This window comes from Hordeum vulgare, chromosome 3H, assembly GCF_904849725.1.
Source record: "Hordeum vulgare subsp. vulgare chromosome 3H, MorexV3_pseudomolecules_assembly, whole genome shotgun sequence".
In the NCBI taxonomy this organism is placed as follows: domain Eukaryota; kingdom Viridiplantae; phylum Streptophyta; class Magnoliopsida; order Poales; family Poaceae; genus Hordeum; species Hordeum vulgare.
In genome coordinates this window covers 107,466,854-107,611,032 of record NC_058520.1, presented here as the reverse complement: position 1 = coordinate 107,611,032, position 144,179 = coordinate 107,466,854, and the positions used below count along the sequence as shown (strand labels likewise).

Here is a 144,179-nt window from a genome sequence, read left to right as displayed (position 1 = left end):
AGGTGACCCCTTTTCCTATAAAAGGAGGCCCTTAGATCATTCACAAGGGTTAGCCTTTTTGGAGATCGGCTAAGGAGACGATTATCATCACTGTAAACGAACAACAATAGAACGCTTAATACAATCAGACAAGCAGGACGTAGGGTTTTACGAGTAAGCGGCCCGAACCTGGGTAAAAAGGCTTGTCGGGTGTTGATCGTTTGGTCTTCTCTTGACGTCATTTTCCCCGCCCTACGATCACAAGGGTATCACGTTGATCCCCATAGGTGCCGACCTAGCATCGCCGACAAATAGACACGAGGGCCCCTAGGGTTACGTGTTACCAACGTATATCCGGGGTAGATAGGCCGAACTTGTCTGCCTGCCTTGGAGTGCATGCCTAGTCTTCGGAGTTCTCCATCTTAATTACGTAGTCATCAGGTAATCCGATCTTCAATGCAGCAACCAATATGATCGGCCCATAAGGGACAACCCGACCGCTCGAGGACCCCTTAATCCGGAACTCCCTCAGTAGCCCACAAACTGGCCTTCAACGGCGAGGTTTATAGTCTTCGGCAGTCGAGCACATAGACAAATCGGCTTGCACGTTGAGTTCCCTTTATATCCGGCTGGTATCGATTTAATCGCTCCAATGACGTCATATTCTTTCAAAACAGGCATCATTAAATCCAAAGGATTTTAAAGGACCGAAGGTAAAAGTAACTCATCTCACAACTCTTCTGACGAAAAGTCATGATAAAAAATGAGTAAAACTCGAATCGCGGCTCGAGGCCACTTTCCCTCGGGCACGTTCCGTCATTAATAGATACAATGTCCCGTATTTAAGGGTATTTCGATTTACTGACCCAAGCCAATCTATGCACGTCCCAACGGTGCAGTTGTTTTGGGAAGTGGAGGAGGTGCTGGCACACTAAGTGGAAACCCTTTGTTTCGCGACCTCCCTTTTAAAAGGGGAAAAAGATCTAAAGCCCACCACAGGCATTCCAAACTCTTGATCCTCCTCCTTTCCAGCTCAAGTGCCTAGATCCATTCCGCCTCCCATCCCTTCCCGAAGCCCTCTGTCTCAAGCCCTCCCATGGCTAGCTCGGGCGCTCATGGAAAATGGGAGGTCTCCTGCGTCTCCAAAGGACATATCTAGGAGCCGAAGCGTTGCGGCTACATCGCCACCGACATTGCCCATTTAGCACCAGAAAGGGGCCAGGTGGTTCCTACGCCGAGGCCCGGGGAGCGGGTGGTGTTCGTCCCCCACTTCCTGCGAGGACTGGGCTTCCCGCTCCACCCCTTCGCCAGGGGTATGATGTTTTACTATAGGGTATATTTCCATGACCTCCCCCAAATTTCATTATGCACATCTCCTTCTTCATCACCGACTGCGAGGCTTTCCTATGGGTTCGTCCGCATTTTGGTCTGTGGCTCAAGGTCATCAATGTCAAGACGAAGTTGGTCAGCAGCCGGCATGCCGACTATGGTGGGGCCGTGGTAAGCAAGATCTGCCGCATGACATGGCCGGAGGGCACACTTATCAACACCATCAAGAACTGGAAGAAGGAGTGGTTCTATATCACAGAACCACGTGAAGAAAACTGGGCATCACCCTCCGAGTTCACGTCTGGTCCCCGGTGAGACCGACCTCATGGGTCAGGAAAGGCCAGGACTTGGGCTCGTCTTCGCATGCGCAACAACTGCAAAACCCAATCAGGCAAATGGTGGAATCCAATATCCGTCTGGCTGATGTGATCGAGGTTACGCTCCATCGCCATATGCTTCCCTGCCAGCATCGGGAGAACCCGATGTGGTCTCACAAGGCCGACAAGCCTTGGAGGATGCTCGAGTTCTACCGCACCACCCATGAAGACCTCTGGTGGGCAGTGCTCAAACCGCAGCAGGAGTTACCAGCTGAGGACGAAGATACCGGCCTAGACAACAATACTCCCCCAATAGAGGTACGCTCGAGCTCTTTGATTTATTTGGAGTTTTGTTTTTGTCAAGGTCTTACTATCCTTTCTCTTTCGCAGGAGTGGCTGGAACTGGCCAAGAACATAGAAGGACCAACTCCCCTGCCCGAGGAACCCCGGACTTGTCTACTAGAACAAATGATAGTAGATTCTCCATATGTGGCACCAGACAATAGGAAGAAGGAGACTCGCGGGGGTCTCCGTTCTAAGGGTCATCGGATACAAAATCCAAGGATACCAATGCCACCTCTACTAATGAGGGGGAGGAGGCAGATGAGGAGGAAGAGAAAGATTCTCTTCAGGCCAGGAAGAGGGGGGCACCGGAGAGGGGCAAGGAGGGACTACCTCCTCGGGTTCTGAAGAAACCTTGCAAGCGCAAGGTCACACTCCTCTGCGCACGCTCGGGCCCCGAGGAAGAGGTCGGTGCCCATGGGGGAGCTCCTCGCCGAACACTCAGGATTAAGCTCCCGACCCAAAGCTATAGAGTCTATTCCTTATTTTAATAGAGTTATTCCAATTTTTATCAACAATGATGATTTCTATCACATCCCGATCCATGATCTTCCGATGGATCGAGTTTTGGAGGGGGATTTCCTGTCTACCGAGTTGACCGAGAGTGGGAACGCGTCCCACAACACCCCTCCCCGGACCTTGGATGGGCTAGACGAGGTATCAACCCATCGAGCCTCACCGACCACTACCGAGGAGGTGATGGTCAAGTAAGATACATCAGGCGCCAAGGATTGGGAGATCCTCGCCAAAGAAGAGACACCAGCCTCCGAGGACCAAGAGGTTCCAACTTTTTTTAATACACTGGTTGCCGAGGACCTGAAGATTTTGACCGAAGTACATACCTCGGTCATTGAAACTCAGAGGGCACGCTCCTTCTATGTAGGCAGAAAAAATAATCCAATTCCCTAAGAGCATTGCCTGGAGACAACCTCCGGGGGACCTGATGCTCCAGGTCTTCTGTGCCACCCCTAGTGACGCCCACAATAGAACAAGCTTTGGCTGGGGGCGACCATAATGGAGGGCGCCTTGAATGGCTCCTCTATATCCGAAGATCATCATTCCCTTGTGGGTGTGATTTTGAAAAGTATTCGGTCCGTTAATAGCAGACTGAACGATGCCTTCAACGTCCTGCTTACAGGCTTTAAGGTAAGCCATGACATATTGTTCGTTTTATTTTGCAAAGTGATATATATAGCTTTAGGGGTATAACAACCCCCGAGCCATGGGTGAGTTGGAAGGGAAAACTCTCCCGTGGCTCAAAAATTCATGGGAAAATGAAGAATAGCCCGAAGACTTGTTTAAATCGTTTGTTTAAGAATTTTGACTCAGCCATGTTTGCCCCGATAATTCGAAATTGGACTAACATGATGTTTTTACCTTGCATGCCTTGTCCTCGGCTGCCAGCGCCAATGAGTTGGAAATTTCCGAGCTAAACCAGAAACTCAAAGTTTCCGATGAAGAGTTTGACCGCATAAATGGTAGGCTTAACGAGAAGGAGGGTAAGCGGTGTCAAAGAACTTCATACCGTCCTTTTGTAAAAAAATTAAGGACCGTACCGTTTGCGCGAGCTGACTCTTTGTATTTGTTTTGTTAGCAGCTCAAGACCAAGAGCTTGAGAAGCTTAGGGCCGAGGTCGAGGAGGCCAAACGAGAGGGCGTTGCGCACAAGGTGGCAACCGAACAAGCGGCTACCAAGCTGGACGCCCTTAAGGTCGTCAGCAACAAACATGAGGCTAGGGTGATGGAGATCCAACAGGAGATGCGAGAGGCAAGCTCGAAATGTGGGGCCTTGGAGCAGAAAGCTCAAGAGTACATGGTCGATCATACCAAATTGGCTGCCAAGCTTCAATCATAGTTGGTGCAGCGGAGGTTCTATGAAGAAGAAGTCCACCAAGCCAAGCTTATGGCAACTGGTAACCAATACTTACTGCAATGTGCCTTAGGTGGACACACGTATGCCTTTCTTACGCGAATATGGCGTTCCGCAGGCGCCTTCACAAACCTCCCGCAGAATGCGGTGGATGCGGTCAAGCATTTTGCGACCCCCGACGGGGATGCCGAGTAGCAGCTATTTTGGGATTAGTTTCAAACTCCCGATATCAACCCAATCTGAGTTGTCTAATGAAGCAACTGATGGAACTACATAGGATGGAGGAGCCGTCCACGAAGGATCTCTTTGTTTGGCTATGGCCTACTGAGACCTTGTCGAACAGTTACTTCGCATTAGTGCAGAAGCTGGTCGACGTCGTGCCCCAGATTGAAGTCCTGCAGCGCTCTTCTTGTTTTGAATGAAATCGGATGGCCTTTGAATGGACGATTGTGCACTTGCCGGGGGTCAAGCCACTTAAGATGGCCACTAATCCACCACCTACCAGAAAGGAGCATAGGCAACCCGAGCTGTATTTCTCTTCCTCTATGGAAGGTGCTCCGGTGATCGAGTCCAAGTGCTTGAAAGATGTAATATTAGAAATAATATTTGTTTATGTATTTTAGAATAATTTATCTCATAAGATGCATGCCCAAAGTAGAGTACACTTACAGTTATTTTGATTCCTATTTTGCCTATTTCAATCTGAAAGTTACCAGCCGTCATCTTCTGCCCCCTTGTAGAGACTACTTCGGATGCTTCAACGTCCGCACTGTAACCTTAGCTGATTTATCGGTGACCGAGGGCGGTAGTGCATGAGGGAAATAAGGAAATCAGACTGTGTGGCTTTATCACTTACGTTTAGCCTTAGGAACTTTTTATGCAGGGGCTAGTGACAAGCCCCCAGCATTTTGTAGTACTCGAAAAAACTGAAGATTGAAATAATTACCGCGAGGTTTGAATAAGTGCAAACCCATCCACGTATTGTGGAGTGGCCTCTGTCTATTTTTAAATGAGCTCGGATTGCAGACCAGTTCTCGCTTATTTTGATGGCCAGTTTTCAGCTTTCTCCACTCAGGTATTTCAAACCAGGCCAGCTGGGAATACAATCGTAGTGATTCTCCCTTTACTCGTTTAGCCAAACTAGCGAAACGTAAGTGGGCAAGCATAGGAGCCGGACAATCCAACTATAGACCCAAGACATAATTCGTAGCCGGTGCATATAAAGAAAAATCCTTAGAAACCGAACGATGAGGAGAAGAAGTAGTGACGGTATAGTGATCGAGGAGGCATTACCATCCAAGCCCCCGGTCAGTGATCGATAGCACTTTTAGCCTATACAAATAATAATTTTGACCTGACAGTGCTGATAAGCATAAAGTGTACGTATACGAAGGTACTTGGAATAATTTGTTCGATGAATTTTTATAACTCATAGCACAAAGGCAGCTGTTACTGGTAACTATCGGTACAAGTATGTTGAAGCAACTTTTCAAGTGACCTTGCATGGGTGACTTGATGTTCGCCCTATGTTCGTACACATTATATCTATTGCCCCTTCTAGGGGTGGATGTATGATCCATTACAGCAAGTTGCGATCAGCAAGCGCACCTTGAGTAGAGGGTCTTGAGCAGCTGCTGGTGACACGGAGAAGCTTGACGCTTGACCTATCTTTGATTCGTTGGACCATAACGCGGTTGATCGGACCCCATGATCCCTGGTGGGTTGCTCCCATGGCTGCCAATGGAATTTTAAGGATAAAATTGTGTTGTTGAAGTACATACCTTGGTGGTGTTCGGGATGGCCATGGGAGTTGTATCCCTATGCTCTCTCGACCGAAGAATTATCTGGATGGCCTGTTTGACCTCAGCCCCATTTGCCTCCCCTTGGCACCTTTGTTATCGGCTTGTGGCTTGAAGTTTTGCTTTCGTGTTGACATTCAACTACTAGTGTTGTCGTGTGCTCCTCAGTCTAGAGAGAATTTTCTGTGTTTCCATTGGGCGTGATGACTCCCTTGGGTCCGCGTATTTTGAGATCATGTAGGCATAGTGGTGTATGTCATTAAAGTGGGCGAAGGCTGTGCGGCCGACAAGTGTGTGGTATCCACTACGAAAGGGGACGATGTCGAAGATCAAGTTCTCTATATGGAAGTTCTTTGGAAAACCAAACACGACTTCGAGTGTTATCGTTCCTGAGCAGTGGGTTTCCACGCTTGGTATCACTCGTTTAAAGGTAGTGCGGCTTGGCTTGATGCGTGATGGGTCTGTGCCCATCTTTTTCACCGTATCCGAATAGATCACATTGAGGCTACTCCCTCCATCCATGAGGGCTCGAGTGAGGTGGAAACCATCGATGATAGGGTTGAGGTCTATGGCGGTCGCCCCTCCATGACGGATGTTGGTCGGATGATTCTTGTGGTCGAAAGTGATCGGGCAAGCCAACCATGGGTTGTATTTGGGTGCTACGGGCTCTATGGAGTATACCTCCCACAGTGCCCATTTCCTATCCTTCTTCGGTATATGGGTGACATAGATCATGTTCATGGTCTTGACCTCGGGAGGGAACTTCTTTTGGCCTCCATTATTTGGGCCGCGGTGCTCCTCATTGTCTTCACTTCGTGGGCCCCTATTTTGGTCATTGGTGGCAAGCTTGCCTGCCTGTTTGAACACCCAACAATTCCGGTTGGTGTGGGTGGCGGGCTTGTCTTGGCTGCCATGAATCTCACAGGGTCGTTCCATGATTTCATCCCATGGGGTTGGTCCTTCTGTGTTCCCTTTAAAGGGTTTCATCCGTTGTCCAGGTTTTGTACTACGGAATCCAGCGTTGACTGGTGTATCGTCGGTATCACCATTACGGTGGCGGCATTTGTTCTTGTTTTTTCTTGGCTTGCCGTTTCTGTCCCGAACCAGAGAGGTTTCAACGTCATCTGCATTATGGCTGCGCCGAGCAAGCCAATTATCCTCACCCGCGCAAAAGCGGGTCATGAGGGTGCTAAGGGAGGACATTGTTCTTGGTCTGTCCTAGCCAAGCTGTGTGGCAAGCCATTCGTCCTGGATGTTCTGCCAAAAAGAACCTACTGCTTCGTCGTCCGGACAATCTATGATTTGGTTCTTTTTGTTGAGGAACCGGTTCTAGAATTTTCTGGCTGATTCCCCCATCTTCTGGACGATGTTACTTAGATTGGATGAATCCGATGGCCGAACATATGTTCCCTGAAAGTTAGATAGGAAAGCCTCCTCAAGGTCTTCCCAGCATCCAATGGAATCTTATGGTAGGCTGTTTAGCCAATGCCGTGCTGGTCCTTTGAGTTTTAGTGGTAAATATTTTATGGCGTGGAGATCATCTCCTCCGGCCATATGAATGTGGATAAGTAAGTCCTCTATCCACACGGCAAGATGTGTTGTCGCGTCGTAGTGTTCGATGTTTATAGGTTTAAACCTCTTCGAAACTGGTGCTGCATGACCTCGTCCGTGAAACACAGTGGGTGAGCGGCGCCTCTGATCCGGGCTATGTTGTGTCGTATATCGGTTCCAGGTTGAGCCCAATACGTTTCCCAGCCTCTCTTCTTTAAGCAACCCAAGGTGGTTCATCATCCCATTGAGTGTGAGAGTACCTCCTGGATCTGTAGATGGACCTGCTGCGACTCGATTTATCTTATCGTGGTCGGGTCTGTCCCAATGGTGCATACGCTCTTTACCTTTTTCGCGCGGAGGTTCGGGTCTATACCTTTTATCTCTAGTTGTTCTATCGCGCCCTGTGTGTGGGCGATCAGGCTGGTCGTAGTCGGTGCATCGGGGGGACACATGTTCTCGGCCCTTGTCATCAAACTGTGGGAGGAGTCGTCGGCGCGGGTACGTTTTCTTCTGATCCGGCCATTCTATGTCGTATCCTTCTTCGATCGCTAGGATTTTGGTCGACCTGTTATTGATGGTATCATGTTTGTTCTGGAGTTGTTGTTGCTTTGCTTTTAAGCTTTGGGCACTGGCTATAAGCCGCTACCAAAGTTGCTCCTAGCCTTCAGGATCTTCGGGAATTACGAACTCTTCGCCTTCAAGGCTGTTGAGGTCGTTGACAGGAGGGAGGTAATCATTGTCATCGTCCGAATTTTTGCGTCTTTCCGGATCGTCATTGGTTGGTTCCTCTGGTTCGTGTTCGGGAGCGCGTGGTTGTTGTGGACCTCAGGGGTTGCGTTTTCCCATGTGGCTTGTGTGGATCCCCTTCCCTTGTTTTCCTTGGAGCACTTACGCGACTTTCAGTGTTTTGAGTGATCTTTTGTGGGCTTATTGCCGTTCTGCTTGGGTGTGACATTATTCGCATCGTGAGGCATGTCTACCATGTAAACATCGTAAGTAGATGTTGTGGTCCACTTCCCGGTGTTTATGGGGTGGGGTAGTAGGCCTCATAACCCACCTGTGAGGAGATCTTTGAGCAAGTCGGACTTTAGGTAAGCAAGAATTGAAGCGACAAGATCTGGACGAGCGTCTCGTTTAACATCGAGAGGCTAACCTGATGAGTCCTTTGTATGTTTGGGGAGTTAACCTCTGTGAATTCCGAGAAGGAAACCAATTCGGTAGCAGTCGTTTCCCTCTATGCGGACACATTGGTCAGTTCCGAGCTCGAAGCCTTCTCTCCGAGGAGGAAACGACTAAGACCATGGTCGGACTGGGGACTCGGAGACAAGGCTTTGGGGTATTGTACTTCATCGGTCGAGGCCGTGAGGTTAGCGGGGAACACATTGCCCCGTGAGTCGGTGTAGTCTTAGAACTCTACGAACCTTATCTGGTGAGCGGGGACAAAACTATCGATCTAGCCAGGATGGCCGGTTAGGTCTGTGCTCGACATGAGGCAGCCGAGTGGGGAGATGTGTTCGGGGGCGAAGATGACCTCATCACGGAATCGATCGTTGATGAACAAGCGAGCCATCAATCTTTGTGGTGATCCAACTATGGAACTCTCAATGAAAGCACCAATTTCGGTGTCAAAAGCAGGAGATCTCAGGTAGGGGGTCCCAAACTACAGATCTTAGATCGATGAGTTGCAGGAGAGAGGGGGAGACGATGTTTACCCTGGTTCGGGCCCTCTTGGGGAGGTAAAATCCTACGTCCTTCTTGATTGTATTGATGGGGAATGAGGATTACGGAGTTGATATACCACGACATCGTACGAGCTAAACCCTAGTGAGATAACCTCCCTCTATGCATAAGGGACCATTGTTTATATAGACACTAGGGCCTCTAGGGTTACATGTTACCGACATAGATCGGGGGTTGATAGGCCGAACTGGTCCGCCTGCCTTGGAGTGCACTGCTAGTCTTCGAAGCTCTCCATCTTGATTACATACTCGCCAGGTTATTCGGTCTTGAGTGACGCATCCCGTATGATCGGCCCATAAGGGAAAACCCGACCACCCGAGGACCCCTTAATACGGAACTCCCTCACCTGGACAAGGCGGAGGTGGATGTGGAAAGAAAAATTACGGCAGCCACAATGGTGGCTACGACGGCGGCCACCACAATGGTGGCTATGGTGGTGGCCCCAACAACGACGACGGTCCACCTCATCAAGGCAACGACAGCTATGGAGGTTGTTTCCAGGCCAATTTGGTGGCTATGTCGGCGGCTATGACAACCACGGTGGAGGTCATGGCTATAACAACTATCAAAATCACAACAACAATGACTTTTATGGTGTTGTTAAATTTGTGGAAACCCTAAACATATTGCAATAGACTGCAAGGGGTGCTATGTAGAACATAACTCCAGGAAGCAGAAGGTAGTTCCGACCATCGACAATTCCTATGGAGTTGACACAAACTCATACGCTGATACGGGTACCACGGATCACATAACCGGTGAACTTAAGAAGATCACCATCCATGAAAGGTACAATGGCAATGAACAAGTCCACAACACCGATGGTGCAAGTATGGAAACTAGTCATGTTGGTCATTCAGTTATTAAAACCCAACAGCAAAACGTCCATCTTAATAATTATCTTCATGTTCCACTACCAGAAATAAGATAATTTATGACAAAAATAATGACCGCAATTTAATTGGTCATATATCTATGAGGAAATTTTATTAAAAGGTCATGAGGTGTCTAAGATGGTCCAAACCGTAGAAAATTTTGACCATCTCTATCAAGAAGGTCATAATTCCATTGCACCAAATGGCCACTAGCATGTGTAGCTCTATTTATGCCCGCGTTGTAGGTTCTCCATGACAAAATTAAGAAGGTCATAGGCTTAAATAGAGGTGGCTCAGTAGACAAATGGACAATTTCGCCTACGCTACTCGTAATATTTTGAGTTTGTGCAACAACTATATTTTATATTTCTTTATAATTAATAAAAATTTACGAGGACATGACACTGCCCATAGAACCTCCCTCCACCAAATTTTACCTGATTTAATTGTATCCAATTTCCCTCAATATTTTATCCAATTTTCAGATCAGTGGAGAGAAATGTGAAGGAAGTACCATTATTATTATTCCTAATGGTATGAAAGTTTACACTTCTTTCATATGCCTATATTATCATCCTCATCAAAATTGCATATCTATCCAATCAACTATGTGAGCCGAGCTTCAATTTCTATTTTCTAGCCAGATTGGCATGTTGCAAAGCAAGTGCAATTTAGACCCCTTCTATTTCCCTCAAACTTTTTGGGCACTCTTCCATATACAAATCAATGCCACATGATGATATTCACCTCTAGTTACCTAGTAAATATTCCTCAACAAATTTCCAAAGATTCTATCCACATAGAAGCTTTATGAAGGAAGTACTATCTAGGGTTATCTAAATGATCTTAGATTTTTTACAAATCTTACATATGCTCAATCAATCACTCTCCACAAAATTTGAGCTTTACCCAGCAATCCATGTGAGGTAATCATACGATCTTTTATTCTAGCCATATTTTTAGTTTCTAAAGCAACTATATTTAATATTGCTTATTTTTTGCTAAAATTTTACTAGGGAATGTTTCTACCTATGTAACTTTCCTCCCCAAACTTTAGCTCATTCCATTTAGCCAATTGCTCTCAATAATTTTTTCAAGTTTCTTTTCAGAGAGGAGAATTGTGCAGTAAGTACCACTTTGGCACCTCCAAGTGGTATCCAATTTTTACAGTGATTTCCTATGCCCAAATGACAATCCTCCACAAAATTTCAGCTCAATCCATTAATTCAGTTGATCCCACCTCCAAGATCCATATTTTTTCCCTATGTGGTACTTTGCAAAGCAAGTGCCACCTAGGCTCCTCCATTTGAGGTGAAACTTTGCCAAGATAGTCTACTTAGTATATGATCATTCTCAGCCAAAAATTAGGCCCATTGGCCATGTTCATTGCCCCCACCACTAATCAAACACTTGGTTGCTAATTCACGTTTGAGCTTATTTCAGTCTGCTCGTGAGATTCTTCTGTAGTATTATTCTTCCTAAAAGCTACCGGGCGAGTGGCCAACCCACCATACATGCCTAGGCCACCTAGAACGCATGGCAACACCATAGTCACGGGGTGAACACCCCGCTGTCATGCGAGTTTACGCGCTCTAGAGTTGGGGCCGTCGACCATAGTCCAAGCCACGACGTCTCTTCACCACGCCATGTATCTACGATAAAATAGATACTTGTTTACCTAAAAGTGATTTTTGGAAAAAATAAAGAGCAAACTATGTGGTAGTTGTAGTTCAAATTTGACATGCCTCCAACTCAACCGGAAGAAATTTGTCTTTGTCACGAAAGGTTTATTAAATATGTTTACAACCAACCATTTGGTCAATTTTATATTAAATTTGTCCTAGTATTTTAGAAAATTGATTGGCTCCAATTTTTCAACAAATATATGGTAGGTCCTTCACAAAAAACTCATTTTGGCCACTCGAAAAATGGAAAATGAAATTTCCGTCCAAAGAAAAGGAAAATTTCTTACGCAACATTGGTTTCCATTGCAAGATTCACCCTTGTGCAAAATATGATATCATTTTAGCAAACTATGCCATGAATGTTGCCATAACAGTGGTCATATGCCTTGAAAGCCATGGATCTTCATACGTGATAGCTCATTTCCGAGAACACTTATCTAAGACATTTGTTGTAGTCCAATATTGTTATTTTTCCTAGATATTAGGTCACATATAATGACACAACGCGAAGGTTTTAAATTTTTTCAATTTTTTTCGAATTTCTTATGCCGGTTTCAAAATGCGGCCAAGTTTGTCGGGATGACCCTTCTTCTCTAGGGGTGGAATAAGTGAAAATTTTGTTGTTTCTATGATGAAATAGATACTTGTGTACGTAAAAATGAGTTTTTGGAAAAAAATAAAGAGCAAACTATGAGGGAGCTGTAGTTCAAATTTGACATACTTCCAACTGAATGGGCCGAAATCTTTCTTTTTCACAAGAGGCGGATAAAAGATTTGTACACCTCAACCATTGGTTAATTCTATATTAAATATGTCCTAGTATTTTCGAAAATTGATTTGGTACAATTTTTCAATAAATATATGGTAGGTCCTTCACAAAAAACTCATTTTGGCCATTCGAAAAATGGAAAATGATTTTTTTGTCCAAAGAAAATGAAAACTTTCTTAGGCAACATTGTTTTCCATTGCAAGATGCACCCCTTGTGAAAAAATGATATCATTTTAACAAACTATGCCATGAATGTTGTCATAACAGTGGTCATTTGCCTTGAAAGCCATGAATCTTCATATATGATAGCTCAGTTCTGAAAACACTTTTTAAGACATTTGTTGTAATACAATATTATTATTTTTCGTGGATACTATGTCACATATAACGACCCACTGGGAAGGTTTTCATTTTTTTTAATTTCTTATGCCGGTTTCAGAATGCGGCCAAGTTTGCCAATATGACCGTTCTTATCTAGGGGTGGAATATTGTTTTTATGGTGAAATAGATACTTGTGTACCTAAAATGAAGGGGACTCTACATGAAGTTTTTGGTAATAAACGAGAGTTTTTCTTGTCATAAACGAGTATACATCAAATATAACAAAATAAAGGGGATTGTACATGACAAATCTTAATGCAAAGCAAATAAACAAAATAAGCTTATATTTTGGTTATAAAGTATATATTTTGTAGCTATTTATTAAACTAGTAAATTTTATAATGTGACCATGATTAATCTGATTTATTGGGTTGCCCAATATAAGAGATTATTTTATTTTCAATTTTATTTTGGGCCATGTATTTATTGTTATTTATTGGGTTACCAAATATGTCATACATGTCCATGATTTTTTAGATTTATTTAGTTTGTTGGGTTACTTTGGACAAAGGGATGTTTGGGAGAAAATTGAGTAAAATATGAAGCCTTAGGTTCTTTTTAAATAGAATGGAGAAGAGATACAATAGAGACATTCTTTAAATTTCAAGACCTTTTAAATTTTTACCGACACTAGGCAAAATCGTTGATTTTGGTAGTCTTGATACCTTGCTAGTTGTGAATGTAGATATTTATTTTTTAGAATATTTCTATTGTTTTTATTGAAAAACAACATTTGGATCAGCCTCGCCCGACGATGATGGGCCGGATCCTACCAAACCCACTAGGGCTCCCAGCCAAAGCCACAGATACATAAACTCTCCCAGAGTCGTCTCCCTCTTCTTCCTCTACCCCAGCCGCCATTGTCTTCCCTCTGAGTGCCCCACCCTCGTCTCCCTTCCACTCTGACCCTCGAGTGCCCTGCCTCTTTCTCTACAAGTTCTTACTCCGATGCCCTCCCCGCTCCTGCAGCTTCTCCTCTGGCCATGTCGACGAATTAACCGCGTCACGAGACCCTAATCCCGGGGCCCCTCGCCTCAGATCTCGATTTCCTCACTTGGATCTCGATTGCCCTGCCGGCTCGGCGTGCAACTACACACCGAGTACGTGATGGCCTTGAACATTCACCGCAAGCTACACAACGGCCTCCCTCCCTACATTTTGCCTCTATTTTTTTCTGTTATTTTAGGGTTAGTCTGTGTCGATGCGCGGGTAACAACAGCAGGAGGTGCTCACCTTGAGCCGATGAAGAAGGAGACTATCACGAGGGAGTACATCGTCATCCTCGACATGTGCTAGCTCTTGAGCTTGCGTTTGTTTTCCCTTGAAGAGTAAAGGGTGATGCAACGAAGTAGATAAGTATTTCCCTCAGTTTTTTGAGAACCAAGGTATTAATCCAGTAGGAGGAACTAGCAAGGCTCCAATAGTAGTACCTACAGAAATAATAAAACACTTGCACCCAACGCTATAAAGGGGTTGTCGATCCCTTCAGAGTTATTTGCAAGGATGAGATCTAATAGAGATAGGTATAAATAGTGATAGATCTGATGTACAACAAAAGTAAATAAATTTCAGCAAGGTATTTTTGGTTTATAGATCTGAAAATATATTATGGAAAATACATCGGGGGACATAGGTTTCACTAGAGGCTTCTCTCATAAAGGAAAATAATACGGTGGGTGAACACATTATTGTCGAGCAATTGATAGAAAAGTGAATAGTTATGAAGATATCCAAGGCAATGATTATGCTATAGGCATCACATCCGTATCAAGTAGACCGAAACGATTATGCATCTACTACTATTACTCGACATATCGACCGACTCCTGCATGCATCTAGAGTATTAAGTTCATGAAGAACAGAGTAACGCATTAAGTAAGATGGCATGATGTAGAGGGATAAACTCAAGCAATATGATGAAAACCCTATCTTTTTATCATTGATGGCAACAATACAATACGTACCTCACTACCCCTACTATGTCACTGGGTGAGGACACCACAAGACTAAACCCAAAACTAAGCATTTCTCCCATCTCAAGAATTACAAATTAGTTGGACAAACAAAACAAATAATTCCAAGAGACTTGCAAAGTTATGAAATCATGCATATAAGAATTCAGAAGAGACTCAAATAATATTCATGAATAATCTGAACATAAACTCACAATTCATCGGATCTCGACAAACACACCGCAAAAGAGTATTACATCGGATAGATCTCCAGGAAGATCATGAAGAACATGGTATTGAAGATCAAAGAGAGAGAAGAAGCCATCTAGCTACTAGCTATAGACCAATAGGTCTATGGTGAACTACGCACGCATCACCGGAGCGGCAATGCAGTTGATGAAGATGCCCTCTGTGATCAATTACCTCTCCGGCAAATTACCGGAATAGGTTCCTAGATTGGATCTCTCGGGAATAGAGGCTCCGGGCGGCGTAAAAGTATTTCCATGGCTCTTTTTGGTGATACAGGAATATTTGGGAATTTATAGGCCAATAATTAGGGTTAGGAGATCCGCAGGGGGCCCACAAGCCAAGCGGGCGCGGCCAGCCCCCAGGGCGCGCAATGCAGGCTTGGGGTCTCCCGACAACTTCCTTGCCCCCTACTCCAAGCCTGTTGCGTGTATTATGGTCCAGAAAAAAATCTTTCCAAAGATTTTATTCCGTTTGGACTCTGGTTAATATTCCTTATGTGCAATATTCAAAAACGTGGAAAAACAGAAACTGACACTAGGCTCTGGATTAATAGGTTAGTCCCAAAAATAATATAAAATGACATATAAATGCATATAAAACATCCAAAACAGATAATATAATAGCATGGAACAATCAAAAATTATAGATACGTTGGAGACGTATCAAGATGCGCCTCCATCGATGACTCATCTGACCCGTGTCCCGCGCCTGTGGTTGTGCGCTGGGGCCGACTTGATGGTCTTCGGATCGGCTTTCCATTGTGGTGCTGTTACCGGTTCCTGCAGTTGGTGGCTCTATTGGTCTCCCGGGGCGGGGGTGGCAACATCTTCTTCGACTTAGGCTCACTAGCTCCGTCTGTGTGATGTTAGGTTATTGTACGCTCTCGCTTTTTAACGTGTTTTATGATGTTTAACGACCCATGTGTGTGCTATGGTTGTGCTCAGTTTGTTGTTGAGTATATGTTGGTCCTTATATCCCCATGGTTGCAATGCTTCTCCTATCTAAGGCCACTGTTTAATGCTCCTATTTAAACATGGCATACGATGATGCTATGGTTCAGTTTGTGTAGGCTATTATTTACGATGTAGGCACTGTGCTGTGAACAAACTTGCTACTGGTTATTGGCATGGTCTCTATTGTTAGTAGCAAATGCTTAACTATAATTTCTAGAATTTTTCATGAGCTAAAATTACTATCATTAATTTTACTTCTTCTCTCCAACTGCTTAATTGGATTGTTGTGTGTTTGCGCATTATGCAGATGTACATGTCATTATCTGTATGTTGCCTCATCGGTTGCTCATGGTCAAATTCTTGTAGGCGCTAGTTGGCGGCGTCCTTCCATCACCGCATGCCCCTTGGCAACTCATTTTATTTTTGTACCAAGTACATCTACTTCAACTACTCCAGCCTCTATGTTGCAGGTATTTACGCCACTGACCACAAACCCTAGATTTAGCTTGCTTTTTCTAATATGTTGTGACTTTGCACTATGCTCATTTATTTATGTCTAATAGAGATTTCAAATGTGTCGTTATGCTGAAGTCTGAGTCTAGTGATACCAGCAAAAGTGGGGAGCTGCAAATTACCTTGCCAGATCTAAATTGTGAACTTCTGATGATTTTGTTGCTGCAAATAAATGATGATTTTTTGGCTGCAAATAAATGATGATTTTGTTGCTCCAAATAAATGTAAAGCGATGATTTTGACTGTTGCTTACTATTCCTTAGCCTGTACGCCTTTTTTAGTTACCCTCATTTTTTCAGAACACAACACTGGTTAAACTAACTGCGCATAGCTTCATTTACCTGAGAATATTCTTACAGAGTATAGTGATATTTATTGCATTAGTATGTGAATCAAACTGTATTGAACAACATTTGACCCCAACAAATGACATTGCTTTATGTGGTAATAGACATTTTTGTATGTTCTTCTCATATGTGATCTTCTTAATGTCATGATGTTCGTCAGTTTGGAATTGGCTAGTCAGAAGAAGTGGAAAAGTGGAAGACAGACGATGCTATGGTTTCTCAATTTGTTGTTACATGTGAACAATTTAATTTCGTGTTCCATTGAAACCAAAGTGGTCGTATTGGTCATACAGTACCCACACTTGTTGGATATGTAGTGGAGTTGAAGGCCGAACTATTTTATGTGATGCATGTTTGTAAAGTATCTGTCATGATGCCTATTGCTGAAATGAATGAAACTATTTATCATAAAAAAATTTCATTGGAATTATCTACGATGCCTTGTGTACCATAATTGTGCAAAAATAAGGCCTCGACCTAGATAAAAAATAGTAATGGGCTGAAATATCAAATATTGGTTTATGAATGCAGCACAAAATTTGTGGGGCCTGGCCCATTTAGGTGCCTGATTTGGACAGGGCTAGTAAAATTGTGACCTTATTTTTCAGTTACTGGTGATCCGCCACGTCATCACCTTAGCCATGTGGTTGATGCCATGTCAGCTTCTGCGTGATTCAGGTACACATGTAATGACCAAAAAATTTGGTCAAAGATTTTATGACCTATTTATTTTGGTCAAAGAATACTTGACGAAAACACTAAAAAGGTCATTTTTTTTGTTCTGGACGGCCAACTGTTAACCCTCTGAATTTGGTCAAAAAGGTCAAATTTGATACCAATGACGATTCTTTGACCGAAATGGAGGGTCAATGATAAGTGTTTTTCTAGTAGTGTTCCTAGCAGTAGCAAAAGTCTTTTTTCCGACTATCGCATCACTCTTCACAATCATGTTTGTTTCTAGAATTTCACCCCTTCTTATTTCTGATTAGGGATCAGGTCACGAAGAGATTACTCTATTGATGTAGATGCGTGGATGGACTCTACATGTAGATTCCCAAGTTTAGGATGCTCAATAAACAAGTTCTAAGTTTCAACAAAATTTCTCTGGATAGATGGCATCATCATTTAGGCCACCCGGATTTTTCTATTGTTCACCAATTTCTTAGCAAAAATAAGCTCCCATCTATTAGTGTGCATTGTCCAGAAGCTATTTGTGATTCATGTCAAAAAGCTAATTGTCATCAACTACCATATACAGTCTCCACTAGTGTTTCTATTAAACCTTTGCAACATATTTTATCTGATGTGTGGCTTCCATCTCCCTCCTTTGTTTGGAGGCACACTTATTATGTGAGTTTCATTGATGACTATAGCAAATATAAATGGATTTATCTTCTTAAGAAACATGTTGATGTGTTTCAAGTCTTTCACAACTTTCTAACTGTTGTTGAACGTCAATTTGATAGTAAAATCCTTGTTGTCCAATCTGTTTGGGGTGGTGAATATGAAAAACTAAATTCCTTTTTTCAGTAAATAGGAATTTCACATCATGTCTCTTGTCCACATGCTCATCAACAAAATGGATCTGTTGAATGCAAAAAGAGACACATTGTTGAAGTAGGCCTTGCTCTTCTTGATGTCGCATCTATGCAACTAAAATTTTGGGATGAAGTTTTTCTCACTACAATTCATCTTATCAACATCCTACCCATGCGTGCCATCAACAATGAAACTCCCACTGAACAACTCCTAGGTATTAAACATGTTTATACATCACTCTATATTTTTGGTTGTGACAGTTGGCCTAACCTTTGTACCTATAATCCATGTAAACTTATGTTCCTCTCCACTCAATGTGTTGTCGTTGGATATAGTGCCAAATATAAAAGGGGTCAAATTTCTTGATGTCTCTAGTGACGAGGGATCGATAGAAGGGGTGTCTTGAGGGGGAGTGAATAGACTACCTGCATAAATTAAAATCCTACCCTTTTCCCAATTTTAATGGTTGGTAGATTTCAGCAATTCTAACAAGTGTAGTGCACCCTACACATGCTAGTCAACATATATGGTAGAGGAAAGTAAAGACATTGCACATGTAAGTAATGAGTCGAGGTTAGGAAGATCAGACACAAAGAAGACACGGTGATTTTTGGCATCGTTCCGGTAGGTGATGCTATCGTAAGTCCAGATTAGTGAGGACTTGAACCCACAAAAGGTAACGGCTACGAGAGTCCATGAGGTCTACACCCACAAGGGGACCATGAATAAGTGGCCTTGTCCATTCCACCATGGTTTACGTCCACACAGGACTACGCTGACTCGAGGTAGATCTTCACGAAGTAGGCGATCTCCTTGCCCGTACAAAATTCTTAGTTCAACTCAACAAGACGAAGTAGTAGGCTCCCAACCAACACCTAACCAATCTATAAAGCACCATCTCCAAAAGTTAATAGGTGCAGTAGAATGATGAACTCCTTGCTCTTGTGCTTCAAAACATAGTCTCCTCAACACTCAATCCATCTCTCACATATTTGGCATGGGTAGGAGAGATTGATTTGGTGGAACGAAACTTGGGGAGGCCTGAGATCAAGTTTCAAATAGATGGATTGGAATCTCTTGATCCCAAGATATGAGTAGGTTGCTCTCTCTTAGAAAAATTAATCTAGCAAGTGTATTTGTGTTTTGAGTACTTCCTCTGCGAGTGACAGGTGGTGGAGGGGTATATATAGGCATCTCCCAAAATCCAATCGTGACACCGAAATGAATATCGGTGGTACCGAGCTGCACTAAATGTGGAAACTCTTGAATTCTCGGTGAGACCGATATATAAATATCAGTAGTACCAATTCGATGACCTAGGGAAGTTTCCCATTCTCGGTGGTACCGATTTCAATCTCGGAAATTTCGATTATTGAAATACAAATACCACAAAGTTGGTCACTATATGTCGGTGGCACCGATACGAAAGTTGGTGGTACCGATAGATTAGGGTTTGGCAAAGGACTTGTCACTACGATAATCGGTAGGGCCGAAAAGGAATTCTTAGTGGCACCGATTTTGATGCGAAGGCTTTGGACAAAGATTTTGTGGGAGAATGACTGAATATTTTTGGTGACTATCTCTCAGTACTTGAGCAAACAATTCACAATAAATACCTCACCCCTTTTAATAGTATTGGCTTTCCTATGGACTCAAAAGTGATTTCTCACAAATATGAGATGTCACTATTGGAATCAGAGATTTTCACATCTGCTGCTTCTTTGTCGTCTGCTGGCTGATGGCAAAGACCCTCTTTGCCATCATCTACCAAAAACCAGACGGCAAAGAGCAAGCTGATGTCAACGATACTCTTTGCCATCAGCCAGATTTTTGCCGTCAACTGGCAGACGACAAATAGCATTCAGACAGACGACAAAGAGCATTCAGGCAGACAGCAAAAAGCACGGGCAGCCCACCCCGCACCCCTGTCTCCCCCCTAATGGCATCTCTCTTTGTCGTCTGCTTTGTTCCTCTGTGCCTTTGGGGGGAAGACGGCAAAGAGGATGGGCCCTAACGGACGTTGCCCCCCACCCACACACCCCTCTCTCCCCTAACGGTCATCGCGCCCCACCCCACACCCCTCTCTCTCACCCTCAAAACCACCACCGCCGCCACGCCCTCCTCCTCCCTGCGCCGCCACGCCCTCCTCTCCCTGCGCTATCGCGCCCTCCTCCTCCCCGCACCACTGTGCCCTCTTCCTCCCTGCACCACCACCTCGCCCTCCTCCTCCCTGCGCCCTCCTCCACCACGCCCTCTCCTCCTCCCCGGGACCTCCTCCTCCACCACCGCCGCCAGAGCTCGCCCCTTCTCCACCACCACTCCGCCACCACCGCCCTCTCCTCCACCGCCGCGCCCTCCTCCTCCCCACGACCCCTCCTTCACCACCGTGCCGCCCCTCCTCCACCACTACTTCCCCCTTCCTCCCAGCGCACCGCCTCCTCCCTGAGCCCCCTCCTCCTCTACGGCCGTCCTCCCCGCGCTGTCCTCATCGCCCGATCGCCCCCCTCCGGCGAGTCCTTATTTTTTCCTTTTTTCGTTTAATTTGTTAATTAGGTTAGTTAGGTTAGTTGTTAATTACCTACTATTAGTTAGGCTAGTTACATTAGTTGTTTGTGGTTACCTTCTGTTAATTAGGTTAGTTAGGTTAGTTATTAGTTGTTAGTGGTAATTAGTTTAGTTGTTAGTGGTAACTACCTACTGTTAATTATGTTAGTTAGGTTAGTTGTTACGTTAGTTGTTAATTACCTATTGTACGTTAGGTTAGTTGTTATGTTAGTAGTTGCCCGTGTAGAGCTCTCCAGCCGCCCCCTATGCTTAACCTAGCCACAACATTAGGAAACGTTGGTGAGCTTGTCACGAACCTGCCATGGATTCGACACCATCAAGCTCACGGGCTGCAACAACGATGCTGCTACAACCACCCCCATGAGGTCGGTGTAGAAACATTACTGCTGGGACCAACCCCTTGAGGCACCGGTGATATTCCACTACAGCTCCTTCTTCTCCTTCTTCTTCCCTCCTCCTTCTTCTCCTCCTTCTTCTCCTTCTTCTTCTGTCCTCCTTCTTCTCCTTCTTCTTCTCCTTCTTCTCCTCCTCCTCCTACTTCTCCTCCTCCTCCTCCTCCTTTTTCTTCTTTTTCTTCTCCTTCTTCTCTTCTTGTTTCTTCTCTTTCTTCTTCAATTTAGCTTATTTTCCCCAACATAGACATACTTAGCTAATTATCCTCCAAAATGACATAATTAGCTTAGTTAGGTAAAAACATCATAAGAACCTTGGTTAGCTCATTAAAATGACTAATTAAGCTCCAAAAACACATAATAAGCTCTAAATGGCATAAGAACCTTGGTTAGCTCATTAATATTGTATACTTAGCTTGTTTTCCTCTAGAATGACATAGTTAGATCATTTAGCTCCAAAAAGACATACTTAGCTAAATTAGCTCCAAGAAGAGGAGAAGAGGAAAATCAAAATAAGTAAGAAGAAGAAGAAGAAGAGAAGAAGAAGAGAAGGAGAAGGAGAAGAAGAAGAAGGAGGAGGAGAAGAAGAAGAGAAGAAGGAGAACAAGGAGAAGGAGCCCTTTTTTATTCTCCTTCTGCTTCTCCTTCTTCTTCTCTCCTCCTTCTTCTCCTCCTTCTTCTCCTTCTTCTTCTCCTTCTTATTCTCTTCTTATTTTCTTCTTCTTCTCCTCCTCCTTCTCCTTCTCTCCTCCTCCTCCTTCTTCTTCTTCTTTTTCTTCTCCTTCTCTTCTTGCTTCTTCTCTTTCTTCTTCAATTTAGCTTATTTTCCTCCAACAAAGACATACTTAGCTAATTATCCTCCAAAATGACATAATTAGCTTAGTTAGGTAAAGACATCATAAGAACCTTGGTTAGCTCATTAAAATGACGAATTAAGCTCCAAAAACACATAATAAGCTCTAAATGGAATAAGAACCTTGGTTAGCTCATTAATATTGTATACTTAGCTTGTTTTCCTCTAAAATGACATAGTTAGCTCATTTAGCTCCAAAAAGACATACTTAGCTAAATTAGCTCCAAGAAGAGGAGAAGAGGAAAATCAAAATAAGTAAGAAGAAGAAGAAGAGAAGAAGAAGAGAAGGAGACGGAGAAGAAGAAGAAGGTGGAGGAGAAGAAGAAGAGAAGAAGGAGAACGAGGAGAAGGAGCCCTTTTTTCTTCTCCTTCTGCTTCTCCTTCTTCTTATCTCCTCCTTCTTCTCCTCCTTCTTCTCCTTCTTCTTCTCTTCTTATTTTCTTCTTCTTCTCCTCCTCCTTCTCCTTCTCTCCTCCTCCTCCTGCTTCTTCATCTTTTTCTTCTCCTTCTTCTCTTCTTGCTTCTTCTCTTTCTTCTTCAATTTAGCTTATTTTCCTCCAACAAAGACATACTTAGCTAATTATCCTCCAAAATGACATAATTAGCTTAGTTAGGTAAAAAATCATAAGAACCTTTCTTATCTCATTAAAATGACTAATTTATCTCCAAAAAGACATAATAAGCTCAAAATGGCAGAAGAACATTGGTTAGCTCATGAATATTATATACTTAGCTTGTTTTCCTCTAAAATGACATAATTAGCCTATTTAGCTCCAAAAATACATACTTAGGTAATTTAACTCCAAGAAGAGGAGAAGAGGAGAAATGAAAAGAAGGAAGAAGAAGAAGAAGAGAAGAAGAAGAGAAGGAGAATAAGGAGGAGGAGGAGGAGGAGAAGAAGAAGTAGAGAAGAAGCAGACAAGAAGGAGAAGGAGGAGAAGAAGGAGAAGCGGAGCCCTCCTTCTTCTCCTTCTTCTTCCCTCCTCCTTCTTCTCCTTCTTCTTCTCCTTCTTCTTCTCTTCTTCTTTTCTTCTTCTTCTCCTCCTCCTTCTCCTTGTCCTCCTTCTCCTCCTTCTTCTTCTTTTTCTTCTCTTTCTTCTCTTCTTGCTTCTTCTCTTTCTTCTTCAATTTTGCTTATTTTCCCCCAACAAATACATACTTCGCTAATGATCCTCCAAAATGACATAATTAGCTTAGTTAGGTAAAAACATCATAAGAACCTTGGTTAGCTCATTAAAATGACTAATTTAGCTCCAAAATACATAATAAGCTCAAAATGGCATAAGAACCTTGGTTAGCTCATGAATATTATATACTTAGCTTGTTTTCCTCTAAAATGACATTATTAGCTCATTTAGCGCCAAAAAGACATACTTAGCTAATTTAGCTACAAGAAGAGGAGAAGAGGAGAAATGAAAAGAAGCAATAAGAAGAAGAAGAGAAGAAGAAGAGAAGGAGAAGGAGGAGAAGAAGAAGGAGGAGGAGAAGAAGAAGAGAAGAAGAAGAGAAGAAGGAGAAGGAGGAGAAGAAGGAGAAGGAGCCCTCCTTATTCTCCTTCTTTTTCTCTCCTCCTTCTTCTCCTTCTTATTCTCCTTCTTCTTCTCTTCTTATTTTATTCTTCTTCTCCTCCTCCTCCTCCGTCTCCTTCTCCTTCTCCTCCTCCTCCTCCTCCTCCTCCTCCTTCTTATTGTTTTTCTTCTCCTTCTTCTTCTCTTCTTGCTTCTTCTCTTTCTTCTTCAATTTAGCTTATTTTTCATATATATGTTGTTGTTCTTCTTCTTCTAACTTTCTTATTCCCATTTTGCGGATTGGATGTACTACATGCATGGAAGCTGGCATTGATGGAGTGCTTTAGTTCTAGTTTTCATTTGAGTTGATGAAAAATGTGGAATTATATGTATATGTATATATGGATGAACAGTATATGTGGAACTATATGTATATGTATATATATGGATGAAATTTGTGCTATGAATATGTGTTGTGACCTATATATGTGCTATGAATTATATGTGCTATGTATATGTATATGTGTTGTGACCTATATATGTGCTATGAATTATATGTGCTATGTATATGTATATGTGCTCTGAAATATAAAAAAAACTGTGACAATATGGGATCTTTGCCGTGTGCCAGCTGATGGAAAAGGCCTTTGCCATCAGGCAGCAGACAGCAAAGGTGACACATGGCACCCAGCTGTGCAACCTGGGGCAGCAGCAGCTCAGCACATAGGCTCTTTGTCGTCTGCTGCCCTGGGAGGCTGACGGCACAGCAGGAGGGAGGCTGACGGTAAAGGGATGATTCCTGTGCTGGCCCAACTATGCGCTAGCCCGTATAAGAAGACGACAAAGAGAGGGAGGGAGTTAGACGGCAAAGAGAGGGAGGGAGGCAGATGACACAGAGAGGGAGGGAGGCAGACATTACAGAGAGGGAGGGAGGCAGACAACAAAGCCTCCATTATCCCTAACGGAGGCGTTGCTTGTCGGTTGCCGCCTAAGCATGCGTGTCGTCTGCTCGGAGCCAGAGACTGAAGGCAAAGGTCTTTGCTGTCCGCATCAGGAAGACTGATGGCAAAGAAGGTGATATACCGTTGAAAGTAGTCGTAGGAACATTGCCGACAGGAGGGTGACGGCAAAGACCTTTGCCGTCAGTGGATCGCCTCTTTGCCGTCCGTTATGGCAGACGGCAAATTTTTTGATACCTATAGTGTGTAGAGTCCTCTTGCTTGAAGCTCGGCCAATGCTATTCATTTTCCTGCATCAAGGGGCTTCTCCTCACAATCCTTTAGCCAATGATATGTGTGGACTATACCTGAAATATACTAGGTAAAATTGTTAGTCCAAGAAACAATGTATGTTGTCATGAGTTATCAAAACCACCAAGGGAGCATATGTGCTTTCAATCTACCTTTTTCTGGTAATTGATGACAACATAAAAACATAGCTTCAAATAAATATAAGTAGTAGAATGTGATGACTTTGAAAGATGCATGACTGATACAAGCTCCCCCAAAATGTGGGCAATCTTAAAATCTCGTTTAAGAGATGTTTTGTTTGGACAGAATGAGCACACACAAAGTAGAATGGACAAGACAAGTCGTGAGAATCATGGCTATATGCATAAATCATATGTGAATGAAAGATTCGATGTTCAAGACTCACCCTTGCAAAAAATATGTGCAAGAGACAAGATATCATGTTGAACAATGATATCATGCACATACTTACCTTGAGGTCTGGAGCATCTTAGTAGTAGGAGTACACTTGGGAAAACAAATGTTAGATAACACAAGAGTAATCTATTCTAAAGATGCAAAAAGCTTCAAAGGTACCAAGATGTTGAAGACACATTGAAAATAGGATATGATAATAGATATGTCTCCAAAGATATTGGGAACTTTCTCCCCTCAAAAACAATATGTGGGATCACCTCTCCCCTTGAATCATAGCATGTAGATATTAAGAGTAGGTGGATAGACAAGTTCAATCTCTCTCCCCTTAATGGTAGTTCTCCCACTGGATGTGTAAGGTATGATATATCTCCCCCTATGGCAGATGTCCCCTTTGGTAGATCTCCCCTTTTGGTATAAGCATTTAGAAGATTTGATATATCTCCCACTTTGGCATTAATTTCCAAAAAGGTCAGAGGATAAGGGCTCATTACGAGTAAGGGATCATGGATTCTTCTCTCTTTGATAAGGGTCCTTAAATTATATCCCCCTTGAGTATGGATAAGAGTTCCTTTTATTATCTCCCCCTATTTTTTAGGGTTCTTATACATTTCTCCCTCTTATGTTGTAGGATCATTGAAGTTTTCTCCCCCTTGTGAAGTTTTTTCACGTTTGAGAATTATTGGAAACCAAGATTATGCCCCCCTTTTGCATGAATGGAAATGATCTATAAAAGCTCGGGAGGTAATAAACTTTGGGGTCACTGAAACGTTTCTTCCCCGTTGTCAAAAGTCCAGAATAGGTCAAAATACATAGGCAATGATAAATTTGTAGCCAATGAGGCAATATTGTTTGGTACAACCGAGTGTGACTGTAGGCCTCTAGAAGAAGTCAGTTGGACCGAGTTTCCGAGATCGATTAGTCCGAGTTATAATGAAAATTATCTCCTCAACTGAAATAGAGATGATATCCACAAACTTTGAAGAGAAAGAGAATAAAAACAAGAGAAAATAATAATTTTTGTTTTCCTTTTTTTGAAATATACACAAACATATATATGAGATATGAATAGTTCCTAGAAAAATGCAACAAAAATATGAACCATACAAGAGTCTTCATCTAGATGTTGGGCGGCTACTAGGTCACCTATATTAGAGTATATTGACTTAACGAGTCAAGTAAGAATGGTTGATCATAGGTCACTCTCATCATTATGCACAAAATGTGTTTTCTATTTTTCGATTAAGCATTTTGATGTCTTCATATCACTTGAGTTGCTTTAACTCATTACTTGGTGTAAAGCTTTATCAAGGATATGAGTACATACCCTCGAATGATGTTGATGACGTGGCATGTAGGTGGACTTGTCATGGATGCTCAATATTGATGAAGGTCATCTTGAGTTGGGAGCTATCCTTGTCATTTTGGTTCACTTTTCACCTACATTGGTTAGTCATGAAAGGAAGAACATAATATGTACAAATGACAAGAGCGAATTTTGTCATCAATTAGTTGTCAAGGATATGATTTTGTTGTCTTCTTCATTCATCTTTGAAGAAAGGGTTGTTGATACTTGGCCATGACAAGATTTCTTTCGATGTGAGTTGATGGACATCTTGTCAAATGTTGTTCTTCCAAGTACCTACAAAAAGGTTAGATGAAATACAAGGGAGTATAGTTTTCCGAGACATAAGATAGTGTCGTATCAATAGCATCATGGAATAATCAAGTAAGATCATGCCCTTGCATGAATCCGGGTGAGTCTAGCTCAAGTTTGAAGCATCAATGAAGTTCAACTCACTCCTGAAATGAAAAAACACTTACTCATCCAGTGGTTTCGTAAAGATATCAGCCAATTGTTTGTCAATACGAACATGCTTGAGATTAATATCTCCTTTACCAACATGATCACAAATGAAATGATGTCGCACTTGAATATGTTTAGTTCATGAAGGTTGCACTGGATTATGAGAAATTTTAATAGCACTTTCATTGTCACACAACAATGGAACATGTGTCACATGAATTCCATAATCCTTGAGAGTTTGTGTCATTCATAGTAATTGCGCACAACATTATCCGGCGACAACGTAGTCCGCTACGGCAGTAGATAAATTTACCAATTTTTGTTTCATGGATGACCAAGACAAAAGAGATCTCCCAAGAAATTGACATGTACACAAAGTGGATTTTCTATCAACCTTCTCTTCGGCATAGTTCGAGTGAGAATAGACAACAAGATTAGAAGAAGATCCCTTTGGGTATTATATGCTAAAGTTTTGTGTATGTATCAAGTATCTCACAATTCTATGGACAACCTTTAGATGGCACTCCTTAGGTCCCGCTTGATATCGGGAAGACATGCAAACTCTGAACATGATATCGGGATTGGAAGCACATCTATATAGCAATGAATCGATCATTGATCGATAAACCTTTTGATCAATTGGTTTGTCCTCCTTGGTCTGGTGAACATTCCAGTAGTAGGAATGGGAGTTCTCATACCTTTTGTATTCTTGCATGTTGAACTTCTTGATTAAGTCATTGGTGTACTTGGTTTGAGAGATAAACGTACATTCTCTCGATTGTTTGATTTGCAAACAAGCAAGAATTTCAGCTCACACATCATGGACATTTCATACTTCTCTCACATCAACCTTCCAAATTTCTCACTAAAATGTGAGTTAATAGAACCAAATATAATATCATCCACATATATTTGGCACACAAATAGTTTGTCATTAACTCTTTTAGTGAATAAGGATGCATCAATTTTACCAATCTCAAAACCCTTTTCAATGAGAAACTTTCTTAGGCGTTTGTACCAAAATCAAGGGGATGGTTTAAGACCATATCAAGCTTTACGAAGTTTGTAAAAATGATTAGGTTTCTTAGGGTTCACAAAACTAGCAGGTTGTTTTACATAAACTTCCTCCTTGATTTCACCGTTCAGAAAAGCATTTTTCATATCCATTTGTTAAAGAGTAATATCATGGTGATTGGCATAAGCGAGAAGAATGTGAATGGCTTCAAGTATAGAAACGGTGGCATAGGTATCACCGTAGTCCATACCTTCGACTTGTGTGTATCCTTATGCTACGAGAGGCACCTTGTTGTGTACAACTTGACCATCTTAATTTTGCTTTTTTCGAAACACCAATTTTGTACCAATGATGTTGTGCTCGTCCATTGGCTTTTCACAAGTGTCCAAAATTCATTCCTCTCAAAGTTGTGTAGCTCTTCGTGCATCACATTCGCCCAATCTGGGTCTTGAAGGGCACCTTCTATCTTTGTAGGCTCAATGCTAGAGATAAATGAGTAATGCTCACAAAAGTTAGCTAAATGAGTTTTAGAGCAAGTGATTTTCCGATTTTGTATGTCACCGAAGATTTGATTCAGCGAATGATCCTTGTCCACTCTTTCTAGAACTCGTGAGAACTTATTCTTGTTGGATGGTGGAGCTTCCTCATAATCATCTTCTTGTTCGTTGTCGTTGACGGTATCATCTCCTTAAGGTGGTGGTGAGGAAGGTTGAGGTGGATCATAACGATGTATTTCTTCCTCCTCTTCATCATGTCGTGTACCGCTTGTGGATGCCTCCATGTCGTTTTGTGGTTCGCCTTGACGCGAAGTAGGAGCTTCCACTTGAGTTGATGAAGTACATACCTTCACCCAAGGTTGTCAGAATCGTGATTCTGAATCGGATCGGAGCTCCGATGATAGGATCGCAAATCATAGAATCTTCACTATTAGGATCGTAGAAACGTAGATTCTATGAGCCAAAATTGTAGAATCAAAGGGGTTAGTATGGATCGTAAAGTCGTACAATCATACCATAGAATCACGATTCTAACAACCTTGCGTTCACCTCCATTGGACGAATCTTGTCGATAGGTAGATCTTGGATGGATTCCGAAGGTTCCTTATCTCCTACATCGTTTGGCAATTGTTCGACTTGTGAACCATTAAATTCATCAAACTTCCCATCTACCGTCTCTTCAACTTTCTGAGTGAAGCTGTTTTAGACACGGTAAGTGTGAGAGTTTGATACGTAGTCAAGTAGGAAACCTTCATGAGATTTTGGAGCAAATTTAAAACAACGATTCTTATCAAGAATGTAGCACTTAGAGCCGAATACTCGAAACTATCCAACTTGGGGTTTGTTACTAGTGAGTAGCTCGTATGTCATTTTACCAGCTTGTGTAAGTAGAGTGAGTTCGTGGCATGGCAAGTTGTTTCTATGGCTTGAACCAAAAAGTATCTTGGCGTCTTGTATTCACCAGGCATCGTTCTATCCATCTCTATGAGAGTTAAGTTCTTCCTCTCAACAACTCCATTTTGTTGAGGTGTGTATGTTGTCGAGAACTCATGTGAGATACCTTCTTCATCCAAAAAAGTATCCACATTTGTGTTCTTGAACTCCAATCCATGTGGCTCCAAACTTTATTGATCTTCACTTCAAACTGATTTTGGGCTTTCCGAGCCAAGTTATTGAAGATGCTTTGTCCCTACAACTTATAATCAAGAAAGAATATCCACGTAAATCTGGAAAAATCATCAACAATGACTAAACCATAAGAATTTCCGCCGAGGCTCTTGTAAGCATTGGTACCAAAGAGATCCATGTGAAGCAACCCGAGTGGCCTTTTTGTAGTCATGATGTTCTTCACGGGATGATTTGCTCCGACTTTCTTTCCTTCTTGACAAGCATTACAAAGAATATCTTTGCCAAAGATAACATATTTAAAACCAAGAATATGATCACCTTTGATAAGCCTATCAGGAGGATCCATACCAACATGTCCTAGCCTTCTATGCCATAACCAACCTTTAGAAGACTTTGCAATAAGACATGCATGAGGTTTGGATTTTTTAGTAAAATTGACAGTGTATAGATCACCTTTATGAAAACCAGTAAAGACCATGTTATGATTGTCGCTACGAAATACTTGGCAGACAACTTTCATAAATACCACATTGAAACCAAAGTTTGCTAGTCTAGATACGGAAATAAGATTGTGACCAAGAGATTCAACAAGCATGACATATTGAATGGAACTATCATGAGATATGGCCACCTTACCGAGACCAAGTACCTTACCCTTGGAGTTGTCACCAAAGGTCACATACCTTCGTGGTCCGTGGTTTGATGTGTTCTCATGAAACATGTCTTCATATAGTCTTTTCCTCTGGCCATGTAGTCTCTAAGGTTTGCTAGAAGACTCAGCCTCCTCATGGTCTTCTCATATTCGATGTCAAGCTCTTTGTCTTCATCGTAGTAGCCATGCTCCACATTTTCATCGTTACACAGAATATTCTTGTCATAAGAATCAAGAATTTCATTAGAATTTCGACTATGATAATGTTCAAGTTTATGCATGCGAATGGCTTCACCAATGATATTGTTGATGGTAATGACATCTCGTTTAGCACACATGAGTTCATGAAGCTAAAATAGACATTTATCAAAATTAGGATCATTTGTCTTCATTTTATGAAAGGCAATGAATTTTTGGAAAATGATATCAAGATTTTTTAATGAGTGGTCGGGATATCTTTTCTCTAAAACTTTCCACAAGGTATAAGCACCTTCAAATTTCTTCATTTGATTAAGCACATTTCTTGGCAGCCCTCTAATGATGAGTTTAACAGGTTTAACATTACCAAGCATATTAACTTCATCATCATGAGAAGGATGTAAGGGATCAATGGGAGGCACATAGGGATATTCAACATACTTGCGCAAATGGAATTCTTTGAATATATCAAGCATTTCATGTCTCGATTATCTATAGTACTCCCCATCGAGAACATGCACTCTAAAATTAAGGTTGCCCAAACTAGGCACATCCATTTTCCTCCAATGGTGATTAAACAAAGGCTATGGAGACCGAACCTCTGATACCAATTGTGGGATCGGTAGAAGGGGTGTCTAGATGGGGGTGAATAGACTAGCAAAAATTAAAATTCTAACATTTTCCTAATTTTAATGGTTGGCAGATTTTAGCAATTCTAACAAGTCTGGCGCACCCTACACATCCTACTCGACATATCTGGCAGCATAAAGTAAAGAAATTGCACATGTAAGTAAGGAGTAGAGTTTATGAAGACATGGTCATTTTTGGCATGGTTCCGATAGGTGGTGCTACCATTTGTCCACGTTAGTGGAGACTTCAACCCCGGAGGGTAACGACTGCGAGAGTCCACAGAGGACTCCACCCACAATGGGAACATGAAGAAGCGGCCTTGTCTATTCCACCATGGCTTACGTCCGCAAAGGACTACCCTCACTCAGGGTAAATCTTCACGAAGTAGGTGATCTCCTTGACTGTACAAACTTCTTGGTTCAACTTCACAACACGAAATAGGAGTCTCCCAAGCGACACGTAACCAATATTGGAGGCACCACCCTAGAAAAGGTAATAGATGCGGTTGAACGATGAACTCCTTGCTCTTGTGCTGCAAAAGATGGTCTCCTCAACACTCAATCACTCTCTCACACATTTGGCATGGGTAGGAGAGATTGATTTGGTGGAAAGAAACTTGGGGAGGCTAGAGATCAAGTTTCAAATGGATGAATTGGAATCTCTTGATCTCAACACATGAGTAGGTGGCTCTCTCTCAGCAAAATGAATCTGGCAAGTGTATGTGTGTTCCGAGTGCTTCCTTTGCGATTGAGGGTACATATAGGCATCTCCCAAAATCCAACCATTACAACATTATTGACCAACTAGGTGACACTGAAATGAATCCCGGTGGTACCGAGTTGCACTAAATGTGCCAACTTTTGAATTCTCGGTAAGACCGATATATAAATCTGGGTGGTACCGATTCGTTGTCTAGGTTAGTTTCCAATTCTCTGTGGTACCAATTTCAATCTCGAAAATTCTGATTCTTGAAATAGAGATACCAGAAAGTTGGTCACTATCTTTGGTGGCACCGATACGAAAGTTGGTGGTACCGAGAGATTAGTGTTTGACAAAGGATCTATCACTAGGAAAATCGGTAGGGCCAAAATGGAATTCTTGGTGGCACCGGTTTTGATGTGAAGGCTTTGGACACATATTTTGTGGGAGAATGACTGAATATTTTTTGTTTCTATCTCTAAGCACTTGAGAAACCAATTCACCATAAATACTTCACCCTCTTATAATAGTATTGGCTTTCCTATGGACTCAAAGGAGATTTCTCACAAATATAAAATGTAGAATCCTCTTTCTTGAAGCTTGGACAATGTTATTCATTTCCTTGCATCAAGGGGCTTCTCCTAAAATACTTTAGCGAATGCTCTGTGTGGACTGAAATATACTAGGTTAAAGTATTAGTCCAAGAGAGAATGTATGTTGTCTTGAATTATCAAAAACACTAAGTGTGCATATGTGCTCTCAAGTGATCGAGTTTCTATCTCTCGTGATTTCATTTTTTATGAAACCTAATTTCCTTTTGCAAAGATTCATCCCAAGCCGGCGCCCTACTTGGCAAAGAAATTCTTTTGCTCCCTTCCATATTTTATCCGAGGTTGATAATAACTCTAGTGATCTAGCTTTGTCTAATTCTTCTAGTCCAATAGCTAAGTCCGTTGTTGTAAAAACAAGGAAGAAACAGTGCTACAAATGGTGTTGATTTGGTGCCAAAAGATTCATATTTTATGTGTCCACGAGCAACACTACATGATCTGAGCGAACCGGCGTCGGGATACCAACTATATCAGCCTCACACGTTATCAACTCCGGGATCCGCAGCATCAGGCAGCTTAAGCGAGCCAGGGTGATCGCCCTCGACTGTCATGCCACAACCGGACGAGGCGCGTGCGCAATCACCACGTCACACCAACGGACCCATGGGTCACGTGGCGGCTCCCCACTCCCCGTGTCAGCCTGATGCGACCGCACCCTACTCGCGACCCGACTGCTCGGTCGGGCGTGCACCAGCTAACCAGCGCGACTCGTCCCCGTGCGCCTCTCGTGGTGTCGGGCCCTTTGGCGGCTACGCTAGCCTAGGTGGATCCACCTCGGGACCCGAGGCACACGGATCTTCTGCGGAACCCCTTTCAGCACCAGGATCTTCTGTTGCAACTGCGAGTTTTGCTGCACCACCATCTCTTGTTGCCAGAGAAACACCATCACGGACATGTCTTTATAGGGGAGTTTCCAACTGTATCAATTACAAAAATATATCTAAGTTTGGTCTGGAATGTTTATCAGGTGTACCTCGTACTTTCCACGAGGCCTTTGGTGGTGCCCTTTGGAAACAATCAATGGAGGATGAATTTTCCGCTCTTTAGAAAAACAAGACGTGGCACTTGGTTCCTCATCAGGCAGGTAAAAATTTGATTGACTCTAAATGTGTCTATAGGACTAAACGTAAATTTTATGCTACTATTGATTGTTATAAACCAAGATTGGTAGCAAATGGATTTAAGGAATGCTATGGTATTGATTATGAGGATACTTTCAATTCATTGTTAAAGCTGCTTCTATTCGTCTTGTGTAATCCATTGCTATTTCTAAGGGATGTAGTCTTAGACAGCTAGATGTGCAGACTGATACGTCTCCAACGTATCTATAATTTTTGATGGTTTCATGCTATTATCTTGTCAAACTTTGGATGTTTTGCATGCCTTTTGTTTATTTTCTGGGACTAACCTATTAAGTCAGTGACAAGTGCCAGTTCCTGTTTTTTCCATGTTTTTTACCCCTTTCAGACGAGATTTTGAAACGGAGTCCAAACGGAAGAAAATCCCTGAAAAGATTTTTTCTGGAACGGAAAAAGATCAGAGAGCTTGGGGGCCAAGCCAGAAGAGCCCCAGGGTCCCCACAAGCCCCCACCCCGCGGCCAGGGGGCCCGCGCCATGCAGGCTTGTGGCCCCCCTGGAGGTCCCCTGACCTAGATCTTGCACCTATAAATTCCCAAATATTCCCAAAAAAATCAGGGGAGCATCGTAATCACTTTTCCGCCGCCGCAATCTTCTCTCTCCGCAAGATCCCATCTGGGGCACGTCTTGGTGCCCTGCCGGAGGGAGGATTCATACACGGAAGGCTTCTCCATCAACACCATGACCTCTCCGATGATGCGTGAATAGTTCACCATAGACCTACGGGTCCATAGCTAGTAACTAGATGGCTTCTTCTCTCTCTTGGATCATCAATACAAAGTTCTCCATGATCTTCATGGAGATCTATCCGATGTAATCTTCTTTTGCGGTGTGTTTGTCGAGATCCGACGAATTGTGGATTTATGATCAGATTATCTATGAATCTTATTTGAGTTTCTTCTGATCTCTCTTATGCATGATTTCATATCCTTGTAATTCTCTCCGAGTTGTGGGTTTTGTTTGGCCAACTAAATCTATGATTCTTGCAATGGGAGAAGTGCTTGGTTTTGGGTTCATACCGTGCGGTGACCTCACCCAGTGACAGAAGGGATAGCGAGGCACGTATCGTGTTGTTGCCGTCATGGGTAAAAAGATGGGGTTTTCATCATTGGTTTGAGATTATCCCTCTACATCATGTCATCTTGCTTAAAGCGTTACTCTGTTCGAAAAGAACTGAATACACTAGATGCATGCTGGATAGCGGTCGATGTGTGGAGTAATAGTAGTAGATGCAGAAAGTATCGGTCTACTTGTCTCGGACGTGATGCCTATATGCTAGATCATTGCCTTAGATATCGTCATGACTTTGCGTTGTTCTATCAATTGCTCGACAGTAATTTGTTCACCCACCGTAATACTTGGTATTTTGAGAGAAGTCTCTAGTGAACACTATGGCCCCGAGGGTCTACTCCACACCATATTTTCAGCCTTACACTTTTTACTATGTTGCACTTTCCGCCTTTAGATCTCACTTTTGGAAACAATCTTGAAGGGATTGACAACCCCTTTGAAGCGTTGGGTGCAAGTTTGTTTGTGTTTGCGCAGGTACTCTGGACTTGACGAGACCCTCCTTCTGGATCGATACCTTTGTTCTCAAACTGAGGGAAATACTTACTGCTCCTGTGCTGCATCACCCTTTCCTCTTCAATGCAAAAACAAACGCAAGCCTAATCTCCGTCAACGTGTCAATTTCTGGCACTGTTGTTCGAGAAGTAGCAAAAGGATTTCTGGCGCCGTTGCCGGGGAGGAAGATCAAGTCAAGAACTCATCCAAGTAAGTGTCGCAAACTCATCTCTTGCATTTACTTTGTTTGCCAGTTGCCTCTCGTTTTCCTCTCCCCCACTTCACAAATTTGCCTTTTTTGTTCGCCTTTTCGTTCGCCCTTTTTCTCGCCCGCTTTTTGTTTGCTCGTGTGCTTGGTTGCTTGTTGAAGTCACCATGAACGAGAACACCAAGCTTTGTGACTTCTCGAATACTAATAATAATGATTTTATTAGTACTCCGATTGCTCCCGCCACTAGTGCGAAGTCATACGAAATCAATGCCGCTTTGATGAATCTTGTTATGAAAGAGCAATTATGTGGCCTTCCTAGTGAAGATGCCACATCCCATCTCAATACCTTCATTGAGCTTTGCGATATGCAAAAGAAAAGAGATGTGGATAACGACGTGATTAAATTGAAGCTTTTTCCTTTCTCGCTGCGAGATCGCGCAAAAACTTGGTTTTCTTCTTTGCCCAAAAATAGTATCAATTCTTGGGATAAGTGCAAAGATGCTTATATATCCAAGTATTTTCCGCTGGCTAAGATCATCTCTCCCCGTAATGATATCATGCATTTCAAGCAACTTGATCATGAGCATGTTGCACAAGCTTGGGAGAGAATGAAATTAATGATTAGAAATTGTCCCGCTCATGGCTTGAGCCTTTGGATGATTATTCAAATCTTTTACGCTGGCTTGAATTTTGCTTCTAGAAATATCTTGGACTCCGCCTCAGGTGGAACGTTCATGTAAATCAAGTTAGGATAAGCCACAAAGCTCTTAGACAACATCATGACGAACTATTCTCAGTGCCAAACTGAAAGGTCACCTACTAGTAAGAAGGTACACGCTTTCGAAGAAATTAACTCGTTGAGTGCTAAGATGGATGAGTTAATGAATTTGGTTGCTAGTAGAAGTGCTCTTTTGGATCCTAATGATTTGCCTTTGTCTTCTTTGATTGAGAGTAGCAACGCTAGCTTGGACGTAAATTTTGTTAGCAGGAATAACTTTGGCAACAACAACGCTTTTAGAGGAAACTATGTTCCTAGGCCTTTTCCTAGTAACTCCTCTAATAACTTTGGCAACTCCTACAACAATACCCATGGAAATTACCCTCTAATCTACAGAGTATATGAAAGAGTTCGTCAACTCTCAAAAGATTTTCAATGCGTCCATAGAAGAAAAACTACTCCAAATTGACGATTTGGCTAAGAGCGTTGACAGGATTTCTTGTGATGTTGATGCTTTGAAAGTTAGATGTGCTCCTCCCAAAATCAACATGGATGAACCTTTGAAAGCTCTGCGTGTTTCCATGATTGAGAGCCAAGAAAGAACCGCCCAAATTCGTGCTAGACATGAATGGCTTAAAAAGGCGTGTTCTCGTGATAAGAATCACCAAGATCTTAATGTGCTTGGTGTGACTCCCATTGAATCTTTGTTTTCTTGTGTCAAACCTAATGATTATGGGGCTGGATATGAATCAACTTTGTTTGAAAAGTGCCCCAAAGATTCGGAGTCCATCTATCTTGATGCTAAAAGCTTTAAAAGTGGAGTAGAAGACGTTAAAACTTTGAGTAGTAATGAAGTTACTACCGTGGATTTCAAGGAATTCAATTATGATAGTTGTTCCTTGATTGAATGCATTTCTTTGATGCAATCCATGTTAAACTCTCCGCACGCTTATAGCCAAAACAAAGCCTTTACCCATCATATCGTCGAAGCTATGATAAAAGCCCTTGAAGAGAAACTTGAATTGGAAGTCTCTTTCCCTAGGAAGCTTCATGATGAGTGGGAACATACCATAAAAATCGAAATCAAAAAATATGAGTGCAATGCTTTGTGTGATTTAGGTGCTAGTGTTTCTGCGATTCCAAAGTCTTTATGTGATATTCTGGGTTTTAATGAGATTGAAGAGTGTTCTCTTAATTTGCATCTTACTGATTCTACTATCAAGAAACCCATGGGAAGGATCTATGATGTTCTTATTATTGCAAATAGGAACTATGTACCCGTGGATTTCATTGTGCTTGGCATTGATTGCAATCCCACATGCCCTATTATTCTTGGTAGACCTTTCCTAAGGACTATCGGTGCTATGATCGATATGAAGGAAGGGAATATTAGATTTCAATTTCCTTTAAGGAACGGCATGGAACACTTTCCTAGAAAGAAAATAAGATTGCCTTATGAATCCATGATGAGGGCCACTTATGGTTTGAGCACCAAGGACGACGATGTGTGATTCTATTGCTTCTACGCCTAGCTAAGGGCGTTAAACAATAGCGCTTGTTGGGAGGCAACCCAATGAATTTATCTTTTTCTTTCTGTTTTGTTGTATCCACACTTTCACAATTCTGTTGTGATTGTGTTTTCTGTGTTTCTTTTTGTGTTTGAGCCAAGCAAAGCCTTTATGACTAGTCTTGGTAATGGTTGTTTGATCTTGCTGGAAAAACACAGAAACTTTTCGCTCACGAGATGATTTTTCATTTTTATTCAGAAACATCTTTTGAGTTTATTCTTTTTGCTGCTGATTGATATGCGTTTTTCCTGGACCTTCGTAATTTTTCAGATTTTTTGAGGTACCATAAGTATACGAAGTATACAGATTGCTAGAGAGTGGTCAGTTTTTAACAGATTCTGTTTTTGTTGAGTTGGTTGCTTGTTTTGATGAAACTATGGTTAGTATCGGGGGGTACTAGCCATGGGGAAGTGATAATACAGTAGCTCATCATCAATATAGATGTAATTCAAGTTTTCTACAGTACCAAAAGAAGTGGTAGTTTGTTTTCTTGTACTAATGTTATCACAAGTTTCTGTTTAAGTTTTGTGTTGTGAAGTTTTCAAGTTTTCGGTGACATTCTCATGGACAAAGAGATAAGGAGTGGAAATAGCTCAAGCTTGGGTATTCCCAAGGCACCCCAAGCCAAATTGAAGGACACAAAATATCCTAAGCCTGGGGATGCACCGGGAAGGCATCCCCTCTTTTGTCTTCAATCCATCGGTAACATTACTTGGAGCTATATTTTTATTCACCACATGATATGTGTTTTGCTTGGAGCGTCTTGTATCATAGGAGTCTTTTCTTTTTGTTGTGTCACAATCATCCTTGCTGCACACCTTTTTTAGAGAGAGAGACCTGCACTCATCGTGATTTTGCTAGAATGCTCAATGTGCTTCACATATATCTTTTGAGCTGGATACTTTTGCTCTTGTGCTTCACTTATATCTTTAGAGCACGACGGTGCATGGTTTGGTAGTTGGCTTATGCTATGAAAGTATTCCCATGTGCTAGGTACCCAAAGAGGATACAAAAACCTCCATCTTCATGTGCATTGAGTAGAAAGAAAAGTTTTGATTCCTCTCAATTAGTTTTGAGACATGGATTCGGTAATATTAAGAGTTATGTTAGTAGGGTGTTGTGAATCTAGAGATACTTGTGTTGGATTTAGTGATTCCCGTAGCATGCATGTATGGTGAACCGCTTTGTTAGGAAGTCGGAGCATAATTGATCTATTGATTGTCATCCTTTGTGTTGAGGTCGGGATCGTGCGATGGTTTACACCTACCAACCCTTCCCCTCGGAGTATGCGATGGTTTCGATTACTAATAAAAACTTTTGCAACAAGTATGTGAGTTCTTTATGACTAATGTTGAGTCCATGGTATAGATTCACTTTCACCTTCCACCATTGCTAGCCTCTCTAGCGCCGCGCAATTCTCGCCGGTGCGCAAACCCACCAAATTCCTTCCTCAAAACAGCCACCATACATACCTACTATGGCATTTTCATAGCCCTTCCGAGATATATTGCCATGCAACTACCACCGTTCCGTCTAATGACTTGTGCCGTCACTTTCATATTGTCATTGCATGATCATACTAGATCGTTGCACATCCCGGTACACTGCCGGAGGCATTTCCTATGGAGTCATCATCATTGTGATCTTCGAGCTGTCAGTAAATAAAAGTGTGATGATTATCATTATTAGAGCATTGTCCCATGTGCGGAAATAAAAAAAAGGCCAAAGAGCCCAAAAACAAAAAAAAGGAGAGAAAAGAAAAAAAATAGGCCTAAGAGCCCAAATAAAAAAATGAGATAAAAGAGAGAAGGGACAATGCTACTATGTTTTTCCACACTTGTGCTTCTTGTTAGCACCATGTTCTTCATGATTGAGAGCTTCTTGATTTGTCACTACCATATCCTAGTGGGAATCTTTGTTTTATAACTTTGTCTTGTATATTCCAATGATGGGCTTCCTCAAAAGTGCCCTAGGTCTTCGTGAGCAAGCAAGTTGGATGCACACCCACTAGTTTTCCTCTTGAGCTTTCACATACATATAGCTCTAGTGCATCTCTTGTATGGCAATCCCTACTCATTCACATTGATATCTATTAATGGCCATCTCTGTAGCCTATTGATACGCCGAGTCAATGTGACCATCTCCTCCTTTTTGTCTCACAACCACCACCACACTCTATTCCACCTATAGTGCTATATCCATGGCTTGCGCTCATGTATTGCCTGATAGTTATAAAAAGTTTGAGAAAGTAAGAGTGTGAAAACAATTACTTGGCCAATTTCGGGGTTGTGCATGATTTACATTAGTTGTGTGAGGATGATGGAGCATAGCCAGACTATACGATTTTGTAGGGATAATCTTCTTTGGCCTTGTTATTTTGAAAGTTTATGATTACTTTGCTAGTTTGCTTGAAGTATTACTGTTTTCATGTCAATAGCAAACTATTGTTTTGAATCGTACGGATCTGAACATTCATGCCATGTGAAAGAAGTTGCAAAGGACAACTATGCTAGGTAGCATTCCACATCAAAAATTCGTTCTTTATCACTTCCCTACTCGGGGACGAGCAAGAGTTAAGCTCGGGGATGCTTGATACGTCTCCAACGTATCTATAATTTTTGATGGTTTCATGTTATTATCTTGTCAAACTTTGGATGTTTTGCATGCCTCTAATTTATTTTCTGGGACTAACCTATTAACTCAGTGCCAAGTGCCAGTTCCTGTTTTTTCAATGTTTTTGACCCCTTTCAGAGGAGATTTTGAAACGGAGTCCAAACGGAAGGAAATCCCCGAAAAGATTATTTCTGGAACGGAAGAAGATCGGAGAGCTTGGGGGCCAAGCCAAAAGAGCCCCAGGGGCCCCACAAGCCTGTTGGGGAACGTCGCATGGGAAACAAAAAATTTCCTACGCGCATGAAGACCTATCATGGTGATGTCCATCTACGAGAGGGGATTTCCGATCTACGTACCCTTGTAGATCGCACAGCAGAAGCGTTAAGAAACGCGGTTGATGTAGTGGAACGTCCTCACGTCCCTCAATCCGCCCCGTGAACTGTCCCACGAACCGTCCCATGATCCGTCCCACGATCCAATCCGATCTAGTGCCGAACGGACGGCACCTCCGCGTTCAGCACACGTACAGCTCGACGATGATCTCAGCCTTCTTGATCCAGCAAGAGAGACGGAGAGGTAGATGAGTTCTCCGGCAGCGTGATGGCGCTCCGGAGGTTGGTGGTGATCTAATCTCGGCAGGGCTCCGCCCGAGCTCCGCAGAAACGCGATCTAGAGGTAAAACCGTGGAGGTATGTGGTCGGGCTGCCGTGGCAAAAGTTGTCTCAAATCAGCCCTAATACCTCAGTATATATAGGAGGGAGGGGGAGGGAAGAGGCAGCCTCAAACCCTCAAGGTTTGGCCGAAATTGGAGGTGGAGGAGTGCTACTCCAATCCTACTTGGAGTAGGATTCCACCTTCCCACTTCGAAACTCTTTCCACCTTGTGTTTTTTCCTTCTCAAACCTTATGGGCCTTAGTGGGAACTTATTCCAGCCCACTAGGGGCTGGTTTATCTCTTCCCATAGCCCATGAGACCCCTTGGGGCGTGACACCCCTCCCGATGGTCCCCGGCACCCCTCTCGGCACTCCCGGTACACTACCGATGAGCCCGAAACTTTTCCGGTGACCAAAACAGGACTTCCTATATATCAATCCTTACCTCCGGACCATTCCGGAGCTCCTCATTACGTCCTGGATCTCATCCGGGACTCCGAACAACATTCGGTAACCAACCATATAACTCAAATACGCATAAAACAACGTCGAACCTTAAGTGTGCAGACCCTGCGGGTTCGAGAACTATGTAGACATGACCCGAGTGACTCCTCGGTCAATATCCAATAGCGGGACCTGGATGCCCATATTGGATCCTACATATTCTCCGAAGATCTTATCGGTTGAACCTCAGTGTCAAGGATTCATATAATCCCGTATGTCATTCCCTTTGTCCTTCGGTATGTTACTTGCCCGAGATTCGATCGTGAGTATCCGCAAACCTATTTCAATCTCGTTTACCGGCAAGTCTCTTTACTCGTTTCATAATACAAGATCCCGCAACTTACACTAAGTCACATTGCTTGCAAGGCTTGTGTGTGATGTTGTATTACGGAGTGGGCCCCGAGATACCTCTCCGTCACACGGAGTGACAAATCCCAGTCTCGATCCATACTAACTCAACGAACACCTTCGAAGATACCTGTAGAGCATCTTTATAGTCACCCAGTTACGTTGCGACGTTTGGTACACAAAAAGCATTCCTCCGGTGTCAGTGAGTTATATGATCTCATGGTCATAGGAACAAATACTTGACACGCAGAAAACAGTAGCAACAAAATGACACGATCAATATGCTACGTGTATTAGTTTGGGTCTAGTCCATCACATGATTCTCCTAATGATGTGATCCCATTATCAAGTGACAACACTTGCCTATGGTTAGGAAACCGTGACCATCTTTGATCAACGAGCTAGTCAACTAGAGGCTTACTAGGGACAGTGTTTTGTCTATGTATCCACACATGCACTGTGTTTCCAATCAATACAATTAAAGCATGGATAATAAACGATTATCATGAAAAAAGAAATATAATAATAACTAATTTATTATTGCCTCTAGGGCATATTTCCAACAGTCTCCCACTTGCACTAGAGTCAATAATCTAGTTCACATCACCATGTGATTCCAACGAATCCAACACCCATATAGTTATGGGGTCTGATCACGTCTTGCTCGTGAGAGAGGTTTTAGTCAACGGTTCTGAAACTTTCAGATCCGTGTGTTCTTTACAAATCTTTATGTCATCTTATAGATGCTGCTACTATGTGCTATTTGGAAATACTCCAAATATCTACTCTACTATACGAATCCGTTTCACTACTCATAGTTATTCGGATTAGTGTCAAAGCTTGCATCGACGTAACCCTTTACGACGAACTTTTTAACCACCTCCATAATCGAGAAAAATTCCTTAGTCCATTAGTTACTAAGGATAAATTTTGACCCCTGCTAGTGATTCAATCATGGATCACTCTCTGTACCTCTCAACAGACTTTGAGTTAAGGCACACATCAGGTGCGGTACCCAGCATGGCATACTTCAGATTCTACGGCTAAGGCATAGAAGACGACCTTCGTCTATTCTCTTTATTCTACCGTGGTCGGGTTTTGACTCTTACTCAAATTCACACCTCACAACGCAACCAAGAACTCCTTCTTTGCTGATCTATTTTGAACTCCTTGAAAAACTTGTCAAGGCATGCATCTTGTTGAAACTTCTATTAAGCGCTTTTGATCTATCTCCATAGATCTTTGATGCTCAATGTTCAAGTAGCGCAATCCAGGTATTCCTTTGAAAACTCCTTTCAAACAACCTTGTATGCTTTACAGAAATTCTACATTACTTCTGATCCACAATATGTCAACCACATACACTTATCAGAAATTCTATAGTGCTCCCACTCACTTCTTTGGAAATACAAGTATCTCATAAACCTTGTACAAACCCAAAATCTTTGATCATCTCATCAAAGTGTATATTCAACTCTGAGATGCTTGCACCAGTCCATTGAAGGATCGCTGGAACTTGCATACTTGCTAGTATCTTTAGGATCGACAAAACCTCCTGGTTGTATCACATACAATGTTTGCTCAAGGAAACCGTCGAGGAAACAATGTTTTGACATCCTACGTGCAATATTTCATAAATAATGCAGCAACTACTAACATAATTCTAACAGACTATTAGCATCGCTACGAGTGAGAAAGTCTCATCATAGTCAACTGTTTGATCTTGTCGGAAACATCTTTGCGACAAGTCGAGCTTTTCTTAATAGTGACTTATCACCATCATCGTCTGTCTTCCTTTTAAAGATCCATCTTTAGTTAATAGTCCTATGACCATCAAGTAGTTCTTCCAAAGTCTACACTTTGTTTTCATACATGGATCCTCTCTCGGATTTCATGGCTTCCAGCCATTTGTCGGAATCCAGGCCCACCATTGCTTTCTCCATAACTCGTAGGTTCACTGTTGCTCAACAACATGAACTCCAAGACAGGGTTACCGTACCACTCTGCAGTAGTACGCGATCTTGTCAACCTACGAGGCTTGTAGTAACTTGATCCGATGCTCGATGATCACCATCATCAGCTTTCACTTCAATTGGTGTAGGCGCCACAGGAACAACTTCCTGTGCCCTGCTACACACTGGTTGAAGTGATGGTTCAGTAACCTCATCAAGTTCTACCACCCTCCCACTGAATTCTTTCGAGAGAAACCTTTCCTCGAGAAAGGATCCGTTTTTAGAAACAAACCCTTTGCTTTCGGAATTGAGATAGGACATGTACCCAACTGTTTTGGATATCCTATGAAGATGCATTTATCCTCTTTGGATTTGATCTTATTCGACTGAAACTTTTTCACACAAGTGTCAAAGCCCCAAACTTTCAAGAAACAACAGTTTACATTTCTCCAAACCTCAGTGTATACTGTGTCATCTTAACGGAAATACGCGGTGCCCTATTTAAAGTGAATGCGGTTGTCTCTAATGCATAACCCATAAACGATAGTGGTAATTCGATAAGAGACATCATAGCATGCACCATACCAAATAGTGTGTGGCTATGACGTTCAGACACATCATCGCACTACAATGTTCCAGGTGGCATGAACTGCAAAACAATTTCCACATTGTGTTAACTGCGTACCAAAACTCGTAACTCAGATATTCATTTCTATGATCATATCATAGACAGTTTATCCTCTTGTTACGACGAACTTCACTCCGAAACAGAATTGAACTTTTCAATATTTCAGACTTGTGATTCATTAAGTAAATACTCTAGTATCTACTCAAATCGTCATTGAAGTAAGAACATAATGATATCCACTGCGTGCCTCAGCACCCATTGGACTGCATATATCAAAATGTATCACTTCCAACAAGTTAATATCTTGTTTCATCTCAATGAAAACAAGGCCTTGCTCATGTGGTATGATTTGCATGTCACTAGTGATTCAAAATCAAGTGAGTAAGAAGATGCATCAGCATGGAGCCTCTTCATGCAATTTATACCAACATGACTCAAGCGGCAGTGCCACAAGTAAGTAGTACTATCATCATTGCCTCGTATCTTTTGGCACCAATATCATGAACATGTGTAACACTACGATCGAGATTCAATAAACTATTGAAGGTGATTATTCAAGCAAATAGAGTAACCATTATTCTCTTTAAATGAATAATCGTATTGCAATAAACACGATCCAATCATGTCCATGCTTAACGCAAGCACGAAATAACAATTATTTAGGTTTAACACCAATCCTGATGGTAGAGGGAGCATGCGACGTTTTATCATATCAACCTTGGAAACACTTCCAACACGTATCGTCACCTCGCCTTTAGCTAGTCTCCATTTATGATGTAGCTTTCATTTCTTGTTACTAATCACTTAGCAACCGAACTGGTATCTAATACCCTCGTGCTACTAGGAGTACTAGTAAAGTACACATCAACATCATGTATATCAAATATACTTCTTTCGACTTTTGCCAGCCTTCTTATCTACCAAGTATCTAGTGTTTCTCCGCCTCAGTGACCGTTCCCCTCATAACAGAAGCACTTAGTCTCGGGCTTGGGTTTAATCTTGGGTTTCTTCATTACTACAACAACTGTTTTGCCGTTTCACGAAGTATCCCTTCTGGCCCTTGCCTTTCTCGAAACTTAGTGGTTTTACTAACCATCAACTATGATGCTCCTTCTTGATTTCTACTTTCACAGTGTCAAACATCGCGAATCGCTCAAGGATCATCGTATCTATCCTTGATATGTTATAGTTCATCACGAAGCTATCAAGGTTTGGTGGCAGTGACTTTGGAGAACCATCACTATCTAATCTGGAAGGTTAACTCCCACTTGATTCAAGTGATTGTCGTACTCAAACAATTCGAGCACACGCTGAACGATTGATCTTTTCTCCTTTACTTCGTGGACAAAGAATCTTGTCGGAGGTCTCATACCTCTTAACAAGGGCACAAGCATGAAATCACAATTTCATCTCTTTAGAACATCTCTTATGTTCCGTGACATTTCAAAACGTCTTCGGCGCCTTGCTTCTAAGCCATTAAGTATTTTGCACTGAACTATCGTGTAGTCATCAGAGACGTGTATGTCGGATGTTCACAACATCTACAAACGACGCTCGAGGTGCACCACACCGAGTGGTGCATTAAGGACATAATCCTTCTGCGCAGCAACGAGGACAATCCTCGGTTTTACAGACTCAGTCTGAAAAGTTTGCTACTATCAACTTTCAACTAAATTTTCTCTAGGAACATATAAAAACAGTAGAGCTATAGCGCAAGCTACATCGTAATTCGCAAAGACCATTAGACTATGTTCATGACAATTAGTTCAATTAATCCTATTACTTAAGAACTCCCACTCAAAAAGTACATCTCTCTAGTCATTTGAGTGGTACATGATCCAAATCCACTATCTCAAGTCCGATCATCACGTGAGTCGAGAATAGTTTCAGTGGTAAGCATCTCTATGCTAATCATATCAACTATACGATTCATGCTAGACCTTTCGGACTCATGTGTTCCGAGGCCATGTCTGCACATGCTAGGCTCGTCAAGCTTAACCCGAGTGTTCCGCGTGTGCAACTGTTTTGCACCCGTTGTATGTGAACGTTGAGTCTATCAAACCCGATCATCACGTGGTGTCTCGAAACGAAGAACTGTCACAATGGTGCACAGTCGGGGAGAACACAATTTCGTCTTGAAATTTTAGTGAGAGATCACCTCATAATACTACCGTCGTTCTAAGCAAGATAAGGTGCATAAAGGATTAACATCACATGCAATTCATAAGTGACATGATATGGCCATCATCATGTGCTTCTTGATCTCCATCACCAAAGCACCGGCACGATCTTCTTGTCACCGGCGTCACACCATGATCTCCATCATCATGATCTCCATCAACATGTCGCCATCGGGGTTGTCGTGCTACTCATGCTATTACTACTGAAGCTACGTCCTAGCAATATAGTAAACGCATCTGCAAGCACAAATGTTAGTTTAAAGACAACCCTATGGCTCCTGCCGGTTGTCGTACCATCGACGTGCAAGTCGATATTAACTATTACAACATGATCATCTCATACATCCAATATATCACATCACATCGTTGGCCATATCACATCACAAGCATACCCTGCAAAAACAAGTTAGACGTCCTCTAATTGTTGTTGCATGTTTTACGTGGTGACCATGGGTATCTAGTAGGATCGCATCTTACTTACGCAAACACCACAATGGAGATGTATGAATTGCTATTTAACCTCATCCAAGGACCTCCTCGGTCAAATCCGATTCAACTAAAGTTGGAGAAACCGACACTCGCCGGTTATCTTTGAGCAACAGAGTTACTCGTAGCGATGAAACCAGTCTCTCGTAAGCGTACGAGTAATGTCGGTCCGAGCCGCTTCGATCCAACAATACCGCGGAATCAAGAAAAGACTAAGGAGGGCAGCAAAACGCACATCACCGCCCACAAAAACTTTTGTGTTCTACTCGAGATTACATCTACGCATGAACCTAGCTCTGATACCACTGTTGGGGAACGTCGCATGGGAAACAAAAAATTTCCTACGCGCACGAAGACCTATCATGGTGATGTCCATCTACGAGAGGGGATTTCCGATCTACGTACCCTTGTAGATCGCACAACAGAAGTGTTAAGAAACGCGGTTGATGTAGTGGAACGTCCTCACATCCCTCGATTCGCCCCGCGAACCGTCCCACGGACCGTCCCGCGATCCGTCCCACAATCCGATCCGATCTAGTGCCGAACGGACGGCACCTCCGCGTTCAGCACACGTACAGCTCGACGATGATCTCGGCCTTCTTGATCCAGCAAGAGAGACGGAGAGGTAGATGAGTTCTCCGGCAGCGTGACGGCGCTCCGGAGGTTGGTGGTGATATAATCTCGGCAGGGCTCCGACCGAGCTCCGCAGAAATGCGATCTAGAGGTAAAACCGTGGAGGTATGTGGTCGGGCTGCCGTGGCAAAAGTTGTCTCAAATCAGCCCTAATACCTCAGTATATATAGGAGGGAGGGGGAGGGAAGAGGCAGCCTCAAACCCTCAAGGTTTGGCCGAAATTGGAGGTGGAGGAGTCCTACTCCAATCCTACTTGGAGTAGGATTCCACCTTCCCACTTGGATACTCTTTCCACCTTGTGTTTTTTCCTTCTCAAACCTTATGGGGCTTAGTGGGAACTTATTCCAGCCCACTAGGGGCTGGTTTATCTCTTCCCATAGCCCATGAGACCCCTTGGGACGTGACACCCCTCCCGATGGTCCCCGGCACCCCTCCCGGCACTCCGGCACACTACCGATGAGCCCGAAACTTTTCCGGTGACCAAAACAGGACTTCCTATATATCAATCTTTACCTCCGAACCATTCCGGAGCTCCTTGTGACGTCCTGGATCTCATCCGGGACTCCGAACAACATTCGGTAACCAACCATATAACTCAAATACGCATAAAACAACGTCGAACCTTAAGTGTGCAGACCCTGCGGGTTCGAGAACTATGTAGACATGACCGGAGTGACTCCTCGGTCAATATCCAATAGCGGGACCTGGATGCCCATATTGGATCCTACATATTCTCCGAAGATCTTATCGGTTGAACCTGAGTGTCAAGGATTCATATAATCTCGTATGTCATTCCCTTTGTCCTTCGGTATGTTACTTGCCCGAGATTCGATCGTCAGTATCCGCATACCTATTTCAATCTCGTTTACCGGAAAGTCTCTTTACTCGTTCTGTAATACAAGATCCCGCAACTTACACTAAGTCACATTGCTTGCAAGGCTTGTGTGTGATGTTGTATTAACGAGTGGGCCCCGAGATACCTCTCCGTCACAAGGAGTGACAAATCCCAGTCTCGATCCATACTAACTCAACGAACACCTTCAGAGATACCTGTAGAGCATCTTTATAGTCACCCAGTTACGTTGCGACGTTTGATACACACAAAGCATTCCTCCGGTGTCAATGAGTTATATGATCTCATGGTCATAGGAACAAATACTTGACACGCAGAAAACAGTAGCAACAAAATGACACGATCAATATGCTACGTCTATTAGTTTGGGTCTAGTCCATCACATGATTCTCCTAATGATGTGATCCCGTTATCAAGTGACGACACTTGCCTATGGTCAGGAAACCTTGACCATCTTTGATCAACGAGCTAGTCAACTAGAGCTTACTAGGGACAGTGTTTTGTCTATGTATCCACACATGCACTGTGTTTCCAATCAATACAATTATAGCATGGATAATAAACGATTATCATGAACAAAGAAATATAATAATAACTAATTTATTATTGCCTCTAGGGCATATTTCCAACAAAGACCCCACCCCGAGGCCAGGGGGCGCGCCATGCAGGCTTGTGGTCCCCTTGGAGGTCCCCTGACCTAGATCTAGCGCCTATAAATTCCCAAATATTCCCAAAAAAATCAAGGGAGCATCGTAGTCACTTTTTCGCCACCGCAAGCTTCTGTCTCCACAAGATCCCATCTGGGGCACGTCCTGGTGCCCTGCCGGAGGGGGGATTCGGACACGGAAGGCTTCTCCATCAATACCATGACCTCTCCGATGATGCGTGAGTAGTTCACCATAGACCTACGGGTCCATAGCTAGTAACTAGATGGCTTCTTCTCTCTCTTTGATCTTCAATACAAAGTTCTCCATGATCTTCATGGAGATCTATCCGATGTAATCTTCTTTTGCGGTGTGTTTGTCGAGATCCGATGAATTCTGGATTTATGATCAGATTATCTATGATTCTTGCAATGGGAGAAGTGCTTGGTTTTGGGTTCATACCATGCGGTGACGTCACCTAGTGACAGAAGGGGTAGCGAGGAATGTATCGTGTTGTTGCCATCAAGGGTAAAAAGATGGGGTTTTCATCATTGGTTTGAGATTATCCCTCTAAATCATGTCATCTTGCTTAAAGCGTTACTCTGTTCGTCATGAACTCAATACACTAGATGCATGCTGGATAGCGGTCGATGTGTGGAGTACTAGTAGTAGATGCAGAAAGTACCGGTCTACTTTTCTCGGACGTGATGCCTATATGCTAGATAATTGCCTTAGATATCTTCATGACTTTGCGCGGTTCTATCAATTGCTCGATAGTAATTTGTTCACCCACCGTAATACTTGCTATTTTAAGAGAAGCCTCTAGTGAACACTATGGCCCCCAGGGTCTACTCCACACCATATTTTCAGCCTTACACTTTTTACTACGTTGCACTTTCCGCCTTCAGATCTCACTTTTGCAAATAGTCTTGAAGGGATTGACTACCCCTTTGAAGCGTTGGGTGCAAGTTTGTTTGTGTTTGCGCAGGTACTCTGGACTTGACGAGACCCTCCTTCTGGATTGATACCTTGGTTCTCAAACTGAGGGAAATACTTACTGCTCCTGTGCTGCATCACCCTTTCCTCTTCAAGGGAAAAACCAATGCAAGCCCAATATCCGTCAACGTGTCAATTTCTGGCGCTATATTTTGAGAAGTAGCACACACTATGTTTCTTCATGGTGTTTTGGAAGAGGAAGTGTACATCAAACAACCTCCTCGATTTGAGGATAAAAATGCACCCTTATTGTTTATAAGTTTGATAAGGCCTTGTATGGTTGAAACAGGCTCAAAGAGGATGGTACTCTCGCCTCAGTACAAAGATGAAACAACTTGGGTTTCTTCCATCAAAATCTTAGACCTCTATGTTTATTGACAACAAGTTCAAGACATCCACATTTGTTCTCATATATGTTGATAATATTATTGTGACTAGCTCCTCTAATGATGCAATAACTCATTTTCTCAAAGATTTAAGTTTGTTGTTTGCTCTAAAAGATCAAGGAGAACATCTCACCAACACCTTTGTCCATCTCAGAGTTGTTAACTCTGACTCAAGGAGAACATCTAAATCAGGAAGATAATAGTAGTTATAGAAGCATTGTTGGAGCTCTTTAGTATTTATCTCTAACTCTGCCTGCTATTTCATTTGAAGTAAATAAGGTTTATCAGTATTTGCATGCACCCACCACTACGCATTGGAGAGCAGCAAAGTGTATTAAAGGGTATGTGAAGAATATAATAAGTCTTGGTTTGACTATTAGAAAATGTTCATCTACACGTATTAGTCCCTTCTACGTTGGGGATTGGGATGATTGCCTTGCTGATAGGAGATCAACTGGTGGGTTTTGCAATTTTCTATGGAACAAATAGAATCTCATGGTGTGGAAAGAAGCAACCAACTATTTCCAAGTCAAGTACATAAGCAGAATACAAAGCACTAGAAAATGTAACAACTTAGGTGATTTGGGTATAGTCTATCTTGAAGGAACTTGGTGTTCATCATAATTTGCCTCCATGCCTTTGGTGTGATAATCTTGCTGCTACATACTTGTCTACTAATCTAGTGTTTCATGTCAGGACTAAACATATTGAAATAGACTTTCATTTTGTCTGAGAATGGGTGGCATATAAGCAGTTTGAAATCAGACCCATTCCCTCCGAGGATCGTTTTGCAGATGGGTTCACAAAAGCATTGCCAGTTAGAAGCTTAGAAGAGTTCAAGTGTATTCTCAACTTGGGCAGGTGTGATTAAGGGAGAGTACTGAACATTATAGTGCTAACGTGATCGTGACTAATGTCACCCATGCATCTCTCTCTCTCTCTCTCTCTCCCTCCCTCCCTCCCTCCCTCCCTCCCTCTCGTAGCTTACTTGGCTTGTACTCCACGTATAGGGATAGATAGAGTTTGTTAAGGATAGAAATGGGTTGTTTAAGTTTCTATCCTTTCTTCTGTTTCAATAATCAAATCCGTGTAAATTGCTATGAGAGGTTTTCTCGTTCTATCAATATAATCCCTACGGGCTCTCCTCTGGAGAGCTGAGACACATCATCATATTTCACAAGGAAGAGTGCATCTACCGATTATGATTTGTTCCTCATAGTAGCAAGAAATCACTTGATCAATCGGTGGCACGTCACAATTTTTTTATATCACTCCACTACTACACTCCTTTAAAAAATTATTATGTCTTGACCACGTCGCGTGTGAAACCCATCCTGCCCAGCAACCATGAGATGAAGTGACAAATTCTTTTGCTCCCTGACCGTATTTATTCCGCGAGTGATAATAACTTCAATGATCCAACTTTGTCTAAGTCTTCTAATCCTATGGATAAGTATGTTGTTGCAGAAAACACGGAAGAAAATGCGCGCCAAATGGTGTTGATTTGGTGCCAAAAGAATCATTTTTTTAGTGTTTGCGAGAAACACTTCAAGAGCTAAGAAAATCTGCATCGAGATCCTAACGGAATAAGCGTGACAAGCGATCAGCGCAGTGATACGTAGCGTCGAGTGGCTCAGGCGGGCCAAGGAGATCGCCCTCGACTGCCGTGCTGCAATCGAACGAGGCGCTTGCGCAATCACTGCGTCGCACAAGTGGACCCACTGGTCATGTAGCGGCGCTCTACTCCCCATGTCGGACTGATGCAATCGCTCTTCGCTCCCGATCAGACTGCACGATCAGGCATGCAGCAGTTGTCGGGCATGACTCTCCCCCGCGCGCCTCTCTTGGGCGGGGCCCTCTAGCGGCTACGCTGTCCACGTGGATCCGCCTCACGATTCAAGGCTACCGGATCTTCTGCAGAATCTCTTGTAGCGCCAAGATCTTCTGGAGCAATCACGAGTTTCACTGCACCACCATCTCAAGTTGCTGCAACTTTACCACCAGGGACATGCCTTTCTAGGGGAGTTAACAATTGTATCAATTACGAAAATATAGCAAAGTTTGGTCTGGCATGTTTATTAGGTGAACCTCGTACTATCCATGAGTCTTTTGGTGATGCACGTTGAAAATAGGCAATGGAGGAGGTATTTTCCGCTCTCTAGAAAAACTAGACGTGGCACTTTGTTCCTCGCAATGCAGGTAAAAATTTGATTGAATCAAATAGGTCTATAGGACTAAAAGTAGATAAGACGGTACTATTGATCCTTATAAACAAAGATTGGTAGAAAAGGGATTTAAGCAACATTATGGTATTGATTATGAGGATACTTTTAGTGCCGTTTTAAAGCTCCTTCTATCCGTCTTGTGTTATCCATTGTTGTTTTCAAGAGATGGAGTCTTAGAAAATTAGATGTATAGAATACATTTCTTCATGGTGTTCTCAAAGGGAAAGTGTACATAAAACAACATCCTGGATTTTAGGATAAAAATGCACCCTTTCATGTCTGTAAGCTTGCTAAGGCCTTGTATGGTTTGAAACAGGCCCCCTAGAGCATGGTACTCTCGCCTTAGTACAAAGATGCATCAATTTGAGTTTGTTCCATCATATCTGACACTTCTTTGTTTGTTGACAACAAGATCACAATATCCATCATTGTTTTCATATATGTTGTTGATATTGCTGTGACTAGCTCCTCTAATGATGTAATAACTGGCTTGCTTAAATATTTGAGTTCATAGCTTGCTCTAAAAGATCTAGGAGATCTACATTTCTTTTTAGGAATTGAAGTTAAGAAAATCGTGCATGGAATTCAACTCTCACAAGAGAAATATGCAAATTATCTATTAAACAGTGTTGGTATGAAAGATTGCAAGCCTTCACCAACACATTTGTCTAGCTCACAATCTTTAACTCTGACTCAAGGAGGACTTCTAAATGAGGAATACAATACGAGTTATAGAAGCATTGTTGGTGCTCTTTATTATATAACTTTAACTCTGCCTCATATATCATTTGCAGTAAAAAAAAGTTTGTCAGTATATGCATGCACCCACCACTCCACATTGGACAAAAGCAAAGCTTATTTTCAGGTATGTGAAGAACAAAATAAGTCTTGGTTTGACTTTCAAAAAATCTTTATCTACACTTATTAGTGCCTTCTTCAATGAGGATTGGGTTCGTTATCTTGATTATAGGAGATCATCTAGTGGGTTTTGCAGTTTTCTATAGACCAAATCATGTCTCATGGTGTGCAAAGAAGAAACCAACTGTTTCCACCTCAAGTACTAAAGCAGAATACAAACTACTAGGAAATGCAACAGCTGAGGTGATTTGGGTACAACCTATGTTGAAGGAATGTGGTGTTCATCAAAATTTGCCTCCATGTCTTTGGTGTTATAATCATTCTGCCACCTACTTATTTGCTAATACAGCGTTTCATGCTAGGACTAAACATATTAAAATGGACTTTCATTTCGTCAGAGAACGAGTTGTGAATAAGCAGTTTGAAATCAGATTCATTCATTCCAATGATCAGTTTGAAATCAGATTCATTCACAAAAGCATTGCCAGTGAGAAGCTTAGAAGTGTTCAAGCGTAATCTCAACTTGAGCATCTGTTATTGAGGGAGAGTATTTAACATTATAATTGTAATGTGACTGTGACATATGTCACGCATGCCTCTCTTTGTCTCTATCATAGCTTACTTGTCTTGTACTCCAAGTATAGGGACAGATAGAATTTGTTGGAGATAGAATTGAGTTTTTTAAGTTTCTATCCTTTCTTATGATTCAAAAACTGAATCCCTATAAACACATACAAGAGGTTTTCTCGTTCTGTCAATATAAACCACACGGGCTCTCCTCTGGAGGGTTTAGACACTTCATCATATTTCACAAAGAAGAGTGCAGCTACCGATTAAGATTTGTTCCTCATAGCAGCTAGAAATCACTTCATCAATCGGTGGCACATCACACCTTTTTTACATCACTCCACAACGACACTGCTTCAAAGAATTATTATGTTTGTTCCACAACACCAGTGAAACCCATCCTGCCCAACAATTGTGAGATGAAGTGACAAATTGTTTTGCTCACTTCCCATCTTTATTCTGAGGTTGATAATAACTAGAGTGATCCAACTTTGTCTAACTATTCTAATCCTATGGCTAAGTATGTTGTTGCACAAAATTGGGAAGAAAACGACGCTTCAAATGGTGTTGATTTGGTGCCAAAATATTCATATTTTATGTGTCCCCGAGCAACCCCACTTGATCCGAGTGAATCTACGGTGGGATTCCAACCGAATCTGCCTAACACGCGATTAGCTCCGGGATCCGTAGCGTCAGGTGGCTTAGGAGGGACACATGGATCGCCCTCAACTGCCGCGCCTCAACCGGACGATGCACATGCGCAATCACGGGTGCCCTGCTTGGATTCAGTGTAAACATATACACCCGGATTTATTCTACAAGTGTATATTAACGGTCATTGTATAATTTTTGCATGGACTGAAACCGATGGTTGTAGGTCTGTATTTATTACAGAGGTATTTTGGAGCAAACCGGCAATCGAAGCGGGGCCTAGGTCGCACCAGCGGACCCAAGGGTCATGTGGCGGAGCCCCACTCCATGCGTCAGCCTGATGCGACCATGCCCCAATCCGGCGTGACTACTTGGTCGGGCCTGCACCAGTTGTCGGGTGTGACTCGCCCCACGCGCTTATCCTGGTGCGAGGCCCTTTGGTAGCTGCGTTAGCCCAGGTGGATCTGCCTCAGGATCCAAGGCGCCCAGATCTTCTACGTAATCCCCCGTGCGCCAGGATCTTCTGCGACAACGGCGAGGTTTGCTGCACCACCATCTCCTATTGCACTACAAGAAATATGTCAACTAACGACCTTCTGTCACTGACACTCGCAGAATTGGTCGTAAATCTACGACCATTTGAGACCAATTGGTCGTAAGCTGTCCGGAGGGGTCCTAACCTCAAAAACTAACGACCTTTTTCATCAGAAAGGTCGTAACTTCCTTACAGGAAAAGGTCTTAAAGCAGATAGCCATCTTTCGCATCCTAATTTGTAGCTAATTGCAGATGACCATCTATATGTTCCTTACACTTGGCTGCTAATTCATGTTTGAGCTTAGTTCGGTCTCCTCGTGAGATTCTTCTATTGTATTCTTCTTCCTGACACCTACTGCTACTGCAACAAAAGACCTTCCAACGGCGCCAGAAATAGGAGTGTTGCTTGATACTCCTCAGCAACGGCACCAGGAATCCTCCTGCTATGGCTATGCCTTAAGGGACTTCCTAGGCAAATATGCAAAGGATTTCCCCCGTGGCCTTGGAGCCTTGCGTTGGTGTTCCCTCAAAGCGGAAAGGGTGATGTAGCACAGCGGTGGTAAGTATTTCCCTCAGTTTGAGAACCAAGGTATCGATCTAGTGAAGGAGTATCACAAGTGCCTGCACAAACACAAAAAGCTTGCTCCCAACGCTATGAAGGGGTTGTCAATCCCTTATAGATTGTTCGCCAAGTGAGAACTTAAAGCAACAAAGTAACAAAGCAAAGTAAAAGCAAAAGTGGAAACGATAGATGTGAATAGACCCGGGGCCCGTAGTGTTTACTAGTGGCTTCTCTCATGAAAGCAAGTATACGTTGGGTGCACAAATTACCGTCGAGCAATTGATAGAACCGCGCAAAGTCGTGACGTCATCTATGGCAATGATTATATCTATAGGCATCACGTCCAAAACAAGTAGACCGATACTTTCTGCATCTACTACTATTACTCCACACGTCGACCGCTATCCAGCATGCATCTAGTGTATTAAGTCCAAAAGAACATAGTAACGCCTTAAGCAAGATGACATCATGTAGATGGACAATCTCATATCTACGACAGAGCCCACCTTGTTACCCTTGATGGCAACTACACGATGTGTGCCTTGCTGCCCCTACTATCACTAGGAAAGGTCACCACATGGTAAGAACCCAAGACTCGGAGAGGCTTACAAGGATATCAAATCATGCATATAAGAAATCAGCAAAGACTGAAATATATATCATAGATAATCTGATCACAAATCCACAATTCATCGGATCTCGACACACACACCGCCAAAGAAGATTACATCGGATAGATCTCCATGAAGATCATGGAGAACTTTGTATTGAAGATCCAAGAGAGAGAAGAAGCCATCTAGCTACTAACAACGGACCCGTAGGTCTGAAGTGAACTAGTCACGAGTCATTGGAGGGGCAATGATGATGATGAAGAAGCCCTCCAAGTCCAAAGTCCCCTCCGGCAGGGCACCGGGAAGGGTCTCCAGATGAGATCTCGCGGAAACGGAAGCTTGCGGCGGCGGAAAAGTATTTTCGTGGATCCCTTCATTTTTTCTGTATTTTAGGGAATATATAGGCGAAGGATCTAGGTCAGGGGGGAGCCAGGGAGGCCACAAGCCTACCCACCGCCGCCCCCGTGGTGGCGGATGGGGGGCTTGTGGTCTCCTTGTAGCCCTCCTGGCTTGGCCCACAAGCCCCCTGATCTTCTTTCGTTCAGAAAAAATCATTTCGGGGATTTTATTCGTTTGGACACCGTTCCAAAATCAGATTTGAAAAGACCCAAAACACAGAAAAAACAGGAACTCGCACTTCGCACTGAATTAATAAGTTAGTCCCAAAAAAATATATAACATGTACATAAAACATCCAAAGATGACAAGATAACAACATGAAACCATCAAAAATAATAGATACGTTTCAGACGTATCACCTACCGAGGGAGTTTCTAACCCACCAGACATGCCTATTCCATCCAGAATGCGTGGCAACGCAACGGTAACGTGGTGACTATGCTACTCGCATGCAAGTTCACGCGCTCTCGAGTTGGGGCCCTCGACCACCATCCAAACCTAGGCGTCAAGCCACCACACCATGTAATTATTATTAAATAGATACATATGTACTTATAAATGATTTTCAGGAAAAATAAAGAGCAAATTATAATGCAACTGCAGTTCAAATTTGACCCGCTTCTTGTTGAATCGGCGGCAATTTGTCTTTTTCACTAGAGGTGGATAAAAGCTTTTAACACCCAACCATTTTGTCAATTGTACATTAAATATGGCCTAGTATTTTAGAAAAATGATTTGGTACAATTTTGAAACAAATATATGGTAGGTCCTTCACAAAAAAACTCATTTGACACAACGTGAAGGTTTTTGCATTTTTTCGATTTTTTTTTAATTTGTTATGCTCGTTTCAAAATGCGGTCGAAACGTCGGGCATGACCGTTCATAGCTAGGGGTTGAATCTTGCCAAAATTTTGTTGGATCTCTAATTAAACAGATACTTCTTTACCTAAAAATGATTTTAGGAAAAAATCTTGAGAAAACTATGAGACACCTCTAGTTCAAATTTGACCCGCTTCCTGCTGAATCGGCGGCAATTTTTCTTTTTCACTAGAGGTGGATAAAAGCTTTTAACACCCAACCATTTTTTCAATTGTACATTAAATATGGCCTAGTATTTTGTAAAAATGATTTGGTACAATTTTGAAACAAATATATGGTAGGTCCTTCACAAAAAAACTGATTTCGGGCACTTGAAAAATGGAAAATGAATTTTTCATAAAAGAAAAATGAAAAATTCTTAATCAACATTGTTTGCCATTCCAATATGCACCCTTGTGCACAATATTAGATCATTTTAACAAACTATGCCATGAATGTGACCATAAGATTGATCATTTGGCTTGAAAGTCATGAATCTTCACACACGATAGCCCATTTCTAAGAACACTTTTTAAAATAATCATTGTATTACAAGTTTATTATTTTTACTTGTAACTTGGTCACATATTATGACACAACACGAAGATTTTCCATTTTTTTGATTTTTTTAATTTTTTATGCCCGTTTCAAAATGCGGTCGAAACGGCGGGCATGACCGTTCATAGCTAGGGGTTGAATCTTGCCAAAATTTTGTTGGATCTATGATTAAATAGTTAGTTCCTTACCTAAATATGATTTTAGGAACGAATTATGAGAAAACTATGAGGCACCTCTAGTTCAAATTTGACCCGGTTCCTACTGAATCGACGACAATTTATCTTTTTCACTAGAGGTGGACAAAAGCTTTTAACACAAGAATCATAGATCAAGCTGGCCAAACAAAACGACTCCGCCACAACTTTCATTACAAAAGAAGATGGCAGCGTCTCCCTCCCACCTCCCAGGGCGGCGACCCAATGGCGATCTGGAGCTCTAGCCGACACCTCCTCCGCCCTCGCCACCCCTCTGCTCAGGTGAACCTCCCCGACCCTTCTCTCGTGGTCGTGCATGGCCTGCATGGGTGGTTCTTCGTTGGATCTGGATTTCTCGCACGGCTTGGCTTTCTCTCGTGAGGTTTATCGCCACTCGGGTTTTACGGTGCACCCGATGAAGCATCTTCGCCCTTTCATTATGGTGATTTCCTTTGGTCGTCACGTGTTCCGGCTCTCGCCTGACACAGTCGCTGCAGCTCTGGAATCGATGATTAGAGGATCGGCTATCGAGTTTCGGGTTTCTCAAATCACAGATTAGGTTTTCTCCTTCAAGGTCTCCTGCATGCAAGTTGGTTTTCACATTCTGGAATTGCGTTCTTTCAAGTGCTCAAGTTTTAAGTGCTTCTTCCATCTTTGGGGACATGGAGGTCCTAATTGGCATCGGGAATTTGCTCTGTGGAAGAAGAAATGTGATGCGGAGTGGATTATTGTGAGCCCCTCTAAGAGGAGAGCCTCTTTAGGTCTGATGGCCATGCATTCCAGACCACTTAAGTCTTCTCTCAAATCTGGATCTTCTGTTCGTAAGAAGCTATATTTTGCATCCCTTCAGCAATATGAGGTTTGCAAGGGCTATAGGTATCCTGTTTCCCATGATTAGCTAGTCACTCTTGAGCAGGCTGGTTATTCGGTACCTTCCCCCGAACGTGTCATCATCTCTGCACCACCGCCGGCGGAACTCCGGTGGACGGCAGCCATGCCGCATATTACGTTTGGTACAGTTTCTTGCCAAGTTTCATCTCCCGGTTCTCCCGGCGAGGATTTTCAAACTGCCAAAATTTTCGGAACTTCCCACGTGCAGCAAGAAGCTACAACTGATCCAGCCGAGATTCATGGTACTTTGAATGATGGGAATCAATTTTCGGTGGCAAGTTTGGATTCTGGACAAATTTCCTCTCTCATTAATGAGACTGCTGAGGTTTTTTATTCCCTTGGGCCTGAACCTAATTGCACGATGGATATTCCTTCCTCTCAGGAGGCCCATCTGGCTTTTGACGAACTCATTAATGGTATGGTTGAGGATATCTTTTCTTGCTCTATTTGCAAGGCTCGGGGCCATCTAGGTGCAAACTGTACGGCTTTGCCTGGATGCTCTGACAACACGGTGGGCCACGCACGATCTAGAGGAGCCTCGTTTATGCGTAATAATTGTCTTACTTGGAACTGTAAGAGACCCACCACCTCCCCTGTCGCTGATATCTAGGGAACCGCTGATACTCTTGGCGAAGAAGCAACCCCTGCGGCACAGTTCCGTCCTGTCTCATCGCCGTCGCCTCCTCAAACTCCCTCCGAGACACCACCTGTCACTCCACCACCGCCTCCAGCAATGGCGAACTTTGAGCTTGATCCCGAGTTCTTCCTCCCGCCTGGTCACAATATCATTGATGGAGGGGTCGACCGGCTGCCTCGGACCTACACCACGCCGGCAGTACCCATCACCAGGCGTCACGAGCGCTTCGTCATCGCTGACGTTCATCCAGCGCCGCCGGCTGACGAGGTGATTCAGGTACGGCAAGAAGTTGCTGCTCTTCTCTTGCATCAAGGGTTGCATGTCCGGTCTGCTCAACCTTGGATTGAGGGAGTTGGTTTGTTTGAGCTCCGGGATGGTGCTGAGAGTTATGCCGCGGTCCACATGGTTCCGCAGCCAGTTGCTCAAAACTCTGTTGTGCGCTTCATGCGTCATGATCAGGGCCTTGGCTTCCGCGGCCAAGAGGGTTTTCGTTAGGGCTGCCTCATGCTTTTGGGGGTACCGTTGGATTTCCGCAATACTGAAGATCTCAGGGCGGCTGTTAACACCTTTGGGGAGTTTCACCATTGGGTCAGTGATGACCCATATTTGGTTCGTTCTATTGTGTTTGCTGCCTTCCCAGATGACCGACTAGTACCTCGCAGTATCAGTTTTTCTGAATATTCGGCTTGGGGTGGCGCAAAGGTTTCCTGGTGCGCTCCTGTGTACATTCTGGGTACGGCGGCTGCAGAGATTCTTCCGAATGATGAGGACCCGATGCCCCTCAATGGCAACCCTCATCCGCTCCTTGGACATCTTGTTCATGACAATCTGCAGTTTGCTTTGCCCCCATATCCTGCACTGGGCTGGAATGCGGTTCCGCTCGCACCTGGAGATCCTGGGCCTGCTGCTGCTGCTGCTGACGATGGAGGCTGGGGGCAGCCGCCTGCTGACGCTGATAATGAAGGTTAGGGTCAGCCTCCTGCTGCTGGAGGAGGTTGGGAACCTGATGCGGCACCAGCTGCACCTGCTGCTGATCCGTTACAAGACCAAGAATCTATGGTGATTGATCAGCCGAGTCCCTCTTCCTCGGATTCGGTTCATGAGTTGGTGGACCTTGATCTGCCGCAGGGTGATATGGAGGCGGAACCGGCTGCTCAAGAACCACCAATGCATAATCGTGACGCTGCTGATGCTGATGTTGATATTCCTGATGCGGCCCCGAACAATGCTGCTGAGCCGGAGGATGATGCTAATGTTGATCTTCCTGATGCTGCCCCGGACAATGCTGCTGAGTCGGAGGAGGAAGCACCTGTGTTGGAGGAGGTGCATGATGAAAACCCCCTGGCAATGGTTCTCTACAAACCCCCTCCACCCACTCAGTCTGGCAAGCTCTTTGTTGGGGCTGCTAGGGTTTTATATGGGCCTCCTCTGCCGCCGGTGATGTCCTGGGCATGCACTTTTGATGCTCTGATGGGTCCTGCTGCTGCTATGCATGTACCTCGTCAATTACAGCTGCCAATCCTTGAGCCCATTCTGATCCCCAAGCGATCCTGGGATGTGGCTTTTGATGCTGATGCTTCAGGACCTTCCCTGTCGGAACCTGCTTCTGCCTCGCTCTCACTGCAGGAGGTAATCCCACTCAGTCCTACTTCTTCCTCAGAAGACTTATCTTTTCGCTCTCCTGCTCCATCCAAGAAGGGGACCCGCAAGAAGGCCACTCCGGTGGTGGACTCCTCGGTGAGACGGTGTACTCGTGGCTCCATCAAGCGTGATGGCTTCAAGCCAATTCTGCAAGAGCTACCTGCACATGTCCCCAAGAAGAGGAAGCCCAAGGCCAAGCTTATGTCCTCTACGTCCCAAGAGACCGAAGATGCTCAAGTACCTCCTGCCACTCCTATCCCAGTGATTCAGGAGGTAGGGCAGTCACTTGGCATAGCTCCTGAGAAGCTTACGGTGGATTGACTTATGGAAGATCCTGCTGACTCTGCGCCATCATCTTCTGATGTTTAATCCATCCATGTTTAGCTGTTACTGTACTGGTTCTATGTACTGTCGAACTTCTGCTTGCGCTGTCTTTTGGTGTTTGGAACTTTGGTTGAAGTGGCTATTACATAGCCTTGCTTTTGCCATATCTATGATCTGCAATGGATAGTCGTTCCACGAGAAGTTGGCGTGTGCTATGCTGGAATGTGCGTGGCCTAAATTCGGATCATAGGCAACGGGCAGTCCGTAACAAGATTGATGAGAGCCTTGCTGCGGCGGTCTGCTTGCAGGAAACAAAAATGCAGTCTATTGAGTTTCGTGCAGTTAAATGTTTCTGCCCCAAACGCTTTGATAAATTTGCTTACTCCCCTTCCAGGGGTGCATCAGGAGGGCTCATCACCCTTTGGAACTCATCCATTCTCACTGGTCATTTAGTAGAATGCACCCCATACGGCTTGATCATCTCCTTTACCTCAAATCACACGAGTGAATCATGGACTTTAGTTAATGTCTATGGGCCATGTCAAGGGGAGGCCCGTGATCTTTTTGTGAGCTGGCTTTACAATCTTGATATCCCCACTGGGGCCAATTGGTTGCTTCTTGGGGACTTTAATTTCATTAGATCTCCTGACAACAGAAACCTCCCTGGGGCTGATGTGAATGACATGTTCATCTTCAATGAAATTATTGGGCATCTGGGATTGTTGGAGCTTCCCATCAAAGGAAGATCTTACACTTGGTCCAATATGCAGGACACCCCTCTTCTGGAGCAGATGGACTGGTTCTTTACATCAACCAACTGGATCTCCCCCTATCCTCTTACCCAAGTGCTTCCTCTGGCAAAGACTGCATCTGATCATGTGCCCTGTGTAGTCACTGTTAACACCTCCATCCCCAAATGCAACTTATTTCACTTTGAAAATTACTGGGTTGAAATGGAGGGCTTCACAGAATGTGTACAACAATCCTGGCTCATTCCTTCAAGAAAGACACACATCTCTGCTGTTATCATGGATAAGATGAAGCATCTTCGGCAAGCTCTGAAGAAATGGCAGACGTCTCTGTCTCAGTTAAATTTTTTTATTTCCAGAAGTAATCAAGTGGTGCTATGCTTGGATGAGCTTGAAGAGTTGAGGTCCCTCTTCAGACCAGAAGCTAACTTCAGGAAAATTGTCAAACTACATTTGGAACATCTTCTACACCTTCAGTGCCTTTACTGGAAGAAGAGGGCCACTATCAGATTTGTTAAGGTTGGTGAGGAAAACACTAAGTTTTTTCATGCTATGGCCACTGAGAGATATAGGAAGAATTCCATTGCCTCTCTCAAGTTAAATGATGGATCTATCATCTCTGATCATGATCAAATTGCTGCATGCTTCTAGGCATCTTTCAAGGATAGAATGGGAACTTCTCATGGAATTAATATGGCATTTGACTTACAATCCCTGCTGAATGAGGTGGAGGGCCTAGACATTCTCACAGAACCTTTTTCCAAGTCTGAAATGGATAAGACTGTGCAGGATATGCCCATTGATAAAGCTCCAGGGCCTGATGGTTTCAATGGGTTTTTTTTCAAGAAATGCTGGCACATTATCTCCCTGAGTTTTATCAGCTTGTGGCTGAATTTCATGCTGGACAGGCCCAGCTGGTAAACATGAACTCTTCCTATATTACACTCATTCCAAAGAAGAGATCACCTGAACATGTGGGAGATTATAGACCAATATCACTTACTGGAATGAGTCTCAAATTTCTGTCAAAAATGCTTGCTAATAGGCTACAGTTGCAGATTGTGAAATGTCTTCACAAGAATCAATACGGTTTTATCAAATCTAGGACCGTTCAAGATTGTGTGGGCTGGACTCTTGAGTACCTGCACCAATGTCATCAATCCAAGAAGCCTATAGTTATTCTTAAGCTGGATTTTGAAAAGGCATTTGATTCTGTGGAGCATGAATTCATCTTTCAGATTCTTAAGCACAAGGGCTTCAATGATAGATGCATCCTTTGGGTTAGGGAGCTACTAACCTCTGGATCTTCTTCAGTACTGATCAATGGTGTGCCTGGAAAGAAGTTCATGTGTAGGAAAGGGGTCAGGCAGGGAGATCCTATGTCCCCACTGCTTTTTGCTATTGCTGCTAATTTTCTGCAATCTCTGGTTAATCAACTACTGGTGGAGGGGCTGATACAGCTGCCTATACCTTGTCATGATAAGGACTAACCTATAGTGCAATATGCTGATGATACTCTTATAATCCTACCAGCTGATAAATCACAATTGTTGCAGTTTAAGAAAATGCTCTTGCTTTTCTCCCAGTCCAGTGGATTACAGGTGAATTATCACAAATCTGCACTCCTACCTGTCAACACTTCTCCTCAGCATCTGCAGGACCTGGCAGACTCCATTGGTTGCAAAGTGGGTTCTCTACCCTTCACATATCTGGGACTGCCTGTTGGGACAACTAAACCTAGAATCATTGATCTCATGCCTCTAGTGGATAACATGGAAAGAAGACTCAGTGCTAGTTCCTCTTTTCTTGCTCAGGGGGGAAGACTGCAATATGTAAACTCAGCACTGTCTACTATTCCCATTTTCTTTCTGTGCAGCCTAGATATACCACCAGGTATACTGAAGCAATTGGAGAGGATTCAAAGGCAATGTCTATGGAGGAGAAATGGGAATGATCATGCATCCTCTCTTGCTGCTTGGCCTCTGGTGTGCAGGCCTAAAAATAGAGGGGGGTTAGGGATTATGAATTTAGCAGTTCAGAATGAAGCACTCCTGCTCAAACATGCTGATAAATTCCTAAATCATGCTGATATCCCTTGGGTTCATCTGATTTGGAACACTTACTATCATAACATTGTACCTCAGGGCACTGTACTTTGTGGTTCCTTTTGGTGGAAGGACATCTGCAAACGTCTTGACAAATTCAGATCAGTTACCTATGTTCTGCCTAACAGGGGTGACTCCTTCCTGTTTTGGTCCGACTCCTGGTTAATTGGGAACTCCATTATGCCATTGGCAGCCAGATTCCAAAGATTGTTCTCCTTTGTGGCTGACCCCTTCTGCACAGCTCAAGAGGTCTTTGCTGCTTTTTCTGATGACAGTATGCTTTCCATGTTTCACCTCCCACTGTCTGCTCAAGCTTATCAGGAACTGACTTCGGTCAAATCTTTGCTTCTGGACCTGGACCTTGATTATCAGGCCTCTGACAGATGGGTATGGGGTAAGGATGCTAAGGTCTACACAGCCAAGGCATACTATGCTCATGTTCATAGCAGTATTATACCTAATCCTTTACTCAACTGGATCTGGAAAAGCTGTTGTACTATGAAGATTAAGATGTTTGCCTGGATGCTTATCATGGACAGGCTGAACACTCAGGATATGCTGGAGAGGCGTCACTGGAAGGTCTCTGATTCTAACCTTTGTGTTTTATGCCATGCTTGAGTCAAGGAAGACAGAGATCATTTATTCTTCAACTGCCTATTCAGCACCAGGGTCTGGAATTACTTGCAGATCACTTGGCAGGGATCATCTATGTGGAGTGTTACTGTTGCAGCTAGAAAGGACTTCCCTAAACCTTTCTTTGCTGAGGTAGTTTTCACTGCCTGTTGGAATATCTGGACTACCAGAAATGCAAAGGTCTTCAACCAGGAGCAGCCAAAGTTCAGGAAATGGAGAGCTGGATTCATTCATGATATTTCTCTGTTAGCTCATAGAATTAAGGCTAGTTTCAGGGATGATCTCCTTAAATGGATTTCCTTTTTGCCTCCTTGAGGTTTGTATTCCTTTGCTCCTCCCTCCTTTGTACATTCTACCTCTTGTACATACAACTTTCATAGTTGGGAATACAGAAAATGGCTGTGGGGGGTTTTCCCTACAGTAGACGGTCAAAAAAAAAGCTTTTAACACGCAACAGTTTGGTCAATTGTACATTAAATATGGTCTAGTATTTTATAAAAATGATTTGGTACAATTTTGAAACAAATATATGGTAGGTCCTTCACAAAAAACTCACTCTGAACACTCGAAAAATGGAAAATGGATTTTTCGTGCAAAGAAAATGAAAAGTCCCTTTGGCAACATTGTTTGTAATTCTAAGATGCAAGCTTGTCTACTCCAAAAGATCATATTTTGATTTTATCATGTGAAAAACTGAAAGCAAAACAATAGGGAAAATACAATGGCATATGCTTTATTCTGATTGGTGGAATTGGTTGTGATAGGAAAAAAACAACATTGCTTGTCATTGCAATATGCACATTTCTAAAAAAATGGAATCATTTGAAGAAAACATAAGAGGGTAAGAGGATAAAATATAAGAGAAACAAAAGAAAAGCATCAAAATTACATAAATTTTATTCTGGTTGGTGGAAAGATTCGTGACATGAATCGATGACATGACAAGCATCCGTCCATCCATGCACCCATCCATATGTTCATCTGTCCGTCCATCCAAACCACCTCAAACCCAGCAAACCCAACCCCTCGTGGCCATCTCTCTCTCTCCAATCTCTTTGAAACCCTAAGTCTCCCTCAATCCACATATCCCTCCCAGATCTTGATCCGTCGCATGCAACAGCCCCCACCCATCCACCCACCACCGCCCATGGAGATGGAGATGCCGGCGAGCAGCAGCAAGCACGCGCCCGGCTCACCGCCAAGGTGGTGGCCATCCTCGACGGCCTGCTCGAGCGCGCGGCCAAGCAAGGCGACGCCGTCGACGACGTCTCGTGCTCGAGCTCGGCGGCATTCCTGGGCCCGACGGAGAAGAAGCCGGAGATTTATTTCGAGTCATTTTGTAAAATATTTTAGATAGATCCTTCACAAAATTCCTTATTTATACAACACTAAAAATAATTTCAATGCCACATATCTTCAACCAATCAGGAGGTAGAAACGAGTCTCCCACGGATCACCCCACAGACCACCCTAAACACCGTTGGATTCTCCTCGATACGACGGTGGAATTCAGCCCCTCAGCCTCTCTCCCCGCTCCTATGGCCATCTCGCACGCCAAACCCTATCGCAACCTTCCCCCCTCCCCCTTCCCGTGATGGACGCGTGATTCCGCCGATCCAGTCCCGTCCCCGCCGCCGGAAGCCTCATCCGCCGCTGCCGCCAAGCCCGTCTCCGTCGATCCGGACCCGCCCCAGGCCCCGGAGGCGGCCTCCCCCGCCACCGCCGCCGCCAAGCCCGTCTCCACCGATCCAGCCCCGCTCCAGGCCCCGGAGGCGGCTTCCCCAGCTGCCACCGCCGCCGCCAAGCCTGTCTCCACCAATCCGATTCCTCCCTAGGTCCCGGAGGCGGCTTCCCCCGCCGCCGTCACCAATCCCGTCTCCACCGATCCAGTTCCTCCCCAGGACCCGGAGGCCGCCACCACAACCCCCCCGCTACCGCTAGGCACGATCTGAATGGGCCGCCCTCGATATCCACCCCCGCCAGAAAGCTCAGGAAGCCCCTCACCGACGAACTGCGCGCCATCGTGGAGGAGCCCCTCGCGCGGCTCCCTGTCGACCTTCGCCTCTGCCCGGTGGACCCCCCGCCGATCTTCGTCAACAAGCTCGCCCTCAGCTACCTCGGCGTCCTCGACTTCGCGTGGTTTGGCCTCGGAAATGAGCCCCGCCCCCCGACCTCGTCACGCAATTCATCGCCTATTACGACCCGACTCATCATCGTAGCTTCATCTGGGACACCCGCGTCAGCTTCAACCGTACATACTTCGCCACCGTCTTCATATTTTACTTGGTTGTAGACCATCATTGAATATATATATATTGTTTCTATGATGCCGTTACTTCAACTAACATTACAATTTGTAAGTGCCTCTAGTGCCCCTTAGTGATTTTGGTGGTTTGAAGACTTATAGGTTAAGTATCTAATGTGTTCATGAGTGTACATATGATCTATAAGTCGCTGAGGAGTTTGAAATATTCGATGAATATCGACCCCTAAAAATGTATATCTTCGGTTGAAGAAATTGGTCTGAAGCTGAAGATTTGAATCGCGAAGAATTTGTGTTGAAATTGATACTCCCTATGAAGATATTGAAATTGAGGAATTCGGTGTGTCCTGAAGAAAATCATTCTGAAGACTTTGACGCATGAAGATTTACTCTTTCTATTTTGTTTTCTTCACACTTGAGTAATAGGAACACCGTACTGTTAAAGGGGGTCGAGGTAACACATTGGAATGAATTTCCTCATGATGCTCAACCCAAGCCTAATCATACCAAAAGCCTCAACTGAGGAATATGAGTGACATGAGGACTCTCACAGTTGAGGGTCCCGACCGCATCGATAGCCACGCCACATCATTGGTCTTATCCACACCAACGGTCATATTATTTAAGGGCATTAATGTCAAATCATGTCGGGATGTTGCCAGGCTATAAATAGCCGCCCCCCACAACCATTAGTTGGTTGGCTGCTCCTTTAGAAACTGACACTTGTCATAAGAGCAACCCAAATTCCTCAGAGTCTTCGAGAGTAATTCATCAGTGAGGAAATACCCCATACACCAAACCACAAACCGAAAACCAAGTGATTGAGCATCACTTAAGAAGTTGTTCCTGTGTGGGACTGAAGCCTTTTACCTTTGAGGACTGTGCATCCTCCATACGGTTAGGCGTCATGGTCTCGAGCAATCCAGCAGTCAATTGTGGATCGCCAGGTGACCAAGATTGTGAGGGTTTGGAAGTCTGCCCTGAAGACTTACCACGAGTGTTGGGCGAGGAATGTGTGTTCTTAACCCAAGGAGAATACAGTAGGGACCGTGTCTCCCGGGACTGTGTGTCTTTTGGTTTCAATACCAACCGCTCCAAACCATATGTACAACTGTCACAACAGTTGGAACTGGGTCATCAACTACTGCCTTCGCTGTGAAACGGGTTCTAATTCCTCAACTCTTTATATTCCTCAGATTATGTGTTGACGATTTTGACTGTCAATGTTTGAAGAATTTGCTGAAGACTTTCTCTGAAATTCCTCAACCCCAAATTCTTCACTCAAGTTAATCCTCATCTGTTTTCTGCGTGCCTGCTTACTGTGCAAACTGTTTTCATATTCTTCATCCTGAAAAACTGATGTAGTGAAACTTTGCACTCCTGATCCTTTGTTGTTTCCGTTGTGAGTTAGACATCAGTGAGGAATTTCCTCAGTGATGAAATTCTAAAAATCTTCTATTCACCCCCACCTCTAGTCGATATAACACACTTTCAATTGGTATCAGAGCAAGGTACTCCCTTGTTCTGTGTGATTTTGGTTTAACCACCTGGAGTTTTAGTTATGTCGACTGCAGGCATGATTAAGGTTACTGCAGCCTGTCCTACTTTCGAAGGAAAGAACTTTCCCTTCTAGAAGACCAAGATGCAGATGCATCTACAAGCTAATGACAATGATCTCTATTATATTGTGGAACATGGTGCCCCCATCATCTCTGCTAGTATCTCTGCTGCTGATGTGAAGAAATTCAAGCAACTTGACTCTCAAGCGTAGAATATCATCTGTGTCCATCTGAGCCCAGGTCAGTTTGGTAGAGTGAGTGCTTTGGGCTCAGCGACACTTATCTGGGAGAGATTGTGCAAAGTAAATGAAGGAGTATCAACCAAGCGTGATTCTCGTGTTGATGTTCTTCGCAATCTCTTCAATCGCTTCAAAAGTTTGACAATGAAAGCTGCCAAGATACCATTGATCGCCTCACTGACATATCAAATGAACTGCAAGCACTGGGAGCTCGATACATTACTGATCACGAAGTTGTGAAGAAACTTCCAAGATCTTTGGATTCTTCATTAAATACTTTAGTTCTAATGTTTCAAGAAAGACCAGACTACAAGATGCTTGATCCAGCTGATATACTCGAAAGACTCCATACTCATGAATTCCAGCAAGAAGAAAAGAGATATCTATATGGGCCAAGCTATTCTAGAACACGTGCACTGAAGGCTAGAGCAATTTCCTCATCTGAAGAAGAAGACTCGGATGATAGCATTGGTGATCCTGAAGAATTTGGACAGGAGCTTGCAATGCTTGTGAGGAAATTCCAGAGGTTTACAGGACGTGGCCAGTTCGGTAAATCTTCAAGAAGAGATATGAGCAAATCAGAATCTTCATCTGAGGACTACAAGAAAAGAACCTACCACAAATGCAAGAAATCAGGTCACTACATTGCTGATTGTCCCCGTTGGGGAAAGGAATCAAAGAAGAAGAAATATAAGGATGACAGTTCTGATGACTCGAAGAAGAAGAAGAAATATTCAAAATCCTCATCTTCAAAGCCCTCATCGCACAAGAAGACTAGTTTCAGAAAGGCTCGGGAACTTATTGGCAAGGAAATGGATTCCGAGGCAGAATCAGAGGAATGTGATGAAGAGGACGGTTGTGATGAAGACTCAGAATCCGGACAGGCTAGTCTTGCACTTGCAACCACTTTCGTCAGCAAGTCAATCTTCAACATTGAAGAAGATGATAACACCATCCACACTGATGACTATGCTGATGTGAAAGTGCGTTATATCGACTAGAGGGGGGTGAATAGGAGATTTTTAGAATTTCATCACTAAGGAAATTCCTTTTGAGGAAATTCCTCACTGATGACTAACTTACAGCGGAAACAGTAAAGGATCAGAAGTGCAAAGTTTCACAACAACAGTTTTTCAGAGTGAAGAATGTGAAAACAGATTGCACAGTGATCAGGCACGCAGAATACAGATGTGGATTAACTGACGTGAAGAATTTGGGGTTGAGGAAATTCAGAGAAAGTCTTCAGCAAATTCTTCAAACAGTTGCAGTGAAAGTCATCAACACATAATACGAGAAGAGTAAGGAGTTGAGGAATTAGAACCCGTTTCTCAGTGAAGACAATCATTGATGACCCAGTTCCAACTGCTGTGACAGTGGTACATCTGGTTTGGAGCGGCTTGGTATTGAAACCAAAGGACACACAGTCCCGGGACACACAGTCCCTACCATATTCTCCTTGAGCTAAAGACACACAGTCCTCGCCCAACACTCGTGGTATGTCTTTAGGGCAGACTTCCAAACCCTCACAAACTTGGTCACCCGGCGATCCACAATTGACTGCTGGAAAGCTCTAGACCATGACGCCAAACCGTCTGGAGGATGCACAGTCCTCAAAGGTAAAAGGCTTCAGTCCCACACAGGAACAACTTCTTCAGTGATGCTCAATCACTAGGTTTGGTTTGTGGTTTCGGTGTATGGTGTATTTCCTCACTGATGAATTACTCTCGAAAGCTCTGAGGAATTGGGTTGCTCTTATGACAAGTGTCAGTTTCTAACGGAGTAGCCAACCAGCTAGTGGTTGTGGGGGGTGGCTATTTATAGCCTGGGAGCATCCCGACATGATTTGACACTAATGCCCTTAAATAATATGACCGTTGGAGTGGATAAGACCAATGAGTTGGCGTGGCTATCAAAACGGTCGGAACCCTCAACTGTGAGAGTCCTCATGTCACTCGTATTCCTCACTTGAGGCTTTTGGTAGGATTAGGCTTGGGTTGGGTATCATGAGAAAATTCATTCCAAAGTATAAATCGACCCCCTTTAAGAGTATGGTGTTCCTATTACTCAAATGCGAAGAAAATAAAACATAAAGTGTAAATCTTCATGCTTCAAATTCTTCAGAGTGATTTTCTTCAGGACACACAGGATTCCTCAATGTCAGTATCTTCATGAGGAATATCAATTTCATCGCAGATTCCTCGCGATTCATTTCTTCAGCTTCAGACCAAATTCTTCAACTAAAGACATATATTTTTAGGGGTCGATATTCTTCAAATATCTCAAACTCCTCAATGACTTATAGATCCTGTGTACACTCATAAGCACATTAGATACTTAACCTATAAGTCTTCAAACCACCAAAATCACTAAGGGGCACTAGATGCACTTACAATCTCCCCCTTTTTGGTTGTTGATGACAATTAGGTTAAGTCTTCAACAGGGATAAAAAATATGAAGTGTAGATACTCATTTGAGGAATTTGAAATCAAGATTCAGAGAGACTCCCCCTGAAGATGTGCGTTATCTTGAGGATTTTGCTTTTTACAACAAATGCAAATTGATTATTTAAATCATGGAGATCTCCCCCTAAGTCTTGTAAATCATGCATACATGTAATATATCATATGAGGAAAATGAAAATGCATGATGACAAATGGTATCTGACGAATTCTAGCATGCGTGCATTAAAACTTGAGGAATAAGCATGCGAAGAAAAACGTTCAAAAGCGTCAGAGTACCATCGGGCTTAAGTTACAACTCATTACATAAAAACTTCAAAAGAGCCAAGAGTTTGTAACTTAAATTTAGTTCATAAGCCCCAAAAATATCTCGCTTGAAGACTAACTCTCAAGTTTCTCCCCCTTTGTCATCAAGTGACAAAAAGGGACAAAATGAGGACTAACGTCCGTGAAGATTTCACTTCGTGGCAGTTGAGAAAGAGCCATGATGCTTCTTGGGAGTAGTCTTCTTCCTTGGACCGGTAGCAGTGTCGAGCTGTTCTTCATCAGTTTCAGGAGTGCGGAATGAAGAAAAGGAACTGTCTTCAAGGTCTGGCACTGGAATAGGCCTGAACTTCTTCTTGGGAGGCCATGACCATTCAATGTCTCGCTCAAAGTCCATTTCTTCAAGCTCAGTCTAAGTCTTCAGATGTGCAAGTGTAGCCCAGGTGCGATCAAAAACCTCATGCAGATAGTGATGGTTGAGCTTCACAAAGTTCTGTGTTTCAGTGAGGGTTTTCACAATGGCGCCAAACTGGCGTTTGACCAACTTGTGATTGCGATCCACCTTCTGGTGAAGACTGAGGGGGAGCTCTCTTGTATTCATCACGCGAGTAGGAACGGGGCTTGCAGGACGAGTCTCAGTATCATCCCATGAAGAATAAGCTTCTGGCTCTCCGAACTGGCCATCAAGGGGCCTACTGCCTTCTTCAATCACTGATTTGCCTTTTCCTTCAATGGGCTCGAAAGTCTTCTTGTTGACCCAGATAGGAGGCATATAACCAACATGGTTTTGGCACTCAGTGTGGAAGTTGATGCCTGTCCTTGTCCTAATGAATCTCGTGATCCATGGGGCATATATCTTGTGATCAAAAGGACACATAACATTGTCGGCCAAATTCCTCAAGAAGAAATCATGGATGTTGATAGGAATACCGTGGATAATGTTGAAGAGGATATTCTTCATGAGGCCTACAACATCTTCTTCATCATCATGGCCTTTGATCGGTGTGAGCACACTGCAGAGGATTCTGTAAACAGACCTGGCTGTGTACTTGAGCTCGTGGACGAGGAAGGTTGTTCTCGGAGATTTTCCTTCAGCCAAAGGTTTCATGAGGACTTCCATCATCCCATTGGGCAGCTCACGCTCACCATAAAGCTTCACAACCTCTTCTAAGGGAATTGGCACAGGCAGTTCTCTGAGGAGTTCAGTAGCAGGAGCCTTGTAGTGAGTGTTTTGTGTCATCCAATCAAACACCCAAGTGTTAATTTTTTCAGGATTGCCGAATATGTGAAGAGTGGCATAAAACTGAAGAATTAGCTCGCTGTTCCAGTCAGAGATGTCGGAGCATATTGGGAGTAAACCAGCATCATGGAGTACATTGAGGACTGGCTCTAAGCACGGTATAGCTTCAAGTTCAACATGAGGAATATGCCTGTGCTGGAATATCTTGTTTCGTCCACAGAGCACAGAGGCATAGTAGTTCATCTGAGTCCTAGTACAACAGTTCAGATGCCTCATTTGAGGCTTGTCATATGGGTTTTCTCCAATGAAATACATGCGTTCTTCGAAGAAGTTTTCCTTTTGAAACTTAGGACGCTTGGAGAATGGCTGACGCTGAACTGGCTTAAGATTTTGCTAAGGAATTGGAGGGGAGACAACAATGGCAGTCTCTGGGTTGAACACGATGAATGCATTGTCTTGGTCAGGTGCATTCTCCTCAGCATTTTCCTCAGGGTGAGGAATTTCAGCGGCTGGTTCTTCAGGCTGAGAGGCTTGCTCTGGCTATGCATCAGGCTGAAGAATAGCTTCTTCTTGCTCAGTTTGAGGAGTTGGGTCAACATGTTCCTCATCTTGAGGATTCTGCTCAGAGCTTTGAATTTCATCAGCTTGAGGATTTTCAGTTTGTTCTTCCTTAGTTGGCTTGGTGGCAGATGCAGTTTCATCAGCTGATGCAGCTGATGCTTGAATAGTGTCTTTCTGAGGAATGAGAGGCTGAGGACTTTCGTCTATCTGAATCTCCTCATCAATGTGTTCCTCAGAGGCGGCATCCTTGATTTCCTCATCTGCCTTTTTTGCTGGATCATCAATGATGACCATTTCATAGGAAGGAGCGACATTCAGTGGCACAGGGTCCAGAGGAGCGGTTTCTTCAAGTGCTTTGAGGCGCTTGGCCTCTGTTTCTTCTTCTGCTGAGGAGGCCTTTCTCATCTTGGCTTCCTTCTCAGCAGCCCTGGTTTTCTTCACGTCTGATGCAGACGGAGTCATTTTCTTCACCGTTGAAGCTTTTGGTGAAGGGATTTTCTTGACAGATTCCTCAGTTGGTATTGAGGAACCAGCTGGAACAGAGTCATCAGCTTGCTTTGGCGAAGCAACTGGTTCAGGGGCAGTCTCATCAGCTGCAGCAAATTCATCAGCAGGAGTTTCCATGATGATTTCTTCAATAGCCGGTTCATCCACACGGCTTTCTTGGTATACTTCCTCAGCTTGAGGAGTTTCCTCATCATGAGGAGATTCATCTGCTGGCTCCTCAATCAGGGGCTGAGAAGTTGGTGCTGGGGGTGCGGTCTTCTTATTGTATTAATCAACAACACTGGTGGCCAGCTTGATGAAATTTCTCTTGAGGCTTTTGCGATCTGACAACTTGGAGTACTTGTCAGTCAATTTCTTCAGCTCTGCCTGTGTTGACACGAGTGCATCAAGAGTTAATTTGAGGAGATTCTGCTTGAGGAATTTCACCTTTTTAATCTTTGCAACTTTGGCATGCCTGGCTTGCTGTTATTTCCACTTGGCTTCATTGATGAAAGTGGCCACCATGTGGCTAATGCCAGGGGGCAGTTTCAAATCATCAAGCGGAGTGTTTGGGTCCTCATACCAGATGTTGATGTAGTCAAGGAGGACCTTGGGATCCATGGCCAGAGGAATGACACTGCCTGATGCTTGAGCTACTCTTTCCTGCTTGTTTCTGATGATGGCTTGCAGGGTTTGATCATCATATTCATCACTGCCCTCTGATGCAGACGGGACGGTGATGATTTTGCTAGGGCTTGGCAGAGTTGCACGTTCAGCAGACACCTGAGTCTTCACAGGAGGTGGTGAAGACTTTGTCTCCGAACTGGTTGCAGCTGGGAGTGAGGACCTGGAGCTGGCGGTCATAGGCTTCATGACTTGCTTCTGTACTGGTTTATCTTGAGGCTTTGGTGGTGGTGCTGAGGATTTTGAAGCTGAGGAGATTGGTACTGAGGGCTTTGGCGCTGATGGTTTTGGTGTTGAAGGTTTTGGTGCTGAGGGTTTTGTGACTGAAGCCTGAACAGACTTCTCTTGAGGCTTTGGAGCCCTTGTCTTTGACGGCACAAAGTGTGGTTGAGGAATTGTTGAACCAGAGGTCTCAGCGGCAGAGGAAGTAGCAGCAGCTGAGGATTCATTGAATTTCCTCACTGCAGCTTCTGCCTGCTTCTTGAGCTTGGCCAGATGTTTTTCCTTCTCATGTGGATAGTCATCAATGGTCTTGAGGCTTGAGGGATGTGCTACTTGATGATCCTCAAGTGGGGCCCGTCTGCCAGGGGGCTTCAGAGCGAATTTCTTCGTATACTTGGGAGTCACAAACCTGTATTCCTTCCATTCCTTCGCCCATCGGCGTTCTATCTTCTGCAGCCGTATTTTTCTCTTGGCCATTATCTCATTTTCATGAGGCATGCAATAGTCCAAGTAAATATTCTCAGGGATATCCACAGCTGTGTTTTGCTCAAGTTTCTTTCCTCCCTTCTTTTTTCTGTCATCCTCCATTTTCTTCAGCACAGGATTTTGCTGATGAGATTGAACTCTTGAGGATTCTGATGAGACTTGAAGATTTTCTTCCAGAAACGCTGCAAATGAGTTAATGTGATGAGAACCGAGAGATTCATCAGCTGACATGTGTGTACCTGTGAACATAGTATAGTTGTGAGGAATTTGGAGAGGTCATATGCGTCCTCAGATTTGAGGAAATGAAAAAGTTTGACAGTTTGAGGAATATAACCAGTGGTTGAGGAATTTGCCAAAGCATACTGTTCTTGGGTTCCAGAGTTGTACAGATCCTAAAATTCGCACAATTGAGGAATCTCGTGAAAATCTTAGATGCTTAGCATAGTTCATCAATGATGTGGTGATAGGCAGTGATTGAGGAATCAAGTGCTTATCGTTTCTTGAGGGAAAACAGATTTCACATAGAAGATGTAAAATTTTAGATCTAATTTGCTGTAAAAATGGGATTTATTTACCCTGGAAGTTGCGCACGAAGAACACAGAAAGGTGTGTGTGGAGAAGCTCTTAGGTCGCGTGTCCAATGCACCTTAACTCGGTGACAGAGGACGTCTACGGCGGCGACGGACGAAGATGGTCTGACTCCGGCGTGGTTCCGGCGATGGAGTAGTCGAGGCAGTGAAGCTCTTCCTCACCGACAACGAGACTACCAGCGAAGGCGCTAGGGTTCGGTGGTGTATGCTGTGGCAGGAGAGCGATGGAGCGAAGAAGAGTATGCCGAGGGGGATAAGGACATATTTATAGCCAAAAGTTACTGTTGGCGTGAAAATTTCGGACCAAACCGCCCCTGCCTCCACGTCTCCGCAGGACACGTGTAGCTCCCAAATAGTGTGGTGGAGATAGTGGAGATCGTGGTTATCCAATCGTTGGAAGTGGGGTTCAGTTACTGTGTATTAAAGAAACAATTTTTGAAGATTTGAGGATTTTCGTTACAAAATCATCAGCTGACACGGACGCAGTGAGGATTTTGAACAAAGTTTCAAGTAGAATGCATATGAAGAATTGAATAGACTGGATGAGTATAACATAGAGGGAATGTAGGGTCCGATCACATTCACTTAGCAAAAAAATATCAACTTGAAGAAATAGCAATAAGTGAATGTTGTTGAGGACTTGAAATCACAGTCTATCTAGTCAAATGAAAGTCATCAAGTGTTTTTTAAGATTTTGTGATAAATCATAACACTGAAGAACAACTGTTTTGAAGAAAAACACATTTTGAGGAAATACAACACTTGAAGACAATTAACTTGAGGAATTTCACATTGGGCGGTGGCGTGACCCATCATATAAGAATGTTGATTACACACGCCGCGTACAATTGTCGTAGGGCCGTGAGAATCAATTTCTTCGTTGATTTCTTCACATTCAGAGTGACCTTCTTCATTTGTTGAAGAAAATCGATTCATCATGTGTTGCACATCTAAGTCATTAATTTTGCACAAGTGTTAGGATGTGTGCATGTTTATACAAAACATTTGAAGATTCTAAGATATTTAGCTCACACCGCAACTTGCGAAACCTTTTCTCATCCAAGGGCTTAGTGAAGATATCTGCCAGTTGATCATCAGTCTTCACATGGTCGATGAGGATATTGCCCTTGAGGACATGGCCCCGAAGAAAATGATGACGAATCTGGATGTGCTTGGTCTTCGAGTGTTGTACTGGGTTGTATGCAATTTTGATAGCGCTCTCATTGTCACAGTAGAGAGGCACATTCTTCATGTTGATGCCGTAGTCCTTGAGGGTCTGCTTCATCCATAATAATTGAGCACAGCAAGAACCGGCAGCAATGTACTCAGCTTCGGCAGTGGAGAGTGATACGCAGTTCTGCTTCTTTGAGGACCAGCAAACTAGTGATCTTCCGAGGAAATGGCATGTGCCAGAAGTTGACTTGCGATCCACATGGTCACCAGCATAGTCAGAATCAGAATACCCTACCAGATGAAGATTGGAGCCCTTGGGATACCATAATCCTAGTGTTGGTGTGTGAGCTAAGTATCGAAGAATATGTTTCACAGCCTTAAGGTGTGATTCCTTCGGTTTTGCTTGAAAACGTGCACACATGCAAACACTAAGCATTATATCTGGCCTAGATGCACATAGATACAATAAAGAGCCAATCATAGAACGATATACCTGCTGATCGAAATATTTACCATTTTCATCAGTGCCGAGGTGGCCGTTGGTAGGCATTGGAGTCTTGGCACCTTTGCATTCATGCATGTCGAATTTCCTCAGAACATCGTTGAGGTATTTCTCCTATGATATGAAGATTCCATTGCTTTGTTGACGAATTTGAAGACCTAAGAAGAATTTCAGCTCCCCCATCATGGACATCTGATATTCTTCACTCATCATGTAAGCAAATTCATCACTGTATCGTTTGTCAGTACAGCCAAATATGATATCATCGACATATATTTGACACACAAATAGCTTATTATCATAGGATTTAGCGAAAAGAGTTGGATAGAGTGAACCAGGTTTGAAGCCTTTCTTCATGAGGAATTCCTTCAATGTATCATACCATGCCCGAGGGGCTTGTTTGAGACCATAAAGAGCCTTTTTGAGTCTGAAGACTTTGTCTGGATTATTTGGATCCTCAAGCTTACCATTGAGCAATGCACTTTTCACATCCATTTGATATAAGATGATGTTATGATGATTAGCATAAGCAAGTAGTATTCGAATAGATTCAAGTCTAGCGACAGGTGCAAAAGTTTCATCAAAATCTATTCCTTCAACCTGGGTGTAGCCTTGGGCTACAAGTCGTGCCTTGTTCCTCACCACTTGACCGTCCTCATCTTGCTTGTTTCGGAAAATCCACTTGGTGCCGATGATGTTGTGCTTGCGAGGATCTGGTCGTTTGACGAGCTCCCATACGTCATTCAGCTTGAATTGAAGAAGTTCGTCTTGCATAGCTTGGATCCACTCCGGTTCCAAAAAAGCCTCAGCAACTTTTGAGGGTTCTGTGATGGATACAAAGGAGAAATGCCCACAAAAGTTAACTAAGTGTGAAGCTTTTGAGCGAGTGAGAGGACCTGGCGCATTGATGTCGTTGAGGATTTTGTCAAGTTCTACTTCATTTGCAATCCTCGGATGAGCTGCTTGAGGATTTTGTCTGGGCTGAGGAAGTGGTGCTGGTGCCATTTCCTCAGGGACATATTCTTGATTTTCATCAGTGATGGGGATCGTTTCTTCATCAATTTCCTCAGTTGGGACAATGTCTTCAGTAGGCTTGAGATTTATTGCTTCCTCAGGAGACAGCTTATCTGGATCAAAAGGCAATTGCTCTCTTTGCGAGCCATTAGTTTCATCGAACCGCACATCTACAGTCTCAACAACTTTGTTGTGATAGTTGTTGAAGACTTTGTAAGTGTGCGAGTCCTTTCCATAACCGAGCATAAAACCTTCATGTGCCTTAGGTGCAAATTTTGAGCTATGGTGAGGATCTCTAATCCAGCATTTTGCACCGAAGACTTTGAAATAACTTACATTGGGTTTTTTGTCAGTGAGGAGTTCATATGAGGTTTTCTTGAGGAATTTGTGAAGATATACCCTGTTGATGATATGGTATGCAGTGTTGATTGCTTCAGGCCAAAAGCGACGAGGAGTCTGATATTCTTCAAGCATAGTTCTTGCCATTTCAACCAGAGTCCTGTTCTTCCTTTCGACGACACCATTCTGCTGAGGAGTATAAGGAGCAGATAATTCGTGAGTAATACCAAGTTCATCAAGATAATCATCAAGACGAGTGTTTTTGAACTCGGTTCCATTATCACTCCTCATATGTTTGATCTTGATGCCAATGTTCGTCGAGGCCCTTGAAGAAAACCGTTTAAAGATTTCCTGCACTTCAGTTTTATACACTATGATATGCACCCAAGTATATCTGGAATAATCATCAACTATGACGAAGCCATATAAAGATGCTGCATTGGTTAGTGTGGCATAGTGAGTAGGTCCAAATAGATCCATATGAAGCAATTCGAATGGACGTGTAGTGGTCATGATAGTCTTCGAGGGATGCTTGGATCTGGTCATTTTCCCAGATTCACAAGCACCGCAGAGATGATCCTTGAGGAATTTAACTGATTCAATGCTGATGACATGCTTCTTCTTCGCGAGCGTGTGCAAATTCCTCATGCCTGCATGACCTAGTCTTCGGTGCCACGACCATCCTTCTGAGGTTTTTGCTAGTAAGCAAGTGGCTGGTTGAGGACCTGTAGAGAAATCAACAATGTACAAATCCCCTCTTCTTACACCTTCGAAGACTTTGGATCTATCAGATTCCATAATGACTGCACATCTATATCTACCAAAGATAACAATCATATCAAGATCACAAAGCATCGAGACTGACATGAGTTTAAAACCAAGAGATTCAACAAGCATCACTTTGTCCATATGCCTATCCTTGGAAATAGCCACTTTGCCAAGTCCCAATACCTTGCTTTTACCTTTGTCAGCATATGTGATTTGCTTCAGAGGTGATGGAGTTCTTGGCATATTCATCAGTAAGCTTTTATCACCCGTCATGTGATGTGTGCAGGCACTATCAAAAACCCACTCAGTATTCTTGGGTTTGTCATCCTGCAGATGAACTAGTACAGCTTACCATCTCATATGCTTGAGACTTGAAGAATATGATACTAATTTCATCAGATCAGTAATTTCATCGTAACAGAAATGTGAGGACGTGTGAAATATTTCTATTTTGTCAATCATTAGCTTGCGTCCTATCAAGCATTTCCTCACGTCTCCAGCAAATTCTTTAGATGATGATTTTCATCTGGAGACCTGACCTGCAGAAGTGATTAGTTCAATTTCCTCACCACCCAAATGTGAAGGGGTGGCAAAGCATTCATCATCCCACGAGCACCATATGAGAAAGGTGACATTGAAGCCAATGCACTTCTCTTAACAGTAGGGGGATTAAAGTACACATATGAATATGCAGAGAACTGGTTTGAGGATTTGTGAACATAATGATTTGAGGAGTAACGCTCATATTCATATTCCTTGTAGTTTCCCTGCATGTTAGACACATTAGCATGGGTACGAGCATAGTTTTGACCAGTTGAGGATTTTGATCCTCTTGAAGACTTTGGTCCTCCTGAGGAATTTGATCTGGGTTCAGATTCTTCAGTGGTGGTGTCATGAGGACATTCACCTGAAGATTTTCAAGACAGCTTTTGGGAACCCAGATTTTCCTCAGGGAGGGCCATTCCTGCAGTTAGTTCCAACATATCGAGCAAATACTTCACCAGATTGATTTTCGAACAGTTTATAGTTGGAGTCAAATGACTCATCTGAGGAATAGGATAATTCACATGAAAAGCCAGTTAGATTGGATGGATCAAAAGGAGGCCCAGTAGCAGCAACCAATGAGGTTTTGGGATACTGCTCAGGTTTCCAATAAGATCCATCAGCATTTAATTTCCTCTCAAAGGCAATTCCTTCTTTCCTCGGGTTCCTGTTCAAGATCTGCTTTTTGAGCACATCACAAAGGGTTTGATGTCCTTTGAGGCTTTTGTATATGCCTGTCACGTACAATTCCTTCAACCCTGCATTTTCATCAGTAACATTTGTGTTTTCCTCAAGTGAGGAAATAGACACAGCAGGTACAGTTGAAGAATTTGTAGCAATAGTAGCATTTGATGATTCTGGTGAGGAATTAACAGTTTCACGTTCAATGCATTTAAGACATGGAGGAATGAATTCAACTTGACCAGCGCTGATCTGTTGAGCTAGTAATGAATCATTTTCCATACGAAGATCATCATGAGACATCCTCAGCTTCTCAAGATCAAGCTTCCTTTGAAGAAATTCAAAGGAAAGCTTCTCATGATCAATGAGGAGTGTATCATAATGATCCTGAAGATTATCAAATCTAGACTGAAGACTTTTCACATCTTCAGTGAGGATTTGGGTAAGATTCATTTCATCATTCAACAGATCATCACTTTTATCTAGCAGTTTCTGAAGTTTTTCCAGAGCAGTTTGTTGTTTAGTGGCCATGATAGCAAGTTTACTGTAACTGGGTTTCTTATAATTATCAGGTTCACAATCACTTGAATCAGAGGAGGAGGCATTATTTGGTACCTCTGAACCTTTTGCCATGAAGCAAAAGGTTGGAGCGAAGTCATCACCATAGTCATCAGTGCGGATGGTGCTATCATTTTCTTCAAGGTTGAAGATTGACTTGGTGACGAAAGTGGTTGTCAGTACAAGACTAGCCTGTCCGGATTCTGATTCTTCATCAGAACCCTCTTGTTCATCACATTCCTCTGATTCTGCCTCGGATTCCATTTCCTTGCCAATAAGTGCCCGAGCCTTTCTGAAACTAGTCTTCTTGTGCGATGAGGGCTTTGAAGATGAGGATTTTGAAGATTTCTTCTTCTTCTTCGAGTCATCAGAACTGTCATCCTTGTATTTCTTGTTCTTTGATTCCTTTCCCCAACGGGAACAATCAGCAATGTAATGACCTGATTTCTTGCACTTGTGACAGATTCGTTTCTTGTAGTCCTCAGATGAAGATTCTGATTTCCTCATGTCTCTTCTTGAAGATTTAACGAACTGACCACGTCGTGTAAATCTCTAGAATTTCCTCACGAGCATTGCAGGCTCCTGTCCAAATTCTTCAGGGTCACAAATGCTGTCATCTGTGTCTTCAGATGAGGAAATTGCTCTAGCCTTCAGTGCACGTGGTCTGGAATAGCTTGGTCCATATAGATCTCTCTTTTCTTCTAGCTGGAATTCATGAGTATTTAGCCTTTCTAGTATATCAGCTGGATCAAGCATCTTGTAATCTGGTCTTTCTTGAATCATCAGAACTAAAGTATCAAATGAAGAATCCAAAGATCTCAGAAGTTTCTTCACAACTTCGTGATCAGTGATGTCTCGAGCTCCCAGTGCTTGCAGTTCATTTGATATGTCAGTGAGGCGATCAAAGGTGTCTTGGCAGCTTTCATTGTCATGTCTCTTGAAGCAATTGAAGAGATTGCGAAGAATATCAACACGAGAGTCACGCTGGGTTGATACTCCTTCATTTACCTTGCACAGTCTCTCCCAGATCAGTGTTGCAGAGCCCAAAGAACTTTCTCTTCCAAACTGGCCTGGGCTCAGATGGCCACAGATGATGTTCTTCGCTTGAGAATCGAGTTACTTGAATTTCTTCACATCAGCAGGAGAGACACTGGCAGAGATGATGGGGACGCCATGTTCCACAATATACCAGAGATCATTATCAATAGCTTGTAGATGCATTTGCATTTTGTTCCTCCAGAAGGGAAAGTTCTTTCCTTCGTAGGTAGGACATGCTGCAGTCACCTTAAACATGCCTGCAGTCAACATAAATAAAACTCCAGGTGGTTAAACCAAAATCACACAGAACAAGGGAGTACCTTGCTCTGATACCAATTGAAAGTCCGTTATATCGACTAGAGGGGGGGTGAATAGGAGATTTTTGGAATTTCATCACTTAGGAAATTCCTTTTGAGGAAATTCCTCACTGATGACTAACTTACAGCAGAAAAAGTGAAGGATCAGAAGTGCAAAGTTTCACAACAACAGTTTTTCAGAGTGAAGAATGTGAAAACAGATTGCACAGTGAGCAGGCACGCAGAATAGAGATGTGGATTAACTGACGTGAAGAATTTGGGGTTGAGAAATTCAGAGAAAGTCTTCAGCAAATTCTTCGAACAGTTGCAGTGAAAGTCATCAACACATAATACGAGAAGAGTAAGGAGTTGAGGAATTAGAACCCGTTTCTCAGTGAAGACAATCGTTGATGACCCAGTTCCAACTGATGTGACACTCGTACATCTGGTTTGGAGCGGCTTGGTATTGAAACCAAAGGACACACAGTCCCTACCGTATTCTCCTTGAGATAAAGACACACAGTCCTCGCCCAACACTCGTGGTAAATCTTCAGGGCAGACTTCCAAACCCTCACAAACTTGGTCACCCGGCGATCCACAATTGACTGCTGGAAAGCTCTAGACCATGACGCCTAACCGTCTGGAGGATGCACAGTCCTCAAAGGTAAATGGCTTCAGTCCCACACAGGAACAACTTCTTCAGTGATGCTCAATCGCTAGGTTTGGTTTGTGGTTTCGGTGTATGGTGTATTTCCTCACTGATGAATTACTCTCGAAAGCTCTGAGGAATTGGGTTGCTCTTATGACAAGTGTAAGTTTCTAACGGAGCAGCCAACCAGCTAGTGGTTGCGAGGGGTGGCTATTTATAGCCTGGGACCGTCCCGACATGATTTCACACTAATGCCCTTAAATAATATGACCGTTGGAGTGGATAAGACCAATGACTTGGTGTGGCTATCGAAACGGTCGGGACCCTCAACTGTGAGACTACTCATGTCACTCGTATTCCTCACTTGAGGCTTTTGGTAGGATTAGGCTTGGGTTGAGCATCATGAGGAAATTCATTCCAAAGTGTAACTTCGACCCCCTTTAACAGTACGGTGTTCCTATTACTCAAATGCGAAGAAAATAAAACAAAAAGTTTAAATCTTCATGCTTCAAATTCTTCAGAGTTATTTTCTTTAGGACACACCGGATTCCTCAATGTCAGTATCTTCATGAGGAATATCAATTTTATTGCAGATTCCTCGCGATTCATTTCTTTAGCTTCAGACCAAATTCTTCAACTAAAGACATGTATTTTTAGGGGTCGATATTCTTCAAATATCTCCAACTCCTCAATGACTTATAGATCCTGTGTACACTCATAAGAACATTAGATACTTAACCCATAAGTCCTCAAACCACCAAAATCACTAAGGGGCACTAGATGCACTTACATGATGACTTCGCTCCAACCTATTGCTTCATGGCAAAAGGTTCAAAGGTACCGACTGATGCTTCCTCCTCTAATTCAAGTGACTGTGAACCTGATGATTATAAAAAACCCAGTTACAGTAAACTTGCTATCATTCCCACTAAACAACAAACTGCCCTGGAAAAGCTTCAGAAACTCCTAGATAGAAGCGATGACCTGTTGAATGATGAAATGAATCTTACCCAAATCCTCAATGAAAATGTGAAAAGTCTTCAGTCTAGATTTGATAATCTTCAAGATCGTCATGATACACTCCTCGCTGATCATGAGAAACTTTCCTATGAATTTCTTCAAAGGAAGCTAGATCTAGAGAAGTTGAGGATTACTCATGATGATCTTCGTATGGAAAATGATTCATTACTAGCTCAACAGATCAGCGCTGCTCAAGCTGAATTAATTCCTCCATGTCTTAAATGTATTGAACGTGAAACTGCTAATTCTTCACCAGAATCATCAAATGATTCTATTGCTACAAATTCTTCAACTGCTCCTGTAGTGTCAAATTCCTCACTTGAGGAAAACGCAAATGTCACTGATGAAAATGCACGGCTGAAGGAATTTTCTGTGACATGCATATACAAAAGTCTCAAAGGACATCAAACCCTTTGTGATGTGCTCAAAAAGCAGATCTTGAACAGGAACCCGAGGAAAGAAGGAATTGCCTTTGAGAGGAAATTAAATGCTGATGGATCTTATTGGAAACCTGAGCAGTATCCCAAAACCTCATGGGTTGCTGCTACTAGCCTCCTTTTGATCCATCCAATCTAACTGGCTTTTCATGTGAATTATCCTATTCCTCAGATGAGTCATTTGACTCCAACTATAAACTATTCAAAAATCAAGCTGGTGAAGTATTTGCTCGATATGTTGGAACTAACTGCAGGAATGGCCCTCCCCTGAGGAAAATCTGGGTTCCCAAAAGTTGTCTTGAAAATCTTTAGGTGAATGTCCTCATGACACCACCAATGAAGAATCTGAACCCCAGATCAAATTCCTCAAGAGGAGCAAAGTCTTCAAGAGGATCAAAATCCTCCACAGGTCAAAACTATGCTCGTACCCGTGCTAATGCTTCTAACATGCAGGGAAACTACAAGGAATTTGAATATGATCGTTACTCTTCCAATCATTATGTTCATAAATCCTCAAACCAATTCTCTGCATATTCATATGAGTACTTTAACCCCCCTACTGCTAAGAGAAGTGCATTAGCTTCAATGCCCCCTTTCTCATATGGTGCTCGCAGGATGATGAATGCTTTACCACCCCTTCAGATGTGGGTGGTGAAGAAATTGAACTAATCACTTCTGCAGGACAGGTCTCCAGATGAAAATCATCATCTGAAGAATTTCCTGGACACCTGAGGAAATGCTTGATAGGACGCAAGCAAATATTGATGAAATAGAAATATTTCACACGTCCTTATAATTCTGCTATGATGAAATTCCTATCTTATGAAATTGATATCATATTCTTCAAATCTGAAGCATATGAGATGGTAAGCTGTACTACTTCATCTGCAGGATGACAAACCCAAGAGTACTGAGTGGGTTCTTGATAGTGGCTGCACACATCACATGACTGGTGATAAAAGCTTGCTCATGAATATGCCACTAATTCCATCACCTCTGAAGCAAATCACATATGCTGACAAAGGTAAAAGCAAGGTATTGGTACTTGGCAAAGTTGCTATTTCCAAGGATAGGCATATGGACAAAGTGATGCTTGTTGAATCCCTTGGATTTAACCTCATGTCAGTCTCGATGCGTTGTGATCTTGATATGATTGTTATCTTTGGTAGATATAGATGTGTTGTGATTATGGAATCTGACAAATCCAAAGTCTTCGAAGGTGTCAGAAGAGGGGATTTGTACATTGTTGATTTCTCTACAGGTCCACAACCAGCCACTTGCTTACTAGCAAAAACCTCATAAGGGTGGCTATCGCATCGAAGACTAGGTCATGCAGGAATGAGGAATTTTCACACGCTCGCGAGGAAGAAGCATGTCATCGGCATCGAATCAGTCAAATTCCTCAAGGATCATCTCTGCGGTGCATGTGAATCTGGGAAAATGACCAGATCCAAGCATCCCTCGAAGACTATCATGACCACTACTCGTCCATCCGAATTGCTTCACATGGATCTATTTGGACCTACTCACTATGCCACACTAACAAATGCAACATCTTTATATGGCTTCGTCATAGTTGATGATTATTCCAGATATACATGGGTGCATATCATCTTATATAAAACTAAAGTGCGGGAAATCTTCGAACGATTTTCTTCAAGGGCCTCGATGAACTTCAGCATCAAGATCAAACATATCAGGAGTGATAATGGAAGAGAGTTCAAATACACTGGTCTTGATGATTATCTTGATGAACTTGGTATTACTCACGAATTATCTGCTCCTTATACTCCTCAACAGAATGGTGTCATCGAAAGGAAGAACAGGATTCTGGTTGAGATGGAAAGAACCATGCTTGAAGAATATCAGACTCCTCGTCTCTTTTGTCCTGAAGCAATCAAACTACATGCCATATCATCAACAGGGTATATCTTCACAAATTCCTCAAGAAAACCTCATATGAACTCCTCACTGATAAGAAACCCAATGTAAGTTATTTCAAAGTCTTCGGTGCAAAATGTTGGATTAGAGATCCTCACCATAGCTAAAAATTTGCACCTAAGGCACATGAGGGTTTTATGCTCGGTTATGGAAAGGACTCGCACACCTACAGAGTCTTCAGCAACTATCACAACAAAGTTGTTGAGACTGTAGATGTGCGGTTCGATGAAACTAATGGCTCACAAAGAGAGAAATTGCCTTCTGATCCAGATAAGTTGTCTCCTGAGGAAGCAATAAAGCTCAAACCTACTGAAGAAATTGTTCCCACTGAGGGAACTGATGAAGAAATCATCCCCATCACTGATGAAAATCAACAAGGTGCTCCTGAGGAAATTGCTCCAGAACCAATTCCTCAGCCCAGACGAAATCCTCAACCAGTTCATCCGAGGATTGCAAATGAAGTGGAACTCGACAAAATCCTCAATGACATCAACGCGCCAGGTCCTCTCACTCGCTCAGAAGCTTCACACTTAGTTAACTTTTGTGGGCATTTCTACTTTGTATCTATCACAGAACCCTCAAAAGTTGCTGAGGCTTTCCTGGAACCGGAGTGGATCCAAGCTATGCAAGACAAACTTCTTCAATTCAAGCTGAATGACGTATTGGAGCTCGTCAAACGACCAGATCCTCGCAAGCACAATATCATCAGAACCAAGTGGATTTTCCGAAACAAGCAAGATGAGGATGGTCACGTGGTGAGGAATAAGGCACGACTTGTAGCCCAAGGCTACACCCAGGTTGAAGGAATAGATTTCGATGAAACTTTTGCACCTGTTGCTAGACTTGAAGCTATTCGAATACTACTTGCTTATGCTAATCATCATAACAACATCTTATATCAAATGGATGTGAAAAGTGCATTCCTCAATGGTAAGCTTGAGGAAGAAGTATATGTTGCTCAGCCCCCAGGTTTTGAGGATCCAAAGAATCCAGACAAAGTCTTCAGACTCAAAAAGGTGCTCTATGGTCTCAAGCAAGCCCCTCGGGCATGGTATGATACATTGAAGGAATTTCTCATGAAGAAAGGCTTCAAACCTGGTTCACTCGATCCAACTCTTTTCACTAAGTCCCATGATAATTAGCTATTTGTGTGCGAGATATATGTCAATGACATTATATTTGGCTGTACTGACAAACGATACGGTGATGAATTTGCTTACATGATGAGTGAAGAATATCAGATGTCTATGATGGGGGAGCTGAAATTCTTCTTAGGTCTTCAAATTCGCCAACAACGTAATGGAATCTTCATATCACAGGAGAAATACCTCAAGGATGTTCTGAGGAAATTCGACATGCATGAATGCAAAGGTGTAAGACTCCAATGCCTACCAACGGCCACCTCTGCACTGACGAAAATGGTAAAGAATTTGATCAGCTGGTATATCGCTCTATGATTGGCTCTTTATTGTATTTATGTGCATCTAGGCCAGATATAATGCTTAGTGTTTGCATGTGTGCACGTTTTCAAGCAAAACCGAAGGAATCACACCATAAGGCTGTGAAGCATATTCTTCGATACTTAGCTCACACACCAACAATAGGATTATGGTACCCCAAGGGCTTAAATCTTCATCTGGTAGGGTATTCTGATTCTGACTATGCTGGTGACCGTGTGGATCGCAAGTCAACCTCAGGCACATGCCATTTCCTCGGAAGATCACTAGTCTGCTGGTCCTCAAAGAACCAGAACTGCGTATCACTCTCCACTGCCAAAGTTGAGTACATTGCTGCTGGTTCATGCTGTGCTCAATTGCTATGGATGAAGCAAACTCTCAAGGACTACGACATCAACATGAAGAATGTGCCTCTCTACTGCAACAATGAGAGTGCAATCAAGATTGCATACAGCCCAGTACAGCACTCGAAGACCAAACACATCCAGATTCGTCATCATTTTCTTCGGGACCATGTCCTCAAGGGCAATATCCTCATCGACCATGTGAAGACTGATGATCAACTGGCAGATATCTTCACTAAGCCTTGGATGAGAGAAGGTTTTGCAAGTTGCCGTGTGACCTAAATATCTTAGAATCTTCAAATGTTTTGTAAAAACATGCACACATCCTAACACTTATGCAAAATTGATGACTTAGATGTGCAACACACGATGAATCGATTTTCTTCAACTGATAAAGAATATCACTCTAAGTGTGAAGAAATCAACAAAGAAGTTGATTCTCACGGCCCTACGACAATTGTACGCGGCGTGTGTAATCAACATTCTTATATGGTGTGTCATGCCACCGCCCAACGTGAAGTTCCTCAAGTTGAATTTCTACAAAGTTTCATTTCTTCAAAATTTTATTTTCTTCAAACATCGTTTTTCTTCAAAACTGAAATTCATCATCATGATGTTTTATCACAAAATCCTCAAGTTATTCAAATCTTCAAAAACTCTGGATGATTTTCGTTTACCTAGATAGACTGTGATTTCAAGTCCTCAACAGCATTCACTTATAGCTATTTCTTCAATTTGATATTTCATCTAACTGAATGTGATCGGACCCTACTTTCCCTCTATGCTATTCTCATCGAGTCTATTCAATTCTTCATATGCGTTCTACTTGAAACTTTGTTCGAAATCCTCACTGCCTCCTTGTCAGCTGATGATTTTGTAACAAAATCCTCAAATCCTCAAAAATGCTTTTTTTAATGAACAGTAACTGAACCCCACTTTCCTCGTTCGGATAACCACGATCTCCACGATCTCCACCGCTTCTCTCGTGACCTACACGTGTCCTGCGGAGACGTAGAGGCAGGGGCTATTTGTTCCGATTTCCTCGCGCCAACAGTTACCTCCTGGCTACAAATATGTCCCCATCTCCCTTGGTAAAATCTTCTTCGCTCCATCGCCCTCCTGCTACAGCAAAGCTCCAAACCTTAGCGCCACCGCTAGAAGTCTGGACGCCGGCAAAGAAGAGCTTCACTGCCTCGACTTTTCCGTCGCCGAAACCTCGTCCGCCTCCGTCGTAGACGTCCTCTGCTGCCGGGTTAGGGCGCATTGGACACGCACCGAAAGAGCTTCTCCTGCTACTCTTCTCTGTTCTTCGTGCGTGCTCTGGAACCCAAGAACAGTATGCCTAGGCAAATTCCTCAACCACTGGTCAAATTCCCGAACTATCAAATTTTTTCATTTTCTTCAAATCTGAGAACGCATATGACCTCTCCAAATTCCTCGCAACTATACTCTGTTCACAGGTACACACATGTCAGCTGATGAATCTCTCGGTTCTCATCAAATTAACTCATTTGCAGCGTTTCTTGAAGAAAATCTTCAACTCTCATCAGAATTCTCAAGAGTTCAATCTCATCAGCAAAATCCTCGACTGATGAAAATGGACGATGACACGAAGCAAAAGGGAGGCAAGAAACTTGAGCAGAATACTGCCACAGATATCCCTGAGGATATATACTTGGATTACTGCACTTCTGATGAAAATGAAACTATGCCCAAGAGAAAGATTTGGCTTCAGAAGATAGAACGCCGCTGGCCTAAGGAGTGGAAGGAGTACAGATTCGTCACTCCCAAGCATGCGAAGAAATTCGCTCCGAAGCCTCCTTGCAAACGGGCTCCTCTTGAGGACTTTCAAGCAGCAGATCCCTCAAGCCTCAAAACACTTGATGATTATCCTGATGAAAAGGAAAAACACTTGGCAAAGCTCAAGAAGCAGGCAGAGGCTGCTGTGAGGAAGTTCAATGAATCATCTACTGCTGCTTCAACTGCCGCTACTTTCTCTACTGCTGAGACTTCCGATACGGCAATTCCTCAACAAAAGTATGTGCCACCAAAACCAAAGGCTTCAAAGCCTCAAGAGAAAACAGCTCCAACATCAGCACCAAAACCATCAGTGCCAAAACCCTCAGCACCAAAATCCTCAGCACCACCACAGGCTTCAAAACCTGAACAGAAGCCGGTAGTAAAGCCACTGCCCGCTACCTCCAACTCCTCACTCCCAACTGCAACAAGCTCGGAGATAAAGTCTTCACCAACTCCTCTGAAGACTAAGGTGACTGCTGGGAGAGGAACAAGACCCAGCCCAAGCAAAATCATCACGGTCCCTTCCGCATCACAAGGTAGTGATGAATTTGATGATGAAACTCTGCAAGCAATGATCGAAAACAAGCAAGAGAGGGTAGCTCAAGCTTCTGGCAGCTCCATTCCTCTCGCCATGGACCGAAAAGTCCTCCTCGACTATATCAATATCTGGTATGAAGACCCCAACACTCCACTTGATGATTTGAAACTTCCCCCATGCATCAGCCACATGGTGGCCACATTCATCAACGAGGCCAACAAGCCAAGGTTGCTAAGCTCAAGAAGGAGAAATTCCTCAAGCAGAATCTCCTCAACCTGACGCCTGATGACCTGGTGTCAACACAGGCATAGTTGAAGACTTTGACAGATCAGTACTCCAAGCTTTCTAACCGTCAAAGTCTCGAAAGCAGTTTCATCAAACTTTCTACTGACGCTGTTAACAACTACAACAAGAAAGCTGCCCCTCCAGTACCAACTCCTCAGCCTCTGATTGAAGAACCAGCTGATGAAACTGCTCATACTGAGGAAATCCCTCAAGGAAGCCGTGTGGATGAACCGGCAATTGAGGAAATCACCACGTAAAATCCAGCTGATGAATCAGCTACAACTGGTGAGACTGACCCTGCACCAGCTGCTGCTTCAAAGCCAGCTGATGACTCTGCTCCATCTGTTGCTTCAAAGCTAGCTGATGACTCTGCTCCAGCTGGTTCCTCAAAGCTAGCTGATGAAAATATCTCTGCTGAGAAAACACCTTCACCAAAAGCTTCAAAGGTGAAGAAAATGACTCCGTCTGCATCAGACGTGAAAAAGACAAGGGCTGCTGAAAAGGAAGCCAAGAAGAGAAAAGCTTCATCAGCAGAAGAACACATTGAGGCCAAGCGCCTCAAAGCGCTTGAAGAAAATGCTCCACTGGATCATGTGCCTCTTAACAGCGCTCCATCTTATGAAATGGTTACCTTTGCAAGCGAAGACCACGAGCAAGGGCCAGATGAGGAAATGAACGATGCTGCATCTGAGGAACATACTGACGAGGAAATTCGCATTGACGACAGTCCTCAGCCTTCCATTCCTCATGAAGAAACTGCACAATGATCAGCTGCACCAGCGGATGAATCTGGCTCCGTCACCAAGCAAGCTGAGGAAGAACAAAGTAAAAATCCTCAGCCTGATGAAAGTCACGGTCTTGAGTAAAATCCTCAACCTGAGGATTAGGCTGACCCAAGTCCTCCTCCTCCTGAGCAAAATCCTCCAGCTGAGGCTCAGGATGAACCCATTCCTCCTCCAGAGCAAAACCCTCAACAGGACATTCCTCAGCCTGAAGCTCAACTAGACCCTGTTCCTCAGCCTGAAGCGCAACCAGAGCATGTTCCTCAGCCCGAAGCTCAAGTGAATGAAATTCCTCACCCTGAGGACCATGCTGAGGAAAATGCGCCAGACCCCGACAATGCCTTCGTCGTCCTCAACCCAGAGTCTGCAATAGTTGTCTCCCCTCAGGTCCAACAGAAAAACCATCAGCCCATGCAGCGTCAGCCGTTCTCCAAGCGGCCAAAGTTTCAAAAGGTGTCCTTCTTTGAAGAACGCATGTTCTTCATTGGAGAAAATCCCTATGACAAGCCTCGCATCAGGCATCTGAAGTTTTGGATGAGGACACAGCTCAATTACTATGCCTCTGTGCTGTCTGGAAGAAACAAGATTTTCCAGCACATCCATATTCCTCATGTTGAGCTTGAAGAAATACCATGCCTGGCTCCAGTCCTCAACGTCCTTCATGAAGCCGAACTCCTACCAATGTGCTCAGATATCTGTGATTGGAACAGTGAGCTCATTCTTCAATTTTATTCAACTCTTCACATATCAGGAGATCTGATAGACATCAACACATGGGTGTTTGACTGGATGATTCAAACAACACAATACAAGGCTCCTTCCATTGAGCTACTGTGTGAGCTACCAGTATCAATTCCCTCAGAGCAGGCCGTGAAGCTTTATGATGAGCGTGAGCTGCCTAACAAGATGATGGAAGTCCTCATGAAGCCTTTGGCTAAGGGGAAACCACCATGAATGACTTTCCTCATCCATGAGCTCAAATATGAACGAAGGACTGTTTACAGAATCCTCTGCAGCGTTCTTGCGCCAATCAAGGGCCATGATGATGAAGAAGATGTCGTAGGTGTCATGAAGAATATCCTCTTCAACATCATACACGGTATTCCAATCAACATCCATGATTTCTTCTTGAGGACTTTGGCCAACAAGGCAATGTGTCCTTTTGACCACAAGATATATGCTCCATGGATCATGAGATTCATCAAAACAAGGTCAGGCATCAGTTATCACGCTGATTTCAACAACCATGTTGGTTATATGCCTCCTATCAGGGTCAACAAGAAGACTTTCGACCCTGTTGAAGGAAAAGGCAAGTCTGTCATTGATGAAGGCTGTAGCCCCTTGATGGCCAGCTCAGAGAGACCGAAGCTTATTCTTCATGGGATGACACTGAGGCTCATCCTCCAAGTCCTGTTGCTCCTTGGGTGTTGAATACCAGAGAGCTTCTTCTTAGTCTTCACCAGAAGGTGGATCGGAATAACAAGTGGGTCAAACGCCAGTTTGGCGCCATTGTGAAAACCCTCAATGAAACGTAGAATGCCGTGAAGCTTAACCATCATTATCTTCATGAGGTTTTTGATCGCACTTGGGCCACACTTGCTCATCTGAAGACTCCGGCAGAACTTGAAGAATTGGAGTTTGTGCGAGACTTTGACTGGTCGTGGCCACCAAAGAAGAAATTCAGGCCAATTCCAGTTCTAGACCTCGAGGACAATTATTTTTCTTCATTTCGCACTGCTGAATCTGATGAAGAACAACAAGACACTGCCACCTGTCCAAGGAAGAAGACTGCTCCCAAGAATCCTCACACATCTTCATCAACTGCCAAGGAGTGAAAGTCTTCACGGGCGTTAGTCCTTAGTTTGTCCCTTTTTGTCACTTGATGACAAAGGGGGGGGGGGACTTGAGCGTTAGTGTTCACGCGGGATATTTTTGGGCTTATGAACTATATTCAAGTTACAAACTCTTGGTTCTTCTGAAGTGTTTATGTAATGAGTTGTAACTTAAGCCCGATGGTACTCTGACGCTTTTGAACATTTTTCTTCGCATGCTTATTTCTCAAAATTTTAATGCATGCATGCTGAATTCGTCAAATACCATTTGTCATCATGCATCCTCAATTTCTTCATACTATATGTCGTACGTATGCATGATTTACAAGACGCAGGGGGAGATCTCCACGATATAAATCATCAGTGTGCATTTGCTGTGAAAAGAAAAATCCTCAAGATATGCACATCTTCAGGGGGAGTCTCTATGAATCTGGATTTCAAATTCCTCAAATGAGTATTTACACTTCATATTTTTATCCCTGTTGAAGACTTAACCTAATTTTCATCAACCACCAAAAAGGGGGAGATTGTAAGTGCATCTAGTGCCCCTTAGTGATTTTGGTGGTTTGAATACTTATAGGTTAAGTATCTAATGTGTTCATGAGTGTACACAGGATCTATAAGTCACCAAGGAGTTTGAAATATTCGAAGAATATCGACCCCTAAAAATTATATCTTCGGTTGAAGAAATTGGTCTGAAGCTGAAGATTTGAATCGCGAAGAATTTGTGTTGAAATTGATATTCGTCATGAAGATATTGAAATTGAGGAATTCGGTGTGTCTTGAAGAAAATCATTCTAAAGACTTTGAAGCATGAAGATTTACTCTTTTCGTTTTGTTTTCTTCACACTTGAGTAATAGGAACACCGTACTGTTAAAGGGGGCCGAGGTAACACATTGAAATGAATTTCCTCATGATGCTCAACCCAAGCCTAATCATACCAAAAGCCTCAAGTGAGGAATATGAGTGACATGAGGACTCTCATAGTTGAGGGTCCCGACCGCTTCGATAGCCATGCCACATCATTGGTATTATCCACACCAACGGTCATATTATTTAAGGGCATTAATGTCAAATCATGTCGGGATGCTCCCAGGCTATAAATAGCCGCCCCCCACAACCATTAGCTGGTTGGCTGCTCCGTTAGAAACTGACACTTGTCATAAGAGCAACCCAAATTCCTCAGAGTCTTTGAGAGTAATTCATTAGTGAGGAAATACCCCATAGACCAAACCACAAACCGAAAACCAAGTGATTGAGCATCACTGAAGAACTTGTTCCTGTGTGGGACTGAAGCCTTTTACCTTTGAGGATTGTCCATCCTCCAGACGGTTAGGCGTCATGATCTAGAGCAATCCAGCAGTCAATTTTGGATCGCCGGGTGACCAAGTCTATGAGGGTTTGGAAGTCTACCCTGAAGACTTACCACGAGTGTTGGGCGATGACTGCGTGTTCTTAGCCCAAGGAGAATATGGTAGGGACTGTGTGTCTTTTGGTTTCAATACCTAGCCGCTCCAAACCATATGTACAACTGTCATAGCAGTTGGAACTGGGTCATCAACTACTTTCTTCGCTGTGAAATGGGTTCTACGTCCTCAACTCTTTATATTCCTCAGATTATGTGTTGATGATTTTCACTATCACTGTTTGAAGAATTTGCTAAAGACTTTCTCTGAAATTCCTCAACCCCAAATTCTTCACTCAAGTTAATCCTCATCTTTTTTCGGCGTGCCTGATTACTATGCAAACTCTTTTCATATTCTTCATCCTGAAAAACTGCTGTAGAGAAACTTTGCACTCCTGATCCTTTACTGTTTTCGCTGTGAGTTTGTCATGAGTGAGGAATTTCCTCAAAAGGAATTTCCTCAGTGATGAAATTCTAAAAATCTCCTATTCACCCCCCTCTAGTGGACATAACGCACTTTCACAATTATTCCAAGGATGCAAACATCTTCTCAGAGTAGCGATGGATCTAGCATGATTTCTTGGGTGCCCCCAAACTGAATCCTTTTACATAGTTTCAGACCATCATCGTTTTAGTGAAACCAACAACAATATGTATGTTTTATTTCTCTCATGCAATTTACCGCAACTGACATTAGATAATTGCAATTGTTATCTGGATGCAAAATTCACCCTGTTAAATTCCAACATCTTTGTACAGCACCAGTTCTGTTTTCTAATTTGGTTTATGTCATTGATGATGATCAGCTATGATATTCTGTGCGAGTTCTTCAACTGCTTTGAGAGCTCCATCCGGCTCCTCCGCATGAAGGGATCCAAGGCAACATTCCCCAACATCTGAGCTAGCATTTAGAACTTGGCTGAGAGGTACTGGCCTCTTATGACAAAACAATTAGATGATTGTTGCTCCGTTTGATTTAAATAATTCAGTCTCTAATTTACACAATTCTGTTTGCAAGAGGTTTACCTATGACCATCTCGCACAGCTCAAGTACATTATGCCTGAGTCTATGGTACAACATGTTCATGCTAATATTGCTGAGAACAGTCTTGGCACATATTATATTGGTAGGCTCGAATTGTATCTCTCCCATAGCCAACGAAATAGTTGTTTTCGGGATTTTGGCATGCTTAATCACTCTAGCTGTGGCAGATTATGGTGGGAATTTTCTTGCTTCTCGGTTGCATTTGGAGCTGGGAGTATTCGACCTGCTACAAATTTGTTTGCACATACTTACCAGAGCTACTATCATGTAACTACAAAGCCAACAATACATTAAGAAATGATAAAATGTTCACATTAATAAATTGTATTATGTAATAGCTCTGTAGTTACATAATACATTAATTTCTTAATGTATGACCATGATTCGTTGCTCTGTTTTACTGCTCATAAAATAAAATTGCGTGTATGTGTTGCTTGCTGAACCTAACATTGTCAGCGCAACTGTGCCAAGTGATTTTGCATGTTCCTACTAGTTTCTCCCATGAGTTTGCATTGCATTAGCATTAGCGTTTCGTCCCTATGAGTTTGGAGTTTACTGTATTCATATCAAAGTGCCAGCTTCCGTTCCTCGCTGCTGGTGCTGGTTCAAGCATTGTGTTACAGTCATTGTGTAAGTGTCCGAGTCAGTTTGGACTTTACAATATTTTTTCATATGTCTCATGATGAGTATGTGTTACTCTGCGTGATGACTTTTGTCTGTGTTACTCTGCTTGATGACTTTTGTCTGCGTTACACTACTTACTGAGTTTTACCTGGTCCATGCCATTAGCTTCCTTCCCGACTGCAGTAACCATGCAAGAAAGTACCACCCAATACTATTGGGTAGCTGCTGCGTCGCAAGTAACTTTCCAGTGTCTTTTCATTCAGTCCCCATCCTTTTTCTTCCTCAGAAACCCATGTGGGTGTCCATTTGATGGCATCCGCACGCAGCAAACTTGACATACACGCATACATATATCCTTGTTATCAGACGTCGTTGTGCTAGTGTAGGGACACACTGGTTAATCAACAGCATCTACTACAGAAGTTTCTGCTTGCTTCCAGTTGATCCTCCAACAAACACGACGAATTTTGAGAATTGGTCTAATGCACTTTGTTAGAACCACACTACTTCTAATGGACTAGGACGCCATGGAGGACCAGCTCAGTTACGTCCTCTACAGGAACATTGGGTGAGAGATGGGGGACGAGGGCCGGATCATTTTTTGGAGCCATGTTAGTTATTCACATGTATTACTAGCAATTGTGCCTAGCATTGCCTGTTTGAGAGCTTGTTGTTGGTTACTTGGTACTGCTTTCACTGATATTTGTTGTCTGCTGATAGTTATACTTCTGTTTTATGTTGTCCATTTGTTGTGTTAACTTGCACTGTGCTGGTATTTATCATTTCCAAAATATATCTTAGTTTTCGCTGTTATGATAATGTTATATGCATGGTTTCCTGTTAAATCTAAAGTTCTGCACCAAATTTTCATTGTTATGAGATTTTTATATTCATGAATTCAATTGATTATGTTTCTAACTTTTTATAATTTATTATTTGCACATGCTGGCCTTCATTCTTCAAAATTTGGGTGTACAAGAGCTTTAGGAAGAAGAATCCCGAAGAAAACCCATTCCCACCAATCTGTTTTAGCTCACTTGAGCTAGTTATGTGTATACTTACTTGTATTTTATAGGTGAGTACCAGATTTGTACTATGTGTGATTGTAGTGTACTTTGCATGTTGTTGTATGAAATATTATGCCAAATTGGCTCTTTTAGAGTCAAATTATCTAATTGCATAAATATAGAAATGAGGAGTGGTACCCAAACAGCAATCCGCGTAATTGATTCTCATTTGACTAGTGGGCCCTACTTTAAAATGGAAAAGAAACAAAATAAAATTGACAAGTGGGTTGGAAAAAAGGCTTAGGCCCAAAAAAATATGAACTGTAAAAGGCCGCGGCCCAAAAAATAAAAGGCTATTGGGCTTGGCCCATGTAGCTGATCAAAATTGTAAAAGAAAAAACATTAAATGGGCTGGATTAATGGGATCGGCCCATTTAAAACATCGAATTGGACCGGGCTGATTCTATGCCACATCAGCTTGCCATGTCAGACCCGATGTGGCGTGGGCGGATTGCTAGTGACCAAAATAATTTCAATGCTTTCGTTTGGTCGTAAAATCCTACGACCAATCCAGCAAAAAGGTCGTTATAGTTCATTAGAGACCCTCATCTTTTGACCGTTCGTTGTTGGTCGTAAAAACGTCGCAAATGGAAATCAATGACCATTCGGTGACCAATATATTGAAGGTCGTTAGTTGACATATTTCTTGTAGTGTTGCTACAATTTGACCACCATGGACACGCCTTCAGAGGGGACTTACCAATCGTATCAATTACAAAAATGTAGCTAAGTTTGGCCTGGCATGTTTATCACGTGAACCTCGTACTATCCATGAGGCCATTGGTGATGCTCGTTCGAAACATGCAATGGAGGAGGAATTTTCCACTCTTCAAAAAAAACAAGACATGGCACTTGGTTCCTCGCCAAGCACGTAATAATCTGATTGACTGCAAATGGGTCTATAGGACTAAATAAATCAAATGGTACTATTGATCGTTATAAAGCAAGATTGGTAGAAAAGGGATCTAAGCAAAAGTATGGTATTGAGTACGAGGATACTTTCAGTCCCATTGTTAAAGATGCTTCTATCGATTTTGTGTTATCCATTTTTGTTTTCAAGGGATGGAATCTTAGATAACTAGATGTGCAGAATGCGTTTCTCTATGATGTTGTACAAGAGGAAGTGTACAGGAAACAACCTCCTCAGTTTGAGGATAAAAATGAACCATTTCCTTAATCTTGATAAGGCCTTGTATAGTTTGAAACATGCTCCCATCTCATGGTACTCTCGCCTAAGTACAAAGATGCAACAGCTTGGGTTTGTTCCATCAAAATTTGACATATTTGTATTTATTTACAACAAGTTCAAGACATCCATCTTTATTCTCATATATGTTGATGATATTATTGTGACTAGCTCCTATAATGATTCAATAACTGGCTTGCTCAAAGATTTCAGTTCAGAGTTTGCCCTAAAAGATCTAGAGCTAATATCACTTGAATTCACAAAACTTGCTACACATGTTCAGTTTGGTGTTTGAACTTTAAAAATATGAATCTATGGTTACCTAACTGGACTAAAGCATGCAAATACGGTCATATGTAGGTGTATCAATGTGTAGCCCACTAGCCAATTAGTGATGGCGTTGGGTATGTTTCCTTTTTTACAAAAAGCACACCCATATTATTTCACTTACGGAAAAAGTCAACTACTGTGTCACATTTTTGCACAAAACCACCTAACAATTTTTTATTTACAAAAAACCTCAACACACTACCGCACATATGTGCAAAAATTAATACGAAAAATTAACAATAACCACCAGTTTAACACTAGTTGGCATAGCCACTACGACCGCTATTGCCCGCATGTCAACTAGGGATAAGGACACTATATATCTAAACGAGGATGCATGTGGAGCTTAAATGGGCTGCTCATACTCTGGCCCATTTTGCACGAACTTGTTTTTTAAATTAAATTTGCAAAACTAAGTAATAAAGATATGTTCAAATATTTGTACACACGATGATTAGTAAATAAAAAATATTCAATTATAAACAAGTGAATCATATAGAAAATATGTAGTAAATCATAAATAATAATTATGTTTAAAAAAGTTTGTGTTAAAAATATCATACATATACAAGATTATTAGTAAATTAAAACTTTTAAATGTAAATCTTTCTTTTATACATTAAATACTTACTAAAGTATTTTTAAAGATGCGTATAATATAATTTTTTTTTATAAATGCGTGAATAACATATTTACTTTAAAATATATAGTATCAGTGTATTATTTTTGTACACAAAATATATAGTTCAATGTTTGTCTAATTTAAAATTTAAATTATTAATATGAATGTTCAATTGTGGTTAATATTGAAACTATATGACTTTCGATGATATTACCTCATGGATCTAGGAGATCTAAATTTCTTTTTACGAATTGAAGTTAAGAAAATATAGGAGGGCATTCAACTCTCGCAAGAGAAGTATGTAAATGATACATTAAACGAAGTTGGTATGAAAGATTCCAAGCCTTTAACTCTGAGACAAGGAGAACTTCTAAATCAGGAAGACAATACGAGTTATAGAAGCATTGTTGGTGCTCTTCAGTAACTTTAACTCGGCTTGATATATCATTCACAATAAATAAAATTTGTCACTATTTGCATGCACCCACTACTGCGCATTGGACAACAGCAAAGCATATCCTCGAGTATGTGATGAACAAAATAAGTCTTGGTTCGACTTTCAGAAAGTCTTCATCTACACGTATTAGTGCCTTTGCAGATCCGGATTGGGCTCGTTGTCTTGATGATAGGAGGTCAACTAGTGGGTTTCTAGTTTTTTATGTACCAAATATAATCTCATTGTGTGCAAAAATGCAAGAAATTGTTTCCAGGTCAAGTACTGAAGTATAATACAAAGCACTAGCAAATGCAACAACTGAGGTGATCTGGGTACAGTATATGTAGAAGGAACCTGGTGTTCATCAAAATATCCTCTGTGTCTTTGGTGTTATAATCTTGATGCTACATACTTGTCTACTAATCCAGTGTTTCATTCCCAAACTAAACATATTTAAATATAGTTTCATTTTGTGCAAATAAACAGTTAGAAATCAGATTCCTTCCCTCCAAGGATCGGCTTCGAGATGGGTTCACAAAAGTCACAGGTGATCGACTTTGAGATACTTCAAGTGTCGTGGTTTTGTCACGACAAATATCCTCATGAACGGAGTTAGTGGTGGGGCCATCGTCACGGTGTGGCAACTCAAAGGGGTTGACTGTGAAATGAGAGGCAGCTTTACCTAGGTCCGGCCCCTGTGATGGAGGTAAAAGCCTACATCCTGCTTTGTGTGTGTATTTATGGGAATGTCAATTACAAGGGTGCGGAATCGCTAACCTAGATCCCGATGGTTTTCTTCCTTGATCTTTATGACTTGAGGGCTCTCCCTTATATAGGTAGAGGCCTCAAGTTTACAACGGAGTCTGGGTCGAATAAACACCCATGACTTACTACAGATCTACCTTATCTTTCTTCCCAAGTCAGGAAGGCTTCTGGCGTCTCTTGCCTTGTACATCTTTGAGCTGACGCTTTCTAGTGATGGTCCGCTTGATGGCTCATCGACTAAGTCCTGCGACCCATATTCTCACGTTGTCCTTGCGGCTTGACCAGCCCCCATAGGATGGGTTAAATCCTGGGGTTATATCCCCGACATTAGGCCCCATATTGACTTGAACTTGTTTACGTCAAGCTATCTTGATAGATAAATGAGTGGGCCAACAATGCCGGGTCATTATACCTTATTTGATACTTAACATCCCTTTAGTATTTCATCAACACGATGACATGAAATCGACTGCTGACATCTTAGATCATTAAGGAGAAACCTTTCGAAAATATCACTAAATCCGATCTGGCACGAATATCTAGGCGCAAACTCAGCCGCTCATTTCCTGCGACCATTTCGTTTCGGTCCCCCTTTTCCTTATAAATAGGTAGGCAACCCCCCGTGCTATTGTTTCCACCTTCTTCTTCCTCACATCTTCCTCCATTACCGCGCGCATCAAATCTTGATTGTGGCAAGAGAATTTCTTTGAGTGATTTGCCGGTCCAAAAACGTCTACTCTCCTCATTGAAAAACCCGAAGCCGTCAATCTTCTCTTCCGGTCACATCAGGTACACATAATTCTTGCTTAGGGTTTGTGGATTTTCCAAATGAGTTCATGTCATGCTCTTGGGATCACCGCAGAAGAAATGATTCTCAGATGTGTAACCTGGGACATCCATATTGTGGTTGCGGCCTTATACCGACTTGCTTGGTGCATAAATCTGGACCCAAACTTCTTTAGAACAGGTTTGTTCAAAAACACTAGCGTCGGCCTCTTCGCCACCTTTAGAACATATATTTTTCTTATTTTCTGTTTGTATTTGGATCCTTCATGATAAGAGCCACTTGTTTATAACTTGTTTGTGACGAAGTTTTCTGCCAAGTCTTTCATGGACCTTGCCCTTCGAACTCCTCTCTTTGTTTTACCAGCTTAAAACCTAGTTATAACATTGACCAGCTTGAAATATCCTTGGTGATAATTTTTGCGACTCAAGAAATCAATAAGCCTCTCAATATCATGTGCCTCAGCTTACTCCCACTTGTTTTCTTTTGTAGCCATCTCGAGTCACACATGGCCCCAAAAAATTCCAAGCCTTGGAACTGGGCGAGATCTCAAGAATCCAAGATTACTTTAGATAATCTGGTAAGTTAAGGACTTCTGCCACCCAAGAATGAGACAAATTGTTGAGCTCCCAAAGAAGAGCCTTATCCTTAGTGTCGGGAAGGGGAAGTCGTTATCTTTACTGATCATTTGCAAAGAGCTTTCGAGCCTCCCGGCTCAAAATTCTTCATGGATCTTCTACATTGTTTTAACCTGAGGCCCCAAGACATTGCCCACAATTCAATGACCAATATATGCCAGTTCCAGGTTTGATGTGAAGTCTGTCTCCAAATTGAGCGGGCAACGACAATATTCAGGGAATTCTTTTATACCAACCACCAAACCAAGGTAAAAAATGGTCCATCTTGTGAACATGGCGGAATTTCTTTCCAAAAAAGGAAAACAATGTTTCCTTAATCAAAATTGGCGAGTCATCCCAAAGGGTTGTACAAAACTTGGTTTTACTACAAGAATACCGCCAACGCAAATGAAAATCCCTTGCCGGGTTATAGGCTAGAAAGGGTTGATAAAAATGTGGTGCTCCCTGGCTGGCCAACAAAAAAAAGAGAGAGATAAAATGGCTCGCATCCGCAGAAATTTACAGGTCTTAGATTCCCATGGCGTGACCGGGATTGATTTCATGCGCTGCTGGTTACAGTGGCGTATTCAACCTGTTAGTGTGAGACCCAGCTTGATGTGCGATTACTCACATTCGTCATCCGACCCTCAACGCTTCTCCTCCAAGAATATAACTAATTATGTTTTCATCAAAGAGACAAATAAGTTCTTTTCTCATTTGAAGCTGCGGTGTGGCACCACTGGTTTGATCCCGTTTTATTTGTTGAATCCTCCTCCCGAGGTTTTAATATTTTCTTCTTTATATACACTTTGTTTCTCTGCGAAATTTATCTTTAACCCTCCTTTTTTCATACTCCTTTTTTTTATAGGAGGGTACTAGCTTTTGGAATTTTACACCTCAGGACCATGCTCCTTCTATGATCCAAGGGAGTAATCCGGCTCAAGGTGACCCGGCTCTTGGTTCATCTCCAAAGGAATTATCGGAGGTAGAGCATGATTTGCGTGGTCACTTATTTATTGAACTTGTTGATATGGCTTCTTCACAAGACGAATCCGAAGCCAACCAAATAAGCAATGTTGAGGTAATTGCAATCTCTTCGAGTTCTTCAGACAAGTTTGTTGCGAGAAGGACAAGACAAGCCGTCCGAAAGATAAACATGTCAAATCAAGATTATTTAGCTACTAATTTTCTCTTGAAGAAAACACAGCTGGTTGGCCAATCCAAACGCAAGACCCGGAACGACACGGGCGAGCTAGACCCAGGCTTGCCTCATGCACCCCAGCTCGCAAACCTCCTGTTGAGGTAATAAGTTTGTCAGCTGCTTACTCCGACTGATCTCTGTTCCATACAAACTTTGAAACTTGAATCTCTCTTAATTTTAGGAATCTTCCCCATGTTCGGGCGCCTCATCAGCAACTCTACTTCCTGCTTTCGACGTCAATTGTGGGTAAGTTTCTAAGCACAACTTGATAGCTTATTTTTACTCTCTTTACTATAATTACTTGACTTCTGACTTGTGTAGGGCAAAGGCTACTTTATCCAGCCACGTGGCAGGGTCATGTTGTGGTACTGAGAAGCAAGATATATTGGATCCTCACGTCAAAAAAGCAGTTGCCAAGGTTGACACTCCTGAAATTCATGCCTGGACGCCATGATTGATTCGACGACTGTTGGTGAGACGCCCCCTCCGAATGAGCTGGTTTTAATGGACGAAGCGTCAACTCTCATAGCTACCCCTGCTAAAACGGCGAGTCTGGCTCGAGACCCCAGCTTCGCGGCTCATGTTGAGCATCCTAGTCCGCCAGTTGATCCAAGTGCTTCGGAAGTTGTTTTTGTCAAACAACAGTTCCATGATCCCACTACTTCCACAACTCTTGCCAAGATTGTGGCAAATGAAGAAATAGTGAATCTTGCCAAAGGGAAAGACCAGTTGTAAATTCCAAATATATCTTTGCTAAGTATTGAAGAAATCCACCAACACTATTTGATCCGGTTATCTGAGAACCGGAATACTTAAGCCAATATGATTCATGTTTTGAAGGAGAAATATGAGGTAAAGACCCCTTGCTTACTTGTTTCCGATGTCACTTTCATACTTCCTTTTTCTATGTATTGCCTGTAGCCCCCAAGGGCCGGATCATCTCCTTGAGATAAGTCAGGTCTTTATTAAAATCTTTGACCTATAGCCCCCAAGGACCGGCTCATTTTCTTGAGATGAGTCGGGTCTTTACGTTTGAAAAAGCTTAGACCTATAGCTCCCAAGGGTTGGCTCATTCTCTTGAGATGAGTCGGGTCTTTATGTTTGAAAAATCTCTGACCTATAGCCCCCAAGGGGCGGCTCATTTCCTTGAGATGAGTCGGGTCTTCATGGTATGTTCCTTAAAGAATTGACACTCATTAGCCACCAAGTGCCAAGTATATTGCTTTGCAATCTGCTTGGAACTTGCTTACGTTCTTTGTTATCTTTGCTATGTCTTCAACTTATCACCACGTTTTTGTTGTGTATAATAACCCATCTACTAGGCATGTCACAATACCGTTTTCCTGATAAAACTTTGTCTATTTATAAGATTTCGTAGGGCATGCCAAATCCGCAGCTCCAAATCTGCAAGTCCTACTTAGACAGAAAAAGGGCTTTGTATTGAGGCTGAATCCTAAGTTGCTCTTGTCCAAAGTTCTGTCAATTAGGCTCAGGATCGTCTTGATCAAGTCAAAAAAGATTTCGAAGCACAAAGAACCACCCTCTTAACCCGTTCTGAAAAAGCTGAAGGGAAACTTGGCTCTCTTAAAGAGAATTATTCCACCTTAATGAAACAGATTAATGAGATGCTGACCGCCAACATTGGTAAAGTCTTGCAACCTTTATTCCTTTGTCTTTAATTCTGATATTCAAATGGATGACTTGAAAAAGTTATCACATTTGTTCTTCTATCTGCAGGGCTAAAGGATGAACCCCTGGTATAACCGCCTTTGATGAAGTTGAGAGCAATATATCCTAATGTGAAAACTTGTACACTTGGTGTGTGTACTCTATCATGGCTGCAAAAAATCCCAAATATCCACCACGGACTATCAAAGATATGCTGAAAAATCTCTCCATTGTGCTGTAGTGGGTTTTTGAAACCAGGAAATCAGCAGATCATGGCGGGGCAAACTTGGCTCTTACGTGCCAAAGCGTATTTACGAGAGCTGGACTTGGCGGATTTCAAAGACGGGTTTCTTGAATACAAGTTGGATGGCTCAGAATTTCCTGAGAAGACTTTGCTCGTGTTATGAACCTCACCCGGACTATGGTGACCTTTCTTGTAGAGCAGGTTGAGACATCTCATTATTATCCGGCATATACTGATGATAATGAGCGTGTTCGAGTGCTTAAAGATGAGCCTTCTGAGCTTGTCCCACCTCATTATAAGAAAAAGACTTATTTTGATACCGGAGCTTCTACTTCAGTTGGGACCGCTTCAAATTTTGAATCTTTGAGATCAATCCGGTGGACCCAACAAGGCTAGGAACACATTGACAATGATGATGAGTCAGAAGAATCGGATGGTGAATCGGCCGATGGCAAGAACTGATAGCGGGTCACAACATCTTTGGATTTTTGTATCAAAACATCTTTGGACTTTGCCTAGCAGAAAAACTTTATCATCTTCGTATTTTTGTATCAAAACATCTTTGGATTTCGATGACTCCTGATGTAAGTGTATAATAGGGGTAGTAAAAACTCCGAGATGCTTCTGGTCACGCCATCAAGCATGCTTATTTTAACTAGTCATCAGAATCTTTATAGCCATACATTTTATAACCCGGTTGTCCATGATGATCCGGTAGTACGCCTTCTTACCAAAATATGCTTTTAACCTGAACCGGGTATCATTTTCTCACAACATTGTTCTAGAAGAAAACAAACTTCAAACTGGTTGCAGCAAGTCAAATTCCATTTTTATGACAACCTTTAGATGGTACTCTTGCTGAAAGATTTCTAAAGAAAAAAATAACAGATCATGCAAAGTATTAGTCATGATTCATAGTACGGTTCAATGAGACGTGGTTAAAAAATAAAGGACCGTCTTTTGAGGCCCTCGCCTTGCTTCAAGAAAGCAACATAATAACCCATGAGTTAACCTAGCTTTCAATATGTTGGCTGATGCGTCCATTTTGTTTCATGCTTTTATATCAATATTTATTGCATTGTGGGATGTTAATACACATTATGGTACAATACTTATGCCTTTAATCTCTTATTTTACCAGATTTACATGAAGAGGGAGAATGCCAACAGCTGGAATTTTGAACTCGGAAAGGAGCAAATCTGAGAAACATATTCTGCACAAGTCCAAAAGTCCTGAAAGGTTACGGAGAATTGTTTTGGAATATATAAAAAATAATGGGCGAAAGAAGTACCGGAGCGGACTCACCAGGAGGTCACAAGCCACGAAGGCACGACCTACCCCCTTGGTCGCGCCTTGCAGGATTGTGGGCCCCCTGGCAGGCCTCTGGTGCCCATATTATGCTATATGAAGGGTTTTGACCTGGAAAAAATCATATCGGAGATTTCGGGACGCGACGCCGCCGCCTTGATGCGGAACTTCAACAAAACCAATCTAGAGTTCCGGTTGAGCTATTCCGCCGGGGAAACTTCCCTCATGGAGGGGGAAATCGAAGCCATCGTCATCACCAACAGTCCTCTCATCGAGAGGGGGTCAATATCCATCAACATCTTCATCAGCACGATCTCCTCTCGAAACCCTATTTCATCTCCTGTATCTGATCTTTGTCTCAAAACCTCAGATTGGTACCTGTGGGTTGCTAGTAGCGTTGATTACTCCTTGTAGTTGATGCTAGTTGGTTTATTTGGTGGAATATCATATGTTCATATCCTTAATGATTATTACTACTCCTCTGATTATGAACATGAATATGCTTTGTGAGTGGTTATGTTTTTTCTTAAGGACATGGGATAAGTCTTGTTATAAGTAATCATGTGAATTTGGTATTCGTTCGATATTTTGATAAGATATATGTTTTCTCTTATCTAGTGGTGTAATGTGAACGTCGACTACATGAAACTTCACCAATATTTAGTCCTATAGGAAGGCATTGGGAAGTTATAAGTAGATGATGGGTTGCTAGAGTGACACAAGGTTAAACCCTAGTTTATATGTTGCTTCGTAAGGGGCTGATTTGGATCCATACGTTTAATGTTATGGCTAGATTTATTGTAATTCTTCTTTCGTAGTTGCGGATGCTTGAGAGAGAGGTTAATCATAAGTGGGAGGTTTGTCCAAGTAAGGACATCACCCAAGAACTGGTCCACCCACATATCACATTATCAAAGTAACGAACGCGAATCATATGAGCATGATGAAAACTAGCTTCACATAAATTACCATGTGTCCTCGGGAGCGCTTTTACTTATATAAGAGTTTGTCCAGGCTTGTCCTTTGCTAGAAAAATTATCTTATCAGAAAACTATCTATCACCGATAATTTCAGTGCTTGCACAGAATACCTTACTGAAAACCGCTTGTCATTTCCTTCTGCTCCTCATTGGGTTCAGCATTCTTACTTATATAAAGGACTACGTTGGATCCCCTATACTTGTGGGTCACCAAGACTCTTTTCTAGCGACGTTGCCGGTGTGTGAAGCACCTTTGGTTAGTGGAACTTGGTAAGGAAATTTTTTATAATGTGCTGAAATTTACTATCACTTGTCACTATGGAAAGTAATCCTTTGAGGGGCCTGTTCGGGGTATCTTCACCCCGACCGGAAGCACAAAGAGATGCTCCTAAACCTGCTGCACCTACTGAAAATATTTATTATGAGATTCCTTTGGGTATGATAGAAAAACTTCTAACTAATCCTTATGCAGGAGATGGAACACTACATCCTCATTTGCACATAATCTACGTGGACAAAGTTTGTGGATTATTTAAGCTTGCAGGTCTATGATACGTCTCCAACGTATTTATAATTTTTGATTGTTACATTCAATTATATTATCTCTTTTGGATGTTTTATATGCATTTATATGCTATTTTATTTTATTTTTGGGACTAACCTATTAACCGAGAGCCTAGTGCTAGTTTCTGTTGTTTCCATGTTTGTAAGTATTGCACATAAGGAATATTAAACGGAGTCCAAATGGAAGAAAATCTCCGGAAAGATTTTTCTTGGACCAGAAGACACGCAATAGACCTGGAGTAGGGGGCAAGGCACTTGCCGGGAGGCCACAAGCCAGCAGGGCGCGCCCTGGGGGGTGGGTGGCCGCGCCCCCTGGCTTGTGGGCCCCCTACAGGTCTCCTAACTCTAATTCTTGGCCTATAAATTCCCAAATATTCCCGTATCGCCATAGAGGGCAATAAAAATATTTTTACTCCGCCGGGAGCCTCTCTTCCCAAGAGATTCAATCTGGGAGCCTTTTCAGGTAATCTGTAGGAGAGGGAATTGATCACAAAGGGCATCTAGGTCAACTCCATTGCCCCTCTGATGATGTGTGAGTAGTTCACCACTGACCTACAGGTCCATAGCTAGTAGCTAGATGGCTTCTTCTCTCTCTTTGATCTTTAATACCATGTTCTTCATGATCTTCATGGAGATCTATCTGATGTAATACACTTTTGCGGTGTGTTTGTCGAGATCCGTTGATTTAGTCTCTTTTGAATTCGTATATGCCTTATTTCATATCCTTGCAAGTCTCTTCAAATTATTTGTTTAGTTTGGCCAACTAGATTGGTAATTCTTGCAACGCGAGAAGTGCTTAGTTTTGGGTTCAATCTTTTGGTGTCCTCACCCAGTGACATAGTAGGGATAGCGAGGCACGTATTGTATTTTTGCCATCAAGGATATAAATATGGGGTTTTCATCATATTGCTTGAGTTTATCCATATACATCATGTCGTCTTACTTAATGTGTTACTCTGTTCTTCATGCGTCTGTCGATGTGTGAAGTAATAGTAGTAGAACGTGATGCCTAAATGCATAATTATTGCCTTGGATATCTTCATAATTATTCGCTTTTCTATCAATTGCTCGATACTAATTTTTTCACCCACCGTATTATTTTCCTTTATGAGAGAAGCCTCTAGTGAAACCTATGGCCCAGGGTCTATTTTCCATATCATACTTTCAGATCTATAAACCAAAAATACCAAAAATAATTTGTTGCAATTTATTTATTTTTGTTTTACTTTCAGATCTATCAATATTTTATACCTATGTCTATCAGATCTCATCCTTCCAAATAACTCTGAAGGGATTGACAACCCCTTTATAGCGTTGGGTGCAAGTGTTTGATTATTAGTGTAGGTACAACTAATGGAGCCTTGGTTGTCCCTCCTACTCGATTGATACCTTGGTTCTCAACAAACTGAGGGAAATACTTATCTACTTCCACTACTACAAAAATGCCTATTGCTAATATGGCTACTAGTGGAGCACCGTGCATGTGGTGCTCCACTGCTATATAGCAGTGGCGCACCAGATAGTGGTGCTCCACTAGTTACAATATTACTAATGGCGCACCTACTCTCTGGTGCGCCATTAGTAAGTTTGGCATCCCCCCACCCCTTGCCAAACTTAGTAGTGGCGCACCACAGGAAAGTGCGTCATTACTAGGTAATGGCGCACCATACCAACGGTGCGTCACTACTAACATTTTTTTAATTTTTTTATATGAAAACTAGCAATGGCGCACCACACCCAGGTGCGCCATTAGTAACCCTGGTTACCAATGGCGCACTCCTGGGAGGTGTGCCATTGGTAACCATTAGGGCGGTACTACCGCCACGGGGAACGGTAGTACCGCTATGACCCAGCGGTACTACCGCTATGACCCAGTGGTACTACTGCCATCACCAAATGCACAACCCTGGTTACCAATGGTGCATTCCTGGGTGTGGTGCGCCATTGGTAACCATTGGGGCGGTACTACCGCTCCCCCTGGCGGTAGTAAAGCTATGACCCAGCGGTAGTACCGCCATGACCAAATGCAACCCCCGCGTGGACCGCCTTTTCAGTTTAAAAAAATGAAAGAAAATGATGGAAATGTCAAAAAAATAAAAGAAAAATAGTTTCCCATGTGATATGTGGTCTAGTTTTTGGGAAAATTTACAAATATGAATTTCGACTTTATTTGCAAAATCTCTGTGGAATTTGTAAAATCTCGAAAAGTTACATCCGAACCCTGTTGAAGATTTTTAGAATCCCCAAAAACCTAAGAGAAAAAAAGATACGGGGCTTTTAAGATCTAGAGGGGGAAAATGAAAAAAAAAATATTTTCGAATTTTATGTTTGGAAAAAATGTTCAAAATATGATACGTAATATGACCGGGAAGTTTGAAATATTTTTTCAAAATTTCATCACACTCATAACATGAACAAAGTCCTAGACATCAACAAGGTTTAATAGGATTGATATGATAGATACATCAACAACTGCTTGTGAAGTGAGCTGGTGCTGGGGTTGGATAGAACTAAGAAGTTAAGCGTGCTGGGGCTGGAGTAATATTTGGATGGGTGACCTTCTGGGAAGTTTGATGTCAATAAGAAGGTCTTCCCTTTATCTTTTAAGGAAAAGGTGTTGACATGGCATATGCTATGTGATGATATTGGATCATGGAACTACAACCGATTAAAATTGGAATTTCATCACATAATTATCCTATGTTATTGGTTCATCATGATCGGAATTATATTTATAATTATTGGCCTCGTGAAGGAGAAAGGTTCGCTCAAGCTTGGGGGAGGATTAAGTCAATGTTATATTCAGGCCCCAATCATGAGCTCCCGATATTACTCATAATTTTTACGCTCCGTTCTCTCGTATTGATCAATCCATGCTCGACACTTCTTGTGCTCGTTCCTTTCTGAATAAAGATATTAAATTCAAATGGGACTTATTGGAAAGAATTAAACGCAACTCTCAAGATTGGGAACTCGAAGAAGGTAATGACTCAGGTATAAGCTTATGTTTGATTGTGTTAAGTCCTTTATAGACACCGATGCTTTTCGTTATTTTAGCAATGAATATGGACTTGACTCTGAGGTAGTAGTTTCATTTTGTGGATCTTTCGCTACTCATGTTGATCTCCCCAAGGAGAAGTGCTTTAAATATCACCCTCCCATTCAAGTTAAAGTGGTAGAACCTATTAAAGTTGAAGAAGAAACTACTATTTATAATGTTGATCCGGTTATTCCTACTACCTATATTGAGAAACCACCCTTTCCTGTTAGGATAAAAGAACATGTTAAAGCTTCAACTATGGTTCCTAAGAGTTTTGCGAGAACACCTATACCTCCTAGACAAATTAAAGTTGAACCTAATATTGCTATGGTTAAAGATCTCTTGCCTGATAATATTGATGGGCATGTCATAAATATCTGTGATGAAGCCGCTAGAATTTCTAGACCTGACACTCATGAAATTCAGAAATTTGCCGTCTTCCATGGCAGACGGCAAAGGGGGCAACCGTCGGACGGCAAAGGCTTTGCCGTCGGTCAGCAGACGGCAAACTAGACGGTAAAAAAAAATCCGGTGAAGAGGTTCTTTGCCGTCTGCTTTTGTAAAGCGGACGACAAAGAATCTTTGCCATGAGGGGGCAGACGGCAAATTAACTGGGACGACATATACTGCAACGTCCCCGTTAAGTGTTAACGGCAGGCGTCTTCTCTTTGCCGTCTGCCGTGCCCCCCTTTGCCATGTGGGGGCAGACGGCAAAGAGGGGAGAGAGGGGGGGCTGATTCACCCCTTTGCCATCTGCCCACCCCACTTTGCCATGTGGGGGCAGACGGCAAAGAGGGGAAACAGAGGGGGCAGATTCCCCCCTTTACCGTCTACCCACCCCCCTTTGCCATGTGGGGGCAGACGGCAAAGAGGGGAAACAGAGGGGGCAGATTCCCCCCTTTGCCGTCTGCCCACCCCCCTTTGCCATGTGGGGGCAGACGACAAAGAGGGGAACCTGCCCCATTTTAATTTATTTTTATTACATCCATCATCTTTAACAATAATCAGGATATATATATATATATATATATATATTTGACATAAATAAATTTCTTTCCGTACCCATAACCATATTAAAATAACTCTCATCCATGGTGCACACATATTATGCAAGTTGCATCCGTACCAAACCATATATTACACCAGTTTCATCCACATGCATACAAAGTTTCATATATATCCATATACTACAATAGTTTCAATCCAAGCCATGGTACAAGAAATCATCTTCAAGCATTCCATCAATATAATCCAAGCTTCCCGTGAAGTGAAGGTAATCTGCAAAATGACAAATAAGAAAGTTAGAAGAATAATACTAGATTAAGAAGTGTATATATAGGTTATTTCGGAGAGAAATTAGCTAAGTATAGACCATTTAGGAGCTAACTAAGCTAATTATGTCATTTAGGTGGAACCCTACCTAACTATAGGTCGTTTCGGAGCTAACTTGGGTAAAATAAGTCATTCCGGAGCAAACTATGCTTATTAAGCCATTTTGGATCTAGCTAGGCTAATTATAGGCCATTTAATACCTAAGTTAGGGGGAATAGGTCATCTTGCAGCTACGTAAGCCTTATTATGTCATTTAGGAGAGAACTTAGCTAACTGTAGGTCATTTTTTATTAAATAGGTCATTTTGGAGCTAACTAAGCTAATTATGTCATTTCGTAGGATAATTAGCCAATTTAGCCTTTCTTGGATGAGTCTAAGCTACGTAGAAGAAGAGAAAGAGAAGAAGAAGTAAAAGAAGGAGGAGGAGGAGGAGGAGAAGGAGAAGGAAGAGGAGAAGAAGAAGAAAAGAAGAAGGAGAAGGAGAAGGAGGAAGAAGGAGGAAGAAGATGGAGAAGGAGGAGCTCCTTCTCCTTCTTCTCCTCCTTCTTCTCCTTCTCCTTATGCTCCTCCTTCTCCTTCTTCTTCTCTTCTTCTTCTTCTGCTTCTTCTTCTTCCTTCCTTTCATTTTTCCTCTTTCTTCTCCTCTTGTCCCCTTCTTCGGGATAAATTGGCTAAGAATGCCTTTTTGGAGCTAATTATGTTATTTCGAGGATAATTAGCTAAGTATAGCTCATGTTTTATTAAATAGACCATTTAGGAGCTAACTAAGCTAATTATGTCATCTAGGTGGAACCCTAGCTGACTATAAATTGTTTCGGAGCTAACTTGGGTAAAATAGGTCATTCCGGAGCAAACTATGCTTATTAAGCCATTTTGGATATAGCTAGGCTAATTATAGGCCATTTAATACCTAAGTTAGGGGGAATAGGTCATGTTGCAGCTACGTAAGCCTTATTATGTCATTTAGGAGATAACTTAGCTAACTATAGGTCATTTTTTATTAAATAGGTCATTTTGGAGCTAACTAAGCTAATTATGTCATTTCGTAGGATAATTAGCCAATTTAGCCTTTCTTGGATAAGTGTAAGCTACGCAGAAGAAGAGAAAGAGAATAAGAAGTAAAATAAGGAGAAGGAGGAGAAGGAGAAGGAAGAGGAGAAGAAGAAGAAGAAAAGAAGAAGGAGAAGGAGAAGGAGGAAGAAGGAGGAAGAATAAGGAGAAGGAGGAGCTCCTTCTCCTTCTTCTCCTCCTTCTTCTCCTTCTCCATATCCTCCTCCTTCTCCTTCTTCTTCTTCTCTTCTTCTTCTTCTTCTTCCTTCCTTGCATTTTTCCTCTTTCTTCTCCTCTTGTCCCCTTCTTCGGGCTAAATTGGCTAAGAATGCCTTTTTGGAGCTAATTATGTCATTTCGAGGATAATTAGCTAAGTATAGGTCATGTTTTATTAAAATAGACCATTTAGGAGCCAACTAAGCTAATTATGTCATCTAGGTGGAACCCTAGCTAAGATGGGTTTCGAAGCTAACTTGGGTAAAATAGGTCATTCCGGAGCAAACTATGCCTATTAAGCCATTTTGGATCTAGCTAGGCTAATTATAGGCCATTTAATACCTAAGTTAGGGGGAATAGGTCATCTTGCAGCTACGTAAGCCTTATTATGTCATTTAGGAGAGAACTTAGCTAACTGTAGGTCATTTTTATTAAATAGGTCATTTTGGAGCTAACAAAGCTCATTATGTCATTTCGTAGGATAATTAGCCAATTTAGCCTTTCTTGGATGAGTCTAAGCTATGTAGAAGAAGACAAAGAGAATAAGAAGTAAAAGAAGGAGGAGAAGGAGAAGGAAGAGGAGAAGAAGAAGAAAAGAAGAATGAGAAGGAGAAGGAGGAAGGAGGAAGAAGAAGGAGAAGGAGGAGCTCCTTCTCCTTCTTCTCCTCCTTCTCCTTCTACTTATCCTCCTCCTTCTGCTTCTTCTTCTTCTTCTCTTCTTCTTCTTCTTCTTCATCCTTCCTTTCATTTTTCCTCTTTCTTCTCCTCTTGTCCCCTTCTTCGGGCTAAATTGGCTAAGAATGCCTGTTTGGAGCTAATTATGCCTTTTTGGTCATGTTTTATTAAAATAGACCATTTAGGAGCTAACGAAGCGAATTATGTCTTCTAGGTGGAACCCTAGCTAACTATAGGTCGTTTCGGAGCTAACTTGGGTAAAATAGGTCATTCCGGAGCAAACTATGCTTATTAAGCCATTTTGGATCTAGCTAGGCTAATTATAGGCCATTTAATACCTAAGTTAGGGGGAATAGGTCATCTTGCAGCTACGTAAGCCTTATTATGTCATTTAGGAGAGAACTTAGCTAACTGTAGGTCATTTTTTATTAAATAGGTCATTTTGGAGCTAACTAAGCTAATTATGTCATTTCGTAGGATAATTAGCCAATTTAGCCTTTCTTGGATGAGTCTAAGCGACGTAGAAGAAGAGAAAGAGAAGAAGAAGTAAAAGAAGGAGGAGGAGGAGGAGGAGAAGGAGAATGAAGAGGAGAATAAGAAGAAAAGAAGAAGGAGAAGGAGAAGGAGGAAGAAGGAGGAAGAAGAAGGAGAAGGAGGAGCTCCTTCTCCTTCTTATCCTCCTTGTTCTCCCTCTCCTTATCCTCCTCCTTCTCTTTCGTCTTCTTCTCTTCTTCTTCTTCTTCCTTCCTTTCATTTTTCCTCTTTCTTCTCCTCTTGCCCCCTTCTTTGGACTAAATTGTCTAAGAATGCCTTTTTGGAGCTAATTATGTCATTTTGAGGATAATTAGCTAAGTATAGCTCATGTTTTATTAAATAGACCATTTAGGAGCTAACTAAGCTAATTATGTCATCTAGGTGGAACCCTAGCTGACTATACGTTGTTTCGGAGCTAACTTGGGTAAAATAGGTCATTCCGGAGCAAACTATGCTTATTAAGCCATTTTGGATATAGCTAGGCTAATTATAGGCCATTTAATACCTAAGTTAGGGGGAATAGGTCATCTTGCAGCTACGTAAGCCTTATTATGTCATTTAGGAGAGAACTTAGCTAACTGTAGGTCATTTTTTATTAAATAGGTCATTTTGGAGCTAACTAAGCTAATTATGTCATTTCTTAGGATAATTAGCCAATTTAGCATGTCTTTGATGAGTCTAAGCTACGTAGAAGAAGAGAAAGAGAAGAAGAAGTAAAAGAAGGAGGAGGAGGAGGAGGAGAAGGAGAAGGAAGAGGAGAAGAAGAAGAAAAGAAGAAGGAGAAGGAGAAGGAGGAGAAGGAGGAAGAAGGAGGAAGAATAAGGAGAAGGAGGGGCTCCTTCTCCTCCTTCTTCTCCTTCTCCTTATCCTCCTCCTTCTCCTTCTTCTTCTTCTCTTCTTCTTCTTCTTCCTTCCTTTCATTTTCCTCTTTCTTCTCCTCTTGTTCCCTTCTTCGGGCTAAATTGGCTAAGAATGCCTTTTTGGACCTAATTATGTCATTTCGAGGATAATTAGCTAAGTATAGGTCATGTTTTATTAAATAGACCATGATGGGGTTATAGTCCCAGGGTAGGGTCATAGGCCTGCCCTATAGGTCCTACCCATGCCAAGGACTACCCTTCATAAAGGACAAGGCCCTTAGACAGTTCCGACTGAACTAAGGACTCCCCCATCATCCAGTCGGTGACGAGCATTCGGAGCGTATTTAATGTACCGACTGAATTCCACTATGTACATCGTAACCTCCCAGGAGGGCAACGGTCATACCTTTTCATACACCATTATTAGCATTTAAGGCATACGTTACCTGTAACGTAGGCATTTATTCGCCACTATTCCACCCCTGTTCACCTGGCCGTTGTGAAGGGCAGCGCACTCTATATAAGCCGCCCTTCCCCACTGGTGCAGGGGTTGGCATTTACTGTAATCCTATATTCCACTCGACACTAAGCTCCCAAGAGCACTGAGACGTAGGGCTTTTACCTCCACCGTAGAGGGGCCTGAACTCATACAACCTCGTCGTAGCTAAGGGTCTGCCCATACTTTCGTACCCTACACATCTACTGTCACACTTATACCCACGACAGTTGGCGCCCACCGTGGGGCAGGCGTCTAAGCGACTTCCAGCGAGTTTGCAACTTCATCTTTTCATCATGTCGTTCGGCGGAGATTTGTGCATGGGTCATGAGATCCTCTTCGGCGCGCTCTCCTTCATCATCGACGATTCGGCATGGCTTCGGGATGCGCCTCTCGACGTCGAAGCGCTTCCCAGTCATGGGGCTACGCACATCCGTGCCGGTGCCTGCGGCGTCCTTCTTCTCCAGCAATCGGTCCCGTTGTCGATCTTCGCCCCCGTCACGCGCCACAACAAGAGGTCCCGCCGTCCGCGGCTCCAGCATTGGGTGCGACACGCCCAGGCGCGACAGAACGCGTCTTCTCATGTGGCGGTCCTTGAGTCGGTTGTGGTCGCGCCGCCGTCCCAGTGCTTGGACTCAGTTCCGACTGAGTTACCTTCTGAGTACTTGGGTCGCGGGACTGCAGCCGAAGTTCTCATGGCTGATTCCCATGAAAGTCCCCTCCGAACTGGTCGGAACGAGCATGAGGTCGGCGAATCATCCGGCGCTCGTCCTCAACACCGCCGTTTTGCCAGTCGGCGCACTCGCCAGAGCAACGTCGAGGTGTTCCGCACACCCGTCCTCAACCTGGCTGCCGCTCCCAAGATAGCCGATTCCCTCCAACTGACTGACTTAGAGGCTGGTAGAGGGATCGAGCAGATCCGCGCCCTGTTGCATACGGCGTAACAGCAGAATTCGGCGGTCTCCCAGTCGCTCAACAGGATCCATAACAGTTGTGTTCACGCGAACACGCATCGGTCGGTTTTCAGCCCTGACTCTCATCAGCGACGCACAAGGCGCAGCCGTTCCATGAATCCTGAAGATCGTCGCCGTTCACGCACTCCTCCGCAGGGTGGGCCTTACGGGCCCCGACATCACGATGATCGGCGTGCAGTCGGTGGCGCGTATGATCCAAGGCCCGACGCAAGAGGGTACATCACCCACAGGAAGGTCGACAGGAGTCGAGCCCACCGTGATGGTCACGATAGAGACCGTCCAAGTGGAAGCAGGACCATCGTCTCTGGCCCCGATTGCTTCAGTCGGGCCATATGTTCAGCTGACATCCCTCCCAACTTCTGATTGGCAACGGGGATCAGCAAGTTCACACGAGAATCCAAGCCAGAAACGTGGCTGGACGACTACCGAGTGGCAGTCCAGATCGGTGGAGGAGATGACCAGGTCGCCATGAAACATCGCCCCTGATGCTCGATGGCTCGGCACTTGCGTGGCTGAACCAGTTGGCTCCATCAAGCATCTACAGCTAGGCAGATCTGTCCCGAGTCTTCATCAGGACCTTCGAGGGCACGTGCAAATGCCCTGCTGGTCTCATGGAGCTCCAGCATTGTGTCCAGAAGCAGAATGAGCCCCTGCGCGATTTCATCCAGCGCTGGACGACCCTCTACCACACGGTGGAGAACGCTACAGAGCACCAAGCAGTCTGCGCCTTCAAGGCAAGCGTGCGGTACACAGATCTGTACCTGAAGTTCGGTCGGACAGGCGACATCTCCATGAGCAAGATGATGGAGATAGCCCCATGCTATGCAAATGGCGAAGAAGAGGACCGCATACGTAGCGGCAAGCATAAGGCAGTCGCCGATGGAGATGGGAACAACAATCAGAAGCAGAAGCAGAAAGCTCTGTCCACTCCGCAGGCAGAGGCAGCAGCCGTTACCAATGCCAAGTTCAAGGGCAAGGGGAAAGCTCGGTACACCCCCAAGAAGAAATAGTTTGGGAATTCCATCCTGGATCAGCCATGTCCAATCCGCACGAAGATGGACGAAGAAGGCAATGCCATATTCCCGAAGCACACCACTCGGCAATGTCGCCTCCTGATCCAAGGGTTCGGCGAAGGGCAGCCGAGTGAAAAGGACAATGAGCAAGATGATGAGGACAAGGAGGATCCGTTCCCCCAAGTCCACGCAACATTGATGATTTTTGCTGACGTGGAAAGAAAGAGTTGACTGAAGCTGGTGAACAGAGAGGTGAACATGGCAATCCCAACCAACCCCACATTCCTCAAATGGTCTCAGACTGCGATCACCTTTGATCAGTCGGATCATCCAGCACACGTGCCCACTCGAGGGAGGCAAGGTCTGGTTGTCGACCCGGTGGTGGAAGGAGTCCGACTGCGCAAAATCCTCATGGACGACGGCAGCGGCTTGAACATCATGTACGCCGACACTCTCAAGGGGATGGGCATTCCGATGTCCAAACTTAGTGAGAGCAGCATGCAGTTCCACGGAGTCGTCCGAGGACGAAAGGCCTAGTCACTCGGCCAGATCGCATTGGACGTCGTTTTCGGTTCCGATAAGAACTTCCGCAAGGAAAAGTTGACATTCGAGGTGGTGGACTTCCAGAGTGCATACCATGCAATTCTGGGACGTCCGGCGTATGCACGTTTCATGGCCCATCCATGTTACGTGTATTTGAAGCTGAAGATGTCGGGTCCCAAAGGTGTGAGCACGGTCACGGGCAATCGGCAGCGGGCCGAGGAGTGTCTACAACAGGGGTCGAGGATTGCCGATCAGCAGATGGCTATCCTCGAGCTAGATGAGTACAAGAAGACACCCGTCCCCGCTAACTTGATGCATTAGAAGAAGCCAGCTTCGGAGTCCGCATTCCAGTCGGCGGGCGACACGAAGAAAGTCAACATCCACCCGACGGATGACACCGCTGCCCCGACGAACATGTCCACCACCCTTGATCCAAAATAGGAAGTCGAGCTCATCCAATTCCTCCATGAGAACTGGGACATTTTTGCATGGAAGCCCGCTGACATGCCAGGTGTACCCAGGGAGTTGGCTGAGCACCGACTGCATGTGGATCCTGCCTCTCGGCCCGTCCGAGAACGTCTGCGTCGGTCCGCCGCGCACAAAAGGAAGGCAATCGGAGAGGAGGTGGCTAAACTATTGGCAGCCAACTTCATTCGCGAGGTACACCACTCCGAGTGGCTCGCCAATGTTGTCATGGTGCCCAAGAAGGACAAGTCTCTCCGTATGTGCATCGACTTCAAGCATCTCAATAAGTTCTGGCCGAAAGATCATTTCCCGCTCCCTCGCATTGTTCAAATTGTTGATTCGACCGCGGGTTGCGAGCGTTTATCATTCCTTGATGCCTATTCGGGCTATCATCAGATCCGTCTGTATGGTCCGGATGAATTAAAAACAGCCTTCATCACCCCATTCGGGTGTTTCTCCTACATCACTATGCCATTCGGTTTGAAGAATGCAGGAGCAACTTTTATACGCATGATCCAAAAATGCCTCCTTGACCAGATCGGTCGAAATGTGGAGGCATATATGGACGATATCGTAGTCAAGTCACGCAAAGGTTCCGACCTCCTGACTGACTTGGCAGAAACATTCGCCAACCTTCGTAGGTACGATATCAAGCTCAACCCTGCCAAGTGTTCATTCGGTGTTCCCAGCGGAAAGTTACTTGGTTTCTTCGTTTTCGAATGAGGGATCGATGTCAAGCCCGAAAAGAACGGGACCATCGTCTGAATGGAGCGGACGGTCAGAATACATGATGTTCAAAGGCTCACAGGTTGCCTAACGGCTTTGAGCAGGTCTATCGCTCGACTCGGCGACAAGGCGTTACCTCTGTACCGACTCATGAAGAAATCAAATACTTTTGAGTGGACAGACGAAGCCCAAATTGCATTCGACGACCTCAAAGCCCTGCTTTCCACCCAGCCGGTTCTTACTGCCCCGCTCAGTAAAGAACCCCTTCTTCTGTACATCGCGGCTACAAATCAAGTCGTCTGCACTATTCTCACGGTCGAACGCGAAGAAGAAGGCAAAGCGTACAAGCTTCAGCGGCCAGTATATTATGTCTCCGAAGTCCTGACTCCTTCCAAGCAGAGGTATCCCCATTATCAAAAGCTTATTTATGGGATCTACATGACCGCAAAGAAGGTGGCTCATCATTTCCAAGACCACTCGGTGTCTGTTATTTCTGATGCTCCGTTGTCGGAAATCCTCCACAATCGAGACACATCAGGCCGAGTGGCGGAGTGGGCAATGGAGATGTTATAATGCGACATCAAGTTCGAAGCCAAGAACGCTATAAAGTCTCAAGCTCTGGCTGACTTCATAGCAGAATGGGTAGAACAACAGCAACCGACTCACATCTACTCGGCTCATTGGACGATGTTCTTCGATGGGTCCAAGATGTTGAATGGCTCCGGCGCTGGCGTAGTGATCATATCGCCAAAAGGTGATAAACTTAAGTATTTGTTGCAGATACATTTCGATTCTTCCAACAATGAGGCAGAGTACGAAGCTCTCCTTTATGGATTGCGCATGGCCATCGCACTCAGCGTCCGTCGCCTGATGGTCTATGGCGATTCAGATCTGGTGGTTAATCAAGTGATGAAGGAGTGGGGTGTAAGGAACCACACCATGACTACATACTGCAACGCAGTAAGGAAGCTCGAGAAGAAGTTTGAAGGTCTGGAACCTCACCATGTCCCACGAGTGAAAAACCAAGCAGATGATGAATTGGCAAAACTTGGATCCACTCGGAGACCGGTCCCGGGTGATGTATGCCTCGAGCACCTACACCTTCCCTCAGTAAAAGAAGATCCTTTCACAGAGGAACCAGTACAACCGAAGAGCTCAACAGATCCGACTGAAGTCGAGGTCCCCGCAGTGGTGGATTTGATCATGGAGATTCTTGCTCTCATCCCCGATTGGACTGTGTCGTTCATTGCGTACATCCCGAGGCAAGAATTACCAGAAGACGAAGTCCAAGCGAGGCAGATCGTCCGCAGGTCGAAGTCCTACACCGTCATTGATGGCCAGATGTACAAGGAAAGTGTTTCAGGCGTCCTTCAGCGATGCATCTCCCCTGAGGAGGGACAGTTAATCCTGGAAGAAATTCACTCAGGAACTTGCGGCCATCATGCCTCATCAAGAGCAATCGTCGCCAAAGCATTTAGAGCTGGTTTCTTCTGGTTGCAGGCGAATGAAATGGCAAAAGTTATGGTCGACCGATGCGAAGGCTGTCAGTTCTATTCGAACCAGTCCCATAAGCCAACATCTGCGCTGAAGACAATCCCTCTTGTTTGGCCATTCGCAGCGTGGGGATTAGATACAGTCGGACCATTCAGAACAGGCCAAGGGGGATTCACTCATATGTTGGTGGCAGTCGAGAAGTTCACCAAGTGGATTGAAGCCAAGCCCATCAAGAAGCTTGATGCCCTTACGGCCATCAAGTTTGTCAGAGACATCATCGCCAGATTCGGGGTTCCACACAGCATAATCATAGACAATGGCACAAACTTTGACTCGGACAGATTCAAGGGTTTTTGCACAGGCCAAGGCACCCGAGTGGATTTCTCATTTGTGGCGCATCCCCAAACAAACGGGCAAGCAGAGCGGGCGAATGGACTTATTCTTCAAGGGTTGAAGCCTCGACTCCTGCGAGAAGTTGGACATACCGCCGGCGCATGGGTCACCGAGCTGCCTTCGGTGTTGTGGGCCTCTGCACAACTCCGAATAGATCTACAGGGTGAACCCCGTTCTTCCTCGTTTATGGAGCGGAGGCGGTCCTTCCGAGTGACTTGCTTCACAACTCTCCACGAGTCGAACTCTTCTCCGAAGCCGAAGCAGAGCAAGCTAGGCAAGACGGAGTGGATCTTCTGGAAGAAGAGCGCGAGATGGCACTAACTCGCTCAAAAATTTATCAACAGGATCTGCGGCGATTTCACGCGCGACACGTTAGGAGTCGCACATTCCAAGCAGGCGACCTGGTGCTCCGAGTGGATCAGCAGAGACCACACAAGTTGGCTCCCGCCTAGGAAGGACCCTTCATCATCTCTAAGGTGCTAAACAATGGGGCATATCGACTTTACAACCTTGACAGGGAAACGGACGAGCCGCGGGCGTGGAACGGAGATCTCCTGAAGCGCTTCTACACATGACCGCCGACGAGGACAATGTAAAGAACAAGTGTCATTGAAGTAATACAAAGCAGATTGATTTCTTGCAGGTTCAAAATTCTTCCACGTTTGCAGACTCCGGTCTAAAAAATTCTCTCCGAGTGCGCACTAAAAGTCGCGCTCGGGGACTTAGCAGCGACCCAGAGTCACCTAAGTACAAACTCTCTCCGAGTGTGCACTAAAAGTCGCACTCGGAGACTTAGCTGCGACCCAGAGTCGCCTAAGTAAAAAATTATCTCCGAGTGCGCACTAAAAGTCGTGCTCGGGGACTTAGCTGCGACCCAGAGTCGCCTAAGTACAAACTCTCTCCGTGTGTGCACTAAAAGTCGCACTCGGAGACTTAGCTGCGACCCAGAGTCGCCTAAGTAAAAAACTCGCTCCGAGTGCGCACCAAAAGCCGCACTCTGGGACTTAGCTGCGACCCAGAATCGCCTAAGTACAAACTCGCTCCGTGTGCGCACCAAAAGCCGCACTCGGGGACTTAGCTGCGACCCATAATCGCCTAAGTACAAACTCGCTCCGAGTGCGCACCAAAAGCCGCACTCGGGGACTCAGCTGCGACCCAGAATCGCCTAAGTACAAACTCGCTCCGAGTGCACACCAAAAGCCGCACTCGGGGACTTAGCTGCGACCCAGAATCGCCTAAGTACAAACTCGCTCCGAGTGTGCACTAACACCCGCACTCGAGGACTTAGCTGCGACCCAGAATCGCCTAAGTACAAACTCGCTCCGAGTGTGCACTAACAGCCGCACTCAGGGACTTAGCTGCGACCCAGAATCGCCGAAGTACAAACTCGCTCCGACTATGCACTAACAGCCGCACTCGGGGACTTAGCTGCGATTCAGAATCGCCTAAGTACAAAACTCGCTCCGAGTGCGCAGTAAAATCCGCACTCGGGGACTTAGCTGCGGTCCAGAATCGCCTAAGTAAAAAGCTTCCTTCGAGCATATCCTCGAGATCCACTTGGAGGCTTAGCAGACCCTCATTGAGGCTCATGTGGATGTGAAGACAACTAACAACTACATGAGTAACAACTCGCTCCGAGTGCGAGCTTACAGCCGCACTCGAGGACTTAGCTGCGACCCAAAATCGCCTAAGTAAAAACTCGCTCCGAGTGCGCACCAAAAGCCGCACTCGGGGACTTAGCTGCGATCCAGAATCGCCTAAGTAAAAAGCTTCCTTCATGTGTATCCTCGAGATCCACTCGGAGGCTTAGCAGACCCTCATTGAGGCTCATGTGGATGTGAAGACAACTGACAACTACATGAGTATCAACTCACTCCAAGTGCGCACGAAAAGTCACACTCGGGGACTTAGCTACGACTCAGAGTCGCCTAAGTAAAAAGCTTCCTCATGTTTGCCATTGGCTTCACCAAGAAACGCCAAACAAAAACCACGAGCCAAAATCGTGTCAAAAAAGACTTGGCGAAAGAAGAGCAAAATATTCGATTCGAATTCAAAGTTGGATCTATGATCAGTCGGCTCGGTGTGGATCAAGCTTATCCACACCAAACCACGAATGTGACGGCCAACAGCAGTGGCCAAAGTTTGATACAGATAACACTCGGCATTCCGAGGCAAAAGTGCGTTCACCATAAAGTTTTTCAAGGGTCACCAGGACTGGCAGGCTCCACAAAAGTGTCAAGGTCGATCTCGTTTGCGATGCGAGTGGCTGTGTCGATGAAGGTCTCCATGAAATCTTCGAATCGAAGCTTCTTGGTGTTGGCGACCTGCAATGCCTTCAGCTTTTCTTCGCGAGCTTCTTTGCAGTGCACTTAGACCAGAGATAGCGCCACGTCCGCACCACAATGAGCGGCAGACTTCTTCCATGCCTGCACTCTATTTGGGACGTCCTCCAATCGAGTCATCAATCCTTCTATTTCTTGCCGGGAATCGTCTTCGGGCCACAACTCCTTGTCGATCTGGCCGATGATTTCTCTCAGGCGGCCAATGAAAGGTCCCACTCTGCCAAGGCGAATATGCGCTCGGAGCATGTCCCGATTGGCTTCGTCGTCGAGTGGAACGTTCGGAACAACCGACCGTTCAATGTCAGTTGCTTCAGCCTCAGCGTCTAGACAAAAATCTGCCAAGAAAAGACAAGCAGAAAGTAAGCGCAGAATAAACTCCAAAGACAAGAAGCACTCGGCAAAAAGCTTACCACCAAGCAGTGCAATCATCTTCCTTGCCCAGTCGCTGACGTACTTCTCCTGCGCCATGCACCGATTGTTCATCAACTTCAGCTGACCCACCCGTTCGGTTCTTTGCGTGCCCATTTTCTCAATTTCGGCCACCAATGCCTTGTTGGTCTCCCGGGACTCCTCCAAAGACTTCTCTCGGTCAGCAAGAGCCCCCTTCACACCAGCTAACTCATTCACAGCCGCCTCCAATTCCACAGCAAGCTGAATCTTTTCAGCCTTCAGAGCATTGTACGCGGATCCCATTTCGCAAGTCTTTTGCCAAATCAGCGCAAAGGGAAGATCAGACACATTCAAAAAGGAAAACAAACAAAGCTCAAAGTTCTTCAGACCCCTGCCGATGCAAGCAATCGACAGCGGTCTCGGGGACTACACCCAGTGGGTTCACTAAGAGTAACCCCACTAGCATGAAGCTCGAACAGGCCAGCCCTATTAAGCTACATGACAAACAGACAAATCTATGACACTACTATCACCGACCTGAGTAACTCTACTCTCGGGGACTACACCCAGTGGGAGTACTCGGACTGCCCCCACTGGAACCATTCGGGCAGATCAGCTCTGATCTGCTCAGGTAACGGAAAATGCATCTAAAGACAACTGCCGGTGCAAGCCCTCGACAGAAGTCTCGGGGACTACACCCACTGGGTTCACTCGGAGTGAACCCACTGCAAAATCATCCTATTGTATCCGGGTCTATGACTGCAACCTCCAGTGGGTGACAAGAGGAAAGTAAACACTTACTAGCGCACTTACTCGGATATCGTCCCGGAGTTCCAAGCTTCTCTTGTACAAAGACATGATGGAGTCATACGCTCCCTTGGCGTCTCCCACCATCAGCTCCACCTGCACCATGGCCTCCTTGGAGGCCCACACTTAGTCTTCCGGGAAGTGTCGGGCGTCGTACTGGACGGTTGACGGACCCGACATGACAGAAGACTCCTTGGGCATCCCAAGTTCCGCTCTAGTCGGTTCCACCGCGAGGGGCACCGTCTCAGTCGGCGACATCATCTCGGTCGGCGGCACGTCCATCGTGGGAGCAGCAGTAGATGGGACAACCTCAAGGACAGGCGCCCAAGCTGGCCCTGACCCCCTTTGGTCGTCGTCCTCCAGGTGAATCACCTCCGAAGGAAGCCCTACTGAACAACATGAAATTACAGAAAAAGGGCAAGATTAAAGACAGCGCTCGCGAAACGATAATACAAACTCTCGGAGTCATGACAGCATACCTTGCTGGGATGTGGCAGCGTTATCGTGTCCATGGGATCATCGTCTTGGCGCGGCAGAGAGGTGGCGGAGGTAGCAACTCTATCGAGTAAAATTCACTCGACAGATAAGCATGAGGTCAACTAGATACTAATGGAAGATGGGAGAACAAGACACTTACGCTGAGGCGACTGGAACGGCGATCCTCAACCGAGGCAGAGCTTTTCGAGGCTTGGGCCCGCTAGGTTTTGCCACCTTGGACGGCTGGTCCGTGGGCTCGGTAGTAGCGTCCCTAGTCCTCTTCACGCTCCAAGCACTCGGAGCCACGGGAGAGGCTGGCGGAGCACTCGTGGCCGCTGGAGGATCCGGCGGAGCCGCGGGTTCGTGATGACGCTTAGTTCGATGCTCTGATGGTGGAGGTGGCGAGCTGTGCTCCCCAACCTCCCCCTCCCCCTCTTCAGTCTCCTCCTCCGTCTCCCCACTGTCGGAGACGTACTCGGCGCTATCCATGCTGCCCTCCTGGCTGCCCTCCTCCTCCTCAGCTGGATTCCAGTTCGAGACGGGAGAATACAAGTTGGTCCACTCCTGCACAAAACACAGTCGGCAACGTGAGACGTCAGGCAGCGGTACAAGAAAAGCAATAAATCTAGGAAGATTGAAAGCACTCGATAAGAGGCGCTCACCTCATTCAGAGGAGGAATATTGGCGCAGAAGGGCTTCACCCGTCGGGCTCCTCTGGGGTTGTCTCATGCGCCTGTGATGCCGCGGACCCACGCTATCAAAACCTCCCCGGTCGCGCATTCTGGATGAGTCCGAGTGGAATCCTCAGGCCCCGTGTAGTGCCACATGGCGTGGTGTCGGGCTTGCAGCGGCTGGATGCGCCGACCCAGAAAAGTCTCCAGCAAATCTGTGCCGGTGACTCCCTTGCGGACGACAGCTATCAGCTCGTCGACTAGAGGTTGGATCTGGATCTTTTCCACCTTTGAGAGCGCAAGCTGCCTGGGAGGGGCCGGACGGTCTAGGCTAAAGGGTGGCAACCCAGTCGTGGCATTCGGACAAGCGATGTCCTGGCAATAAAACCAGGTCGACTGCCAGTTCCTAACTGACTCGGACAACTCGAGAGGTGGGTAGCTACTCTTCGTTTTCTTCTGGAAGCCTAAGCCCCCGCAGAGCTGGAGGAGATGGGTTTTATCGTCCGACTGGCTAATCTTTTTGACAGTCTGGAACCTAGCGGAGAAGATGTACTTAAAGAGCCCCCAATGGGGGGGACATCCAATAAAGCACTCGCAAAGGGTGACGAATGCGGCAAGATGGGCTATCGCGTTTGGAGGAAAATGATGGAGATGCGCCCCGAAGTGATTCATAATACCTCTAAAGAAGGGGTGGGGAGGCAAGGAGAAGCCCCTGAACACGTGGCTGAGCAGCAGGACGCGCTCCCCCTCCTGGGGCGCCGGCTCCGTCTCGCCCTCCGCCGACAGCCTCCACGACTTGCTGGCGATCATGTCGTGCTCCACTAGCTCCAGCAAGTCATCCGCCGTCACCGTGGAGGGGAGGAAATCCCCCTGGATCCAACCCGCCGGCAGTGCCCGCTGTCGCCGCTGAGCAGGGGCCACCCCCTTCTTCTTCTTCTTCTGCGACTCGAGTTTGCTGGTCTGCCCCTTCGTCATGGTGAAGGCAACAGATCCAGCGAGGAGGAGAGGAAGGAGGAGGCTTGGAGCGCGCAGGGAGCTATGGGAGGAGGGAGGTCAATGCGTGTAACAAGGGCAGCGCAACAAGAAACCCGCGCCGGAGAGACTTAAATAAGCTTCCGACGGAGTCACTAACAGGTGGCCCCGAAATCTTATCCCCCGACCGACTGCTGTGATGTTAATGGAGAAGATAAAGGCGCGGTAATTGAGGCGGCAGAAACTACTCGATGGCGATGTCGTCATCCCTGTTGAGCGCGCGGCAACCGAAATTTGAGGATCGCAGAAAATCCGCCGCTATCAGTTCGACCGGTCACATCAAAAGATTCCGCGGAAGCACTCGGTCCCTGACGGTTCGTTTCACTACTATATTCACTCGGATCACTGGTTAAAAGGATAAAATGGATAGAGGCAAACAACGCCGAAGTCACATCCATACCAGTCGGATCCGTACTCCAGGCATCACTTCATCGTTCCAACCCCGATCCATTCGGGGACTAATGATGGGGTTATAGTCCCAGGGTAGGGTCATAGGCCTGCCCTATAGGTCCTACCCAAGGACTACCCTTCATAAAGGACAAGGCCCTTAGACAGTTCCGACTGAACTAAGGACTCCCCCATCATCCAGTCGGTGACAAGCATTCGGAGCGTATTTAACGTACCGACTGAATTCCAGTCTGTACATCGTAACCTCCCAGGAGGGCAACGGTCATACGTTTTCATACACCATTATTAGCATTTAAGGCATACGTTACCTGTAACGTAGGCATTTATTCGCCACTATTCCACCCCTGTCCACCGGGCCGTTGTGAAGGGTAGCACACTCTATATAAGCCGCCCTTCCCCACTAGTGGAGGGGTTGGCATTTACTGTAATCCAATATTCCACTCGACACTAAGCTCCCAAGAGCACTGAGACGTAGGGCTTTAACCTCCACCATAGAGGGGCCTGAACTCATACAACCTCGCCGTAGCTAAGGCTCTACCCATCCTTTCGTAGCCTACACATCTACTGTCAGACTTATACCCACGACAGACCATTTGGGAGCTAACTAAGCTAATTTTGTCATTTAGGTGGAACCCTAGCTAACTATAAGTCGTTCCGGAGCTAACTTGGGTAAAATAGGTCATTCCAGAGCAAACTATGCTTATTAAGCCATTTTGGATCTAGCTAGGCTAATTATAGGCCATTTAATACCTAAGTTAGGGGGAATAGGTCATCTTGCAGCTACGTAAGCCTTATTATGTCATTTAGGAGAGAACTTAGCTAACTGTAGGTCATTTTTTATTAAATAGGTCATTTTGGAGCTAACTAAGCTAATTATGTCATTTTGTAGGATAATTAGCCAATTTAGCCTTTCTTGGATGAGTCTAAGCTACGTAGAAGAAGAGAAAGAGAAGAAGAAGTAAAAGAAGGAGGAGGAGGAGAAGGAGAAGGAAGAGGAGAAGAAGAAGAAAAGAAGAAGGAGAAGGAGAAGGAGGAAGAAGGAGGAAGAATAAGGAGAAGGAGGAGCTCCCTCTCCTTCTTCTCCTCCTTCTTCTCCTTCTCCTTATCATCCCCCTTCTCCTTCTTCTTCTTCTCTTCTTCTTCTTCTTCTTTCCTTTCACTTTTCCTCTTTCTTCTCCTCTTGTCACCTTCTTCGGGCTAAATTGGCTAAGAATGCCTTTTTGGACCTAATTATGTCATTTCGAGGATAATTACCTAAGTATAGGTCATGTTTTATTAAATAAACCATTTAGCAGCTAACTAAGCTAATTATGTCATCTAGGTGGAACCCTAGCTAACTATAGGTCGTTTTTGAGCTAACTTGGGTAAAATAGGTCATTCCAGAGCAAACTATGCTTATTAAGCCATTTTGGATCTAGCTAGGCTAATTATACGCCATTTAATACCTAAGTTAGGGGGAATAGGTCATCTTGGAGCGACGTAAGCCTTATTATGTCATTTAGGAGAGAACTTAGCTAACTGTAGGTCATTTTTTATTAAATAGGTCATTTTGGAGCTAACTAAGCTAATTATATCATTTCGTAGGATAATTAGCCAATTTAGCCTTTCTTGGATGAGTCTAAGCTATGTAGAAGAAGAGAAAGAGAAGAAGAAGTAAAAGAAGGAGGAGGAGGAGGAGGAGAAGGATGAGGAGAAGAAGAATAAAAGAAGAACGAGAAGGAGAAGGAGGAAGAAGGAGGAAGAAGAAGGAGAAGGAGGAGCTCCTTCTCCTTCTTCTCCTCCTTCTTCTCCTTCTTCTTATCCTCCTCCCTCTCCTTCTTCTTCTTCTCCTCTTCTTCTTCTTCCTTCCTTTCATTTTTCCTCTTTCTTCACCTCTTGTCCCCTTTTTCGGGCTAAATTGGCTTAGAATGCCTTTTTGGACCTAATTATGTCATTTCGAGGATAATTAGCTAAGTATAGGTCACGTTTTATTAAATAGACCATTTAGGAGCTAACTAAGGTAATTATGTCATCTAGGTGGAACCCTAGCTAACTATACGTCGTTTCGGAGCTAACTTGGGAAAAATAGGTCATTCTAGAGCAAACTATGCTTATTAAGCCATTTTGGATCTAGCTACGCTAATTATAGGCCATTTAATACCTAAGTTAGAGGGAATAGGTCATCTTGTAGCTACGTAATCCTTATTATGTCGTTTTGGAGAGAACTTAGCTAATTGTAGGTCATTTTTTATTAAATAGGTCATTTTCGAGCTAACTAAGCTAATTATGTCATTTCGTAAGATAATTAGCCAATTTAGGCTTTCTTGGATGAGTCTAAGCTACGTAGAAGAAGAGAAAGAGAAGAAGAAGTAAAAGAAGGAGGAGGAGAAGGAGGAGGAGGAGGAGGAGAAGGAGAAGGAAGAGGAGAAGAAGAAGAAAAGAAGAAGGAGAAGGAGGAAGAAGGAGGAAGAAGAAGGAGAAGGAGAAGGAGGAGCTCCTTCTCCTTCTTCTTATCCTCCTCCTTCTCCTTCTTCTTATCCTCCTCCCTCTCCTTCTTCTTCTCCTCTTCTTCTTCTTCCTTCCTTTCATTTTTCCTCGTTCTTCTCCTCTTGTCCCCTTCTTCGGGCTAAATTGGCTTAGAATGCCTTTTTGGAGCTAATTATGTCATTTTGAGGATAATTAGCTAAGTATAGGTCATGTTTTATTAAATAGACCAATTAGGATCTAACTAAGCTAATTATGTCATCTAGGTGGAACCCTAGCTAACTATACGTCGTTTCGGAGCTAACTTGGGTAAAATAGGTCATTCAGGAGCAAACTAGGCTTATTAAGCCATTTTGGATCTAGCTAGGCTAATTATAGGCCATTTAATACCTAAGTTAGGGGGAATAGGTCATCTTGCAGCTACGTAAGCCTTATTCTGTCATTTAGGAGAGAACTTAGCTAACTGTAGGTCATTTTTTATTAAATAGGTCATTTTGGAGCTAACTAAGCTAATTATGTCATTTCGTAGGATAATTAGCCAATTTAGCCTTTCTTGGAGCTAACTAAGCTAATTATGTCATTTAGATGGAAGTCTAGCTATTTTTTATTAAAACACTAGAAATAACATATCATTATCGTCATCACAGCGGTGAAGCACGGTGGCTGTGGCTTGTTTCACCTGGAGAAGGCTGCCCTGGAGAAGGCTCGACTATAGAAGGGTCGTGCGATGCGTTTCGGGAGATATTCTACACCAAACATCATTTGCAATGTGTAGTTAGCATGAGGACACTCTTAAGATCACTCCACTGAATGAAACTCACCGTCCCCGCCACGTAAATGACTGGCATCGGCGGAGGGACTTGGCTGTTCTTCTCGCACATAGACTGTACATTTGGTTTCGACAAGTCAAACTTTTTATTTATTAATGAAACGGACATTCAAATGAAAGATTTGAAATAACATGAAGAATAAACTTACCACGAAGGGCTCGTATATGGCCCTCTTAGACGCATCATTCCGTGCCCTCTCCGCCTCCACCAATGCAGTCGTCCTCTCCTCCAGCTCTGTAACTTCCTTATCCTTCTCCGCCATAGCCGCCTGCATTGCCTGTCTCTCTTTCTGAATAGCAGCCTGCAACACAACTCATTGTTAGCAATGCAATCATATTGGTTCCAACGCACAACATAATGCGGAAAGATAGTTGAGTCCATTAAACTAACCTCGATGGCGAGCTCGACTGGCCGTGGACGACGTGTTATCTCTGGACAAGAGCTCATTTGGCGTGCCTTTATCTGGCTGAGAGTGCTAGGACAATGTATAAGGCCGTCTCCAATGGCAATCGAGCCATGGGGCCTCCCGTTGCCAGCTATCATCACCAGCTCTGGATCAATAGGCCCCTCGCTTGGGTTAAAGTCCTCCCCTTTCCTCGCCTTCCCGTGATCTCTGTACTTCACGAGCTTGTGGTGGGAGGATATGTTGGTGAAGTTTTCTGGATGCTCGAGGTCAGACTCAGAGAGTGCCTTGACCTTCTTGTACGAGGCAGTATGGACCATCGCATACAGGTCGTACATCTGTGGCGCCTCCGTCTTATTGTGACGCGCCTAAAAGAGAGAGAAAGGAAAATTGTATTAGTAAAGGGCTCAACATAGCATTAAGAATGAATTGCATGAGGCATGAACCAAACCACATACCCAGTTCTCGCCAAATTGGATTAAGTTGACGCTCCCTTGATGGTGTGGCACGCCAACCATTTTGCCACGCCTCTCCTTGGTGTTGTTGTGGCTGGCCTCCCACGTTTCGGAGCACCACTGATCCGCCAATGCCTCCCAACAATCCATCTTATCCACACACCATCTTGGGGGCACCTAAGTTAATAAAGAGAAATTTGAGCGCGTAAGAACCAAATCAAGGAAACTAACTACAAAGCCTTAATAATATGTAATTACCTTCATGTAATGCTCCTTCTCCATCTTAGCATCACGGCACTTCGCCTTATCAAGCCTAATACGCCGCGTGGCATAGTAGTCTCGAACAGCCTGCACCCGAGCCTCGCGCCGAAAGTTTTGAAGTAGGCGGCGACATTCGGTTTCGATAACCTTTGCCGCGTCCTCCTCGTATCCCTCCTCACACCTGTAGTAGGTCTGCAAACGAGACAACACCGGTTAGTACAATAAATAGCTATGGTTGATATATAATTGTGTGAAGGAGAAATTACCCAAAATTTCGAATCACCATGTCCGCCCTCGTGTCGCACAAAACACCGTCGATCTCCACCTCCGGCGGGGCCGGGGCACCCAAGTAGTGCTCCCAGGTCATTCCTACCTCTCGCTCCCGACCGGGCAACGTAACAAACCTTAGGAAGTTTTTATGGCAAAGAACACCAAGGATGCTGTTGGTCTTGCGGACACCCTTGGCGACAATCCAACCCCTACTGTATGATAAATTAAAGCCAAAACATTAGATATTTGAGAAAACGCGAAGGCAAAAGGTTAAATAAGAGTAAATTAACTTACTTGTCCCTGTTTGGCCTAATCGACCACCTCTGCTCGGGGGTCGCTGGCACGAGCGGGAGCCTCGAGCTACCACGCTGGTAGACGGTAGCCCCCTCACCCAGCTCCTCGTCGCTACCAGCATGGCCACTTGGCTCAGCCCAGGTACCCACTGGGTCTCTTGGGACGTACCCTCATCCATGCTTTGCTCCGGGGTCGACTGGAAGGAAGCCTCTGGGACACGAGTCTCGTGGGTCGAAGGCTCGTCGACCTGAGGCTCGTCGACCCGAGGCTCATGAACCGGAGACCGTGTAGCCTCCACCTCAAATGAATCCACCCTAGAAGTCCTGTGATCAGGTGAATCAGCTTGGGGTGGTGGCGGAGACCGTGTAGCCGCCACCTCAGAAGGCGTGGCAGCCACCGCCATACCTCTCCCATGCCCACGTGTACCTTTAGTACAACATAAATACCAACATGAGTAATAAAATGTATATAAATACCAATATGCATAGAACATGAGTACAACATAAATACCAACATGAATACAACGTGTACCTTTAGTGCCTCTCGGCTTCGCGGGGGGTCGACCTCCTCTCACGGGGGGCGCTCCTTGCATAGTAGAGAGCAACACTCTCCGAATAGGCGAAGCAGGAATGGAAGTACCCATCCCATCACCCGCCGACGAAGAAGGAGCTGCGGAGTGCTTTTGACCCTTTCCCACCATCTTTCAACACCTGTCATGACAAAGAGTAAATGAAATTAGTAGAACATAAATACCAACAGGACTAATAAAATGTATATAATTTAAAATTATCATCGTCATAAATACCAACATGACTAATAAAAATTGAATACCTAACATGAACTCAAAATTTATATATAGTATAATAGTTGAATACCTGATATGAACTAATAAGAATCGTGCTCGTCTATATATGCTTCGGGGTCAATAAATGCATCGTGATCATCACTATCATGAATAAATGCATCATCATCATCACTATCATGAAGAACAAGTGGAAGGCCACCATTATGTAATCGGTCAAGAAGTGACAGGTCATCCATAGCAGTAACCTCTTCTTCTTCCAGCTCTTCCTGTTCGGGCTCAGGGGTTAAGACGGATTCACTGTCGTTGTTTACTTCAATGTTCTGGGGTGAAGTAGAGCGGTTCTTGAAATGTTTCTTGGACATGCGTGTTTCTTGGAAGAATTCTCCTTCATATGTGTCTGGGTTAATGTGAGGTTTGTAATCCTCTTCATTGAGGGTAGGTGGTCTAAAATCTGGTGGCATTTCATAAACGACATCCCAACCTTTGAGATTTGGATCAGTTTGGCAGGCCCACGGTAGATAGAAAACTTGCGTCGCGTGTTGAGCAGTAAGATAGACATCGGGAACATCTAAGTGGGCGTTTTGGTTTATTTCGACTAGTCCTATATGTTCATGAGTCCTTCTAGTCTCCCTCGGCTCAAACCAATAACATTTGAAGACTACAACGGTCGGTGGGTTTTCACCATAGAATAGAAGTTCATAAATTGCTTCAACTCTTCCATAATACTCGGTGTCTCCTTCGCCGATAGCAGAGACAGAACAATTTGTAGACTTTAGGTCGGGCATAGATAGCTCTTTGCCAAAGGTACGAAAGTGATACCCGTTGATGTTGTATTTGTCAAATGAACGGACCTTATAGTCAAAACCATTAGCGACTTGTCTCCACTCGGCGTCCATAGACTCTGCATCAGCCTAAAAGGTTAATATGAAAGAATGGATGGATTAGCCAGAAATTAGACCAAGAAATCAAATGGGCCCTTAATGGTAATGAATTACCCTTTGTTTGAACCAAGAGATGAAACCGGGACAGTCGCCTCCATGCTTAGCGAGAAGCTCATACTCTTCGATGGAATCCTTTTAGATGACGGCTCCATCAGAGAATTCGGCGACGTATCGACAATATCAAATATCCGAGAATAAGAGTAGTTCAAAGCAATTAGAAGTTGCGGAACAATAAATTACCGAGAACTTACTCGATGTACGGCCGCACTTCTGTTAGGTTGGTGAAGATATACAATGAAATGGTCCGCCATTCTTCGACATCCAACGATTTCCCTTTCGGAGCACCGGATGGTGCGAGCTTACCTTTGAATAGACTGAGGTTGGATCGAACTTTTTTTAGATCTCCATCATTGTACCGAGGATTCGGGTTATGCAAATGATGATTTTTGGCTTCGTAGTGTGCTGTCACGAAGTTTGCCGCCTCCTCAGTAATGAATGCCTCGGCCATCGATGCTTCAATTCTACGTTTATTTTTACACTTAGCTCGAAGCGTCTTCTGCATCCTCTCAGTTGAGTAGCACCATCGATTTTGAACGGGCCCACCCATTCTTGCCTCAGTTGGGAGATGCAAAATAAAATGTTGCATTGGATTAAAGAAGCCCGGTGGAAAGATCTTTTCTAATTTGCAGATCAACTCCGGCGCCAACTCTTCCATTTCATCTAGCACGCCAGGCGATAGTTCTTTCGCACAAAGAGAACAGAAGAAATAGCTCAGCTCTGTCAGTACTAGCCATTCATCCTCAGGGATAAAGCCATGCAACATCACGGGCATTACCCGCTCAATCCATATGTGCCAATCATGACTCTTGAGCCCAAATATTTTCAATTTCTCAAGACTCGCTCCCCTCTTTAGATTCGCAGCATACCCATCGGGGAACATCAACCGCATTTTCACCCACAATAGCATTTCCCTCATAGCTGGCCTTTCAAGATTGAACCATGCCTTTGGCTTCGCTATCACATAGAGCCTCCAGGTCGATTCTAGCCTTAGGATCATCTTTTGACTTCCCCTCTATGCCGAACAATGTACCAAAAAAGGCCTCCGCAATATTCTTTTCAGTGTGCATCACGTCAATGTTGTGTTGGCCAAGGAGGTCTTTGAAGTAAGGCAGATCCCATAAGCATGACTTGTGAGTCCAGTCGTGTTCCGTATTATACCCTTTGAAGTATCCTGGATGCAAAGGATCAGGCTTGATAGCATTTAACTGATCAAGGGTCTGTTGGCCTATCAACGCAGCTGGTGCAGTATTTTTGACAACTCTACCTTTGATGAAATTCTTCTTGTCTTTTCTGAACTTATGGTCAGGATCCAGGAATTGCCTATGCATGTCGAAGCAAGAATACTTGCGACCAGCCTGCAGCCAATGGAACTGAAGAGCTTCCTTGCATGTGGTGCACGGGAACCTTCCATGCACACACCAGCCAGCGAATAGCGCAAACGCCGGATAATCATGCGTCGAGTACATGTACCACACATGCATTTTGAAATTTGTTTTGGTAGCCGCGTCATAGGTCTTGATCCCATTATCCCAGGCTTCTTGCAACTCATCCTTAAGCGGCTGCATGTACACATTCATATTCTTCCCCGGATAGTTTGGCCCTGGAATTATCAACGTCAGGAAAATGTTCTTTCTTTTCATAATCTCTCCAGGTGGCAAATTTAGTGGAATGACAAATACATGCCAACAATTGTATTGTGCTGCCGTCATACCATACACATTGAACCCATCCGTGTTGATGGCAACTCTAGGTTGTCTTGGATCTTCCGATTTATCCTTATGTAATGCATCGAAGTGCCTCCACGCAAAACCATCTGAAGTGTGTACCAGCAACTTGTTCCCATCCGCATCTAGTTTGGTTCTTTTGCCCAATTTGTGCCATGTCATCTGTTTGGCCGTGTCTTCGACCATGAAAATACATTGAAGTCTTGGTACGATTGGCAGATACCGAAGAACACTAACGGGGATTTTGGTCTGATTCTTCTCACCCATGCCGTTGTCTACCACAATATACCTGGAAGAATTGCAAATGGGGCAATAGTTCAAGGACGCATACTCAAGCCTAAATAAGGCACATCCATTCTCACAGGCATGTATCGTCTCATAGGGCATCTTAAGTACACGGAGGATTTCCTCTGACTAGTACAGGTTTGCAGGCAGTACATGGCCTTTGGGTAGAAAGCGTCCAAATATCATCATCATCGCGTCGTAGCATTCTCTGCCTAGGTTGAATTGAGCCTTCAGAGCCATTACTTGCGCGATGGCATCCAGGTGACAAAGCTCAGTCTGCTTGTGGAGAGGACGTTTTGAAGACTCCAACATTTCATAGAAGGCCTTTGCAGATTCCTCCATCTCATCGTCTGAATCCCGAGCATCATCAAAGTCTTGCACCATGTCCGGTACCATGCTCGTCGGTGCGACGAAGAATCACCTCAGCTCTGGCACGTTGGTCAGACTCACCATGAAAAGTCCACACCGTATAATTAGGGGTAAAACCCCACTTCTGCAGGTGTTTACCAATTTCAAACTCTGTCTGCTTTTTCCAGTTGTCACAGTTGGGACACGGGCACCATGTTTTTTGCTGGCCATTTGCAAATGCGGCTCTCACAAACCCCCTGGTTTTGTTAAACATTCATGGGTCATGTCTTTCTGACTAGGGTGACCAGTGTACATCCAAGCACGATCACTCATGTTGCCTAGCTACCTATGGGGGCACAAGAAATAAATATATAATTCATCATCTATATTCATACGCTAATCAAGTTTGTCAGTTTTATTACGTCCATGCAACCTACACGCTAATAGGTAAAGATAGGTCCTAATCCCACCCGAGTATGTGTAGATTGGGTTCGTTTTCCCATGCTCTACTCTAGATGCGACGCAGAATTTCGGCAGCACCTCCCCGTTGTTCTCCTGATACACGTCTCGGCAATAAGCAGAGAGGATGTGTACCCGGAGAACAGCAGGGGAGGCACTGACGAAATTCCGCATCGTATCCGAAGCATAGCATACGGGAAAACAAACCCAATCTACACATACTCGGGTTGTCCATGGATAATGTTGGACAATTCGAAAGGATGGCGGTTACAAATATGCAAATAAATGCATATTTATAGATGTTGCCCTTTCGAACGGGAGACGCATACTGGTCACGCATACTCATGATTGAAGAAACCTATAGCTTGAAAGTTTCATCGACACGAAGACCGGGAGAGAGCAAATTAAGGGGTAGGAGGAGAAGCCATTTGTGCTCACCAACAAACGCAAAGGCGGAGCTCGTCCAACGCACGTGGAGGTCGTCGAACAACTGCACATTGAAATTCACACGATGAACACAAATACGATGTTTTTATAATTAACATATTAGAAAATATGTGGCCTAACTCATAATTTACAAAACTAAGACCCCCGTTGGCTTAGTGGCGTCGATGGTCGGTGGTGTCGGGTGTCAGTCGCGTCGATGGTCGGTGGTGTCGGGTGTCGGTGGCGTCGGGCGTCGGGGGTTAGTTGTGTCGATGGTCGGGGGTTAGTGTCGTCGGGGGTCGACGGTCACTTGCGTCAGGAGTTGGGGTCTTTTCGGTCAATAAGAGGCCGAAGAGGTGTCGGGGGTCGGGGTTGGGGGTCAGGGGTAGGGTGTCGGGGGTCGAAGGTCAGTGGCGTCGTGGGTCGGGGGTCGGGGGGCGAGGGTTAGTGGCGTCAGGAGTCGAGGGTCGGTGGCGTCGGGCGTCGGGGGTTGGGGGTCGAGGGTCAATGGCGTCTGGAGTCGAGGGTCAATGGCGTCGGGCGTCGGGGGTCAGCGGTTAGTGGAGTCGGGGGTTGGGAGTCGGGGGTCGGGGCTCAACGGTCGGTGGTGTCGGGCATTGGGGGTCGGGAGTCGGGTGTCAGTGGCGTCGGAGGTAGGGGGTCGAGGGTCAGGGGTTGGTGGCGTCGGTCGCCGTGGGCCGGGGGTCGAGGGTCGGGGTCCTCTTCTTTCTTCTTCTCCTCTCTCCTCTTTTTCTTCCTCTTCTTCTTCTTCTTCTTCTTCTTCTTCTTGATCATCTTATTATTATTATTCTTCTTCTTTTTTATCCTCCTCCTCCTCTTCTTCTTCTTCTTCTTCTTTCTTTTATCTTTCTCCTCCTCTCCTCTTTCTTCTTCTTCTTCTTCTTCTTCTTCTTCTTCTTCTTCTTCTTCTTCTTCTTCTTCTTCTTCTTTCTTTTATCTTTCTCCTCCTCTCCTCTTTCTTCTTCTTCTTCTTTCTTCTTCTAGTTTATTATTCTCTTATTTTCTTCTAAGTTTGACTAGATAAAGCATGTAGAGTAGGAGCATAACATACAATTCAGCGCAAACATACATGTTTCTTTTACAATAGAACCTCAAAAGGCTAATATCTAAGAGGTGCAAATAAAACTACATCAATGCTTCATGCATGACGTTTATGTCAACACCTCCTATCTTCACACCAAAAGCTTAACATGCAACTTCTGTCAAAAATGCACATTTACTTCAAATGCAAATCTATCATTTCTTTTTTGGGGCCCATACCCTTCTTCATCTATCATTTCTTTTTTCTATCTATTTTTTTTCTTTTCTATCTACTTTTCCTACTTAATAAACTAACTATCTAATTTAACATAAAGTCAAAAGAAAAAACTAACTATCCAATTTAACAGAAAAAACAGAAAATAAACTAACTATCTAAATTAACTATCTAATTTAAAATAAAAAACAAGAAATAAAGCGAAAAAGAAAAACAAACCTTACCTGCGTAGGGGTAGTGGCGGCCGGGGCGCAGGGCAGTGGGAGGAGGGGAGGGCGAGCTCCGGCCCTGGGCGGCGGGGAGGAGGTGCGGGGGGAGGAAAGGAGGGCGAGCTCCGGCCGCGTGGCGGTGGTGGGCCGTAGCAGCTCCGGTGGTGGCGGCGGCGGCACTCGGGTGGGCAGGGCGCGGGAAGGAGGGGCGCGTGGAGGACGGGCGCGGGGAGGAGTTGCACGGGGAGGAGGGGAGGGCGAGCTCCGGTGGTGGTGGCGGCGGCGCTGGAGTGGGCAGTGCACGGGGAGGAGTTGCGCTAGGGTGGGCAGTGCGCAGGAGGAGGGACGCGAGTTGGCCGTTAGGGGAGCGGGGGTGGGGGCTGGGCGCCGTTAGGGGGAGCTCCCCTTTGCCGTCTGCAAAGGTTGGGAGGCACACGGCAAAGGGGTGGGTGGGGTGGGGCGCGAGTTGGCCGTTACAGTGGCGCCCCTTTGCCGTCCGCTTGCTCTTTGTCGTCCGCCTGTAGGGCCTTTGCCATGCGTGAGCAGACGGCAAAGAGGTGGCAGAAGGAAAATAAAACCTTTACCATCGGTAACCTCTTTGTCGTCCGCTTTGTACCAACTGACGGCAAAGAGCATCTTTGCCATGCGTCAGTAGACGACAAAGGCACGGCAGACGGCAAATTTATCAATTCCAGTAGTGTGATACTAAGGGCAAACATAGACCTATTGTTGGTATGCCTGTTGTTTCTGTTAAAATAGGAGATCATTGTTATCATGGCTTATGTGATGTGGGTGCTAGTGTGAGTGCAATTGCCCTTACCTTATACCAAGAAATTATGAATGAGAGGAAATTGATGTTAGCATTAAGCTTGCTAATAGAGATACTATTTCACGAATTGGGATTGTTATAGATGTTGAAGTCTTGTGTGGGAAAATAAAGTATCCTATTGATTTTCTTGTTCTTTGTTCCCCACAAGAAGAGTTTTGTCCCATTATATTCGGTAGACCCTTCTTGAATACTTTTAATGCTAAGATTTCTTGTGAAAAAGAAACGGTTACTGTAAGTTTTGGGGATGCATCTCATGAGTTCAATTTCCCTAAATTTTGTAGACAACCCCATAAGGAAGAACTGCCTAGTAAAGATGAAATTATTGGTATCGCTTCTATTGTTGTGCCTCCTACCGATCCCTTAGAACAATATTTGCTAGACCATGAAAATGATATGTATATGAATGAAATGAATGAAATAGATAATATTTTCTTTGATCAGCAGCCTATCCTAAAACACAACCTGGGTGTCGAAATACTCGGGGATCCTCCTCCACCTAAGGGTGACCCCGTGTTTGAGCTTAAACAATTACCTGATACTCTGAAGTATTCTTATCTTGATGGAAAAGAGATATATCTTGTTATTATTAGTGAGAGCCTTTCAGAGCATGAAGAAAATAGATTATCAAAAACTCTGAGGAAGCACCGTGCCGCTACTGTATATACTCTTGATAATCTTAAGGGCATTAGTCCACTCCATGTCAGCACAAAATCAATATGGAGCCTGATGCTAAACCAGTGGTTAATGACCAACGATGATTAAATCCTAAAATGAAGGAAGTGGTAAGAAATGAAATACTAAAACTTCTAGAGGCACGCATAATTTATCCTATAGCTGATAGTAGATTGGTTAGTCATGTTCATTATGTCCCTAAAAAGGGAGGTATTACCGTTGTTCAAAAAAACGGACTATGAAGATTTACATGAAAAGGGAGGCACTCTATGTCAGCACAAAAGATACGTCCATTTTGCATCATGCTTTTATATCAATGTTAATTGCATTATGGGATGTTGATACACATTATGGTACAATACTTATGCCTTTTCTCTCTTATTTTGCAAGATTTACATGAAGAACGAGAATGCGAGTAGCTGGAATTCTCGACTGGAAAAGGAGCAAATCTGAGAGACCTATTCTGCACAGCTCCAAAAGTCACGAAAAGTTACGTGATGACCCATAAGTATCGGGTATCAATCGTAGTCCTTTCGATAAGTAAGAGTGTCGAACCTAACGAGGAGCAAAAGGATTTGACAAGTGGTTTTTAGCAAGGAAATATCTGTAAGCACTGAAATTATCGGTAACAAGTGATTGTGTGATGAGATGATTCATAGAGAGCAACAAGTAACAAAAGTAGCAATGGTGCAGCAAAGTGGCCCAATCCCTTTTGTAGCAAGGGACAAGCCTGTACAGATTCATAGGAGGAAAAACGCTCCCGAGGACACACGGGAATTTCTGTCATGCTAGTTTCATCATGTTCATATGATTCGCGTTCGTTACTTTGATAGTTTGATATGTGGGTGGACCGGCGCTTGGGTACTGCCCTTACTTGGACAAGCATCCCACTTATGATTAACCCCTCTTGCAAGCATCTGCAACTACGAAAGAAGAATTAAGACAAAGTCTAACCATAGCATTAAACTAGTGGATCCAAATCAGCCCCTTACGAAGTAACGCATAAACTAGGGTTTAAGATTTTGTCACTCTTGCAACCCATCATCTACTTACTACTTCTCAATGCCTTCCTCTAGGCCCAAATAATGGTGAAGTGTTATGTAGTTGACGTTCACATAACACCACTAGAGGAAAAACAACATACAACATACCAAATTACCGAACGAATACCTAATTCACATGACTACTATTAGCATGACTTATCCCATGTCCTTAGGAACAAAAGTAACTACTCACAAAGAATAATCATATTCATGACCAGAGAGGTAATGAGTAGCATCAAGGATCTGAACATAAACTCTTCCACCAAATAATCCAACTAGCATCAACTAAAAAGAGTAATCAACACTACTAGCAACCTTACAAGTACCAATCGGAGTCGCGAGACGGAGATTGGTTACAAGTGATGAACTAGGGTTTGGAGATGAGATGGTGCTAATGAAGATGTTGATGGTGATGAGTCCCCTCCGATGAGAGGAGTGTTGGTGATGACGATGGCGACGATTTCCCCCTCCAGGAGGGAAGTTTCCCCGGCAGGATCGCCTGCCGGAGCTCTAGATTGGTTCTGCTCAAGTTCCGCCTCGTGGCTGCGTTGAAACCACGAAAAAGCTTCTCCTAGATTTTTTCCTCGACGTAACCCTTCGTATAGCAAAAGAGGGGACCCAGTGGGCCTGTGGGCTGCCCACAAGCCCTCATGGCGCGGCCTGGGAGGGTGGCCGCACCGTGCAGGCTTGTGGGCACCCCCTGGTGCCCCTCTGGCACTTCCTCGCCCCAGTATTTTTGATAAATCAGGAAAAATTCCTCGTTTATTTTTATGGTGTTTGGAGTTGCGCAGAATAGGTATCTCAACTTTTCTC

The 144,179-nt window shown here is 43.8% G+C and overlaps 1 pseudogene; it reads left to right on the top strand.

The window, feature by feature from the left end:
- The first annotated feature begins 65,368 nt into the window (after positions 1 to 65,368).
- LOC123441547 lies at positions 65,369 to 97,274 on the top strand (annotated as a pseudogene).
- The last annotated feature ends 46,905 nt before the right edge of the window (positions 97,275 to 144,179 follow it).